We start from the raw sequence: 132,943 nt of genomic DNA, 5'->3' as shown, positions 1-132,943 counted from the left end.
GAGTGGTTGTTGCCAAAGAGCTGCGTCACCGCCGGATTAGAGAAAAGGTTTTTTGTTCCAGTCTGAGGGAATTTAAAGCTGCGTCATTATAAAACTGTATTAACACAACAATAACATTATTTCATTGTCAGTAGTGGAAGAAGTGCTCAGATCCTTCACTTGAGTAAAAGTACCACCATGTAGAAATACTCTGCTACATGTCCTTAATGTTAGAAGTACAACATCAAAATACACTTAGAGTACCAACAGTAAAACTCATTTCAGAATCATGTATAATAATGGTAGTAATAAAAAATAATAAATACGAGTTATTTATGTGTTCATTACTTTAATATTGCACCTAAAGTTGGAGCTCAATTTAATTAATTTCTATATATTTAATATCTTTAAACACACATGGGTAGCTTGTCAATTTGGGGTTCAATAAGTCTCAGTGATTTAATATAATTATTTATTTGTTGATTGTAGTTAGTGACGCAAGTTTCCGGCGTACGGAAAGTCGAGTTTATTCCATATCCTTGATATGTGCGGGGGCTTCCTATTGGCTCTCCGGTTTTAAAAAAAAGCCAACCAATCAGGACCCAGCCCTCTTCATTTGCATGTTGTTGTGCACTCGTTAACATGTTGACCTGAGGAACTGCAACTAGTTAACCAGTGGCTGCGTGTTACAGTTACATGTTAACTAGGAAGGGTAAATTTATGTCGTACTAGTCAACTAGTCAGGATCAAAAAGTTTACTAGTTAACTAGAAAAGGCCAAAATGTCCACTAGTAACGCTCCATTTGAGCGGACATTTTGTTTTTGTGAGGAGGGTGGGGCTTTAAAGAAGAAGAAGAAGAGGGCGGAGCCTTTTATAGGCAGTAACAAACATGGCCGACACTTAGTGCCAGTGAGGCTGTGGCTGAGGGGATAAAAAGGTAAACATGCAGGATCATACACCTAGAGGGGCTGTGGTGCTTTCAGGTGCTCCTTGGATTTTCACAATTCCCAAGTTGAGAAGTCTTTTTTTCTGACTACGATGTGTTCATGTGCTTTTTAACATGGATGCTAGGCTAAAAGGTGGGTTGGACTGTCATTTTCATCCAAGTGTGCTGAAACATTTTGAAGCTTTCTATTACAAAGTGATTTTTGTCCTGGAGTTGTAACTACACCAGTACCACTAAAATATTGCTTGTACTGCAAAAACTGCTAATAAATATCTTTTCTAATTAATCTCAGTCGCTTTACATGGACACCATGTTACAAATGACATGTTAGCAGAAAATGTATATGTAATACGTGATTTCACACCACTAATCAAATGTTTCTAACCATCAACCATGTTGTCCGTTTGAGTCAACAACTCGGCAACTCGTGTACCAACATTTTTTCCTACTTGCAGAGTTGTTCCTACTCAGGGGGTGTTATTTTCCAAGTCGGGAAAAAGAAATTCTGATTATTCCTACACCACATGAATGTACAGTTAGTGTTAGGGGTTGCTCACATGCTAGTTTGCTGGCTAACTAGCTTGTTATAATTAGCTATGCTAGCACACATGTAGGACAGTTTCATTTATGCTAACTACATGTAAGTTAGCATAAGTAGCATAACATTCCTAGCTGCTGAGGAATGTTTATAGTTAGCTGATTATGCTGCTGTTGTAGCTTAGCTTCTTGTCATGTTAGCTTAATGCTCAGCTGATTTTTTAGCATGTAGCTTAGCCATGCTAATTGTTTACTATGGATGACTGATAACTTGGCTTGCTAAAGTTATGTTAGCTTCATGCTCAGCTGATTGAATAGTTTGGATGTCCGATGATAGCATGTTATGCTAACTGTCAGGCCTCTTACAGCAGGTGAACCCCGGCTTAGGCCAGGTGATGTCTTTGTGGTGCATTAGCTCATTTCAGTCTGCTGGTAGCTAAAATGTCCACTCATGTTAGCTGCTTGCCCAGTTTGCTAATGTTAATGCTAGCTTTGCCATGCTAATGTTAACTGAGCAGCCTGTTGTGTGATTTCGGATTGGAACAAGTAGCTTATTCTTGCTAATGTTATGTTAACGTGATACTCATTGATCTTGGATTGATTTTAACGTTACCTGTTAGCTTGATGTTGGAAAACTGGAAGCTATTTTGAAATTTTAAAATAATCAAGTTTTTATACCATTTATTCTCTATGCACGTGTATTTATTTGTAATTTACTTTTTCTGTGATCAATTATTTTTATTCTTGGGTCATCTGATTATTATTTTCTGGATTAATGGATGTTTTATTATTGTTGTAAACCCAAAGATAATTTATATTTATCAGATATTCTCTTTATTAGAAAACTAATAAACCCAGCAAATATTCCCATTTTAGAAGCTGGAACCATTTTTTACCCTTTTATAAACATTGTTGTATATACATTTTAATATTTAATAATTTAATAATTACATTTTCTGTCAAATGGATGAATTGAGGAATCATTTCAAGATGACCTTTTAACCTTAAGAGAAGTTTTTGCAGTTGCTTAAATTTTTGTTTGGTCTTTCTCATGCGCTAATTTCTATATTTGATGGACGTTTCTTATGATCTTGGTGTTTATTCAGTGCTGCTACACTCATTTAATACATCACACCTCTTGTTTGTTGCTGAAGTGCTCGCGAATAGTTTATTTTCCTGTCATGTTGGTAATAATACACAGAGAAATCAAACATAATTGTTAAATGTTAGCTTGTGGAGCTCCTCAGGCCTGTTAACCATCTGATAATTATTGCTTTTCAGCTTTTAGAAATCTAATCACATGCTGCCTGACTTTTTTATTCTTCTCCTTTTTAATTCTTTGCAGCAACTTCAAAGAAATCTACCAAACAAAAGGGTGCAAAATCATGAGATATCCTTCAGCACTGGCTGCCTCCTCCGTGCTACGCTGCATGTTTCTGACACACACAAAAACACAGTGAATCATTATTATGTCAGCACATTATCTCTGCATGACAACTTCCAGCTGAACAATACATTTTTCTCCCATTCACAGCAGCAGAATGGGGCTGCAGCCGCCTTTTCTTATGTTCAGTAGCTGTTTCTTTGTGCTGGGTGCTGCAGAACTGCTCGGCTATGTGCTCGGCTGGGAGCCAGAGCCGAGACCACTCGCAGATAAAAACTTTGTGTTTATTTATTGTTGAAGTGGAAGAATATGTCAGTGAGAGAACTGGGTCACAGCCTCAGAAGAGCAACAGTTAACTCACAGAGATTGGTACTGTTTGGAAAAAGCAGCAGTCGACTGTGCTGCATCAGCCATTAGTCTGAATGAGATGTCACATAATACAGGTACCACATTAATACTCACTGTAATACTACACTGTCACCAGAGCGGCAGTAGTTTACATCCTAAAAAGGTTCTGTGGTGTTTTAGACTGTTTTAATGTGTATCCATCCTGTCAGACACCCTTTGGTTTCCATTCAGTTCAAAGTAAACATGTTACTTCATACATTTACTCCACTATTTCTCAGAGATGCACAGCATCTGGCTAGCTGTAGTTTACAGATCAAGATTTAACTCACAAGCGCTCCGATATGCTGAATATCTCTACAGGAATCATTTGTGTCAAAATTAAAATCAAACAAAAGTTATATAAAGAAAATATCTTCAGTTGCACAGTCGATACCTACAGAAAGGTACTTTATTATTAATAATACAAATGTCATTCATTCACACAAAACATATAATCAGTTTATAGATGTTTTACTTTAAAAGCAGTAATACCTCAGTGTAGAATTACTGCTACAAGTTAAAGTCCTGCATTCAAAATTTGACTAAAGCATCAAAGTATTATCAGCAATATGTACTTAAAATACCAAAAGTAAAAATACTCATTATGCAGCGTGGTCAGCATTGAGTCCTATCACATAACTTGCTTAACGGAAATATTTGAACCCATAAAACAACCTTTTCCTAAAACTAACCAAGTGGTTTAGGTGCTGGTTGGTACTTGCCGATGCTCATACATGTCATTTTGGGGAACGGTCATGTTGTTGTACTTTCCAACGGTCATTTATATTGTTTTGGGACGAGTAACCGTCGACCTGTTTTGTCGTTTAGCTATGAGGACGTGTTGAACATGACATTATACACTTACAGTTACAGGAAGGTGCCTGAACATAGATTTCAGGCTGTGGATGTGGTTTTGAAGCTCAGTGTACAGACGGAGAGCCGCCCTGTGTTCTTGTAGGTAGAGGAATGCAGTGTTCCTCTGCTCTGATCTCTGCTGCCAGCTCTCTTGGCTGACATTTATGTCAACCTCTCATAAGCCCAAAGACACAACCCTTACAAATGTCAGTGTATCTTTTCATCAGCAATGAAGGATGTCTTCCTGGCTCCGGCGCCGTCTGCCCGGTGCGACGCAGTTTGCCAACCATCCATTTGGAAGACCAAATAAAAATGTCAGAGCACCACTTCAGTGATGGAGTGTCTCTGCCGATACCGGGTCACGTTTAACTGTCAACCCCGCTGCTGCTGTTTGTACCACACGTGTTCAGATTAACACTACAAAACACACAAATGCTCTGCGGCAGATATTTCTACCAGCAGGTGAAAGAAGCGCTGTATTGACACGATGAGAAGGTTAATGTTTGAAGATTAGCACGCCGCCTTTTCTCTCCCTCCATATTAATTTATCTTTTAGACTATGCTGTTCTATCCCCTCTTAATTATACTGCAGCATAGAACAGAGGATATTCAGGACAAATAATGAAAGACCTGCTAATCTCTAACCCTGTGGCTTATCATCGCTCACTAAGAGCCGCCCGTCAATACGGACAATCTACTTCCTCGCAGAGCTGTGTTTCTGCTTCCTGCCTCTCAGACTACTTTAACAGAAACTGGAATATTTTTTATTAATCAATTAAAAGTTTAAAAGTGCTCCGAAAAATGGATCAATTTTATTGGCCACATACAAATTAACACCCTAATCAGGAGCAGTGAAAATGGGCAGAGCTAATCCGAGACCATGTGAGATAAAGACCATGTGATTGAAAGCTCGAGAACAGTTATTAGACTGACCTTGAGGCGAGATTGTTTTCTTAACTCAAGGTTCAGTTTTGGGCGCTTTACAATAAAATGAATCCAGGTTTAACTTCAGGAGCGCTGACACGGACCGGCGGCAGATGGCGTGTCACTCTTGTCACTCTTGTTCTAGTGGCAGGGCTGGAAACTAAGTACATTTACTGAGATACTTCTAATACACTGGAGGGTGTTCATGCTAAGTTATACTTTTACTCCACCACATTTATCAGGTACATGTAGTTCCTCCACACAAGATTTACCTTTCTTGACAATATATATTTTAAGGGGTCCGAGTGAGCTGGGGGCCACGCTGCTTTGCATTTCTTCCGTCTTCTTCCTTTTTATTCTTCCGTCAGTAAAAGTCAGACTGCAGCGTGGACTGTTGACATTATGTAAGTGGAATTTACAGGGCTGGTACAGACGCCTGCAAACAATGACACAAGTCAACCAGCAGGTGGCGCTATAATCGAAGTAAACGCGTTTTGGCTCGTAACTCCCACACAACACGTGGCGCCTTCAAAAACCCTATCCACCTGTTCCCTGATGTGATATAGGCCACGCCCATTTTTGCCTATAATTTCTTTCCACGAAATCACGAAATATGCGAAAGCTACTTTCTCAAACTCCTCCTAGGCAGAGTCTGATCTGCACACAGACTCCATGGATCCTCATGATCAAAAGATATTATAAGAATTTTGATAGTCCAATAAATGCCCACGTTTTAACGAAACAAAACTGGGACCAGTACTTTCCCATGCTCCAGCGAGGCTCTCTGCAAAATGTGCCGCCCATCGGCCACTAGATGGCGCTTTTGTTGCAAAATCATGAAATATGCGAAACATACTGTTTCAAACTCCTCCTAGATGGAAACTATGCAAGTGGAATCGATCTACCGTCATAAAAGTAACTAAAAGAATTTTTATGATCCAAAAAAAAAGCCCAAGTATTAAAGAAACCATTTCCTGTACGTTAAGTTCGAAACAGGAAGCGATGTCATCAACTCCCCCAAGGTCGGCGTCCATCGGCCACTTTTTTTGCAAAATCACGGAATGTGCTAAAATAATTTTTCCAAACTTGTCTTACTGGATTAAGCAAGCGTTTACAAATCTCTGTGCTGCTCTCCACCTGCCACTTGAGTCATGCCAAAGTCCTTATAGGCCTGTCCCACCACTCGGCAGCCATCTTGGTAACGCCTCCGGGTAGTTGTTTCGGACTACCAAGACCAGGTCCCTCTCTGACTGAACGGGCAGAGAGCCAGAACTGCACCTTTACTGGCCACCGGGACATAAAACCTGCATCTTTAGAATCAGCAAGAAAATCTGTTATAACAGCTAAAAAACTTTGATGACTTTGCCTCAAAATCAGGTTTAAAAACTCTATTTTACTGACAGTCTGGCACTGAACAAGGATTTCACTTAATTTCGTTGTATTGTTACAATGACAATAAAGATATTCTATTCTATTCTTCTCGGGATAACCGGCATCTTTGGCGTTACAGGCTTTCACTGTACAGAAGAAGTTGCCTTGTCTTATAAAACACAACAATGATTAAGATCAGCTGTACTGCAGCCAGCTACCTGTTACTGCATCAATATTAATAATCTATAAGAAGCTGCAGAGTGAGTACTTTTACTATTAGACTTTTACTTTTACTATTCACTCAGTGTGGTATTGCTCGATAAGATCTGAATGTTGTTCGTCACTGTTGGTTTTTGGCATGCCGCTGTGGTTTGACTGGCTTGTGAAGCTTATAAACGTATCTTAGACTCACCAACAGTCAGCAGTAAAGAATCAACAAAAGCTCCTGCGGAGCAGAATGTGACGCGCTGCAAACACTGACATGTTACCAGCAGTTTTTTCTTGTGCCATTACAGCAGCAGCATACTAATAGTCTTCTGGTTAAAGTTAAAGTACTACTTTCACTGTGCATCTCTCCACTACGAGTAAAAGACCTGCCTTCAAAACCAAATACCAAAAGTATGTTGTAGGTGTTACCCGGCCAGACCCAGAATAAACCGACAGACTGCTGGACCAAAAACAGAGCTTTTATTGACAATGCATGAAATTAAAGACTCGTCTCTATTCATGGAGGAGGAAGTAAGGGAGTTTCAACAGGAGGCCTGAACTCAGGCCATAATAAAGGAGGGATACAGTTAGTACATAAATCATTAAGCAAAGAAAATAAACAATGAGGGGCTGGACTGTCAGGGAGGCAACGTTTGCACAGAAAGAGGAAACGGTCAGAGACTTTGGAGGCAAATTATGAATAAACCACCAGTTCCTGCAGCAGCTTATTACCACCTGTATTTGTATTTATTTTTTGTTAGACCTCTAGCAGCAGAAGAAGTCAGGTGACGTATTTAAAGAGCGACAAAATCCATTTAAGGAGCCGGTGGACTTTCAGTCAGAATAAAATAGAATAACCTTTATTGTCATTGTCACTCTTTAAAAACCATACAAGGAAATTTAAAGTGCCAAATTCACTAATAAATATAAAAGCATTCATTTTGTGTGTCTGAGTCCATTTAAGGTACGTGTTGCGTAAAGGAAGAAGCTTGACTGAGTCTGGGTTTGAGTGATCTGTAGGCGTCCTGATGGGCAGCAAGTCAAGCAGATGGTGTCCTGGGTGAGTACAGTCTCTGGTGAAGGCTGAAGCTCTGCTGAGCTCCAGAAACAGGCCGTGACCACCGTGTCACGTGACCTAGGTGGTTATTTTAACCCAAACCACCATCGTTTCCTAAACCTGACCAAGTGGTTTTGTTGCCTGAATCTAACTGAACTACGATCGTTTCACAACGTGTCAAACATCACATGACTTACGTAACGTACGTAATGTCCAGTACGCCTTTGACGTTCTTTCACACGGTCTCCTGAGCGAAGGTCATAAACTCACGTCTCCTGACTTCACTAGAGGTCGCGGCCTAACAAAAGACCCAAACATGGGAGGTAATAAGCTGCTGCTCGCTCTTGGATGTTGTGCCTTAGCAACCACGAGGTTTAGTTACACCTTCACCAAACACGAAGAATCTAACAAATAAAATCAAACTTTTAAACCCATTTGATAAAAAGGGAGCTCCAAACAAAGGCCGGCCTCAGCTGCTCTCTCAGGTGTGCAGGCAGAAACGCCCAGGTGAGCTTCCCGCCTCCTTTCCACATGAGTAGCATCAGCAACATGTACTTAAAGTAAAACTTGCGTTTCTGTAGCCAGCGGAGCAGCCGGCTGTACGTCATTTGTTTTCCAAATATTCCTCATTAAACATTTCCTGAGAGTGACGACCCAGGCCGGGTCCAGGACCGGCCAGGCTTCACTGGGTTTTGCCAGTACTGACAGATGGCCGGTCCAGGCCTGGCCCGAGGTAGACTATAAGATAAAACTAACGTCCAGCTGATATCAAATCTGTTTGACTTCCTGCCTGGCTTCCTCTGACCGTACTGTAAAAGAAGATAATTGAAAATGAAAATCAATCTATTGAAAAGTGACTTTAATGAATAAAAGACAGTAGCTGCCACGTTCTGCTACTTTTAGTCATACCGCATGGTCTTCATCAGCACAGATCATGTGACTGAAAGAGACACATCATTCACCTCCCTTCTCGTACTTCACTGGTTTCTGTGAATCAGTATTTATGCATCAAAAATTATAATTCAACAAAACAATAGATATTATTCTGAGTATAGTTTTTTTATTTTTAAGTATATTCTGATACTAACGCTTTTCTACTTTTACTTAAAGATTTTGACATTTATTTGTAACACAGTATTTCTACAGTGTAGTATTACTTGTTGTACTTCTTCCACCACCACTGCTGTGTTGTTATTATTACAGACATCACAATTAAGATGCAGACGGACGGGACTTCATGTGGGATGAATTAGCTGGTCATTGATGTTGTATCATTTATTAATAAATGCCTTTTTGCTTACATATCACAGTACAGAAAGATAGTGTGTATTCATAGATATAGAGATATAGAGATATAGAGATATATAGATATATATAGATATAGATATATAGATATAGATATGATAGTAAGTACACAAATCTGATCATGTTAAATCTTCTTCAGTCTTGACATTTCAAGTACACTATATAGCCAAAAGTATGTGGTGTGGTGGACAAAGTATTCAGATCCTTTACTTTAGTAAAAGTACTAATACAACACTGTAAAAATACTCTGTTACAAGTAAAAGTCCTGCATTGAAAATGTTACTGCAGTAAAAGTAAGTGAGTATAATCAAGAAAATGTACTTTAAGTAATGAAAGTAAAAGTACTCACTGTCCTGTGACTCTTGTACTTTTATATATTAGATTAGATTCTTCCTCCTCATTAATGTAAAGCAGGATTTTCCTGCTCTGATTGTTGAGGCTCATTTAAAGTATTTAGTATCAGAGTGCAGCTAATGATTCTTTTCATTCTGGATGAATCTGCTGATTATTTTCTCCATTAATCAAATTTTCAAATGGTGAATGTTTTTGTTTAGTCCAACCAACAGTACAAAGCTCAACATTATTACAAATGAATTAAAATAATTAAAAGGAAAAGCAGCAAATGTTCACATGTGAAACTATCAGAGTTGTTGCCAGGTTATTTCACTGTCAGTCTAATAATCCTGTCAGCTGTACTTGTAGAAACTGTTTAATTTACAACAAACATCATATTTTATAAACTCTTTTTAAAGTAACTGAAGCTGTCAGATAAATGTAGTGAAGTATAAAGTACAACATCTCCCTCTGACATGGAGGACAAGTAGATGAAAAGAAAATACTCCAGTACAAGTACCTCAAATTTGTACAGTACTTGAGTAAATATAGAATACTTAGTTATTGAAAGCCTGAAACTGTATAGCAGTTTATTCAGAAAAGCTGTGCTGCCACAAACAAACAACAAGGTAATATATAATGAATCCTGTGAAATGTAATTAAACAGAAACTACAATCCAACTATGGTAATCAGATAAATAGAAAGGGGGGGGGGGTTGACAGCCCACAGACACTGGGGTGAGCAGCAGCTACATCTCATGTCTGAAGCTTAAAACCCGGCAGCTTGGACTCGGAAGCCGCCACAGAGAGAAGACTTCAAGAGTTTCACCGCTGAGCCGTGAAATGAAAAGTAGCAGCTGATGTAGCAGCAGACCTGGCCGGGTGGGGGAGGGTATCAGCGGGCATGCGGGCACCGGAGGGGGGAGGCAGGGAGGGAGGGAGGGAGGACTTTCTGTCAACGCTGCAAGCTTGACTACAACTTTACTGTGAGGCTGCATGCAGGATTTAGGCCTGTGTTTGTGGATGTCGGCTCGGGGCGCGTTCCCCTCGGAGACGACTGTTGTATTATTAAACAGAGTGGAGTGAAGCTGGAGGCCGCAGGGGCCCCCGACGTGAAGAAAAAGCTCCGCAGCAGCGTCCAAACTGAGCGGCTGCCTCTGTCCATGGTGCTGCTTTCTGCTCCACCGGCCAGAATCCTGACTCTGAACATTTAAACACACACAGTCGCTGTTTTATGTTCATAAACGCCTCGTTTGTGCTTAAAACTGCGGCGAAGTTGTTCGCTGTCGAGTTAAAACCATCTCTGCTCTTCATCAACTCTCCGATCACATACTCCAACGCGAAGCCCCGCCCCCAGCACCCCCGAGTCCCCCTTCTGCTGATTGGTTCCCCCTCCTGTCCCTCCGCGTTCGCAACTCCCGATTGGCCAGCCCTTCCCTCCCCCTCTCGTCCCTCGCGCGCTGAAGCAGCAGCTTGGGCCAATAGCGGCTCGGCTTGTGTCCAAGGGGCGGGAGGAGGAGGCGGCGGGGTCAGACTGACAGAAATGGGGGAAAGAGGCAGGATTTCTGCGAACAAACTGCACGTTTGGCCTCTTTGTGTTTGAACTACAAGCAGGCAGCTTTGGCTGGAGGCTTCATGTGTATCGACATATTTTATAGCCTGTAATCCCGCACATTGTCCTTGTCTGTCTCACTTAGCTCTGATTGTAGCTGCTGCTGCTGCTGCTGCTGCCATTTTTGCTCTTCTTGTCAATGCTGGACTCCACAGATGAAACATGTTAGATGTGAAACCTCAGCCCCTTTTCAGCCTCTGAACAACTAAACTCCCTTCAGACTAGTTCAGGAATAATCGTTATAGTTAGATTAGAAGTTTGGAAGTGAATACACAACACATGCTGGATAATTTATAAGGCAATAATTTCACAACATTTTATAAACTAAACCAAACGATTAATTGAGAAAATGAATAAAAGATGAGATGATCCTTACTAGCAGCCCAATTTTAACAAATTATTTCAGATTTGGTTGAAATCTGAGGACAAGTAAATGTTAAATAAGGCAAGTCAACATTTACACTTGTAATGAAAAAAAGGTATTGATAATCTAGCATGGCACTGATAATTGTTATTCAAGGTATGGACCCTGGAAATGGCTTTAAAGACCCTTGGGCCTTGGGTATCATTTCAAAGCCTATATATGTGTGTGTGGAGTAACAACGGGCCTGTGGGGCATAACAGCAGCGATCAATATGACTTGCAGAACCAGGATGTTTTTAGGTATTGGCAAGAAATCAAATATTACTTTGAAAAAGAGAAAAGTCCAGATTTCCCATGAGAACCAAATAAAGGCAGAACATGTCAGGGTTGGAGGTTTGGTGATGGGAAGAGGAATCTGTATATAAACATAAAACAGCTGATGGAAATATTCAAACGTTATCTCGAATAACATGCAGCCACATGTAGTTATGATATTTCTGTGTAAACATTGTGAAAAATAGCATATGCAGTGATTTAGCAGCATAACAGGGAAATACCTCATCACAGCACTTTATTTTATTACAGCCCATTGCAAACAGATGCTATGCAACATTATTCAAACTCACCTAACTTTATTTAAAACTCTGAAGGACAATATATATCAGATATGTCATACAGCACATTAATAACACACTCAGTAACTTAACATCACCGGAAAATGGGCAGTCCAAAGCACTGTATATGTTCACCACATGTAAGATTCATTTTGCTTTTGTATGATTACAAATATTATTGTATGATTATTATAACATGTGGTTGGTATTCTTGCGTGGCTGCTTATTTTAAAAGGTTAAGTATAAGTCTTGATGATTCCTCTACTTTATTTTTTAGCTCTGTAGTTCCACCATCTTTCTGTTTTCTTGTATAGTAAAATTTTTATCATAAAGTTGTATGATTTTATATATGGTTGAAATTCTTGTGTGGCTCCTCATACTAAAAATAGTTCTGATGATTCCTTTACTTTATTTTTTTTTTAGCTCTGTAGTTCCACCATCTTTGTGTAGCTTTATTAGTGATAATAGAGAGTAAGTAGTTTAACAGCAATAATATGAGTATTTTATCAGACAGTTGTATGATTTGTATGTGGTTGAAATTCTTGTGTGGCTCCTCATACTAAAAATAGTTCTGATGATTCCTCTAATTTATTTTTTAGCTCTGTAGTTCCACCATCTTTGTGTAGCTTTATTAGTGATAAGTAGTTTAACAGCAATAATATGAGTATTTTATCAGACAGTTGTATGATTTGTATGTGGTTGGTCTTGTCGTGTGGCTCCTTATACAAATAAATAAATAAAAATAATGTAGTTTTATATTTGTGTAGTTTTATTGTGGGCTATAGTATTAATGTGAGTTCATCAGAAAGTGGAATGTGTTGTATATGTGACTGTTTATTCTATAAATAAATGATTGTATTGTTTGAGCTCTATAACATCTATGTGCAGTTTCATTATATGGTCATAGTGATAATAAATCTATATTTTTAATCAGAAATACTGTGTTGAAGTAGTTGAAGCTCCCCTGGCTCACTGCGCATGCCCGATAAGTGGGGGGGTTCTGCTCTCTCTGCTCCATCCGGGAACTTCAGAATTACCATTGACAGCCGAAGCGCAACTTTTCCCCAGGCAAAGTGAAATCAAGCCGCGGACTCGGACAAAATATAGTTCCCGCATTTCAACTTAAAATTATCGAAAGAAAAGCGAACCGGCTCCCCCGTCGGACCCCTCGACGTTCGGCCGTAATCCGGAGAGCAGCCTAGCGGCGCCCGAGCTCTCCCCGCCCGGTTTGGAGCACTTTTGAAGACGGGCGGAAAGTGTGTGATGAGTCCTAGCCTGTAAAAAGAAGCGAGAACTTGCTTTGCAGCCCGAGTAGTTCTTCTTTCAATTGTTATTGTCGCTTTTAAAAAATCTTTAATTCACTTAAACTTCGTCTCGGCCGCGTCGAAAGTGGGAGAAAAGTGCTTTTCCGGTCGGAACATGGAACTACAAGGCCTGCAAGAGGCGTTGAAAGTAGAAATCCAATGTCATCAGGTAAATGAAACATCGTGTTATTCTACCCTTGTTGGTGTTGTGAGCAAGTGAGAGCAGCAGGAGGAGGGAAAGATGTGAAGGGATGAGAGGTTAACACTCCGAGGGAAGAACTATGCGACATGTCGCTTAATACGTCCACCGGCGACACACAGCCTCCACCTCCAGGTCCGGTATTAAGTGTACTTTTCTCAGGACTTTTAGCTAATTGTCGTGGGTGTTTTTTCTGCGAGCAACAGTAAATGTTGGAGCGGTAATGCGGTGGTGCTGTGTGGCGATCAGGACGCGACCTGAATATTTATGAGGTGCAAGAAACTGGTGGTGGCTTAATAGCATCGCCGCTTTGTTCCTCCCTCACATACTAACTTGAAGACACTTTTTCTAATTCCCATTTCACCCCTCCATCGTTTGCAAACTAGTTGCACAGATGAAGCAAGACCCACAGGTAAACCTCATATATATGTATTATTATTATTATTATTATTCCCTTTGAAAGCTGTGACGATCCGGGCCGGATTGGGGAGTGTTGCGAGAAACTTTATCAGCATAAATCTCTTTTCCTCCTTCTCCCCTTTTAACAATCAGCAGTTAGCTCAGCAGTTAGCTGCCGCCTGCCTGATATTTATTCACCTTGGCAGCTTTTAGCTTCACCATCATGGTGACTTTGCTGGAAAAATCCAGTCATGTATGTGGCGTGAAGTTTCATTGTGTGTGTCAAAATAATTACGATTTACACTGACTGTGTTTTCTGTGTTTGATTGTAGGACGGAGAGCTTAAGAGACAGCTACACGACAGGCAAACAAGAATAACAGCCCTGAGCGATAAACAAGTAAGACCCGACGTGTGTCGCTTTTGAGGATTTGTTTTTCTGAGGAAGCTTTTTTTCCTCCCGGTACAAGTAGCCGTTAACAACATGGTGGACTGTTTTTAAAAAGCCCTTTTGTGTTCGGGCACGGCTGGCTCGACCCGCCGGGGCTTCGTCCCGGTTCTTGTCTCGGCCACTCAAAGTTGTGTAATGTTGGAGGAGAAAAAAAAAAAAAAAAATTTAGCGTCCATTTTGAGTAGGTCGACATGTTTCTGGAGAGTAACGGCTAATAAAGGAGCAGCTAACTATCCGGCTCACACTTTTTATTTACTGGGGAGACGCACAACGTGATCGCTGTTGAAGTTTAGTCGGTTAAAGTAGCCGTTTGTGCCGTTTTGGAGCTTCTTCTCACCGTCTTTCACGCCGTTAAACACCCGGTTGTGTTACTTTATACTTCTTCTTCTAGTCTGGTGGTATTATTTCTGCTCGGTCACGTGACGGCGGCGGGCGCGTTTGATTGGCTCATGATTACGCTTTCACTTTTTCCTTTACTACATTTTATAGCGATGGCAAACGGCGTCCTGCGGTAACTTTTAGAAAAAGGATGCTGCGGGGATCCGGGTCGCAGGCTGCTCGTCTGGATGCTGCGGTGTTTCAGCACCGCGGCCAGCTCCTCCGCGCGGGCTGCACCGCCCCGCCGGTCGGTCCCAGCCCCGAGAGCGGAGCACACAACTTCCCCACGTTAGCGACGAGAGGAATTCAAGGAAAAATGGGTCGATTTTTATTTAACCACTCGCTGTTTTTGGGTTGTGTTTTTAATTGTTGGACGTGTGTTTACCCGCTCCCCTCCCTTTGCTCGACTTTAATCGATCCCGTTTCCTGTGGAATGCAGTTTGTAAGCACTTGGAGGAGGCTTGATTTGTTGCAGCCACAGTTTAAACACATTAAACTTGCTGTATGTTAAATAATAGCAAGACACCCAGCTGTTAGTCGGAGCCCTGCATCCTGAATCTCTCGTTGTTTGTGCTACAGTCAGTGTGTTTTCTTCTTCTTCTGCTCTCAGTTTTGGTAGTGGAAGCTTCCATTTTGAGAGAGAAGGGGGTGGTTTCTCCCCCCCCCCCACTCTTAACATGGAGAGGAAAAAAGTCTGCAGAGTTTCATGCAGGAGGAGGAGGAGGAGGGGGGATGGGCCCCATTCATGCCTAACATTACCATTTTGATTGCTTTGATGCTGTTTTTGGTTTGGCGGGGGGGAGGGGTAGGCAGGGAAACGAGAGACAGGAAGCCCAGTCAGCACTGCACGGCGATGTTTTTAATCACAACACACTATACACTGATTTCTCTTCTTCTTCTTCCTCTGCACATGTATGAACCTGCTGCCCCCCCCCCCCCCCCCCCTATTGAATTATACATCCACACTTGTTCCAATAGAGATTTTGTTTAATGATGAGCTGTGCTGAAAAACTAACGCACACTTTTGAGGCTGAGTCAACATTTGAAATAAACTCGCCTTGAACTTTTAAGCTGCAAAGAGAGGCGACATAACTGCACACGTGTTTATCGTGTGCCAGGACGGTGAAACATGTCTCCGGGCTGGAGGGAAAGCCTGGAGGTCATTTCATGGTCACAGTTTGAGGCCTGGAGTTTTATTCACCAGAGAGGGAGGCGACGTAAGAAGGCTTTAATTTGAGAGTTTCAGAGCGCGGTGGTGTCTTCAGCGTCCATGTTGTGAATGACAACTTGTTTTAATAACACCTTGTTTTTGCGTTCAGCAGGGGGGGGGTGACTGATGTAGATGCAAACGAGGAATCATCAGAAAATAAAAATACCTGCTAAACAGACGAGGTGCATTCATGAACCTGACTGCAGTTTGTACTCTCCTCCTCGTTTATTATGATTCAGCATCAAGGCCTCTCTCTTTCTCTCTCCCTCCTCTACAACATCTGCATCCACTGCCTGTATCCTTGATAGCCGTGTTTCTGGGCCTTGAAGAAGAAGAATGGATTCATTGATTTCTTTTTTCACCCTGCTCCACTTGCTCTCTGTTGCATCATGGCATCCGTTTTTTCCCCGACTTGTCAGGTAGAGACGAGTTGTTTTTCGCTCCCCGTAGACAGTTCTGCTCCTCTTACTGTCTTTTTAAAAATGTTTTATTTCTTTAAAGCAGATCGTCATCGAGCAGGGGTGTTTGGAGAAAGCAGATCGTTGTCTTGAAAACGGTCGAGTCGAGCATTTGGTTCTTATTAAATTTCTGCAGTAAAGTTGTCTAAAATCAGTTTAGAGACGTCTTACGTTTTACCTGAAACCGCCGCTGTGTGACGTGAAAGACTTCTAATGACCGGTGGTCATATAGAAGACGCACGCTGTTTAAAGTTGCACGCAGGTGAACAGCACTAAAGCAAAGTGAAAATAAGAACGCTCTCTCAAGCAGTGACAGGAGGAGAGGAGCTGTAGTGAAAACCGTCGGAGGCTGGTGTTGGCGTGGAGCTGCAGACTGGAGCTCGGGGTCAGGAATGCAGGCGTCTGATTGGTGCTGTGACAGCCCCTGCTATTGGACGGCACGGAGAGGAAAGGGCGGGTCGAGAGTACGCTCGCAAGTTTAAAGTAAATGGTTTAAATCAGCTTTGCTCTAATGAGAAAACGGTGCGTTTCTGGATGGTTGGATATCCGGGACTGGGCTTTATTTAAAGGTCATGACTAACGCCGTGTGTCCCAGTTGCATACTGTTTACTGAGCATGTAAAGTACACACCATGTACTAATATTGTGCCTGTCGGAACACAACAGGAAGTCTCTCCAGGTTTTCACAGGCCCATTTTGGGATTTTGCATCAGCTTTTCTAAAAAATGGGAATAAAGTTCTTCTGCTAGTGACTGAAACCTGCACAGGAAGATGTGATTCTTTGGAAATTTAGAATTCTAGTTGGATAATAATTGACACTAGACTTTTTCATTCCTAAACGGCGTTCGTAAATCTCACACAGCTCGGTGTAACGCAGACAAAACTGCAGCAACCTCGCCTCTGACCGCACGGCGCTTGTTGACCCGGATGCAGAAGATTTGTCGTAGGACAACGTTTGGCAGAGCTCAGATTTGTTTGAAGCTGAACTCGCGGAGCTTTGTTGAATTTGTGTTGAAAGTCAGGATGACTGACGAGGACAAACCAGTGGGATGGCACATAACTGGAAAAGTGACCTTGTGCAGTTCCAGTTTTTCTACGGCCAGACGCAGAATTCACACGTCAGAATTAAATATATTTAGCTCGAGTGTGCTGAGGAGTCGGGAGGTTACACCACGTGTGTTCACTGAATAACAAAAGCAGAGATTAGCTGCAGGATGGAGGTGTCATGTGATGGTGCTTTAGCAGTAAATAACAACCGTGTCCTCGTCTCCTCACTCTAATTGTGACTAGATGCACTTTGCAGTTACTCTTTATGTCCGCGCTTGTGTTTCCCTGCACGTTCACCTCGTCTTAACACAAACTGCTGTTGAAAATATGTTTGTTTCCTGAGCTGCTGCGTCAGTTTCATCCAGATGTGAGCAGCTGCTCTGTTTCCTTTTTGCCCTTTTCCTGTCCTCAGTGTCCAGGCGCTGTGGTGAGCTGGTGAATGTAGTTCAGGAGCTCAGGGATCAGATTGTGGAGTGTTTTAGCGAGACGAGGCGGCTCCCCGATTCGGCTTTTCTGTGTCTGGATTTTACGAATGGTTAAATATTCTGCTGTGGATGCAGAGCGGCCGCTTGTTCGACGCTGCTCAGAGTTCATGTAGCTCCTCGTGGAGGAGTGAATCAGATGAAGCTCAGAGCTGAAGTTTGACCTCTGCCTGCAGTTTCACAGCTGTTGCTGGAGCTTTGGAGTTGGTGATTGTGTAATAAAGTGATTTACATGGTTTAGGTTTGAGTCCCGGGGCCCCAGGTTTTGCTGTGTGCTAGTTGGATTAAACATTTATTTAGGTGCAACATATAAACTTAATGAAAGTCTCCCAATTTTGGGTTTTGAGCTTCAGGCCAGCTTAAAGTGCTGCACACTCCCAGACACAATTAAATTAGCACAAACCAGTAAGCCCGCAGCTTTCAGGGCCCCTGGAGCTCCTGGGGCCCGGCCAGTTGCTTGGTTAGTAATCCAGCCCTGTTTCATAGCTGTGAACATTTTGGTTTTGTAGTGAGCAGCATAGCGCAGTGCTGAGATCATGAAATCATCAGTGGAAACGCTGAACGCTGCTCAGACTGGACTCTTATGTACCAGTGATTCTGCTCTGCAGTGAGTGCTGCGCCGAAATATTACTTTCACTGTCGTTAATTCTTTTAATTTTATCTAGTAAAATGTGAGAAAATTATGAAAAATGTCGGTCACTGTTTCCAAAAGCCCAAGATGGCGTCCTCAGATGTCTCATTTTGTCCAAAAGCCATATCCGCTCAGGGTGGACATGTGTTCACATCTTTGATCCAGTTCCTGCGTCTTATCCAGGTGAGATTATTAATTGTATGCTGGTGATGTACTGAAAACGTGGTTCAGTCTGCTTCCTTTGGGCGGTGTGGTTGAAACACGTATTACTTTGTCTTATAAAGTCTTTTAACTCTGCAGCAGCTGCTGTTTGTTCTCTTCCGGCTCTGCAGGTGACATTAAAACTCCTACAGAAACGGTTTCCAGTCCAGCTAAAAGCCGTTTAAAGGCACGCTCTCTCTTTTTTTCTGCACTCATTTTCTTTTTACACGTACATTAGTCGGCGAGGGTCATCGCTTTGTGTCACACATCAGCTCTGCTCAGTAATTGGACGTTTGAGAGGCTGGAGAAGCTGTTGGTCGCCTGTGGTGGGAGACGGCGAGGCCGGACGCTCCCTCCCTGCCCGTCCTCGGCCTCCTCCTGCTGGGCCGGGGTAAAGGTGGTCACACCTGACCGGGTATAGACAGAAGAGAGAGCCGGCGAGCGGGCGAACTTTCCCAGCGACTCAAACCAAACTCGCGCTAATCCCAGGGCAGCTCATTACAGGCTCCTGCAGGGCTGATTAAACCAGGGGGAGGTTTAGGGATTTCTGCCGGACTAAGTCGTGGTTTTAGGGAGCAGATTGGTGTAAAGGACCCGGGTTCCCTCCAGACTCTCGCACAGCTTTCCTTCTGGAGGCCGATCTACATGTTGAAACAACTTTCTCCCTGCTTTCTTTCTTCTTTTGTCTCTAAACTCAAGAAGCTTTAACTGGATAATTACTGGACCTGCATTGTCCTCGCTGTGTCTTCCAGTCTGCAGGATGTTCACAGTGGAAAAAGAGAAAGGTAGACTGTGTATTTAATGTCCCACAATGCAACACACAGCAGCAATCACAGTACAGGACTCTGCCACAGACTGTGTATGAGGAGTGGACGTGTCCTCCATGACGTCTCACTAAATGTGAGCTAAATTATGAACGTTCATATTCAGACAAGTTTGCACAATAATTATTAGACACCAGGGACGTCACGAGAACCGATACTTTGGTACCAAGCCCATACCAAAATTCTGAAAACATGTCGGTACTTGTTTTGCCACAAGGCCGAGATCCAACACATGGAAGATGGCGACGAGTGCGGCTGCAGCTCCGCCGTCCTGTCAGGAAACCGGCTGTTTTCACGGCGGTTTCCTTCAACAGCTCCGGGTCAAAGCCTGGATTTCTCCCAGTTCTGGATCTGTTGGAGAGCCGATTCAAGCAGACGTTTCACAGTCTGATCGCCTGAAAATCACCAAAGGTGACGACGCAGCTTGTCTGTCCGACGCTCCTGTTCCTGTGGGAGGAGTTAGGGAGCGTCCATTTCAGTCACCAATAACCAATATAATAGAACGTAGAAATCTCAAACCACTGCCGGTATAGATGGTGACCCACCTTAAAACTCGTCAAGCTTTAATTTATTAAGGTATTGCAATCGCTGAGGAAAGTTCACACGGTTTTGCGTTGTGTGCAGAACGCCGGTGACTGAGGCGGAGCAGCCACAGTTTGAACCGAAAACTGTAGTTCAAACATGCCTGTTCAAAGTCGGCCTCTGCAGTTTCAACAACCCTGCCTCTGATTGGTTAGTGCACGTTGCCTCCGTTGGTTAGGGTTAGCCAATCGGAGGCAGAGCGGGGGGGCAGGACTCGACACGAAGCTGGAGTACGTCAAATGAGAGCAGTGGAAAGTCGTGTGCTGCGCTGCTGTGGATGTAAACACGTCCTGTAGAGAAAAACTGTGTCTTTAAATGTTCACGAGACAAATGGAGGTGTGTTGAGGGGGAGGGGCCAGCCAAAGGGCGCCCACACATCACTGTCCGGTCTCAGAGGACTCTAAATATGCCCCCCTTTTTGTCCTGGTGCTCTTCAGGCTGCAGCCACTCGCCCCCTCTTTTTGTTTGCAGGCTCTTTTTAATCATCACTGGGAGGCACGTTCGGCTTTAATTAAGAGCAACGTAGCAGGAAACCCCGCGATGACTCCTCCTGAGGGAGGCAGCAGCTTTACTCCTTCACTCTGCTGGCTCAGACCTGCACATGTGACGCCTCCTCTCCAGACGGCTCTGTACGGTGGTTTTGTTTTTGGGGTTAAAAAGGTCGAGCCTGTCTGGCAGCTCGGAGGAGATCGCCAGGGTGTCGCATTAAGCCGCGTTATCTTCAGTCGGACTGCGATGGAGTCCTGGAGTTAGTCTGAAACTGCCTGGAGGGAAGGACAGAAGTTATGAAATTGCAAAACTTTAAAGGAAGAGTCTGACATTTGAGGAACTCCTGATGCTGTTTTAGAGACGAGAAGATGGAAACCTGTTTCCTCTCAGTGAAGAGGTCTGTTAAGCCAATAAAACTCCTGCACTTCTCTTGATTTCTTGCAGACTTAAACTAAAAGTATTTAGTGTTTACTGACCTGAGGAGCAGGGCTGAGACCAGATCTCCTGCCAGAGGGTCTGAAGTTTGGTTACTTTTCAGGTAATCGTTTTCAGTTGCGTGTAAAGACCTTCCATGATGAATTCAGACACCGCGGGGCCTCTTATGTGGACGTCGCCATGTTTGTTTCTACAGTAGCCCAAAACGGACAAACTGCTCCGCAGAGCGCGTTTCGTCACTACGTTAAATACGTCCAAAGAAGAAGAAGTCACCTGGTTCGTTAGTGAAGTGTATTATTTAGCTCAGGGCCACCGTAGCTTCTCCTGCTCTGATGGTGCGTTCATGTGGTGTCGGAATAATCAGTATCTTTTCTTCCTCCTTACATTTTATTGCAAAAACAGAAATAAAGTGTCCGTTGGGGCGTAAAGAAATACACCGAACTTTCGTACGTTCAAAATCACGTATTGCATATCAGTATTTTGCAAACATGTCGTCTGTACTGTGGTTCTGACGGCCAGTTTGCAGTCCACGTGGAGTGAACTGGATGCCTGTGTGGTGGTTACACGCCCTCTCTGTAGCAGCGTCCATGTTGATTCCACATTCGGACTTAAGAGCACATGAACGCACTCGGAAGAACGACTTCCGAGTGCGTTCATGTGCTTTATAAATAAACTTCAGTCAGTGAATAGATGACAGGAACCGAAGGAGACGCCGGACTCACTGCGAACAGTCATATGAAATGTTGCTTGGATATTTTGCAGCGTCGTTAGGAAGCCCGGAGTCCGGAACAGGTTGCAGATCAGCCGCCGCAGACTCAAACCCGGCCTTCCTCTCTTCCTGCTATCCAGGCCCGGTTTGTCTCATCCTGCGGGTCGTGGATCCGTGTGACGGCTTCCCATTAGCGAACAGCAAACAGTCGTTTCCAGAGACTCACAGAAAAGTGCTGATGCAGCTCGGCCGGCGGGCAGAGGGAGCAGAAAGGCGGCGATGAATTAACCCGTGTTGACTGCCACGCTGCTGCTGCTGCTCTCTCTACAGCGCTGTCATCTTTCTCCACACAGCAACAGAGTGTAATGTAAAGCAGGAGCAGCAGTAAATCTGTTTTTACCCTCTGAGGAAGATCATAACTCACTTTCTGCAGAAAATACTAAAACCAGTACATAACTCAGGCGTTTATTAAAGGCCTACCAAACCAGAACATTACATTTCACACATTAGATTTACATATCATTTCTGTTTACCACCGTGAGGCCTCAGAAATACTGACATCTATTGGCTCCAGCTTTTTATCTCCTCAAACTGGCTCACTCTTTTAAATAGTTTAGCTGTTAAATCGGGCTCCTGCAGTTTTATGGTTCACAGTTCAACAGACGTGAGGCGGAAAGTGAGCTGTCAGTTTTTAAGCCGTTTGTCTTGAAAAGCTCAGAAAAGAAGACAAACTGGGGAATATTTAGTGTGGTCAGGCTGCAACAATACATTTCATCATCTGTTAATCTGAGGATTATTTTCTTGCCCGTTTAGAACCTTGCAGACCCCAGAAATGACGTCTTCAGGTGTTTCTTTATCCCACCGTTTGCCTGGAACGCAGAGACGTTGAGTTCACGATGATACAGAAACATCTGAGAGGCTGGAAGACGTGAAGGTGTTTCTGAAATGAATAATTGCTTCATCACGTCGTCTTCATTTGTTGTGTTTGGAGCCCCGGGAAGTAATGCATAATGAACGAGTTTGTTCCCTTTAATAATACGACTTTGCTTCATGGTAAAGATTTCCTCGCAGAGTTCATTCATATAAATTAAAATCTCAGTTTAATGCAAGTTATGACTTTTTTTGTGAGATTAGGGCTGAACGATTAATCAAATCTAAATTGTGATTTGAAAGACCGCGATTAGCTTATCGTGAAGATTAAAAATGTAGGTTAAGTCACCCTAGCGTAGACGGGCCGTGTACATTTTACAACAACAAACCAAACTAGAGGAAAACGTGTGGGATAATGGCGTCGGCGTCCGTTGACGTGGTGTTAATTTGTCCAAGTATTTTTGGTTAAGTAGCTACGTAGTTAAACGGTTTGGTTGATATGCGATCAGAGTGTTTTATTTTGAAAGTCTACTGGATTCTCCATGCTGTTTCTGTGTCTGACTTCCTGCCCGATTCATCTCATCTGTGATGCTATTGTCGCTGTCGAAACACGCCGCCTGCGTGAGAACCAAAGAAAAGCAGCACTCTGGTGATTTGGGGCTTTTTCGGCTTCCAGAAATCCGACATACTTTAAAAGAAGGTAATGAAGTCTGTCGTGCAGCAGGGGCCACATCTCATGTTGTAACGCTCCACACATGTTTCATCTATTACACAGTGAATATTCAACTTTAGCTAAACTTGTATAAAAAAAATTAATAAATTGTAAAATCTGGCAAAAAAATCGCAATTACATTTGTTTGTTTTTTCCCTAAATGACTTTATTTTTATTTATTATCTTGTGTATTTGATGGGGACATGACTTCATAAAGTATATAACTAAAGCTGCATCGATTAGTCAAACTCTTTTGAATCCATTAATAGTTTCAGTCATTTTTTTTGAAGCAAAACTGTAAAAAATTGAACTGGTTTCATCTTAAATGTGAGATATTGCTGCTATTCTTTGTCATTTATGAGTCTTTGGGTTTTGGACTGTTGGTTGAACAAAAGAAGCGGTTTGAAGACGTTTGATTTTTTACAGACTTAATGATTAATCCTGAAAATAGTCGTCAGATGAGTCGATAATGAATCGCACAGGTTTCTAGCCGCGACTAATTTGCAACCCCTGTTTTTATTCTGATGAAGATTTTCTTATGAACGTGCGTCTTTTTATTTATCACATCTAATCGTCCGTCACACGAGTGCCGCTGCCTCTCCCCCCTCAGAGCTGAGCTCGTGTACACGATCATTTTAACATCTGCACCCTCAGAGGAAGCAAAGCGATGACGTGCCCTCGACGCCTGGAAGCTGCTGCTTCTTCTTCTGTGGTTTGGAGGTGGCAGGTGGAAACATCCTTCAGCTCAGTGTGACTGTCGTGTTCCTCCCTTCGGGGAGGGAGAGAGTCGGAGTGCTGCAGAGCTCAGATTATCCTACTCAAAAAGCCGTGAAAATTGCTGTAATAATTCAAAAATTGCCTCCCTGCATCGCGAGCAGAGCCTCTTCTTCTTTTTGAAGACGTGTTTGTGTGGCGCAGACAAAGTGCTACAGAGTAATTTGCATGTTTTGTTTGTGAGAGATATCTCCTGCCCTTTGTGGCGACTATTTTCAGCACATAGTCCACATCATTGCTCAATTTCACGCACACCTGAAGTTAATTGTTGCGGCTTCATGGACGTCAGTGTGTTTTTGTACTATTTCCTCCTGCACTCAGATACCATCCGTACAAAGTTACGCTCAATATATATCGGCATGTTTGATATTTACAAAGTTCAACCGGGTTCTAGTCCGAGGGGGAGGGGCCTCAGGTCGTGATGCTAATTAATCTGTGGTGTTTGTAAAAGGGATCAGTGCTGACGTTTGGCCAGATCCTAGCAGTGAGAGCGGCTGTTTGAATATAAAAGATTTATTCTCACAGGGACAGGAATAAACAAACTAAATGCACTCAAACCGTCGGTACCTTCGTTTGTTGCCCAGCCCGTTGGCTTTGTGTCGCCGTCCTGACTCCTAACTGTCGAGGAATTGAATTATTGATTTTGCTGAATTGATTGAAATGAATTAACGTTGTTGCTTTGGATGAACAGAGCCTGTTTTGAGTCTGAACTGGTGCCCAGAGAGGACAATCTGAGTTTGTTTCTGCATTATTTACATATAAGCAGTTTCTATTGTGCTATGAAGGTTTTGAGTTGTGGTTTTCATTTAGGTGTTGTTACCGTTATCCCCCAGACTGTAGCCGCCGTTGGGCCTTAACGCCTCTCTGCAGATTAGGCACCTACGCTCCCTTTAGCTTTCTGGCTAGCAGCTGACTTGAATAACATGGTGTGTGTGTGTGTGTGTGTGTGTGTATTATCACATGTTTCATCAGTGAAGTAATCTGGTGCCATTTAGCTGCACAGCAGCAGCAGTCAGGTCACGTACCGTTTGTTACGGAGCTCGTGGAACTTTTGAAGCACTAATTTACTGAACTATCAGGCCCTGAAGTGTAGAGTATGAACGCTGCGGTTGTTGCGGTGCTCGCCGTCCTTCGCGGCAGGCTCGACCAATAGCGCGGTATTTAAATTCCGCGAGTTCCGGCTTCTGGACCTGTCGCGCATTCACATCCAGGAAAAACTGAACAAAGCGTTCTGGTAAGGCAGAACTTGGATGAATAACTGTAATAATCTGACTGATTACTGATTGTAACCCTTAGTTACGGAGGAAGGTGTTGCTGCCCGACACGGATCTCGAGCCTGAGCCCTTAGGTTGGTTTTTCCTTTAGTAAAAATAAACCTGTGTCTGGTGGACAGACTTGTTTGAAAAGTCCAGGTAGCTGATTTTTGTAGTTATTATGGTCTGTGTTGCGTAACAGGCAGGCTGTGAAGGTGATGGACTGTGTGAACCTGCGCAGACTGAGAGAGGCGGCGTGCTGCGGCTCGCGGAGGTCGTCTGTCTGCTGCACGGTGATGAGCTGCAGGGACAGAAGCTGCACTCATTTGTTCCCCCTCTGTCTCTCTGCGGAGCCTCATTCACAGGCCTTAATGAACTTCCTCACATTTTCTCACCTCAGTATCATAGCAACACGTCTTTATCACCGTCCAGTCACCTGGGCCTCGGCTTCCCGTGCGAACGGGTCGCACAAGAATAGAAAGTCGTCCTCCCAGCCCTTCAGAATAAGATAACGAGGATTTGAGTTGTTATTTGAACACGTGTGTTTGTGTTTGTCAGCTCCTTCCTGCGCCCACCCGTGGCGTCCACGTCTCAGCCGTCCAGCTGACTGACACCGTGAATATCGTCTTTCTGATGAGGCGCGAGCAAATTCCCTGACAGGGAAGCGGCTCGTGGACGTGAGCTCTTTTCATGAATAACGGATTACAGTTCAGCTCAGGTGTGAGTCACCGCTTACCCGTCAGTCAGCGGGCAGCGTGGACCGAGCTCGGTTTTATCCAAGAAACCAAAGCAAAAGATGCCGCCGGGCGTCGTTTACCTCCTCAACTCTGATTTACACTTTTATTTCCTCTTAAGCAGCGTTAAATCCAGAAAATAATATATCTGCGTGCCACCTGTTTTATTATTTCTGCTGGCTGTGGTGCTTCATTAGTGATTTTTACACTCAGTGACACATTCAAAGTGTTTTTATGTCTGCACCCTTTCATCAAACAGAAGCACTCGACACGTCCTGTAATACAATTTATACACATTTTACCCAAATGCAGCCTGACAGATTCAGTTCAATTCAAAGGGGCTGCGTTTATCATGGGAAACAGGCGTTTACACCGCCGCCGCTACAGTGGGGGAAAATCAAAACAAACAAGAAAGAAATAAATAAGTAAAAACAGAGTCAAACAGAAGAATTGTTATCTTTCTGTTGGGAAGTAAGGAAGATAATAATAATAATAATAATATAGACACAGTCCACAGATTTGGTATCTTTGTTAATTTTTTGATCTCCACCAGAATTTCAATAAAGTTCTGTGATTTTGAATAATGTTTACACAAAGTGAGTTTCCATAGATGCTAAAAAGGTCATTTAAAAAGGTGATTTAACATCAACACACAAATTCATGATGATGCAATTTAATGACGTTTAACGTAACTTTGGGTCAATTAAATGACTTCAAAGCTGCTAACAGTGTTTGAAACTTGACCGCTGAGCAGCTGAATGGGATTCATTTAGTTTTTTAAGGTCAAGAACGAACTTTCACACTCAGAATTAGATGTAAAAGTAGCTAATGTGCTTTTAATGAGCAGAATCAGATGTTTGCTTCATATTCCGGTTTAACACACGTGTGTCGGCCAATAAGAAACAAGGACCTTCTGCAGAAAACCACTGTAACAGAAAAACCCGTGAAGACGTTTAGATTAGTCACTTCAGATCCCACATGTGTTGCTCAGGTCTTCTGTTTATTTCAGTTTATTACAGGTCTGATTTAAAAAGGGGACATAGGACACATTTGTATGTATTTGTAGTTGAAAAACCCGGAATAAAATTTACATATTTCAGTTCTTATGTAGTTTTTTTATGGACCAAAGGATCTTTGGATTCATTGAGAAAATAATCTGCAGAGGAATCAAAAATAAATGTTAGCTGCAGCTTTATTGATCTGTTATCTGCCTTTATTTTCAGTATGGACTTCAGATAAAAGGAGAATGTCATAAAGGCTGACTTGTGTCAGAACTGACCACCAGGATCTGAAATGCAGTCACATGTTTTGGCCCTGCGCGGCCTCCGTACCTCTGCGTATCTCACGTGAACCTTTTTGTGACTTCATAAAACATGAAACCCCTTTATTTCCCTTTTAAAGCAATAAAACGGCTGCCTGACACGAAGCAGCCAGGAAGCCCTGCGGAGGCTCGATGAGCTCACCTTGAACGCCGCCGTTTAAAGGACGGGTCTGACTTTCTCCACAGAGATTAGAATCGCGTCCTTGTTGAGGCGGTTTTCCTTCCTGTAAAAGGCACAGCGTTTGGAAAAGCAGCCTCGTTGACTTTTCCCTCGATAAGGGCTTCCAGCTCGTCTGTTGATAACCGAGCGCCGCCTTCGGTCAGCAGCTTACCGGCTGCCGCCGCCGCTGTGCACAGCCGGCAGCCGGCCCAGAAAGACCCCCTTTATCATCAAACGCTGAGCCGCATTATGTCAACGCGCTTTATGGCAGATTATTTTGACAGCAGCATCTGAAATGTCTCCATGTGAGATTTCAACTAGGAGAAAGTTTTTTAAACAACAGAAACAGGCCGCCTGAGCCCACGCTGGTGTTTTTACTCATTACCATGATGCTTGTTAGAGGATCTTTAAATTATTCATATCCCTCAAATCTGTACAGCCAAAGGTAAAAGATTATGTGAGTCCGTGAGACATAATAACTGGTAGACGTGTTTTTCGGCAGATTTGACTAAATGAAGACACAAAACATGTTGATGCAAACGATTTCTAAATGTAGAAACGTGACCAAATTATTTCTGAACACGTTATTTGAACTTTCACGGGCGTTTTCATACTTTTAATCTGCAGTAGAAATATTTCCCCAGGGCCCACGCTGGCGTTTTTGCTCACCGTGACGTCATTTCTTGGATCGGCTTCAAATTCTGCACCCCCACAAAATCTGTACAACCTTAGCCAAAAGGTTTTTTTAAAATAAATAAGCCAAAATAAAAACATCTGACATGTTTTGTGATCAAATTTTACTAAATAAACACACACAAGATTTGTAGAAACACGAAGAAGATATTTCTAGATTCAATAAAGCGGAAATGCCCGTGAACAAAATGTTGGAAATCTCCTCGGCTGAGCATCTTTTTCTCGCCGTCAAGCCAAATAAAAGTCCTCCAGGTTAGACTACAGACTAATGTTTCCACCTATAAACTATAGACTCACCTCTGCACGTGTCCTGGGAAACCTGGGAAAGACTTGACCGATAGTCCGGTCATGGAAAACACCTGGAAGATGAGAGAAAAGGTTAAACACGCCTGAGTCACATGGTAGCGCAGGATGGATGGATATTACTCACTGCTGGCTGTGTTGTAGTTTTTATTAGCTTCATAGATTTACTTCTCATCTAGCTTTAAAGCGCCGCACGTCTTTAAAATCAGACTTCTGCCCTGACGCCTGTCTGTCAAACCAGCTACAGTAGATCCCTGAAAAGGTCCTGGAAAAGTCCTGGAAAAGGATCTCTAGGGAAGAGCAGGTACCCGCTGTGCTGAACTGCTGACGCTTAGTATTTCTGCCAGTCTCTCTCCGGCTCCTCCGAACAGGAAGTGCGGTCCTCGGGTTTGTGGCGAGCGTCTCCCGGGTGTCTTTGATCAGTGAAAGCTGCTGCTGCTCCCATAACCCACTTCACGGAGTTCAGAGTGAACTACCTGAACCCGGCAGCGTCACGTGTCTTACCTCCATGATGTGTTGGGAGGTGTGTTGTTGGACAAAGTCTCTCTGGGTGGTTTTGAGGTTCCATTTAGGTTCAGATCCTTTAGTGGTTTGTATTAGAAATGTTATCATGATTTTATAACGACGTCTCTGTTTGATTCAACCTGTTTCTCAGTTATCTGTTCGGATTTGTTTTTAGATGTTCTGTATTGTTGTTGAGGATTTGATCAGATATCGACTCTGTAAATATTGATTTTTAATGAGAATGTGTAGAATTCTACATTATTTGTCTTTACAGGCCTGAAATCTCCACCTCAGCAGCTCCTGACTTTATTCTGAAGGTTTTTTCAGAGGGGTTTGTTCTTCTATCATTCACAGGCTGAATTATAGAACATTTTATTCTCCAAAACATGGCGAAAAAAGATTTTTATGGCTGTACTCTTAACATTCCAGCAGCCCGCCCACAGGCCGTCAGGGCCTGGCGGCAGCTTTCGGTATGTGCACACAGCTGATATGTTAACTTCATACTCATGTGATGTCTGAAAGCTAAAATCCTCCAATCAACAATCAGCGCTTCTGTCAGACCAGCCAGTACAATCGAAAGTGACGCGACTCACCTGTGAAGCCTCACAGTAACTTAATCCAACGATATTCCAACAAAAACGGTCCAGACGATCCAGTCCAGTTCAAACATTTCGTCCACAGCACATTACTCCATCAGTAAATCTTCAGGATCTGCTGCTTCATATCTGCCGGCAGACGCGGCTCGTGTGTCATTATAATGTAATAACTCGATTCGAATGTAAAGACTACGATAGCTTGTATTCAGAATAGCTGCTGAGCTCACGTCTCACTTTCACAGCCTACAGCAGCCAATGAGAGCCCGCGCTGTGAAGAAGGGCCGGCCCCTGTTATTTCCTGGGTGGGCCGAGCCAATTGCAAGCAACCAGTCGATGACGGGCGCTTCCTGTAGCCAATAAGATTCTGAAAATAACGATATCCAGCTTTAAGTAGGAAGTTCATGATCTACCAGCAAAAAACCACGTCTGCGTGGAGCAGCCGGCTGATACGGAGCGCCAAGGGGCGGGGCTTATTTAGAATAAATAAATAAATAAAACGCTAAACCTGTGTTAAATAGTCATTTTTCATGGTACTGGTATGAAATTTAAACTCGGATTAGTTAAGACAGCTAATAAGTTCCAGCTGTAGTCTGCGTGCATTTGTTAGCAAACATTTTCAAAATATATTAGTTATATTAATCTATTCCAGTAGCTCTTACAGTCATTCTGACTTTTGTTTCAGACTCTCCAGAGTGTTTCTTTCAGAGAAACCCAAAACCAGGCAGAGACTCCAGATGGTTCAAGAACCACATCCAGTTTACTTTGGATCTGCCTTGAAGAGGCGTTTTACAGGAATGTTAGGAGGTTAATAGTATTTTTATTTATGAAATAATAGAAAGAGAAATGCAAAATTTCCTCTGTAAAAATATTTGAGTCTAATGTAATAAAACAATCATTTTGAACCCGTATTAATCCAGTTTTCAGATTCCACTACTTAAAATACATATTTCATTAGAGACTGCCTCATTTGCATATTTAAACATAAAATTTAAGCAAACCTGTAATACAGAAAAATATAGTCTTAATGTGAGTAATGAACAGGGAAAGTTTCATGGTGGTAAATTAAATATTTGACCCTGTTCACCTGCAGCGTCTTACTTTAACGTCATGAGTGAAGAACATCCGTCTGCTCGGCCTGTTGGGCTGCAGAAGAATGAGGACAGATACCCCTGGCTGTAGCACTGTTTGGCTCATAAAGCCTCTTTCTTTCTTTGAACACCCTCTTTTCTGCTCCTCCGTTATAAAGTGATGACTGATGGTTGTTTGTTGCTGTCAGACTGCAGCTGCTGCTGCTGCTGTTATTACTGAGCAGAGTCAACAGCTCAAACTGGCTCAGACCCGCAGAAGTCTGGAGTTGAAAGTCAGTTTCTTGAGCTCCCACTCTCCTGCTTTTGTATTAACTGGGCTCTTCTTTAATCTTTTATTTATCCTCCGAACTAAAGAGGTCATCCTAATTAAACATTGAGCGGCGGCGCTGCGGTTTGGGGAGTTTACAAGTGGTGGAGAATCAGTTTTATCTACGGGTGGGTTATGATTTTTAAATTTCAGAACACTAGTTAAATGATCTAATAGTTTATGCGACCATATTCTTGTTACTACCAGGCGCAGGTTCGGCTGCAGCGCTGTGATGCTCAGGTAGCACCTGGTAGTGTTCAGGTCGTGGAGAGAGTCCTGCTGCTTCAATGGGACCTTTTTATTTTGGGGGGGGGGAAATATGTGCAGAAGTAAACTGAGAGACGACGAATGAGCTTTATTCAAGAGTTTCTGTCACACCAGAATATATATAGAATATATCAGCTCACAAATCTCAACAGTGTCAAAAGATTTTGTATTCTGAAAACAAATGACAAAAACAACAGAGAAAGGAAAAAATATACTACAATAAATAAATTAAATAACTACAATAAATAAATTAAATAACTACAATAAATAAATAAAATAACTACAATAAATAAATAAATAAATCCAATAAATAAATAAATCAAATAACTACAATAAATAAATAAATAAATAAATCCAGTAACTACAATAAATAAATAAATAAATTAAATCCAGTAACTACAATAAATAAATTAAATGAAACGATTCATCGATTACTAAAATTCGTAATTCGTTTAATCCATATAACTGTACAGCACACTGTCTTTCACGTGATTATAATGGCGCTGTTTGCAAAGTGGAGGCAGAAAGAGACGCAGACCACAAACACGGTGACAGGAACTGTAGCATTTTACTCAAATCATGATTGACTGTTGAGTTGGCGGGGGGGGGGGGGGGGTAGTACTTGTTAAACGACGCATCGATGAGCGAATGAAATAATCTGTAGAAATCATCGTTTGAAACCAGTGACCATCTCTCGTCTCACTCGACACGCAGCTCCGGTCAGACGTGTTAATCCACCATGTTTGTAGTTCTTCTGTAAATCTAAGGAGTTCAGGTGAAAAACCGTAAATGGATCCAAAGTAAGCTGCAAACTTCCAAAGTTAAAAACAACGTTTACGTCACAAACAGATATAAAGCTAACAATTAAATGAAGGATTCCCCTTTAATTTAAAGGCATCTCTGATATTTACATTATTTCTCAGTTTTGCTGACCTGAACTTTGCCTTTACTTGATCCGACCGTTTGACAGTTGAGTCTAACGTGTCAACAAAATAAACAATAATTTTGAACCTGACCTAATCCAGTGTTCAGATTTCAGCTCTTGAAATGGATGCAAATGAGCGCATATTTAATTAGATACGGCCTCATTTGCATATGTGAACGTAACATTTGGTCTAAATGTGAGTAATCACCTGAGAGAGTTTCACGGTGATGTCTCTTATCAAAGTTGAGCGTCTCACCTTAAAGCGCTGCTCATTCAAACCCCTCGCCGGTCAGCGTGGGCGCCGTCTCCAGAGCTGCTGAATCAGTCCTCGGCGTCCGGGCCCCCGATTGGCTCAGACGGCTCTGTTAAATGGTAATTATGAAGGGGCCACGGGGTGCGGCGGCATGAATAATGTTGAAGGACTGCTCACTGCAAATTATTAATTGTTTTACTTGATCCTTTGAACTGGTGTGGACTAACTCGCAGCGCATCAATTACCGTGTTGTTCCAAGCGTTTGCAGGAGGAATCCAATCAGCAGCACGACACCACACAGTAAGCACGTCCTGCTTTCTACCCCCCGTTACAACCCTGCTGCTGTTCCAGATTCTTCTCCACCTTGTTTTTAAGGCGACGAAGGCCACGAACTCGTCTCCGCATGACTTCAGGCTTCCGCTTGTACCACATTTGTATTATGTATTCATGAATGAGCGAAGTGTTTACAGCCTGCTCGCTGCATATTTAATCATTAAATTAATTAATCACTTCACTTTTCTCTACACACTCTCAGGTGGGACATGTTTAAGGGTGGTCTCTGTCTTTCCTGGCAGTCATCTGAGATTTTTAGATTATAAAACTAATCAGTTATTGGTGAGTGAAATGGATCGCGTTGACCTTTTCAGACGCTCCCTAACTCCTCCCACAGGAACAGGAGCGTCACCTGTGGTGATTCTCAGGTGATCGGACTGTGAAACGTCTGCCTGAACCGGCTCTCCAGCAGATCCAGAACTTAAGCTGGTTCCAAACTCTTTTCTATTGTTCGAGGCGAGCTGCAGCTGCACGTGTCGCCATCTTCCACGTGTTGCATCGCTTTCCCTTTGGTATCTAGCAAAACCAGTACAGACGTGTTTTCAGAATTTTGGCACGGACTTGGTACCAGTTTGTTCCTCTTCTGAGCAGCCAGGCTCATTTGAAAGTAGGGAGACAGCAAATATTTAGCGGCGGGGTAAAAAATATCTCAAGTTGCCACCAGCCGTGTTTCTGCGCGTTATGGGAATATCTGTGAAGACGCCGACAGCAGAAGCAGCTGATCAGTCATGTGACGTAAATGTAAATTTTGGCGTTTCCGTCGACCTTTGAATTTTTATAAACCGTCTCCGTGTTGATGGAAATAATCAGCAGTTCGGGACGAGCTGCAGCATCCTGCTTTATGAGGAGAGGAGACATTTTCCTGATTATACTCACATACTTTTACTGCAGTAACATTTTAATGCAGGACTTTTATTAGTACTTCCTCCATGCAATTGTTTTGATTTTAGAAAGAGAGATTTTATATCCTCCATGCATGTTTAAATGTGTAATTCAACATTTAATCTAAGAGCATGCATTACTGATGAGTAATTTAAGTGCGTTTATTAATTCATTGATCTCCTCCTCAGGTTGAGTACTTTCTCTGAAACCAGTATTTGTTCTGTACTCGCTGTGCAAAGTTGGCAAAATGTGAATGTACTCCCTCAATAATTAAATCTAGTTCAGCAGTGAAAGATGTGTTTGAGGTGCACTGCTCTCCAGAAAACATTAGTTTACTGATTAATGAAATATATAACAGGACATTTTACTGCTTTAATACTTTGAGCACATTTTCCTGATTAGACTCGCATACTTTTACTGCAGAAACTCTTTCAATGCAGGACTTTTATAGTACTTCATCTGCCATTAATTAACCAGCAAGTAAATGTGATCAGTCAAACGTAGAGAAAGCTTTTTTCAGCTCAGAACGCTCTAGATGTTTTCAGTCTTTGTCTCTGTGAGCAGAGAGGAATGTTATTGTCTCTGCTCAGCAGCTGGTTCCTTCTCAGCCCCTGCTGTCCAGGCCTCGTTCACTGCTCCCTGATTGGGTTTTTGTTGCCTCCTGCCCAGATATATAGATATATATTTATATATATATGTGTGTGTGTGGGTGAGGAAGTGGTTCCTGCGTCGAGCCTTTTTTGGAACAAACAATGGGCTCACTCAGCCAGCCAAACAGACACCACCAGAAAGAGGTCAATTATGGAAGAGGACTGACAAAGAAATGTTAGTCTGATTAGTCTTTGTTATGGAAACCATTTCGTGGACTTCGGCTCGGAGAGATTGGTCTCCTGCGGTCGGCGTCGGGCCCTTGATTGGACGTCTGGCTTCTATGAAAATGTGAAGCGCTGCAGCTTTTTCTCCGGGATGGGAAAAAAAGAAGAGAGAACATTTTGTCCTGCCGGCGCCGCTGCAATCCTCCAACACGTTAAATTAGAAAACTTTAAACCTGCAAAATAATAGAGTTTAAATCACAAGTGTGCTGGTTTTTTGGCCTTCTTACCCAGAATTCATTTACATACTCCTTCTAGGGCAGCATCCCACAATGCCCTGCTCTTTATGCATTATTGAGTCTCCCAGTGGCGTTCTTTAAAAGGGGGAAGAGGCCTCGCCGTAAAAGGAAGTAGGACTCTGCATTCAACAAGGGTGACTTCAAAGGCCCTTTTGAAAAATTGATCAGGTGGGGTTGTAGCTGAAGCAGATCTCAGGCTGAGGCCCTTTCATCAGGTTAACGACACAAACACACAACCGCAAGAAGAAAAGCGCTTATTTCAGTTCACGAGAGGGAAGAAGGCGTCCGAGAGTTCATCTGCGGGGAGGGCGAGTCGTTAAAAGGTTAATTTCTCCTCACTGAGTGTTGCTCTGACGGGTATTTTACTATGATCAACAGAGGAAGGTTTCATGTAACGGCTCAGGACTGAAAATGGAGAGTCTGATTTGATCTGTGGCGACAAATGTGGACAGAAATAATCAACGCTCTTCATCTCAAGCATGAACAAACTGCTGCGCACTCCGGGGGCCCAACGTGAGGGCCAGTTGCCTCGTGATTATTAGTCTGCAATGATTTTAAGTCCTTCAAGCAGAAAAGTCCAGAATTGATCTGGTTCCAGCTCCTCAGAGGACCAAAACACATTTTTAAGATCAACTCTGACGAGCTTTAAAAAAGTAGCACCAGCAATATTTTATTCAGTTTCATTAAATCTCTAGCAGAAATACAACGGTTCTGAAAACGCCATGCGATCAAAGTGAGACTAAAAGAGGCCTCTGAGGTCTCCAGGCGGGGAGGGGCCCGAGCACTAAACCCCGTCACCTTTACTAGAACCCCGCCGGAGGATTTCGGGCATCGGCAGTGAAATCCCAGACGCAGGAGCCTGAAATCGCTTCTCACGGGTAACCGGTGCGGGGCGGCGAGGGCCGAGGCAGTCTGAACGTTAGTGACACCAGAACACAGAGCGTAATGAGTCTGGAGGAGATGAGGGCGTGGACGACCTTCTGAGTCAGGACAGGGATGATCTGATCTGTTTCACAGCCGCTTGTTCGCCTTTGTGTCTGAATTCTGTTTTATTTTACTGAAATCGACCCGTGCGTCTGAAATAACACGCCCTCCTCACAAAGCTGCAGCGGTTAATCGATAAGTTGTCAACTCCTTAATTAATCGCGACTATTTTGATAATTGATTAACAGGTTTGGGTCATTTTTTAAGACAAATTCTCTGATTGCAGCTTCTTAAATGTGAAGATTTCCTGGTTTCTTTCCTCCTCTGTGACTGTAAACTGAATATATTTAGGTTCTGGACAAAACAAGACGTTTGAGGACGCCGTCTTGGACTTTTGATTGATATTTTTCACCATTTTCTGACATTTATAGACCAAACAACTAACCGATGAATCCAGAAAATAAGCGACAGATTAATCGACAATGAAAAGAATTGTTAGTTGCAGCCGGACTCTTTGGCACGAAGGTAGTTTTTACAGGTGTTTAACAGATTCTTTTGCTCTTTGTTTTTAGTTTTATTGTTTCGCAAATAATATTTTGGACTACATATATAACTTACTACCTTTAAAAAAAAAAAAAAAATAAAAAAAATGTGGATTTATTTTTGAGTTTCACCGGCAGAGCGAGCAAAACTTTATTTATAAAGCACTTTAAATTCCAGGTGGAAGTTCGATCAGACAGTAAAGCACACGTGAGGTAACACGTCTCCGCTTGTCGGGATATTCCTGACGCACTCTGTGGATCTGTGACCTTCTGGTTTTATGTCCTGTAATGTCCAGTCTCAGTCCCAGCTGTCCCATCAGCCCATTGTTGTCCTGCACAGCGCCCCGCGCCCGTCACAGAGCCTCCTCCTCTCTGCGGAAGGTCACGGGGTCGAACATCACATTAAACCGCCCGGGTGATAATAAAGACCGCACTAAACGTCAGTCGCTGCGTCGCAGGGAACGCCAATAAATAACCGAGAGACTTACAACCTGCAGGGTTTGATGGTCGCTGCGGGGGCGGGAGCTCGGAGGAGGACGCTGTCAAAGGGACGAGGGGGCGGTCAGGTGACTTTGGGAAAACATTAAGTTTCAAAAGGCTTTGAAGGTCACGGAAAGGTCAGAACGATGACCACATGTTGAAAGAGGATTTAAAAATCAGGACTCCCTGATTCTGAATCTGACAGCCGAGGATGACTTTAGTTTGTTCTCCGGGTGTTGTGCGTGTTGGAGTAGAGTAATTAAGCCTTTTATTCCTCATCAGCTTCTTGTAGGATTTCATTTCTGCATGTTCAAAAAACTGAAATGACTCAAAAGTGTTGCTGTAACCACGTCACGGCGCCGCAGACTGCAAGAACTGGGATCGGACGGCTCTGTAGCATCGCTCTCCTCCGAGCTCACAGGAAGTGCTCGGCGCGTTGAAGCCGGTTTTACTAGCGGCCGAACCAGCAGCTGTACTACTTTAGTTTTTGAGCATCACGACTCGTTTCAGTTTCCAGAGGAGCGGCACGGTTGTGGTTTTACCGCCATTCAAGTCGGCGGAGGGCTAAACAGGAAGTCGGCAGAAACCCACCGCCAGCTAGCGTTTTGGCGGCGTGACTGCCGAGTGAAAAAGTTGGTGAGCCCAAGAAAAACATTTAGTCGGACTTGACATATTTTTGGACGCCCTTTTTGGGCGCCATGTTGTTGTTGGGAGGCTCTCAGCTAAGCCTGGACAATAAAACAATAACGATAATTAGCGTTTCCTCAAAAACAATAAAACAAATGTTTAATCAATGTTTTATTTAATTCGTTTGAATTACAAACAAATTGGCACTTTTTTTTTTAATGTTCCGTCTCAGATTTTCTGATCATAAAGAAAAGTTTAAAAACCATCTGGTTTCTTCCAAAAACCAGCCTCTCAAAGGAAATATTGATTCTGACATGTATCCTGATCGTTACGCACGTCGTGGTAACATGAACACGCAGGGCTTCGTATCCCCGACCAGCCCCACAACCTGATTGGACCCCACTCTGTGTTGACATATTAAAGAAAGCTGGGAAAGTTTCCCCTGAAAAGTGCAGCATCACCCCCCCCCCCCCCTCTGGTCCGGGGTCCAGGCGTTCAGGAGATGCTGGGATATGGTCGGTGTCGTGGGGATCGTGTTAAGCCGTGATGAGCTGTCAGGTCTACGCCTCCGTGCGTCTAATCCCGCCATCCCTCTCAAATCTGATCCCATCCGCAGATCTGCAGCGTAGCTCCAGGCATCGCTGCTTTAATACTGATAATGCCTTTCTAGTTTGTGGGGAATATAATCTTTGGAAATCCCCTTAATCAAAGCAGCAGTGACACAAACACTGCCTTGGAAAACGGCCGAGTAAAGACTTAATGCGCTGAAATGCTACAGAGCCCCCCCCCCGGCGTTGTTCACATGTGATGTTGCAGGCTAAATTTGCCTCCGCCTGAGCCGTGAAGAACAACAGTTAGTTTCCACTGAGACGCAGTCTTTATGTTCACTAACACGATCCATGCAGGTATCTTCAGAGTCAGTGTGATTAACATTACTACACGCTAGTTGGGAAATAATTAGTACGGCCTCGGGCTTGTTTAAATATAAAATTAATCTCCTGAACAAATGTGGAGAAAACTCAAAGAACATTTTAGAGACTCTCTGTTATGTAACTGTTGCTGTAATGCCAGTAAAATCAGCCGTCATTGTTATTTCTCATCTTCAGCCTGCGTGAGCATCAAACCTCGTTCCTGACTTTGGAAATAGTCGTAGTAGAAAACTCAGAGGCCACACGCTGCACGTCATCTGGAGCTTTCAGTCGGATCTCATGACAACAAAAACTCCAGGTTCTGTGTTTTGGATGTTTTTGGACAAAACAAGGAATTTTTCACTTGAATGAACTCAAACTTGTTTTAGACCAATAAAGGGTGAATTACTGAGCTCCTCATCGGATCAGCTGATGGAGCTCAGTCCTCTTGGAAATGAAAACTTCTTGATTTCATCCCTTAAAGTAGTTTGAGCCGACGTCAGCTGCTCATAACGGAAAGCAGCAGCCCAGCTGAGCTGTTGATGGGTTTGTTTGGCCCTGCTTTGAGGCTCGCAGGCGACACACAAACACCTGCAGCAACAGGTGTTGGTTGTTAAGAGTAAACGCTGTCTCTTTAATCAGAATATTTTAATGATCCCTGAGGGGAAACGATTACTTTGCTAAAGAAAGGTGTTAGAAACTAGAACAACAAGTTAAATACAAATAGAAATATGTGCAGTATTTTCAGTATGACAACACTAATGAGCTTTACTCTGGTGCAGGTTTTGGCCTGGTGGTGGCGCTGGAGGAAACATCAGGGGTCATTTAAACCACTAGAACTCAGGGGACCATGAATATCCAAATTGTAATGAAATGTGGTCGTCAGTCGTGCAGATATATCTGCTGCGTTTCTTACCCAGCAGCCTCTGCGTGTCTGTGTTGTTGTATTGTGGTTGACCTTTATAGTTTATTTCCTTTCCTGTGACTGCATTTTGTCTGCTGCGTAGCACAGCGAGTCACAAACTTGATTTCACTTTACAACGTGTTGCATCGCGACAAATGAGGGAACGTGGCCGGCGGTGAACGCGAAGGCACCGGCTGCATCGGGGCGGCTCCGTTCAGATAGAAACGGTGAAGATGGCGAGCTGCCACCGCGGAGGAGCGGCGGCGGCGCTTTGAAGTGGAGTGTGTGTTCTGTCTCGCAGTAGTGGAGGAGCCTCCAGGGAGGCTCTCAGCCTTCATGCAGACCCCTCCCACTGTCAGCCGTCGCTCGGCAGCCTCCCTGATCAGCTTCAAAGTTGGGGGACATTTCTGCCTCAAAAGTGTCTCTGCTTTGAAGTGAGGACGGGGAGCAGCCACAAAGGTACGTTCAGGGGACTGTAAAACAGACGCCGCTCATAATTCTGCTTTTATATCCAAGTCTGTTGTTGCCGCACGGCGCCCGAAGCTTTGCCAGAAGTTCAACTAGCGATGGCGGCGTGCCCTGACTGACGGCGCACGTCTTTGAACGCTAAATGAAGCGTCAGTCTCTGCAGGCAGGGAAGGGATCACGTGTTGGTGTTGAAATGACAGAAAGTTCTTCCCTGGCATATTCCCTCACCAAAATGGCGTCCACAGAAAGAGCTTGTTGTTGCCGGCGACAGGCTCAGACCGTTAGACCGGGTCTCCGATGGTGGATCCCTACGGGGGACTCGTTTTTAACAGGAAACTGAAGTCTCGCTCTGAAGCCTCGTGAGACGGCGGGGGAAACGAGAGTCAGAGCTGAAGCAGTGGACAGGATGAGAACATACGATGTGTTTTAAACACTTTGTAGTAGAAACCCTAAATACAGGGAGGGGGAGGGAGGGGGAGAGAGAGGGGGAGGGAGGGGGAGGGGAGAGGGAGGGGAGAGAGGAGGGGAGGGGGAGAGAGGGAGGGGAGAGAGAGGGGGAGGGAGGGGGAGAGGGGAGAGAGAGGGGGAGGGAGGGGGAGAGGGGAGAGAGAGGGAGGGGAGAGAGAGGGGAGAGAGAGGGGGAGGGAGGGGGAGGGGAGAGGGAGGGGAGAGAGGAGGGGGAGGGAGGGGAGAGAGAGGGGGAGGGGAGAGAGGAGGGGGAGGGGGAGAGGGGGAGGGGGGAGAGAGGAGGGGAGGGAGAGGGGGAGGGAGGGAGGGAGAGAGAGAGAGACGGGGGAGAGAGGGGGAGAGAGGGAGACGGGAGGGAGAGAGAGAGAGACGGGGGAGAGAGAGAGGGGGAGAGAGAGAGAGAGAGAGGGGGAGAGAGAGAGAGGGAAGAGAGGGGGGGAGAGAGAGAGGGAGAGGGGGAGAGAGAGAGAGGGAAGAGAGGGGGGGAGAGAGAGGGAAGAGAGGGGGGGAGAGAGAGAGGGAGAGGGGGAGAGAGAGAGAGGGAAGAGAGGGGGGAGAGAGAGAGGGAGATGGGGAGAGAGAGGGGGGGAGAGGGAGATGGGGAGAGAGAGAGGGGGAGAGAGAGAGAGAGAGAGATGGGGGAGAGAGAGAGAGGGGAGAGAGGGGGGGAGAGAGAGAGGGAGATGGGGGAGAGAGAGAGGGAGATGGGGGAGAGAGAGAGAGGGAAGAGAGGGGGGGAGAGAGAGAGAGAGACGGGGGGAGGGAGAGAGGGGGGAGACAGGGGTGGAGAGGGGAAGAGAGAGAGGGAGAGAGGGAGGGGAGGGGGGAGAGAGAGAGAGGGGGAGTCTGTGTGAGTCACTCACCTAAAAATACCTCCCGTCGGTTCTGCCGGGCCGCGCTGACCCGTGAGTCACAGCTTCAGCTGGAGAGGTTCGGTAGCAGCCTGGCGATCCGGCCGGGAGAAGACGGCGTTTGTCGATCGGAGGACGGGGTCGGTGCTGCAGGACGGAGACTGCAACAAACGCAGAGCGCGGGCCCAGAACAAAATGGCTGCCTGCAGCAGAAGCTGAGAGCAGGAAGGTGTTGCTGAGCTTTACTGTTTTTAAGGCGGTCAGCCCTGGAAGAATCTGCGTATGGGGAGAAAAGGAAATATATTTAGAGCCTACATCTCTTCACCCACAAGATGTTAGAGCCGTATGATCATTATATTTAGGGCGCCATCACCAAACTTACTTTCTGCAAATTAAGCGCTATTTTTGGCGGCTTACACGTGCTGGAAAACTCAAATTCAAATCCTGTGAAAAGTTACATATATTTTCGTGCACGGCCGCCAGCGGCCCCTAAAGACCCCGGAGGACAAACTCCTCCTGGAGAATCATTCCGATCGACTTCTCGCCGTGGAGTCTGAAGGGACGGACGATGAAGAGCTGAGAGGATCTGCGAGGGCGAAGCTTCGTAACAGGAAGTGTTACTCGTCGGCCCCACCCACCTCACAACCTCTCAGAGGAGCCGTAACACGTTGACGACGCTATGTTGTGAAAGTTGTTGAGACTTCACTGCACATGCTCACATCTGTACCAACTTTAAGCGTTACGCCTTGAACACGTCTACACACCGAGGTTCACTCAGTGTCGTAGCGCCACCCACTGGTGACAGGAAGTAAGCCCTGTACTTCGAGCGTAGGACAGTTTTCTGTACGTCGTCTTCTACAGACGCATTTAGGTTTTTTTGGAACCAAAAGATTCAGAAAACTAAAAAAAACTTCACCCCAAGAAGAAAGATGGCAGCGAAGTGACTTATTTTAGCCTTAGCTGGCTAACTGTTGACATCTCGCACGGTGAAGGCGTGTGGATCGGTCAAAGTGTCGGAGGCTTCGGTTTTATTCTCACTGACGTCTTCCAGCTTCGTGATGTTGAACGAGCCGCCTTTTGCAAGCCGAGCTCGGCGTCTCTGGTTTCTTATGGTTGTGAGCAGCAGCAGCAGCATCTCTTGTTTCCACGCCGCTCGGATGTCCGCAGTGATTTTTATTTTGCTCCCTCTCTCCACGTCCGGCCTCCTTCCTCTCTGCTGCAGCCAGAAGATGGCATGGTTCGTATGCAGTCTCCTCTCACGCTGGAGATCAGGGTTCTATTAATAGGCCTGCCATGCTTTTAAAAATGTGTGTGTCTGAGAATAAACTGCTGCTGCTGCTCGCTGGGAGGAGAGCTGTGCACATAAAGCGGCGTGACAGTTTATTGCTGCGTAAGCGGCGGATGATTGTGATTCAGACTGAACGAGGGGTTTCCTGGTTCGAGCTGAGATTCAGGCCACCTTCTCCCTCTGCCGGGAAGATCTTTTGACAGGATTGCTCGGCCGCGGGGCGCCGTCGCCGACCGCGTTTCCCCACCCTGGTTTTTTATCACCGCCCCGGCGCCGGCCACAGTTTTGCAAAGGCAGTGACGTGGTGCGTGCAGAGCAGCAGCAGAGGGAGACTAACTAGCGTCAGGCCTTCAGAGGGGAGAATAATGCGTTTGCTTAATCACGTCTCGCTTACAATGTGCAGCCAAGTTGCCTGGTAACGAAAGTGGAGCGGAAACCGTTGACTTAAGCACCAGAAGCAGCAGGAGAAATGTCTTTTGAATATCCACATTCAAGGCCTCAAAAATGTCCTTGAATGCAGCTCTGTTAAGTCATGAATCCAGCTGCGGCGTTCCCTTTAGGATCCTTTTCATGTTGCAGGAGACTTCAGCCTCCTCAAACACTCGCAGCTGACTTAACACTTTATTTAACTCACAGAATCGACCTATATTTTATGGAACCGGCAGTCCTCGTCAGAGATAACGTTGCAGGGTTCCTGCTCGTCCTGGAAAACCTGGAAAATGAGAGAAACCAGTTTGATCAGATCACAATTTTTTTTATATTCATATTTAGAAGTTGTGTTTTAATGTGGTGTATAAAGGCAGAGTATTTAATTCAAGTGACTGAAACTCTGAATAAAAGATTTCTACATTAGCATTTTCTTCTCCGCTTGTTTTAAACGGTTGAATAATGATTTAAATGTGTTTGGTGTTGTTGAGTAAAGCCGGGCTCAGAAACAGCCTGTATGTGCATCAAACGCCGGCTAACACAACCTTTTGGGCCGTTTCTCTGCGTCGCACAGTGATTTTAGAAAATTATTCATCGGTGCTCAGGCAGCAGAGGTTAAAGTATAATTCACAATAAAAGCACTTTGCAAGCGTAGAACACAAAGGGCCGATTCACTGAAGGCAAACTTTATATATCACCAGCAAAGTAACAACGTGTAAGCTGATCTGCTGACGGTGCGCACGCCTGTTGTTCATTTACTGCTTTTGCCTAAATGAATCTGCAGTTTGGGGCTTAACATGCAAATACATTTATTTACTGCACGCTGTGACTGCCGTACCGACGAGCCTGGATCTTTGGCGTTGCAATGTCAAGTTGCTCGTTTGAGATTGACCTTGAAAGAGTCCAGTGAGTAAACCTGCACTTCATGATTATTGTACTGTGCAGTATTACCAGGAAGAGAGGAGCAGTTAATAAGTTAAATAAGTTTGTGATTTATTCGTCTCTCCGTTGCCTGAGAGACGGAGCAGAGAAGAAGAGAAATGATTGTTGTTAATAAACCCACAAACAGTTGATCAGAAGCCGTTAAATAAAAGCTGAATGGTTTTAGAGAGCGTTTGTTCAGAAGGCTAAATTCAGCCGTGGAGGGGGCCGTCCTTGTGCTGCCAGTCAGGCGCTAACAAAGAGCGAGGCGTAATAAATGGGACTTTAATTTGTTTTTCCTCGACAAGGTCGCCGTGAGTGATGGGTGAAAGGCGGTGATGGGATGTAGTGTTGGAGTGAAGAGGGGGGAAACGTGAGGCCTCGATTTACACGACGCGCGTTCGTTGGTGGCTAAAAATGACCAAATCTACAAGGCAGTTCTGCTCAGAGAAGTCTTTCCTCCCGTTTTCTCTTGCTGCACATGAATGCATCATAACAGTATGACGGGGGATTGGAGGGAAAGGTCGAAGGCGAGGCGAACTCGCTTTGTGAGATGCTTTGTTGTCTCCATGGAAACTGGCAGATGAGGCTCATGGGTGCTGTAGTATTGAGAGAAATCCAACACGCAAGACTTCAGGTAAAAAAGAGCAGAATTTAGCAGAAATGTGGTTTCCTGTGAGTGTGTGTGTGGGGGGGGGTGATTTTGTAAGTCAATCTGGTGCCCTTTGAAAGCAAAATGAAGAGGCCAGATCTATAAATAACATTTGACCATAAACACATTGTATAGATATAAATGCTGACGACACAGAAACTTTAAATCAAAGAATAACGAGATGTTTTTTTACTTTTACTGGACACGTGTTTGTTCTTCCTGTGAATATTATCCAATTAATCTTATTTCAATACTGTGTATACGTTGTGTTAACGCCTTATTTTAAAAACCGGACGTTGTCACACTGTCCTCGCGCTAAATTCACAAAGTCGGATGTAATTTGATAAATGATGTTGTATGTGGAGCTCGTATCGCGTACAGTTAAGTCTTCACAGCCTCTGTTCAGGTCGGACTCTCACGCTGCAGCACTTGTCTTTGTAAATGAAAATGACAGAATAAAGTCTCTAACCTGCCCTTTTATTTACCGTAAATACTCCACTATGTGTGCACTTCAGATTTAGATGACGCTAGCTCGACCGTGTTGTCACCAGCGAGTGACAGAAACACCCAGCGCCGTTCAAACCGTTAGCTAACGTTACCGCACTGACCTCACACCAAGTTAGAGGTCTTTAAATGTTTTTATGACAAGTGTAAAATATATTCATTTAGTCTCTGTAAGTAATGAGAAACACTTTGTTTTCCTCATCCTGATTGGCCAATAAGGCTTTAGGGTTAAATCGCCACCTGCTCAACACGGGTCAATACTTTCTAAACATTTTCTGCACGTTTAACAATCTAAAATATCGTCTGTTGTGCTCTGAAGGTGTTTGTAAGTGCACCTGTGTGAGCTGCCTCACTTCCTGATGTGTTGGCGCTCACAGAGATTTCTTCTTCTTCATGTTTGGCCTTGACACAGTGGTTTCAGTATCTGTGAAAGTGCAGCCTGTGTGCGACCGGTTCGACCCTGCGACCAGACGGCCGTGGCGCGTCGTCTTTGCCCTCTGACTTACACTGTGTTTACATGTAGCCTGTCAGGGACGCCAGCTGCTCTGCGGAAACGCCGCACAGAAAGCTAATGAAAGCAGCAGAACGGGCTTCAGACTCTCTGCACTCTGCAGCGGCGAGCTTTCTTTTAAAAGGCGGACATTTTAGCTGCTACCTCTGTGAATGTATTCAAATTAATTTCCCATTTATTGCCTTGCTTATCGGAGGCCGCAGAGACGTAAACAAAGATGTGGACAAAAGCAATTAAAAATAAATGGGGTTTGGACAGAAGTCCCCCAGAGAAGGAGATAAAGGCAGGAGCGGTCTGGAGTCAGAGCCGCCGCCGCCGCCTCGCTTTTATTTTTTATTTTTGTCACAACTGCTGTGGACTTTTTGGGCGCCGTCCTGAGGCGTCATCACACTAAACGCCTAAATTAACCCAATTATTTGGAGCGAGCTGAAGTGGCACTGCTGCTGCAGGCGCTGTTATTTCTGAGGACTGTATGTCCATATTGTCTCTGCACAGCTTCTGGCTGTGAGTGTGTGTGTGTGTTATTCAACGGTCAGCTGAATCTGTGCCTGGAAAGGAAGAGTGATTACTGTGCGGCTCTGCTTAATGAAAAATAATGACTCGCCTGCCACAGACTTTCTTTTTTGTTCCTGCTCTTTAGCGTGGCATTAAACTCCGCCGTACCTGAGCTCCATGTCAAAGGGATGCTTGAGAAATGAAAAGAAAAGGCTCGGCACAGCTTGTTCTTCTGCTTCGCTGAAGAGGCAACAACAGTTCTTTAAATGAAGGCCAGTTTCCGTAGCAACACGCCAAATATAACAAGGCTTCTGCTCGCATTAAAAATAAAGACACGGGGATGCAGACGTGCAGCGCTGGTGAGGCTGTTCGCTGACAGAAGCAGGACTGCAGGCTGCATTTACATTTTATTACCCAGACACACATGCTGTTGTGTTTTTCTTCCGCCGTTCATCAGCTCAGTTAACCCGAAACATCACCGTCGACCTCGGACTCCTCCCGTCTCCTCTCGCTGAGGACGACGCGGAGCCCAGCGCCCGACAGGCCGCTGTGTGGAAGGTTAACGTGCAGAAACAGCCAAAAGGGAAGCAGCGGAGGTGGAGATGGGCTGGCTTCAAGGCCATGCAGAACGCAAGAGCTAGCGGCGCATTTCCGGCTGGACGTCATTCTTCTGCCTCAAGCGGTTCAAGGGTCGTACACACCGTCTCCTCCGACGCCGTCTCCCGTTTCTGCGTTTTAGTAATTTCACTAAAAGTAACAGCTGTTCAGCATCGATCAGCTCCAAACTCCAACATGAGTTTCAGTCGCCATTGTTTGTAGCAGCCAAAGAAGAAGAAGAGGAAACTAAACACAGTGTAACGGGTGTAGCACAAAATTCTGCACCCCGATGCATAGGCATCGTCATTGGGCCCTTCCCACGGCTATTCTGTCTGGTCTCTATGTGTACTCCTTTACCCCCCCAGTCCTACGCCCCTGCAGTGGAACATAGAAACCCCACCGGTAACTAGCGTTGTGGCGGCGCAGACACAAACTGTAAAGGCTAACGGCGGCAGCTAACGGCGGCAGCTGGCCTGCGGCGTGGACCGGAGGCAGAAGTATAAGTTGGCGTTCAGTCCTTTAGTATGTGTCTGGATCCTACATTTCCCTTAATGTGAATTGTGAATGTGAAAAAAGGGAAAGTTCATTTTCTCAAAATGAAACCAAAGCCTGGTACGGAAAACGGTTTCCTTCTTATAAAGCGCTGCAGAAATGTAACAGGGTTTTATTATAACTCCAAACAGCTTGAGAACATGCAGCAGCAGCAGAGACAATTTCATTTACCTGCGTCTAATGAAAAGGCAATTTGTTGAGTGATAGCATGGAGAAGGAGTGGGACGCACGCTCGTCCTGCCCGCAGCCTCAGAGCAGAAACCAACGACCCCCGGAGGCGAAGCGAGAGGCCGCGTCACGTCTGCGGCTCCACGCAGTCAATCATTTTCTCCACAGCCACCTGTTAGAGGCCGACTGTCGGCGGCCTCGCTCGGCGTTGGCCTTGAAAAAACTGGTGCCAGCCAGAAAACCGTGGCAGCGGTTTAAATGATGATGAACACAAGCAAAATATATTTTAAAATGTGACACTGCTACTTAACTTTCCATTTATACAGTTGGATCCTTTGTAATTACAGATGTTATTAATGCTTTAATGCTCAAATCTCCTCGGCTGGTGTTTATCCTCCTCATTTATTAACCACTAATAAAACCTTTCGTTCTAACTTCAAGTTGAAACTAAAGCCAGAAGCGGCTGCTGTTCCAGAGTCTTTTAGAAAACGCCATGACAGCTGGTAAATCGAGCTTCCCAGAGCTTCTCTTAATTAACATGTGGAAACAGTTTCCACGGCGTCCTGAACGAGGCTGCTGCAGTCATTTTCACGGTAACTAAGTGGCTGCTTCTCCTGCTGGAGCCGGGAACATGTGGGCGCCACGCCTCTAATTGAGCCTTGGCATGTTGGAGCATGTTTCAGTCTCTCGCCGCCGTCAGCTGCTGATACCCCTGGGACCCCTGGGACCGGGCCTCCTCCTCTGGACCGCCGCCTCCTCACACTGGTAGCTCCAGTCCCCTGTGATTGGCTTCTCCAGCAGTCAGGCTGCACTGTAGATACCTGGAAGAATATTTTTCTTTGTGAATAGATCACCATAACGTGACTGAAGTCTCTGGAAATTTTCATCAAATCTGCTGTAGATGTTCATGATCATCGGGCCAAAACAGCTCCTGGACCAGCTATTTGCTTTATGGCGAGATATTACAAAAACAAACTGCTGCATTTTTATGAGATGCGCTGTGTGTGTTCGCCGTCCCCAGAGGACGGATCTCAGTGATTTCCTTTAGCACCACAGTAAAGCCAAAATATCTACAGGGTTTCTGCGGCTCCTTTAAAAAGTCTTAAAATAAAATCAGGGAAATTAAAGTCTTGCCGATGGTGCGTTTAAGGCCGGTGGGGAAATTTGCTTGTGTATTTGCTTTATTAACTTCCTGTTAGACGATGCAAGACCTCGTCGTTGACATACGTGTTATATTACGTTAGCTTCAGGCGTCTGGCTGCGTCATACTTCATTGTCGTGGTAACAGAACGGGAAGATGCAGGTTTAGTGACTTCCTAAAGTGTCTCTTCACTGTTTTTGGTTTTCCTCGTTTCTTCTGTCGTTAACTGCTCGGCCGGAGAGTGAAAGCTGCTACCTTTCTTAATAATTTAGCTCCTTTCTGTTATTTTAGAAGTCTATGTAAAGATAACAAAGCATTGCACGAGCTGACGTTCACAAACGGACGCGATGAGTTCACTGAAAAGCTCTCAGGACGGTCTGATTTCTGCAGAGTTGACTCGGCACATTTACAGTCACCTGGAGAATTGAACCCTTTCTAATCTGGAAACTAAAAGCTTTCCTCTGGGAAAACATCCGTCGACCTGCACACGAGATATCACAAATTCACAAAAGGCTGATTGTCGTGACATTTGCTCGTGAGCTCATTCTTGACTTTTTAAATGTTTCTTTCCATGTGAACCCCCCCCTCCTCCCACCAAAGTCACGTTTTCCAGGCGTTTGGCGAGTGTTAAATTTGGGTTCCTGAGCTGCGTTGCACAGCGCTGGGAGGACGGCGACGGAGGCAGCTGGGCAGGTGGCCGCCGTTTCCCCACGAGGCGCCGCGGTTGCAGCTTTGAGAAATGAAGCCCGTCAGAGTTAGCCAAACAGCGCTAATGCTCTCCCCAGAAAGCCTCCCCGTCCAAACGCTAACAAGAAAGCAAAAGCCGGCTGTGTTTGTGTGCGTTTCGAACAGATGCTCTGGCTGTAAATACGGGGGAAATGCCATTTGTTTTCATTTTGTTGCATTCAGGGGAGGAGGGGGGGGGTTATGCTGGGAGAGAAAACAACCATTCAGACGCAGTGACTGGGCTCATCTTTACCTCCTGCAAACCAAACATACCCAGCGTTCCTGCTGTTAACAGACACACTGTTGGGTGATTTTATAAAGTTCCCGTCGTCTCGTCCAATTAGGAGCTCGGCTTTAAAAAATATTTCAGAGTTGTTGTTTTTATTCTCACAAAGGAGATTTGTTTTTAGTTGTTTTCTGCTTTAATGTGTTTCTTTTAAGTAGCATTTGTTCGAGTGAGTCTTCTTGTTAAACCACACATGCAGTTAATGCTCACGCTAAACTTCAGAATTCATCATTGAGAAGGTTTCCATGTAAACAACAAGTGTTTGCATCCTGAATGTCTAACAAATGTGTTGAATACAAATTGTTCCTCAAACAACACGTAATAATGTCACGTTGTTTACATCCATATCAGAAGCTGCAGCCCAGCATGTATTCTGAAACAGATCTGTCACCACAGCAAAAGTTACTCACATAATCACTTCCTCTTCAGTGATTGTGCCTACAAAGTAAAAGCGCTAGACAACTTTGCAGCAGTGCTTTATATTGTGTTTAATTCAGAGCCTTTACTTTGAAAAATGATGAAGGAAATTGAAAAGAGTCCCTGGCTTGCTTGACACACCTCCTGAGGAAGCCGTCAGAAAACGTGAGGATTCTCCCGAATGAGAAACGCCTGCAGATGCTGGGAAATGAAAATAGGCGTCCGTAGGATGATGTGGACAAGTCGCTCCTGCATTATGCTTAATGTCAACATGTAAAACAACGTCTTCATAATCAGTTTGTTGAAAATAACACTGGCAACAAGAAGGGATTGAACATACGACCCTTCGAACGGGAGTCCTGTGCACGGCTGACAGAGGTATACAGGAGGATTATAGCCTAAATGATAAATTGACCATGTTCTGGCCCGCCATCTGATGACTTTTGAGAATTTGGCCCGATTCCAGCCTTATTTGCCGGCCCCTGCTTTTACAGCACATTAGGACTCAAACAGGCCTCCTGCTTGGCGTTTGAAAAAGAGCCCTCAGCGCCACGTCCCCTACAGAGGACAAAAATTAATTTGCCTGAAACTACAAAACAAAACTCCTGAGCGCTCCTACTCGTAAAAAATCTGCACCGGGAACATTTTAAGGTGTGTATTTTTAAAAGAAATGAAGTGAGGGAAGCCGTGGTGTAAATGACAACATGTCGTAAAGCTCTGTTGCTCCCAGTATCCTGAACATGTCCTCCCCCATCCCCTCTGTTAACGCTGTAGAGGTCGTCTCCCGCTGATGACTGTAGTACCCTCAGACTGAAATCTGCAGCAGCACCGACTGAACTCTGGAATAGAAACTGCAGCGGCGCCTCGACACAGACGGAGCGAGCAGTGAAACGTCAAACACAGTGTATATGTTGTAAAATGGTTCAGGCTTTGCAGTGCGGTAATCTCTCTCTGACGCAACGCCGCTCAATTCCCGAGTGCGACTGATTTGGAAACTATCAGCACTCTGCTTATAAATTTCCCCAGTGTGAAAAGCAATGCATACAGAATGAATCCACCTCTATTTATCTATCTGCCTGTCCTCTCCCTCTCTCTCTCTCTCTAACCTCCTGCCCTGCTGGAGGGAAATGAAAAACTAAAGATTCAGTTTTTCCGCTCGGCTCCCCAGATGTTTCTACACGTATCCGTTAGATTACAGATGACAAATAGACGCAGATCTTCGGTCCAGCTGTGACGGTGCGGCGGCGTCTCTGCCTCTTGAGGTTTCACTGGTTATTGTTAGTGTTTGTTAAAGTGCAGGGTGGGCGAGGGGAAGGACTCACTGCAGCATGAAGGGGATCAGGCTGGACGAGGGGGGGTAAAATCAGCTGCTGACAGAAACCAATAAATAAATAATACTGTCCCGCACTACATTTTATCAGATAACCCCCAGGTCCACGTCTCCACGTTTCTTTGGTGGCGTTTCACAGAAGTGATGATCGAGCAGTTCACCTGCAGATCGCAGCATTTTCACAAACAAAAAAGTGTCTCTCACAAAGTGCATGTAAATGCGTCAAAAACGAGCAAGATGCGGTGTGGTTAGCAGGGTGTATTTTTATTGTAGGTTATTTCTTATTTGACCATTCACTGGGCCGTTAAGATACCCGGGTGGGCCTCTCATATACCTGGGCTTGCTGTTTAGATACCTGGGCGGGCCTTTGAGCTACCCGGGCGAGCCTTTGAGATACCCGGGCGGGCCTTTGAGCTACCTGGGCGGGCCTTTGATGTACCCGGGCTTGCTGTTTAGATACCTGGGCGGGCCTTTGATGTACCCGGGCTTGCTGTTTAGATACCTGGGCGGGCCTTTGATGTACCCGGGCTTGCTGTTTAGATACCCGGGCGGGCCTTTGAGCTACCCGGGCTTGCTGTTTTGATACCTGGGCGAGCCTTTGATGTACCCGGGCTTGCTGTTTAGATACCTGGGCGGGCCTTTGATGTACCCGGGCTTGCTGTTTAGATACCTGGGCGAGCCTTTGATGTACCCGGGCTTGCTGTTTAGATACCTGGGCGGGCCTTTGATGTACCCGGGCTTGCTGTTTAGATACCTGGGCGGGCCTTTGATGTACCCGGGCTTGCTGTTTAGATACCCGGGCGGGCCTTTGAGCTACCCGGGCTTGCTGTTTAGATACCTGGGCGGGCCTTTGATGTACCCGGGCTTGCTGTTTAGATACCTGGGTGGGCCTCTCATATACCTGGGCTTGCTCTTTAGATACCTGGGCGGGCCTTTGATGTACCCGGGCGGGCTGTTTATATGCCTGGGCGGGCCTTTGATGTACCCGGGCTTGCTGTTTAGATACCTGGGCGGGCCTTTGATGTACCCGGGCTTGCTGTTTAGATACCTGGGCGGGCCTTTGAGCTACCCGGGCGGGCCTTTGATGTGCCCGGGCTTGCTGTTTAGATACCTGGGCGGGCCTTTGAGCTACCCGGGCGGGCCTTTGATGTACCCGGGCTTGCTGTTTAGATACCTGGGTGGGCCTCTGATATACCCGGGCGGGCTGTTTATATGCCTGGGCGGGCCTTTGATGTACCTGGACGGGCCTTTGATGTACCCGGGCGGGCTGTTTATATGCCCGGGCGGGCCTTTTATGTACCCGGATGGGCCTTTGATGTACCCGGATGGGCCTTTGAAATACCCGGGCGGCCCTTTGATGTACCCAGGCTTGCTGTTTAGATACCTGGGCTTGCTGTTTAGATACCTGGGCGGGCCTCTGATATACCCGGGCGGGCTGTTTACATGCCGGGTGGGCCGGTATAATACCCGGGTGGGCCTCTCATATACCTGGGCTTGCTGTTTAGATACCTGGGCTTGCTGTTTAGATACCTGGGCGGGCCTTTGATGTACCCGGGCCGTGCCAGTACGATAATAATAGTTAATAATAGTCTATATGTGTGAAAACACTGCAACCAGAGGTAACAATGGGGAAGAACGAGGATCGTACTCATAGAAATCAGTGTGGATGAAACGCAGCTCTACAGGTTGTTGTTATGGAAACAACAACTATGAAAGCGTGGATTGAAACTCCTGAACACAGCTGGGCGTGGTCATGTGGTGCAGCCGGTGTACTACAGTACCAGTACATCACTTCTGTGCAGGGTGTAGGTAGGAAAGTGTGCAGGGAAAAGCCTGATCTTTACACTGGGTCAAGTGTCTCTTTGAAGTGACACTGACGTTTTCTTTTCTTTCTGGGCGTTAAGGCGTCGTGGTCGATATTTGGAGGTGTTAGTAGGTACTTGCTCAGGTGTTTGTTGGAAGATTCTTACACTTCTCCTCCGTCTTTGGTAAATTAAGAGACTTTTGTTGGGCAGGATGACCCTACATGTGGCTGTTTATACAGAGGAATGGTTCAAACCCCTGAGCTGCACATCTTTATGGTGTTTGGCTTAAAAGATTCAAGATCTATGTGATGAAAGAACTCGATTTATCAGGTGTATTAGTCACTGGATTAATCAGACATCAACAAATAAATCCATTTATTTTGTCTGTAAAAGCTTTTTCTCCTTTGACTTTCCTGAACGTTTACCTCCCTGGTTTAAATGTGTTTTATAGTCTAAATATTAGCCTGTTAAAGTCCACCGTTTTATTCATAATGTCACCGTTTGATTCATTCACTTTTCTTTTTTCTTTCTCTTTTCACAGAACCAGACGTTGTGCAAAGGCCTCAATGAACTTCAGAACGGACAGGTATGGCTGGTCCTTCTTTACTCTTCACAGGGTGCCTCTGGTGAAATGTGGATGTTATAATACAATATTCAGTTTCTAACACGACTCTGTCTTTAGGGAAAGAAGCTAGTATCACTATAGAAATGTACCTGAAGGCGAATCTACAGAGCGGGTGTGATTGTGTTTGTCTCTCTGCCTCTTTACACAAGGTCAGGCGTTGAATCATCCTCTTCAGCGGTGGAAGAAGAATGTCAGGGATTTTATTATTTATTGAAATGTTAGATTTGCTTGAGATGCTATTGAGTTTATATGGTGACGTTGCTGCTCTAGAAACAAGTTCCATTTAAAATACTCCTGATTCTGTTCTGAATTTAATCCTTTAAAAAAGCAGTTATTTGGTCATGAATGAGAACTATTAGAGTATTGATAAGGAACAGAATTACTGGAAGAGCGGTACAGTAGTATCAATAAAATCCTAATGATATCTATCCCAGGAATATTAGCTTTAGTCTTGTTGTTTAATAACTGCCAATAAGTTAAATAACTCGTACAGGAGCAAGTAAAAGTGACTTTGGGTCGGTAGAGTTCTGATGAGCAGGCCTGAACAAAAACACAACTTTATTCTCTGGTTTTACTGAAACTGGATCAGATCTGCTCTGCTCTGCCTCCACTTTTGTTGATGTGTTTCTGGTTACTTTAGCAGCAGCAGCTACTCAGTTAGCCGTGCTGTTGCTGATTCTGCCTGGACTCAATTAAGAAATCAAAAAGTTGGGTAGAGATTCTGAACTTATCTTTTTGATTGATCGTCCAGCCCAACGTTGAAATCAAACGGACCACTATCGTATCACACTCTCGTAGCTGATGGTGAGTCTAGATGGCCACGAAATTAAGGCTCATTATAAAAATGAGCGGGCTTTTTACTTCCCTGAACCTCTCTGTTGAGATTTATTGGTTGGGGGATTTTTGACGGTGTTATTGCAGAAGGAAGAGGAGGTCTGAAGCTGGAGGCAGGAAGTCTCAACAACAGTATCTGAGTGGAAGAAGCAGAGCAGATGTGAGGGCAAGCAGGGTGTTTCTGAGCGTTACAGAATCTGAACCTGAAATCAATAAGTCACGCTCTCAGATTGAAAGACATGCTCTCGAATAAAGATGGGGAAAATAATCCCACGGTCACAAGACAGAAAGGTTGGAGAGCACAAGCACCTCAAATCAGTTTCCTTTTTTGGTTTGTTTGGAATCTTGTACAAGAACTTTAAAATCCTTTCCAACACTAAAAAATGATCAAACGGAGTCGTCTAAGTGATCATTTTCCAAACTCTCTAAAGTTGGATGCCCTGTATTTGGCTTGCTGCTGTAGATCAGAGAGGAGGCAAACACCATCCTCCTCCTCCTCCTCCTCCTCCTCCTCCGTGGATTGTAGAAAAGTGCACGGGGCAGTTTCCTTTGCGTCTGCCTGCACAGTTCATCCTTTTCCTAAAGTGACAGGAAGCGTTGGTGACGGCGGTTCACTGCTGATGAATGTAAATGGCTTCTTCGGCTTCTTTCAGAGATCCGAGACAAAAGGGAGGTGAGTAAAGAAACACGTCGGTTTAATTTCAGAGCTGCGATTCATTACGGAGTGGAAGTCGATTTTGGCAGCTTTGCTTTTCTGCAAGGCCTCACATTTATTCTCCCCCCTGAGCTCTGGAAAATAAAAACCTAATTACAATGAATTTTGCGCTTTGTGATTGGTGGATAATTGTTGCAAGGCATCGGCGCACGCAACTTAGGCTGAATTTGTTTTACAGGTTTACCTTGTAAATAGGTAGATTTACAAGGTAAGAGTTCCCCCGCGTCCTGGAAAACAATTGAACAGTTTTCCAGTCACGGAAAACGCATGAGAAATGAGTTGGAAAAAGGTAAAATGTCCTTGAATATCTTGTCTCATCCTGGAAAATAGTTTTAACCTGAGGTTGCGGCAGCGCTGGAGGTCGGATGATCTGTTGGCTTGATTTGCCTTCAAAGGTTGAAGCTTTGTGATTGAACCCTGGCTGTGAGCGATGGTTTCAACATGTTGGGTATTATTAGGAAAGTTGGATAAGAATGAAGCTGGAGTCAAAACAACGAGCTATGAGCCTCAAACACGGGCTAAAAACTGGCTAACAGCAGTGTTTTGTGATCAGCTGTGTTAGTAAAGTGGTGTGATAAACGTTTTATTTATACCACGACGTTGTTATATTACCTGTTGTGACGAGTTCTTTAGAACATTGATTAACTTTTAATATTTGCACACCTCTGAAGTATCCCGGTGTTTGACTGTATCACACTTGTGTATTAATACGCAAAGTTTGTTGTGAAGTTTAAATATAGTGTGGCGTGGCACTGCAGAGAGCAACATGTCATGTTGAATTAATCTGAATTTGTACGTTCTGGCCGAGGACCGCAGAGATTTAAAAAAGCTAAGGTTCAGCAGAACGCTGGCATTAGTTGTAGGTCATTAACTGAACAAAGAGTTACTGGTTCAGGCAGCGGTGGTTAAAATATAATTCATAAGAAAAGCACTCGCCAAGTATAAAACACAAAGGGATTTCTAAAGAAAACTATACAATGGAAATGGTATAAAAATGACACACATGTAATAGAAGATTTCGTTGAAGTTACGGACACAGACTGCCTGTTTTTAAAACTTCAACACTTGACATCTACAGAAGTTTATTTTCCCAGGAAGTCCCATTGAGATCAAAAACCTTTTACAAGAGAGACCTGGCCAAACACAACATATTCAAATGCTGCACAAACAAGACAAAATAAACAACAAAAAAATACACCTGCTCAAACACGATGGCCTCTCAAGAGAAACACGTGCCGCCGCCTCTTAGATTTATCAATTGATACACACGTTTGTAATTTGATATCTTTTTGCAAATGATTCCATGCGCAGGGTGCATTATCACTCATTAAAAAGAAACCAGGAGGAGGAGCGTAGCTGGTGACCGGCAGAACTGAGACAGATAATACAGATATACCAGTGCTGCTGTCTGCAGGTGGTCAGTGATGACCAACCCACCAGATCATAAAGAACGCAGTGGTGAGAGAGGGATGAGCGTAGACATGCTCAGGAGGCTGCCTGCAAATATAATCTGTCACCATAATCACAGACAGAAAAGTCGCTTCCACATGGGGTTTTTTGGCATTAAGAGTTCGATTTATTTCTAAAATAAAAGCGAGGCTTCACTCTGAGCTTCCTAACTACATTAGCAATATGTACATTAAATAAAAGTTTGTCTATCCATATACCAAAGTACTTGTACGAGAGCACCCTCTCAATCAGACGTAAAAATGCTGTTATTGGTAATTTGTGTTTGACCTCATCCCTGTTTGTCACAGCAGCTGGAAAAGTCCTGGAAAATGATCTTTAGAAGAGAGTGGGAACCCTGACAGGGCAGGTTCCAACAGTGTGGCTGTTACCAGCACAGCTAATTAAAACCGCTTCTTGAGAGTCTTAACGAGCGCCGTTTCCATGATACCCACAAAAGTTAGCAGCGATATCTGCAGGAGGAAAAACACAGAAATCCCCTGGAGGGGTGGAACCAAACTGCCGCCGGCTATATTAACTCAACAGACAAACACAAGCCCTTTTTTATTTATTTATTTGTTTGTTTTGTGGCTGAAGGCGCGCTGAGTGGCTGCCAAGGACCTCCTCCTGCCCTGTAATGAAGAGAACGCCGTGCAGCACCTTCCTTTGTTACCTCCCCAAGGCATAATTAGACACAGACCAGAGAGGGGGATCAATTCTGAACATCATAATACGACACAGAGTGAAGCTGTTAAAAGATCCTCTGGAGAGTTTTCGGAGCTTCTGCGGTGTTTAACAGCCAGTCAACATCAGCGCAGCAGGCTGCCGTCTTAATTCCCTAAAACAGAGTCATTGAGGACGGAACGAGCTCTCTGACCCTCCTTCATCCTGCTGTTATTAAGCACCTGGGATAATGTTGTGTCACAGAATATCCCAGCATGCACCGAGGCACCCAGGACTGATCATTTACAGCCGACGGTCACATTAAGGGACGATTTAGATGTTGATTGATCCGGAGATCGTCTTCCAGTGTGATGATTTAGTGGATTAAAACGGTTAAAACATAATTTGACGTTTAAGAGTCTGTCATCTAGAGACACCTTGACCTTTAAAGTGGAGTCTCTGTCCTCTGTAGGGGCGTCTCAGGGGAATTTGCAGGAAGCGCTCCGTGCTTCGACGCCAGTTTTACTAGCGGCCGAACAAGGTTGATGTTTTCTTTTGAGCGTCAGCACCCCCTGGGACATGACTTGCTAGAAGTCTAGACGATCTGCACGATTTTTGTTTTACCGTCATTTTATTCAGCGGAGAGCTAAACTGGAAGTCCCACCGCCAGCTAGCGTTTTTAGCGGTGCAGCTGCAGCGTATAAACGCGCATGATGTCATGGCTACATGTGCAAGCCAGCCCCGCCCTAAAGCCTCCCCTGCTTCCTGGTCTCTGTTCCTCTAAATGGGACCATAATTTACTAAATGAACATCATGCTGTGTTGAAGAAGACTTGAAACTAGCGACTGAGACCAGAAACTCATCAGGAAAGTGTTTACTGAGGGAATAAATCAGCTGACAAGTAGAAACATTTTCTATACAGTCGAGTGGCGTCGCCCCCTGCTGGCCGCTGGAGAGGACGCAGGCTTCAGACCTGGTGGTTTCAGCCGTCTCAGGGCTTCGTATGAAGTCTTTGTGATGGCGGCCTGTGCTGGAGCTCCACCGTGTCTCAGACTAAATCACCACCTGCTATGACTAAATTAAATATTGACTTCTCATATTGACTTGTAGATCTAATTTGAAGCGATTGCGGATGAGCAATAATGGTGCAGAAAAAAGGGTGGGGGCAGCTTCGATGGGGGCTGTCGGTTGTAAAGGACGCCGTAATTGGCTGGATTGAGCAAATCATTGAGTTGGAGAGGGAACTAGTTCAGGCAGGGTCACGCCGTGTGTTCGGTACAGCGAGCACTCACACCTGTGTTTCATGATTCAATCAGCGGCGGTGCTGCAGAGAGGAATCAAAACGAGAGAAAGGGAGCGTGATTGAAAACGTTTGCTCTGGAGGACCTGATGGTTCAGGACCAGCTGAGTCGATGGCGGCAGCAGGCAGTGGGACCGACGTAGAGAGGGGAAATAAATGAAAGAAAACGTCTTGTGCTGATAGGAGGGCCCCCGCAGCCTCCAAAAGGCCCCCACGCCGCCGTCCAAGTATCCTCCATCCTCCTCCAGCGAGCCGACCGGAGAGGAAAACTCATCTCAGACGCACTGCAGCGGCTTTCATTCAGATCCACTCTGTCATTATTTGCCCGCTGGCCTCAAACCAAACACACTGATATTGAAAGTCGTCACACTCGGCGAGGCGAGGAGGAGGAGGAGGAGGAGGAGGAGGCCACAGAAAGAGAGAGGAGATGTGAGGCTCCACACCTCCTCCAGAAACTGTGATAAGAAGGTTTCAGTCAGGAGAGCGTTTAAAGGGAGGCGCCCCTGACGTTTGAACGGTTCTGTGTTAAGGAACAGACACAAACTGTAGAAACGGTGATAAACAACAACAGAACATCAGATACGAGGCCGTGAGCGGGGCCTTCACGCCTCGGCGGGCGGCAGCAGGTCTTCAGGTTCATGTCTTAGTCCTGGCCTCGTCTGACACGGAGCTTAATTACACGCCATATGCAGAGTCTGCCAACCAACGTTTGCTTAACCGCAGTGTCTCCGTTTTTGGACAAAACGCTTCATTTAAACCCCCCCCCCCCCCCCCCCCCCCCCGACGATGTGTCCTCGGCACGTTCTGCAACCACACGTCAGTCAGGCTTCAGCGCTCGGAGGTGGTTGCGGTTGTTGAGATGTGGCTGAGTAAGTAGGAAAGACAGACGGTGACGTGCCGCATACATACATCTTTAACACGGAGGCTTCACTCTGGTCCAGGTCTGATGTTTGGACAAGGAGGAGAATCTTATCGTACAGACGCCTTCTTCTCGTGTCATTACATTTACACGTCGCCATCTTGAGATTAAATCTTCAGGCCAAGACTTACTGTAACACTATCTGTAGACATCAGGTTTCTGAAACGACTGGCCGATCACTCCTTTAATTTGGGTGGAGAGAAAATGATTCTTCAGATTTGATTTGTGAAGATCATCACATTTTATCCACTATTAGGATTAAAACTTTAGAAAACGTACAGAGAAATTGTATCCTGGTGCATTATGGGGAATGTATTTTACTCAACTTAACTGAAGCCCAGGACTAAATGGAGGGAGTTTAAATGAACCTGAAATGCTGCTGCTGTGGTGGCGCAGGATCTGGAGAGGACCGCTTGAGTATTTAAGGTTTGAGGCCTGACCCAGCTGTCAGTTAGAGGGTCCTCTGGATGCAGGATGTTCCCTCAGACCTGGTTCAGCAGACACGCGGGAACTCAAACGTGACGCCTGCTGAAGCTCCAGGAACGCCTACATTTTTACTTCTCTTCCTTTGGGCTAATGGAGACGGCAGCTAAGTCTCCTTCTGCCGCCACTGGCCGAGTTTCATTCTGGTTTGTTGTAAGAAAATAAATACGCAGGATTCTTCAGCTGCAGTACATTTAAATATTCTCTAATATTGATGGTTAAAAAGTCTGATGTGTCATGAATAGGCAGCGGTGGAGTATTCAGATCCTTTAGTAAGTAAAAGTACTAATACATCACTGTAAAAATACTCTGTTACAAGTAAAAGTTCTGCATTGAAGTAAAAGTATGTAAGTATAATCAGGAAAAAGTACTTAAAGTAGTAAAAGTACTCTTGCAGAAAGAAAAATGTGATATTAGATAATTAGATCAGATTATTCTTCATGCAGGATTTTACTGCTGTAGCTCATTGAGGAGAAACTATTTTGTTAATTAATGTTTGTTTTCATTATGGACTAATCTGCCGATTATTTTCTCCATTAATCGATTGTAAAAACTTGTGAGAAACACAATTCTTGTTTTATTAATCTAAACCTGAAAAAGATTAAAAATAAATTAAAATAATAAAAAGGAAAATCTGCCATGAAACCTTGAAAGCATGAAGTGTTTTATATGAAAAATGACTTCAGTGATTATCAAAATACTAGCTGGAGTTGAATTTCTATCAAAACATGATATTTTATAAACTCTTCATGTGTTTGTAAAGTAAGTGAAGCTGTCAGATAAATGTAGGGAAGTAAAAAGTCCAACGTCTCCCTCTGAGACGGAGCAGGAAGAGGCGTGAAAAGAAAAGACCCTTCTAATGAAAATGAAATATTCTGCTCTATAAATAATTACAGAAATCTCAGTTAGTAACAGTAATTAGTAAGAGTGGAAGTAGTTTTTCCGCTGGGGGGGGGGGGGGAGGGAGGGCCGGCGGGGAGGGAGGGCCGGCACGTCCCCGCCACTACTATCGGATCCAGAACTTCACCATAACTGAGCTTTGTCGATCCGACGGCTGATGGAGGCCGGGGGCCCCAGCCTGTGCTGCAGCGAGGCCCCTCCCCTGCACGGGTGAGTGTGTCGGGATGTTTCGTCTCTGCCTCGGGCCCCCTCAGTAGAGAGGGGGGGGTTGGAGAGGGACATTAAACCCTCCCTTTGTCCCCTCAGGGCCCCCGGGGGTCTGCAGGAAGTTCTCAAATATCTGTGGTTCTGCAGACAGCAGATGTTCCGTTGTTGCACCGACGCTGCTGCTCGAACCAAACTTCATGAGCGTTTCTTTCCTCTGTAATCAAAGTTAACTTCCTTTAAATGGAAATATTTCTACCTGTTTTCAAGGCCGATCTTTTCTAAAATGTTCTGGAGACAAGTTTTCTTTTGGAAACTGGTTGAAATAATATTCAAACTGTCTTTAAGATGATGAAGAGAAACAGTTTATTTTGACAGAAGGTTAATTTGACATTTACTTGTCAAAGGGCAGTAAAACAATAATGATGATTATCAAGATATAATTTTCCCCAATAACAAAATAAATGTTCAATAAAAGTTGGAATTAATTCAGCTGAATCACGAATGAAGCAAAAATCTGCCTTTTAACCTGAACCTGATAAAGGTTTGACATTTATCCTGATGGTTATCGCCCAGCACTACTCGAGCATTTAGAAATAGACAGAATTGAACATTTTGTTCTGCAGTCTGAAGAAACCAAATATGGCCACAAGGGAAACATACCTCAGTGTGTTCACCAGACTTTTTACACTTTCCCGCCTTCACCGGGGTTGTTTTTCTAATCCATCAATGTGTCATGTGTCTTACAAACACCAAATATTCCAAGCAGTCTTTTAAAAATAGTCTTTACAGAATTTAAATACGAGTTAACAAAAGATAAACAACATTGCAACCAAGTTACAAAGTGCAAAGACAATAAAACACATTTAAAACAGAGAAGATACACAAGAAAAGCAAGGAAACACTTTAAATACAGTTAAAATACAATTAAATACAAGTAAAACCAACTAAAACCAGGAAAGCCTCTCCTGAAGTTAGTTTTAAGAAGGGATGTAACGAGTTCTCTGATGTCCTCCGGCAGGCAGTTCCAGGGCCTCGGGGCCCCGACTGTAAATGCTTTCTGTCCCCTTTGTACTGAACGTTATGCTTCAAAACGCACCGTAATTAAACTGTCTTACATGTTTTTAACACAAATTAACTTCAGGTCAATCAATATTTGACCAACAACTCCTCTTTTTGCGGTTTGTGCGTTCGCAAAGACAGAAACTTTAAACAGATTCACTGATATTCACACGTTCTTGTGAGCAGTTTTAATCAGTCGGGGGTTAATAAAAGCAAAATATATCCAGAACAAAGAGGTTCAGACACGATATTTAAACTATAAATGTTGCGAAACGAAAGCATGACGGAGGATAGAAACGCTCTCAGAATGTTTTTCCATCTGAATATTCAGATTTCCCAGATTCCCCTCGGTGCAGTCAGAGTTTGTGTTTGAGCACCTGGTGGCGTTCAGGTGAACTGCAGCTTCGGGACATTTCATCACTCAGTAATCCGACTCGGAGGTGGTCTCTTGGTGTATGTGCGCTGAAGTGTGCGTTGAAGTGTGTGGTCGCCGCTCTTTGTGGCTGCATCTGTCTGCCTCTATTGTTTGCAGGGGTCCATCTGCCGGGCCTCCTCCCCCTGTTCAGGCTACAAACACCCCCAGCCTCCCTCTCTCTCTCCCTCCCTCCCTCTCTCTCTAGGAAGGCCAGCTGTCCCCCTCTTCCTCTCTGCTGTCGCTCCATCAGTGAGCTTTAGTGTTCAGAAACCTGGTTGATCAAAGGTCGAAGAGATCAGCTCAGGCGACTCTAACGTTTAACTCTCATGCTAACACAAAATAAACCCTTTGCTGTGATTTACCTGCTGGTCTGTCGGCAGGCGTGTGTTCTCAAACACGCACTTTGTCCTTTTCTTGTTCGGCTCGATCGGTCTGTGCGACGCAAACGTGTTCACGGTAAAGAACGGCGATATCTGGAATCAAGTAACAGACACAAGACACATATTTTCTGAGCTGACCAGCTAGTTTAACTTCCCCTCTTACTTTTCTCCAAACAAAATCCAGTTTTGTAGAGTTTCCGGCCCGACTGTGGATATGTAAATAGGAAAGAGTAGAAACTAGTTTCACTGTAGAGACTTAAATGAAATAACAGATGGTTCCTTAACTGTCATCGAGCTAAAATGAGAAATCTATTGACGGAGAAATAAACAAATTTTAAGACAATTGTCAGTCAAGAAATTCCAAACCTTCTCCAGCTCGAGCTTCTCATGTGAGGGTTCGCTGCTTGTAGACAAAACAAAGCATCTGACGTCTTCCTCTCATTCATAGAAGACACCAGCTGTAATCCAGTCCGGGTGTTGACGTATTCAGGGTGTTGTGACGTTTCCCTCCTGACAAATGGACATGATGAAAGCTGAGACGGGTCATCACGCTGGGCTGTAAACTCCTTGTGTTAGACATTGACTGGGTTTGATTTATATTCTGATCAATAGCTCAGAATGAATGAAAAGTGAGTATTGATCACTGAGCTGGAAAAAAAGTCATAAACACAACATAAGTAGAATATACTCGCTCGGTTTGGGATGATTGAGTTTGGTGTATTTATGGACGAGTTGGCGGCGTCGTCGCTTATTGATCTCTGCTTCTGAAGGTATTTGTAGTATTGGGCTGTTTGCTGTACTGTGAGTTTTCTTGCTGATATAATGTGCCATGAGTTTTCTTGACTTGGATATTATCATTTTTATTTATTATTAATTCTTCATATTAAAGATAATTCTAACATTTGTAAGTTAACGTTGGGTAAGCGAGAAAGTGATGCAGCTAATAGGGGTGGGAATCACCAGAGGCCCTGATACGATGTTATCGCGATACTTATGTCCCGCTGAGATATCATGATTTTAAAAACAATGCTATATATTGCAGTTTATTACCTTTTTTCCAACTTCAGATTGTGTCCCTAAAGGAAAACTCTTTTTCTATTGGACTGAAAAAGCAATTGATTTTATTACTATAGCACCAAAAAGTAAAATTCTCATGTACAATTTATATAATAAAAGTGTGATACTTGACGTCCTTGCCACAGAAAATATCGCGATATCTACCTCATGTTAACCACCTCAACTCTACTCGCCTTTTCTGGTTTCCCATGTGGGGAAAGTTGTACCTGGTACTTTTTTCGTACCACCTCTGTCGAGGTTCTAAGCTAGCTGACGCGATACTAAAACGTGACGTGAAAACACTGCAGACTGCTGATTGGTTGGAGAGATTTGACGACAGAAACGCGTCTGAAATGCCGTCGCGTTTCCAGCTGCTAACGTTAGCTCAGGTCAGCTGCTCAGTTAGTTTTTAGTTCAGGATTCCTTCCGTGTTGTCCGTTCAGGAGTTTCTACCAGGAGCCGAATCACCAGCTGCTCATTAAAACATTAAAAATTGGAAATGTTTTAATGTCAGTCTTATGATAAACAGGTAGAACGCAAACAGAACTTTTACTTTTTACGTATCAGGCCGGACTGGACCCGCTCCAGACCTGCTGATCTGGGTTCTTTATCTGCAGAGGACGGGACGCACAAGCGGGTCGAGTTGAGCCGGAACCAGCAATGGTACCAAGAGGATTTCAGTGTTTGTGCGTCTTTTACTTTTTGGCAGTTGAAACTCAAGCAACACACAGGTCTCATATTAAATGTACTAGAGGTAAAAAGTACTTCCTTAAATGAAATACAGTGAAGTATAAAGTATCTTAATCTGCCTCGACTTTTACCGCCTCGTCCTCCGCCGTCGCAGCAGGGAAGATAAAACCAACAGAAGCGCCTCGTTTTGCTCAACAGATGTCCTTAATCCGGCTAATCCAACATGTTAAACGGTTGTTTTCTCTGCAGCGAGCACAGGGCGCCGACCCTGGCACCGAAGCTTCCCACGGGCCAGTTGGACTCCCTCAGACCCCCTCCAGTCCTGGTCTAGGGCTCCCAGCCCCCCCCCCCTGCCGCCACACTGCCAAGTAGAGGCTGAATTAATAAAGTGTCTGTTCCTGCGGCCATATGTGAGATTATTTCTGACAGAGAGGAAGAAAAATATCACTTTTTAGATTCATTTTGGCCTCAGAATATTCCACCATCAGAAAAACAGATGAATTTCAAAATAAAGGTCTCAGCTTTTTGCTCCTGCTGATTCACCCGTGTCCAGTTCTCCTCAGCAGAACAGGAAACTCCTCTGATTGGTCAGTCCCATAATCCATCTTTGTTTTGTCATATCGACTGCACCAATATGAACCAGCGCTGCTCAGAAATGACCGTTCAGCGTTTACGACCTTCAATAAAATCACACCACACACACACACAACACGGCGCCCTGCGGGTGATAAATCCTTCCTCTACATTAGTAATTTGTCCCCTCAAATTTCAAATCACTCGCTTAAATAACTTTTTATTCCCGCAGTTTTAGTAATTCATGCCCTCAAATGACTCGATGCGTTCCCTCAGATTAATAATTTGTGCCCTCCGATGACTAAATCATGGTCTGAAATGACTTCATTTACCCGCCGGCTTCCTTCAGCCACCACGAGGTCCAAAGCGTCCGAGCAGAGAGAGCAGAGAGAGCAGCACCGGAGTTTACACTGAAATGTCATTTTAAGGCAGGGCGAGGAGCTAGGAGGAGTAACAGCCGTTAGATCATGGTGAGGAAGGTCAGCTTCACGGTGTGGACAGTAACGGCCAAAACATACAAACATGTATTTATACACAAATTCCAAATACCCTGGATTTAAGTGTATAAAAATACAGATCCACCGACTCAGCTGATTGGACAGTGTTGGAGAGCAACAGCTTTTCTGATGCGATGAATCGCCCAGATGAAGGTTAGTTTTACAGTTTGACTCTGAAACTCTTTATTATCCAAGGAAGGTTAAAATCAGCTTCTTCACTTCTGACTGAGTGGAAGAGAAAGTCGGCTGTTTAAACTGACCCAAACTCCATTTAGAAAACCAGCATTTTAAAACATGTTGGCTCGTCATTTTGCAGACGGACGTGACAAAGCGTGAGTTCATATGTTAAAGAAACCCGCCTCAGTGTGTCGTTACGTCGGCATCGCCTGTATCGGTTTATTGCAGTAACCCTCTCCTGCACAGCCTGGCCCTGTACTAAGTTTATATATTTGACATTGATCATGAGATGTGGGGGGGGGTTATTAGAGGAAGACCATCAACATGAGCATGTGGTGTGAGTGAGTTATTATTTATTTACATTTATTTAACCCGAAATAAACTCATTGTGGTTAAAAACCTCTTTTCCAAGAGCGTGCTGGCCAAAACATGCAGCAGCACGATTAACAAGGTGGCAGACATTAAAACGTTTAACAATTTAGGATGGGAATAATTAGCGAGTTACAAGGTCATAAAATAAATATTTACCACATGAAATAAACAACAAGGACCATCCCAGTAATCAATCATAACGTCCACAGCCAGTGTTCACAGCCTCCTCAGTTAAACGTACTTTGAAAGCGACCTGTGAAAGCGGCTCCTGAAGATTCAGCTGAAACGCTCCTTTTCTCAATTCAGTCCGGACACGAGGGACAGATAACAGTAATAAGTCCTCAGAACGAAGACAGTATCTCCCTGGACCTTTCTTCTGGATGTAGGTTTGTAGGTCTGGGGGAAGCAGACCGACCGACCCCATCAAACAAACGGTATCCAACAGTTTCAGCCTTTGACTGGATGCATGCGTGTATGTAACATCGCCACAGTCCAGCACTGACATGAAAGTGGCAGCAACAAGTCTCCTTTTGGCCTTAAAACAAAAACCCAGTTTCAGCTTCAGCTGCTGAAGTTTTGTTTTGTCGTCATTCAAAACAAGTTTTAAAAGTTTTGGATGTTTAGACACTAATAACCTGAGAGTAACAAATGTGTTTTAACATTTTCATTTTTCAAATATATATATTTAAAAAGTTAGTTTTGTTTTTGCTGCCTCAGAGCAACGTTATGCAGCCTGGCTAGTTTTCATTCTCATTCAAGAGAGAGACGAGCCAGTGGTGGGAAGTCAAGGACAATATTTTCAACTGGAACATTCCTAATAAATGTTGAGACAATATTTAATTATTCTCTGTGATTTAAAACCCAAACTGCATAGTGTGCCCTGAGGCAACAAAATAAAATCTGCCAAGAGGGGTTTTTAGTTTTTATTTTATTTTGTTCATTTGTTATCACAAGTTCTTTTTTCTGTTAAGTGCAAAAACTACTCTGGGTTCTTACGGCTGCAGTAAACCAGATTAAAGGCAAATATTCAATACTATGAATTTGATAAGCCACCTAAAAAATAAACACCCTGAATACAGTGAGTTCACTCAGATAACTCACACTGGAGTTCTTCTAAAAGGAGAATTTTAATGTGCTTGACTGTTTAACTGTATTATCTAGGAACATACGAGCATCGGATCAAAAGAACTTGACCAGTTTCAACCCTAGTTATTGTTGTAACCCAGTTCTTCCTCTGGTGTCTTCAGTCGGTTCCTGCTGGAGCGGAGGAGGGTCGACGGCCTGTAATCTGACTTTGTTATTGCGGCTGAGTGTAAATGAAAGTGTCTTAAATCTCACCTGGGTTTTATTCAGACACTTGAGATGACATGTGGATTGCGGCCAGTGTATTAAAGCCTCGGCCCGACCCGCACACGGAGACACTAACCGTCCGTTTAATCAGCACCAATAACGTCCGCCGCTGCTCTTTCTGCCATTTTTCATTCTCTTATTATCTGCGATTAGGAGAGACGATCAGCGGCTCTGTAATTTCTCCTCGACTCTTCACTTAATACAGACTTTGACCTTTCAGCGGGTCGGGGTTGTCGCTGCAGCTGGTCGATATCCCCCCCACCCCCACCGCTCTCGCTGAAGGTGCTTTTGGGCCGATCCGTCTGCAAACAAATGTCTTCATTACAGCGGCGGCCACCGCTCGGGTGTCGCAGGTGAGCCGACTGCAGTGTGTTGTTGAATCAGATTCTCTGAAGCACTTGAGAGTGAAAACTGAATGAATACATGTAGTTTGATCGTATGTGTTCCTCTCCTGAACTCGTTTATCTTTTCACTAGATTTTATGTTGCGTCTGCTTTGCCAGAGTTCTGGGTGTAGAAGCTCTGAATGTTAATGACCATTTCAGCGTTTACCTTCAGTATCTCCTAAACGTTCCTCAGCATACAAACACAGGAGCCTCCTGGTTAATTAGTCATACTGCGTCTTTAAATGTTCTGCAGGCAGGCGGTCGTTCTTCAGACTGTTTGAACTTGATGCTTTTGGGACATATAACTAAAAATGGCGTGCAAGCTCTGTGCATGTAGTTACAGCCAGGGTAAATGTTACACACCGTACAGATAGACCTAAATGCACATGCAAGAAAACTGTATATAAAAAGAATTGCATGGATATAAACACCTGTAACATCTACCAAACACACATCTAACACTAAGAGCCACAGTTAAAGAAATGTCACCGCAGACCCGCGCAGGACCTCATCTTTTCTAATTTGCTAAAATGAAGAAGATCCCTAATCCAGGCCTCATCTGACGGGGGGGGGCGGTGACTGAACCGTGACTGGACCAGAGGGCTCCTGATGATGCTTTAAAGATATTGCACCTGTAGTTTCAGGACCAGAGCAGAGTCGGCACCGATCACAAAGAGGGTCAGTGTCGGGGTAAATCTGAGAGGGCTGAAGAGCTATAACACCTTTAGACGCAGGAGGTGGCGACAGGAAAGCTGCGCGGTTTAAAGGCCGAGTGGGAAACGGGGACCTTTAGATATCTAAAAACTACTTTTTGGGACTGACAGACAGTTTGAATGAATCCAACTTTTGGTTTGGTGGATGTGTCTAAATACTGCAGTCACACGTCTTTCACACCCTCCATTATTGTATTTTTATATAATGAATAAATAGATACCAATAAGATCAATAACATGGATACATCGTCCAGGATTTTTCAAGAATTGTTTGGTGAAAATCAGCTTTTTATTAGGTGTGGTGAGTTTTCCACCTCAGCCAAGAGGGAAAAAACTATTTTAATTTCCATTTAGATCAGTTATTTTATAAATTCAAGGTTTACATTCAAACACTGATGCTGGAGCCAAAAACCAACCAGAAGATCAAATTTCCCTTCAGTATAAAAGCATCAGCAGAGCTGCTCCTCGCCTGCTGGGCCTCTTTCCCCGCCGTCGGTGGCGAGGCGAATCCCCTCCTCTCTCCCCGAGGCTGATGGGAAGTGACAGGCAGCGGGCCGGGGTCACACACATGAAGACGGCGCCGCAACACAAACCGAGCTGTTATTAAAACGAGTCCTTAACAAACCCCCCAGAGGATTCACTCGCATCAAGCTCCTTCTTCTTCTCTTGTTTTCATTTCCATACCGGCTCTCCTGCTGTGTGGGCTGCGAGCTGTGACGCTGATGGAGTGACGAGTCTCTATAGCAACATTTCTCTGCGAGCTCGTGAAATAAAGACCGGCTGCCCCTGAACAAACATCGCTGTGGAATCTGGGAGGCAGACCCGAGCCCGGCTGAAGGCCAGTTTAACTTGTAATAAACGCAGAGAGGGGTGTGGCGCCCTGCAGACGGGGAGCGTTAGATTTGATCATTTATTTTTTATTGAGAGGAGCTGCGGCGAGAGGCGGCGGCGGCGGCGTGTCACAACACCCTCGATTACATTTCAGTTCTTCAACAAATCAACACGTCCTCGCTCTGCGGCGTGGACCCGCACGCTTTTATCATCTTCCATTCATCTGCGGCGGCTCTGTCACTTCTGAAAACCCAATTAGCATAGATTGGCGATTGAAATCTCGGCGATGATGATGATGATAGCTGGAAACAGGCGGCGGCCTCGGCTCTGTTTCTGTTTTGGTATTCAGTCGGTGAAATGTCTTCTGGGCACTTTGCTGAAAAAGTTAATTGAAGATAAACAAAACCAGAGTTTGATGCTGCTGCTGTGATATCCTGTTTTGTTCTGGGCTCCAAAAAATAAAAGAAATCAAAAGAACCTGAAGGCAGCACGCCGCTGGAAAACAAAGTGATTATGGTAGTGATCGATTAAAAAGAAGCATTGTCACTAATTCTGTTTTTGTAATTAAAGTTTCTCTCTTTGGGCCTGTTTACTCTCTAATCTTCAGGATATGATGATAACTTTTCTTTCTCTAGAAAAGGATTTACGTCTTTGCAGGACGTGTTGAAGTTCATTGACACTAAAACGCTAAAGTAGATGTGACCTGAATAATTAGTGAGTAATAATATTTCTGCTAAAAAGAGAACTCTAATAGTTATTAACTAATTATTTCCCAATGCTTCCACCTCGCTGTTTTCTTACACAACACCAGCTGCATAGTGGGGATGCTGAGATTTAACGTGCACCAGCAGAAAAGTTCCAGATGTGATTGCCTCAATAAAAAAGTGCACAATTTGGGCTGAACTTCTCTGACTGTGTCGTTTCAGTAAAATAAAAAAGTATCAGTAGAAGCTCGATGCTTTTTAATATCTGTTGCCAATAATTCAACATTTAGATTGATTCCTCCACGTTTGTCAGCTGCTACGGAGGCTGAGGGGTGTCACATTATAAAATACCTACAAGTCAAATGTTGCTGACGCTTTTCAGGACAGACTGACGTCTTACGAGACGCGTGCGGTTTGCGAAATATGCCGTGTGGCTAGAAAGTAGCTCACCTGAAGCGGCGACGTGGTGTGATGAGGTTCAGCTCTAACAAGACCAGTGAACAAAATGCTGAGTGGTTATAAAACTGTAACTGGAGACGGAGAACAGGAAAGAAGAACTGGTTTAAGGCAAAGTCAAAGTATTTATAGGCAAATGCCGCCACTCGGCAGCCATCTTGGTAACGCCTCCAGTTACTTGGTGTCTATAACTGAAAGGGCCGGAACTGCACCTTCACTGGTCACCGGGACGTAAAACCTCAACGAGTTTGAGGATCTTGACCCAAAATAAGGTTTAACTTCTACTGCACATGTGCGAGGTTTCACCGACTTCATCTACGGCTCTGTCCAGAGCGCCGGGGACGTGACGCCAGGAGCTCGTCTCACCAGGGCGCTTGAACAAATGCTAAGCTAACTGACGTTATGGTCGCCATACACTGTACTTACCTGTCAGGCAGTTGGCCTTTTTTTGGCGGACATGTAGTTCATCTGATCAACTGGCTTTCTAGAGGGAGGGGCGGGACATGTGCGTACAACCGCCATCTTTGGCGTTACGGCCTTTCCCCATAGAGTTTTATCCAGGATTCGTTAAGTCTTTTCCCTTGAACCGTCTCTGGCGAGGTCCGGGGCCGGTTGTATTTTATATTTCGTCAGATTAAGTCTTCAGAGGTCAAAAATAAACTGCATAAATGAGAGAAAGTGAAAATGTCAGTTTCTTTTTGGTGATTAATAATTTGGTGTTTGCTTTAGAGGAACCAAAGAAATTAAATCAAGCTCTCTGTTCCGGATTAAATTACATCAGCCTCAGTGATGCACTACTACGCAAGTTTCAAATTAAAAGTCTACCAGGGAAGAGGAAGATTATACCATCAGTACTGAGTTTAATTGACAGCAGCGTTAAAGTAGAAGCAACTGGATTTTATTAGAGAATAAAAACTGAGTCTGAGTAGAGTGAGTATGAAATGGCTCAGTTATGGAAATGCTGGAAGTGTTTTTTATATCAACAGCAAATTAAAACAGTTATCAAATAACTTACTAAAACAGGAGAAATTAGAAATAAGGCCTGTTTGTTATATTAGCTTTTTACCCATAAAGGATAAAGAAAGTGGCTGAAATCTAATTTGACAACTTGTCAGCAAACAAAGAAAGTACATTTGAGAATCTGGAACTATGGACTGTTTGTAGTTAAACCTCTTTTAAATCTTTAATTACTTATCAGAGTATTCATCTACCCGCTAATCAATAAATCAATGGATGGTCTCAGCGTGGGTTGTGGACATTTCCTGCCGCTGATGCTGAGTCTCATTCCAATGAACTCTGTTTCCACATGAGGAAAATTAGACTTGGGGGCGTTTGATTTGCATTTAAATGGATTTGGTGTCCGCTGCCGGTGTGACGGGCGGAGACTGTGACCACCTGATCATTGATTGCTGTTTTGTTTTTATGAAAGGAAGTTAAGGATTCTCTGTGGGATCAAAGTTTGGCTGGATGCCTCCTTGTGTTTGTTGTTTGGCCGCCTAACGAACATTGTGATGTGATCAGCGAAGGAGCAGCAACACCTGAAAACACTGATCACCTGAGCTTTGATTATCGGTCTATAACTTCTGAATGTACATGAAGCAGTTGGCAACAGGTGACGGCCACAAACTGTTTATTATGTTAACCAATTTATTGATTTGTTTTGGCAATTACTAACGATGCTATAAATCTTAACGTGAAACAACTTGATGAGCGTAAATTTTAGTTAAATTGATAGAAACTGGCAAAAACATTGCGGCAGCTTATAACCAAAGATCAGCCCAAACCCTCTATGCTAACATGCTAAATGTTAATAACTTGAGAGACTAGTTTTAAAGTTCATAGGAAGCGAACGTATCAATACTTGAATTTAAATGTGTGGAAAACATATCTGTGATTAAAATAAACTTTTATCAAAGTGGGAAAAGTGCATTGATGTCCAAGTAACTTCGACTGTGAAGATTTGTAGCTGACAAAGAAGTTTGTAATTATTGGAGACTGAAAAGAAAAGGAGAAAGAAGAACATGTTTTTTTTCAGAAGCTTAATTGTGCTAATAAGTTATGTCTTTCCAGATTTTTAAATTTATTTTTGTCTGAGTTATAGCTGGAGTTGAAGCACCGCAATGAACTTTACGTTTTAGATAAAGTTGAAGCATTGAAAGTAGTTAAAGTGGAAGCAGTAGAAAATTGAGTTATTTGAAAAGTGAGGACTGCAAAGTTGATGATTGGTCAGAGCAGTTAACATTTCCTGCTGCACTTTAAACGTAAAACTGAAACTGTGATATGTTAAAAACGGAACAGTTAAACTTCCACTCCTTTCGATATCTTTGAAAGCGTAGTTCCTCATTTAAAGTCTGTAGCTTAAAGAATATTGACACAGAACTTTGTCTTGGGAGCTGCACGCCTTCAGGAAAGGATTTAAATCTTTTTTTCCCCACTTGCTGAAATCCAATATTTGACAAAAGGCTGATATCTTTCCGCCGTATTACTCAGACATCCATCAGCTGGAACCTAATCTGGGCTCAGGAGGGTTCAGGACATGAATCTGACTTCATCAAACCTGTCTCTCCGTGCTCGTCTCCGTCCCAGGAGGCATAAAACTCAATCCAAACGTCCCGCTGCAGAGTCACAATTAGATGATCCAGACAAACCTGCACTGCCTCACAATCAGATCCCACCCTGGGTGGATGGATGGGTGGATGGATGTGGGGGGGGCAGGTTGTTTTGTGTTGGCACATGTGATTGTTGGTTGGTGTCGGCCCTGTGGACACCTTCTCTGCTGGGTCAGAGCCATCGGTCCCGCCGCTGTTGGAACACAGTGTTCGTCTGTGCTGTGTTTGCTGGCTGAAACTCCACCTCCACATGCGGGGCGGCGGGGGCCTCGGTCCCTGACGCCCCTCTTTGCCAAACTGTGGGCGAGGGGCCAGACTCTGTCCTGTGTGCCTCTGTTGATAAGCTGTACCGCTGCCAGAGGAGGGGGGGGGTTCGCCTCTGCAGGAAATCAGTCACCAGAATTTACTCAGATACTGAACCCAAGACCAGTTCAGCGGTTCTGGTACTCAGATAGTTTCCTTTCTGTGAGACTCAGACTTCAGATTTTAGTTTGACTGGCCAACATCCATATTTATCTAACTTGTAGAAAATGTTCTCAACCTTAAGGAGTCTTCTTTCTTTCTTTCTTTTCCTCAACTTAAATCTGAAACCATGAAAATCCTCAAAACTGGAAATTAAAGTTGAGATTAAAGGTTCCTTCCAGACCTTGGAGGCCGTAAACAATCTCACCACATATCCGTCTAGAAGCTGCTGCATCAACCCTCCACAATCTTCCTCCGCAGATGGAGTTTGCACAGTGGTCATAGTATTGTAGATGTTTGAATATCCACGGATGGCGAGCCCATAAAAAGCCACAAGAACGGACATTGGAAATCTCTACAATTCCACAAGAACAAGCAACAAACTCCATCGGATCATGAAGACTGTGGGATATGATCAAGAGCTCCAGAACTGCTGCTAAATGGACCTTTACTGGTTTTCATCAGTTTGAAAGGATTTCATTGTCCTTTCACCTTCAATACTTGAATACACTTCACAGCTAATTATTTTTCTCTTTTACTGAGGAGTTTTTCTTCCATCACTGGGACGAAAAAGGATAAACGGCGGCCGTCCGTCTCCTCAGCACCTTTTAGGACTGAAGGGCCTCGTTGGTAAATGGAGTGTAAACAAAGAAAACGTCTGGCAGCTGCTCTGATGGAAATCTGAACAGCTACTAATGCGTTTTTCAGCAGCCCCGTTATCTCAAAGGCACACTATCAAAACACAGTACATAATGAGCGTGGATAATCCTGTCCGCTCGCTGCATCCGCAGTAAACAGCACAGGGCGGACGGATGACCTTAACAGTGGCCGTCAAGCGGCGGCAGCGTTCTCAATTAAATTCTGCTAGACGAGCCGAGAAAGAGCAGCGAGTTCTCAGATATTCTGATATCTGTTCAACTCAGGCTGAATGAGTTATAAAGCAGAACATTCACAGTCAACAAAGGAAAAAAGTTCTCTTTGTGTGAAGCTTGTTAAGGTTTCTCTTCATGCACTTAACCTCAAACCATTTAATCTCGTATATATTCCTATTAATTCCTATAAAGGTGCCACCCTGACTCTGCTAAAGTGTCTTCTGAAGTTGAAGCTGTGAAAGCAGTTGAAAGAAAATGAAGTGGGGGATGAAAAGACAGTTAGACTGCAGCCCGAATGGACCAAGATCTGATTTATTTAATAATAGTGTGAACAGACCAAGTCCCATGGAATCAGACGTGGTCCAAATCTGATCCAGGTTGGGTTTTTTTAAAAATGCGACCTCAGTCTGGACGGTCAGATCGGAGTTTGTGCGAGTCTGACGTCACTCTACAGCGACCGGCGTCACAGCTCCGCGCTGTGAATGAAAAAGCCGTAATTAAACGTGTCCCCGCCATCGTCTGCTCGCAAATTCATGTACATATGTTTACCTAGAAAAACAAAATCGCAGTTGAAACATTGCAGTAAAGCATGGCAGTAAATGTACTTGCTGTAAGTATTGTAGGTAAAAGTACTCAAAAGGTTCAGGCTCAAGAGTATTAAATTATTGATGGTATTTTAATGTGGCAGATCATCTTAGTTTAAACTTGTTTAGCCTCTCAGATAAACTGTGCGGTCGCACGTACGGCTGCAACGAACAATTATTGTCAGTCGATTCATCTGATGCTTATTTTCCCGATTGATTGATCAGTAGTAGATGTTTTGTCTTGTCCACAACCAAAAGATAATCAGACACAGAGGAGCAAAGAAACCAGGAGATAATCAGATTTAAGGAGCCAGAAGCAGAGAATTTGTCTAAAAATAATTACTTAAGACTTTTCAAAATAGCTGGCGATTAACTTAAAAGCTGACAGCTAATCGATTGATTGTTGCAGCTGTGACTGGAAAGAGGCTGTCTTTCAGTTTTAATGCTGCGTGAAAGATGTGAAGGAGTTAAATATTCTTCTGAAATGTTCAGCTTCCTCTGACTCCTGGAGATCAGCCACGTCGCATGGACCCTCTTCCTTTTCCTATCGGCTGACACGGTGCAGCTGTTACTGATCTCTGCCAGCTGCCGGCTCGCTGGTTCCAGCTGACTTGCCTATCTCGAGCACTTTAACGGGAGGGCTCCCAAAAAGTTTCAATTAACATAGTCCCTCAGCCAACGAACGGCAGCGAGGGGCGGGGAGGGTCTGCTATCTCTGAGCTCCAAACCCTGCTCCATCACAGCAATATGGAAGCTGATGAAGGACAAAACTACTGAGGAAGTACAAAGGAAACCGATAGATTCTGCTGGTTTAAACTCCGAGCAAGGTGAGCTGAACATCAGGTGCTTCACTTTTAGAGAAGTTAATCTCCTTAATATACTCAATACCTTCCCTGATGATAAGTCATCTCATCTTCCACCCTGACATTGTCTTCGTGGTAAACCATTTCTGTTTGGGATGGGCGAGTTATTTTGCTCTGACCAGTCTGTAGCGAGGGACGCTTCATTGGACATGCTCAGAAGCTGTTAACTTCACATTTGTTGATGTTGACTCAAGAGGGGGCAGCACACGATTTCTGCGCAAAATGCAAATGGTAAATCAGTGGAAGATCAGATTATTTTGTCACCCTATTCCTGCTACACACCTCTGTGAAGCTAGAAGCTCAAACCAACCATTTCTATCCACGCCAAACACCCGTCAAACACCAAGCATCTAAATATCAGAACAAATAATCGCTCTGTAATCACTGTACATGGCTGCACTAATAAGCATCCAGTTATGAGATCAGCTGTTCAGCTCAAATCACTCAAATCACCAACATTAAGTCTCGCTTTTTCACTCTCGCCAGATCGATTGATGGCGTTCTTACGCTACAGGCCTGTAAAGCGTCGAGGGCTTTTGGTGGCAGGAATGTTGATGAATACTCACTGTTTTTATCAAGATTTCAATGTTATGTTATTTGGAACTTGGTTGTATGGAAAGAAATGGTGTTTTAAAAATAACTCCCAATAAAAGTCAACATTTAAACCGTAAATATGGCTAAAATATGGTATATTTTATAAATGTTGTATGATAACTATTATATTTTAGTTTATTTTCATCATATTTACATACTTACAGTTGTATTCCAGGTGTATCAGAAGATATCCAGGTGCGTTTTAATCTTCCTTATGATGGTTTTGATGCTGCATTAAAATATAGCTTTATTTACCAGGGGAGGATGAAAATATCAGATTTTTTTAAATATGTTAATGTTTAATGGATTTATATTCCTCAGCTTGTGACCTTTCAAAGGAGAGCAGAATTATGCATCTAGGCCTGATGGTTGAGGAGATATTACTGATTCATTTTGGGTTTGTTATTTTAGGCATTTTTCCTGGAAAAGGGTGCCCGTCCGCAACTAATCAGAGATCTAAAAACATTTAGCAACCACATGGCAAAACCCCAAAACCACGCTAAACACCCTAGAAACCTCAGTAGCGGTTCCCTGAACACTTAAATAAAGAACTACCTGTTAATGCTTTACCAATAATCCCTAACTCGCCCTAACAGACACTAATAATGCCCTTTCTATGACCTTACATCATATGGCTTGGAAAATGAAAACAGTCATGTACGTTTTAGAGTAAATGTCGGCTTTTCTAGATTGTTTTGCACGACTTCGTTGTTAATAAACTTCCACTCTGGGCAAATATGCCCGAGCTCAAGACCGGAGAGATTAGAAAGATGCGTCTTTGAAGCTCGAGCTTCACCGTCGGTGGTTATTTGCTCCACTTTGATGTGCACCAGCTCCGAGTCGCGGACAATATGCCGAAGTGAATCATCGGCTCTCAAAGGCGAGTTAATGCGTGTGGCTGCAGAAAATTGGGCGTGCATCAGAAGGCCCATTCCCCGTCTTCGTGGTGTCCAGCCGTCATTAGAGCGGCTGTGAGAGGATGAAAGGTGAGCAGCGAGTGGACGCTGATGAAAGCCGCTGCAGCCTGCGTCTAATTTAACTCCTCCAGATAGATGGAGAAGATGGCTCGTTAAGACGCTCTCGCTTACAGCGTTATTAAAACGTCCTATCAGGAGGAGCTGCCCGCTGAGGGTCAGTGTGTCAGAGTCTTCCTGTGTGATCCACCACTGGAGACGCTCTCTAATGAAAGCCGTTTGCCGTCTTGTAGCTTCATGCTGAGTGATTTGGACACTCTGACATGATCTCCAGATATATATATTATAGCTCCGTGGCGCTCTCAAGGGTCGTGTTGATGCGGGACAATATATAAAATCGCTCCTCGGGAATTGAGTCTTTTATTTGTCAGGCAGGAAGAAGCACCTTTCAACCCATTACTCTGCTCGGCGCCGGACAAGACAAATGTGTTGAGGAATCGGAGGCACTCTTTTTGTCTCGGCGGTGTTTTCTTTGGCACCCTGCGTACATTAGAGGCCCCTCTGTGTCTGCAAATCCATACCTGAGGGGCAGTAATGGTGCGATACGTGTAATCAACTCCTCCCTGAGAGGCACTTGTGTGATGCTGCAGGTGACGGGGGCGACGCCGCTTGGCAGCCGGCCCGAATGTCGTCAAAAAGAGAAGCAGAGCAGTTCTGGTAAATGCTTAGATTTGTCAAAGCACTTTGGTTCCACAAAGACCTCCAGTGAAATGGCTGCTGTGTCTGAGAGTCCGTCAGCTCCTCCTCCACCACACTTTCTGACTTCTGCAGGTAAAGATGGATGCCTTGTTGTTTGGTAGAGACGGATGTCATTACATGCAAGTCACTGATCCTAAATATGTTTTTCTACAAGATAAAACCCAGAAGGTCATTAATAACACTGCTTTAAAGTCATTTCCAGAATCCTCAAGACTGTTTTAGACATTAGATTTTTAAAATTTCCACCAGCTGGATGATGAAAATGAGCTAAATAAAGTTTTTTTTTTGACATAAATACATAAACATCTCTGATAATGTTGTTATTTGTGAGCAATAGATGTACTAACTTGCAGGTTTTCAGGGATTTATCTTTTAGAAAAACTGGTGCTTTGCTCTGCATGACTGGGGCTACAAATGTAGCCTAGCTTAGCATAAAAACTGCTTTTCTCTGGTGACGACCTGCCAGCTGGGTTAACAGAATAGAGCTCAAACCTGCAACTCAGTAATGGGCTGTAATATATGAAGCTCTTTTCTGGGTAAAGGGTTTTTCAAGTGGTAAAAAACGACTCATATTTTTCTAATTACCATGAAAAGCGAGTTTGCTGCTTTAAATTATGTTTTCAATTAAGGTGCAAATTCATTAGTGGCTTTTTTACGTGGAGTTAAACCTAATGGTTAAATTAATGAATTCATTGTGAAAGGACTTAAAGGTTTTAATGGGGTTTCTGCATGATAAAGGGGCTTTTAGGAGCCAAAGTAAACCAAAAGAAAAAGATTTACAGAATAGCATTAACCTGTTTAAAGCCGCCTAAAATAGGTAGAATAAATAGGCCTGTATGCATATTTCTGATTCACAAGCTACGGAATATGAAGCCGTTGTAAGTAAACCTATTTCTGTTACTATTCCAGAGTAAATGAAAGTGTGAAATCTAAATTTCAAAGGCAGTATCACCACTGTAACCAAGATCCTGCAGATAACGTCTTCCCCGACACCTCGACTACACCTAAAATAAACTAAAATACAACATTTCTGACAGTTTATAAAGATAAACTCCATGTTTACTATTAACATGTTGACTATTGATGGTTTGTCGTCTGCATAGAAACTTTTTAAGATATAAATCATGCTACTGTCGGTTGTATTATCTTTCTTATTTAAGCAGATCCTTATCAGTTGGTAAATGTGTTGTATTTCAGTGGTGAGGAGGCGGAGCTTGTGTTCAGTCAGGCTGCATTTTGTTGACTTATTTAAACAAGTTTAATATTTGACGACCTTGTTTTCAGCTTTGCTGCGTGCTGAGGTTCACCTTCTCTGGATGTTCTGTTTCTGCTTCCTTGCCTGCCGCTCGTGGTAACGTCCACATTAACATGTTTCTTGGTGTTTTCTGAGGAAGGAGCTGCTTCACGTTTTGCCCGTGAAATGAAAAAGCTTTCATGAAGACTTGGAGTAGTGTTGGTCAGCAGCAGCAGCAGAGTCTATTTCTAATATAATTCCAGGTGGCTTTAAAAAGGTCTTGCGTCTCTCTGATACCTGCTGTTATCACGTTCTGCACCCCCCCTCCCTCTTTCATTCACTTTCTCCTCGGCTCTCTCCAGGAGGGACGAGGCTCTGCTCTCCAGACTGGAGAGGTTTTAAATGAGTGACCTTTTGAGACAATCAGAGGTGCCGGCTCGAACAAATGCTGAATGGCGAGCGGTGGCCCCTGGGTCCTGATGCAGGCGGCTGCTCGGGCTGCCTGCGGATTACATTGATCCCCTGAAACAATGGAGGCCCCACCATGCTCACTGTTGAGGGGGAATTAATAAATAACAACATGTGAGTGAATGCAGGAGGTTTAATACTGTACGCTTTGTTACAGAAAGACTTTCCTCGCTGGAACCTTGGCAGGGAATCTGGGTTATTTAACTTCTCACACAGTCAGCATGTTTACAGAAATCTAAATCTGAGCCACACTTATATAACCGCTAGCTGGGTCACGTCCAGGAAGAAGTGTAAAGATCCGTCATGACGTTCAGCTGAGGCGTCTGCGGTGAAGCACTTTGATATGATATAAATAATCCAACAGAAAGAAACGACCGTGGAGAGACTTGAGTAGTTATTAGGACCTGATATCGATATTTAAAAGCCAACATCTTTGATCTGATGATAAATATCAGCCAGCAGCTGCTTTGTAAACAAACACAGAGCTCCATTGTTGTCTTAAAAACTAGTTTATTGTGACTCAGCCGCCGGTGCACCGCCCTGCTGCCCCAAATCCTCACTAGAGCACCACATGTGGATTAATCCGCCGCCGAAAATAGTCCCCAACAAAACCTCGGTGAGCAGCTGTTTCAGGAAACGTCTGAGCCGGGAGAATTAGCTGCGTAACCTCACGTTAGCCTGAGAAGTTTTAGTAGTGGAGAAGCTGGCGACTGAAAGCCTCCTTTGAGTAGCAGATTAAAGCCGGTTTTAACACAACCTCCCAGTCCACCTTAAAGCTGCAGTCTGGGTTTTAAGGAGGACGACCTGATTAGTAATGCAGCATCTGAATGACTGTGTTTTCTTCCCCTCACCCCCTCACAGCACTCCGGGTGGATAATAGAGAGCTCTTATGGGGGGGGGGGGGGCGTTTCCACTCAGGGGAAGAATAAAAGTAAAAAGTACCGTCAGCTCGTTTTGTGTTCATCCCTCAGAGTCTCTCTTTTTGGAAACTTTTTGTGTGAAACACACTCATGTATACACGCTCTACTCTTCTTTGGCATTTGATGTTGTTTATCAAACCTGCCTTCCTCTTGCGCTGATGTATTTACAAGGTAATTACTGCAGCGAGCAAGGACACTCGGGTCTGAACATGCTTTCCAACTGTAAGCCACGTCGCCGGCACACAAATCCTTTATTTTATTAGTTTTTTTTTTTTTTCAGCACAAACTGCTTCTGCCAGAGAAAAAGAAAACCCTCTCCCCTCCCCACACCCACAGACCCGCTGTAGTCCACACAGAAAAGCTTAAAAAAACGGCGGCGGCGGGATGAGAAGGGGCAGTGGGATGGAATATAAAATATTTAGAGAGCCTCTTCTTTTCAGTAGTGCGAGGGTGAAGCGAGATGTACTTATCTCTGCTTTGGAAGATGTATTTTTCTTCTGCAGGCTGAAGAGGAGGGTGGGGGAGGGGTCTGCTGATGAGGCCAGTCCGGTGGGTAGGACTGTAGGACGGCAGCAGTGCGTCTGGCACCGCGTGGACGCTGAACTGCTGCCAGGCCGACTCTCTGTAACATAAAGACACGTAGAGCTCTGTCTGCAGCTCAAGCTGACAGCCGCCGCGTTTAAATCCTGATCAGTCCTGAAACACTCAAAAGGTAAATCTGTCCTACTTCTTACATTCGCATATTTACAAAGTACTTACTGATGATACGTGGAAGGGTTGTTTGTGGTGTTTTAATCTCATCTGGGGATGATGTGGCAAAAATAGAAATGAACTAACTTCTCCAGCTGAAAATTAATCGTTGTAATAAAAACGTTAGCAGTAGTATTACAGTACTACTAGCAGTACTTCAAGTAAAACAAGCAGCATCAGTAGTATAACTGAAAGTAGTAGTAACAGTAGTTGTAAAGTAGATTTTAGCAGTAACAGTTGTACTTGTATTAGTTGTGGTGGTGGTACAGTACTAACACTTGTAAGAATAGAAGTAGTAGTAACAGGAAAACATTAGCAGTAGTGTAACAGTAATACTGATTGCAACAGAAGTACTAATACTACAATAATTATATTATAATAGACTTTATCTGTGACAAAGTACCAACAGACAAACTTGAAATAACTAGCAGTTGCCACAGTACTCAAAGTAGCATTAGTAGTATAACTCACAGTAGTAACAGTAGAAGTTGAAGTAGATGTTAGCAGCAGTAATAGTTGTACTTGTGGTGGTGGTACAGTAGTAGTACACTTAGAATAGCTGTAGTAGGATTATTCCTGAATTACTTACAGTGTTAGTAGTAGTAAGAGTATTTGTATGTGTTGCAGTTTGTGATCACTGATCTGTATTTATTTATTGCATCAGAAACATGACATCACATCCTTTTTCAGGAGTACTGGGAAATGTAGTTGAACCGAAGCGTACTGAGACAGTACTTCGAGCAGTAGTTACCGCTGTACTAGTACGTGTAGTGGTGGTGGAAGTACAGGTAATAACTGCAGTACTGGTGCTGTTAGTAGTAGAGTACTACTGGCACGACACAAAACACTTGGAAAAATGGCAGCAGCAGTAGCAAGTACTTTTACTGCAGATGAGGTCAGAGGTCAGTAGTATCAGTACTATCAGTAGTAGTACTGATGGTAGTACAGTAAGTTTTAGGAGAAAGCTGTTTGACTGTTCTGTCAGTGTGAGAACAGCAATGAAGTGTGTTCTGTGTACAAATAGTGTAAACACCTGAGTCAACCTGTCTGTCTGACGCTGGTTCCTGTCTGTCTCTCTATCGCTGGTTCCTGTCTGTCTCTCTATCGCTGGTTCCTGTCTGTCTCTCTGACGCTGGTTCCTGTCTCTGTCTCTCTGACGCTGGTTCCTGTCTCTGTCTCTCTAACGCTGGTTCCTGTCTGTCTCTCTAACACTGGTTCCTGTCTGTCTGTCTCTCTGACGCTGGTTCCTGTCTGTCTCTCTGACGCTGGTTCCTGTCTCTGTCTCTCTAACGCTGGTTCCTGTCTCTGTCTCTCTAACGCTGGTTCCTGTCTGTCTCTCTAACGCTGGTTCCTGTCTGTCTCTCTAACACTGGTTCCTGTCTGTCTGTCTCTCTAACACTGGTTCCTGTCTGTCTGTCTCTCTGGCGCTGGTTCCTGTCTCTGTCTCTCTAACGCTGGTTCCTGTCTGTCTGTCTAACGCTGGTTCCTGTCTAACGCTGGTTCCTGTCTGTCTACCGCTGGTTCCTGTCTCTGTCTGTCTCTCTACCGCTGGTTCCTGTCTGTCTCTCTACCGCTGGTTCCTGTCTGTCTCTCTAACGCTGGTTCCAGTCTGTCTGTCTGGCGCTGGTTCCTGTCTGTCTGTCTGTCTCTCTGGCGCTGGTTCCTGTCTGTCTGTCTGTCTCTCTGGCGCTGGTTCCTTTCTCTGTCCCTAACACTGGTTCCTGTCTGTCTGGCGCTGGTTCCTGTCTCTGTCTCTGTCTGACGCTGTTCCTGTCTGTCTACCGCTGGTTCCTGTGTCTGTCTGTCTCTCTACCGCTGGTTCCTGTCTGTCTCTCTAACGCTGGTTCCTGTCTGTCTGTCTGGCGCTGGTTCCTGTCTGTCTGTCTCTCTGACGCTGGTTCCTGTTTGTCTGTCTCTCTGGCGCTGGTTCCTTTCTCTGTCCCTAACACTGGTTCCTGTCTGTCTGGCGCTGGTTCCTGTCTCTGTCTGTCTGTCTGACGCTGGTTCCTGTCTTTCTGGCGCTGGTTCCTGTCTGTCTGTCTGATGCTGGTTCCTGTCTGTCTGTCTGGCGCTGGTTCCTGTCTGTCTGTCTGACGCTGGTTCCTGTCTGTCTGTCTGGCGCTGGTTCCTGTCTGTCTCTCTAACGCTGGTTCCTGTCTGTCTGTCTGGCGCTGGTTCCTGTCTGTCTGTCTCTCTGGCGCTGGTTCCTGTCTCTGTCTCTCTAATGCTGGTTCCTGTCTGTCTGTCTGGTGCTGGTTCCTGTCTGTCTGTCTGGTGCTGGTTCCTGTCTGTCTGTCTAACGCTGGTTCCTGTCTGTCTGTCTAACGCTGGTTCCTGTCTCTGTCTGTCTCTCTAACGCTGGTTCCTGTCTGTCTGTCTGGTGCTGGTTCCTGTTTGTCTGTCTCTCTGACGCTGGTTCCTGTTTGTCTGTCTCTCTGACGCTGGTTCCTGTTTGTCTGTCTCTCTGACGCTGGTTCCTGTCTGTCTGACGCTGGTTCCTTTCTCTGTCCCTAACACTGGTTCCTGTCTGTCTGGCGCTGGTTCCTGTCTCTGTCTGTCTTTCTGGCGCTGGTTCCTGTCTGTCTGTCTGGCGCTGGTTCCTGTCTGTCTGGCTGGCGCTGGTTCCTGTCTGTCTGGCTGGCGCTGGTTCCTGTCTGTCTGGCTGGCGCTGGTTCCTGTCTCTGTCTGTCTCTCTGGCGCTGGTTCCTTTCTCTGTCTCTCTGGCGCTGGTTCCTGTCTGTCTGACGCTGGTTCCTTTCTCTGTCCCTAACACTGGTTCCTGTCTGTCTGGCGCTGGTTCCTGTCTCTGTCTGTCTGTCTTTCTGGCGCTGGTTCCTGTCTGTCTGTCTGGCGCTGGTTCCTGTCTCTGTCTGTCTCTCTGGCGCTGGTTCCTGTCTGTCTGTCTGTCTGGCGCTGGTTCCTGTCTGTCTGTCTGTCTGGCGCTGGTTCCTGTCTCTGTCTCTCTAACGCTGGTTCCTGTCTGTCTGTCTGACGCTGGTTCCTGTCTGTCTGTCTGTCTGGCGCTGGTTCCTGTCTCTGTCTCTCTAACGCTGGTTCCTGTCTGTCTGTCTGGCGCTGGTTCCTGTCTGTCTGTCTCTCTGGCGCTGGTTCCTGTCTCTGTCTCTCTAATGCTGGTTCCTGTCTGTCTGTCTCTCTGATGCTGGTTCCTGTCTCTGTCTCTCTGACGCTGGTTCCTGTCTCTGTCTCTCTAACACTGGTTCCTGTCTCTGTCTCTAACGTTGGTTCCTGTCTCTAACACTGGTTCCTGTCTCTGACGCTGGTTCCTGTCTCTGACGCTGGTTCCTGTCTGTCTGTCTGTCTGACGCTGGTTCCTGTCTCTCTGACGCTGGTTCCTGTCTCTCTGACGCTGGTTCCTGTCTCTCTAACGCTGGTTCCTGTGTCTGTCTCTCTAACGCTGGTTCCTGTCTCTCTAACGCTGGTTCCTGTCTCTGTCTCTAACGCTGGTTCCTGTCTGTCTGTCTGTCTGATGCTGGTTCCTGTCTCTGTCTCTAACGCTGGTTCCTGTCTCTCTGACGCTGGTTCCTGTCTCTCTGACGCTGGTTCCTGTCTCTGTCTCTCTGACGCTGGTTCCTGTCTCTGTCTCTCTAACGCTGGTTCCTGTCTCTCTAACGCTGGTTCCTGTCTCTCTAACGCTGGTTCCTGTCTCTCTAACGCTGGTTCCTGTCTGTCTGTCTGTCTGATGCTGGTTCCTGTCTGTCTGTCTGTCTGTCTGTCTGATGCTGGTTCCTGTCTCTGTCTCTCTAACGCTGGTTCCTGTCTCTCTGATGCTGGTTCCTGTCTCTCTAACGCTGGTTCCTGTCTCTCTAACGCTGGTTCCTGTCTGTCTGTCTGTCTGATGCTGGTTCCTGTCTCTGTCTCTCTAACGCTGGTTCCTGTCTCTCTGATGCTGGTTCCTGTCTCTCTGACGCTGGTTCCTGTCTCTCTAACGCTGGTTCCTGTCTCTCTGACGCTGGTTCCTGTCTCTCTGACGCTGGTTCCTGTCTCTCTAACGCTGGTTCCTGTCTCTGTCTCTGACGCTGGTTACTGTCTGTCTGATGCTGGTTCCTGTCTCTGTCTCTAACGCTGGTTCCTGTCTCTGTCTCTCTGACGCTGGTTCCTGTCTCTGTCTCTCTGACGCTGGTTCCTGTCTCTCTGACGCTGGTTCCTGTCTGTCTAACGCTGGTTCCTGTCTGTCTGACGCTGGTTCCTGTCTCTCTGACGCTGGTTCCTGTCTCTGTCTCTGACGCTGGTTACTGTCTGTCTGATGCTGGTTCCTGTCTCTGTCTCTAACGCTGGTTCCTGTCTGTCTGTCTGATGCTGGTTCCTGTCTCTGTCTCTAACGCTGGTTCCTGTCTGTCTGTCTGATGCTGGTTCCTGTCTCTGTCTCTAACGCTGGTTCCTGTCTCTGTCTCTGACGCTGGTTCCTGTCTCTGTCTCTGACGCTGGTTCCTGTCTCTCTGACGCTGGTTCCTGTCTCTCTGACGCTGGTTCCTGTCTCTCTAACGCTGGTTCCTGTCTCTGTCTCTAACGCTGGTTCCTGTCTGTCTGTCTGATGCTGGTTCCTGTCTCTGTCTCTAACGCTGGTTCCTGTCTCTGTCTCTAACGCTGGTTCCTGTCTCTGTCTCTGACGCTGGTTACTGTCTGTCTGATGCTGGTTCGTGTCTGTCTGTCTGTCTGTCTGATGCTGGTTCCTGTCTCTGTCTCTAACACTGGTTCCTGTCTGTCTGTCTGATGCTGGTTCCTGTCTCTGTCTCTAACACTGGTTCCTGTCTGTCTGTCTGATGCTGGTTCCTGTCTCTGTCTCTAACGCTGGTTCCTGTCTGTCTGTCTGATGCTGGTTCCTGTCTCTGTCTCTAACGCTGGTTCCTGTCTCTGTCTCTAACGCTGGTTCCTGTCTCTGTCTCTCTGTGTCTCCCTGCAGAAGCTGGCAGTCAGAAGTTGTCCTGTAGGGACGACTAAGGCTCTGTCTCTCATCAAGCCTCCCAGCCAGGGCATCGCCATCTCCGTGGTGCCGGCCAAGGCTCCCGTTTCCATGGTGACCGCACACATTAACGGACAGAAGGCGGCGAGCTCGGAGCTGCTGCAGACGTCCCCCATCAGCCTCCAGACGGGCGGCAGGGTGGCGGCCCCCGGAGTCCACCCGTTCAGCAGCAGGAGAGCCGGAGAGCTGCCTCCCTCTCAGGTAAAACCCCGCTGACGTCACCTGCACGTGGGGCGGGGCCTACCAACCCCTGTGCAGGTGAGACCGCCGTGTGTTGGCGCAGAAGCAGAATCTGCTTCTGTGTAGGTTCTTGGTGATTAACATGTTTCCATCTTCAGGATGAACCTGTAACGTGGCGCGCTCTCATCATCTACATACTCCGCTCTGATTGGCCAGTTCTTTTCTTCTGTTCTGTACCAGCAGTTAATTTCCTGAGCGACGTGTTTCTGCCTGTGGTTTCTACAGGGCATCTAGCGACCCCACCAATCAGATCATTTCTTCACATCTCTGTAAATTAAAACAAAGTTGACAATAAGTCATTTTCACACACCTGACGGTAAGAAAGATCTCATGTTCATTTAATATTCCATAACTCTGACCTACTAAATCTACGACGGTCAACAACGGCAACAAACGACTCTTTAAATATAGAATAAAAAGTAATAAAGTGCGTCTTTCATAGAACATAAAGCCTCAAAGCAGAAGAATTCAAAATAAATGGACTGACATTAAGGTATGAAATGAAACTAAAGTTCATCCCTCAGTAAGCAGCAGTACATCCTTTCATTGCATTTGTTGCACTCTTTTCGACATATAAAGACATGTTGTGTTGTGAGAAAGCTAAATCTGGTTTTCCTGAGTGTCTGTTAGGATTCAGGCCACAGCGCCTCGTCTGCTCCTCACTCTGTATTCAGCACCATCGCCTCCATCAGCACACAGCCGGGGATCAGAGCTTCACGCTCAACACTGGCAGCCTCCGCACTATTACTGTAATTGCGTGGCCCCATACAGAGAGGAGGGCCCGGTCCGGGGGCCCTCGGGCTCCTGCTTTATCATTCCTCCGTCCGTCCAGCAGATCTGACTCTCCGTCCATCAGCGCGTCTTATTTAAGATGGAACATGTCTGTTATGATGAGACCTTTCAAACAGATGGGATTTCAGGGAAGACAGAAAGAGAGCTCTCTTTTGTATTTGGTGCCGAGAGCGTGACTAACGAGGCCCCGACCTAAAATAGACCAAAAAATCTTAGGTGGAGATGTCATCAGTCTCAGTGTGCAGCTTCTTAATTCCACAGCGAAGACGTCAATATTGCTCGTGCAGAAAAGATTCTTATAACGATTCAGCTAACGGTTACTTTCTGTATTTACTGAGAACGTTTTCTGTTCGTTGTTAGTGTGAGAATCGTGAAAAGGGCCCATCACAGTATCTCACCAGTGCAAACCCCACAGATATTCATCTTAATGATAAAAAACTGAGAGTCTGATTGATGATTTTGTTTAATTATGAACTTAATGATTCGTCAAAACGTAATATACACACAGTGTGCAGTAAAATGTGTAAGAGAGGCTGAAGACCAGGAGACAGTTTGTTGTATGTAAATGGTTAATGAGGTTCGTGGAGTTCAGGAGTTTTGGATCCAGAGGTCTCTGATTGGCTGGTTCCTGGTGGGTGGGGCATCGCTGTCCTGTGGTTGGGATGCAGAGCAGGTTCGAGGCGCCGACACAAACGCAGACGTTTGCTGCGATAACGCTGCTGTGTTTCATCAATGTGTCCCCCCCCCCGTCCTCTGTCTTCATCCGGACTGAGTCCGTCTCGTCCTCCAGCCTCCCGTCGGGCCGTCGGCGGTGGAGGTGAGCAGGTCAGGCAGCAGGATTGTCTCCCGGCTCTTTATGGCTGTATTGTTCAGACGGAGTGGGCGCTCCTCACCCAGCTGCCTGCCCGTGTGCACCAGGCAATAAAGAGGGGAGGGGTTAAAAAAAAACCCTCGCAGGCCTCCACGCTTTTCGAGAGTCATAAAGGCTCAGCCAATCACAGGGCGCCCTGGCATGTGTGTGTGAACGGGGGTGCAGGTCCCTCAGACCACCTGGCCACTAATTTGGAGATCAATAATGAGGCGTAATGGGACTGCTGCTCTGCACGAGTGCTCACATTATAGCTGCATTGTCTCAGCTCTTCACACGAGGTCGGTGTGAGCTGCGATCTGGTTTTACAGCTTTAACAGAACCAGACTTCTCCTCTGCGTCTTTTTCTTTATCTCAGCCAAAGAGCTGAGCCGGCGAGTCTGGTTCGACTGAACTCCCCCTAAAAATGGGATAAATTGTAATGGAAGTTTGTCCGTAAGTGAAGCATGAAGTATTTGTTTTTGGCCTAAAGAATATTAAACCATATTCACACCGTCAGAGATCTGATGATGGAGGTTACGTTCTAACATAAACCAAAAGAAAATGATGAAACAGAAGGTTTAATGATGTTTAATGTCTTCTTAAGACTCCTTTAGATTCATGTAATTGTGCATTTATATAACATCTTTAATGTTAAAGTGACCTTGTATGGTTTACAAAAGGGATATTTTAATCTTTAAGCAAACAAAAAGTTAATTTCAGTGTGAAACAAAGGCGTCATTTAAACCAAATGAAATGTCTCTCTCTCTCACAGCGGTTTATCTAAACACAGTGAGACAGGAGGACATGTGAAGACAAAGACACGCTACGAGGAGACGGATCTGTTTGAAAGTCTGCTGCTTTAACGCTGAGCCTGCCTCCCTTTCATGCTCTCCGTCTCGCCGCCTTCCAAAGACGTATTCCTCCTCTTTAAACAGCAGCCAAGGTCACCGCTGCCGTCCGCCTCCGAGCCTCGTCGATGCCGCAGGAAGCTAGATGGGCCCCTTCAAGGGCCCGCGATCCCACTCAGAGCTGCGAATGACGAACACGTTCAGAGCGTCACGTGGAAGAACGCACCGCCGCCACGTTACGCATTACTGTAACTGAGAGGAAGAGGCAGCCGAGTACACGCTGAGTACACGCTGTACACACACTGAGTACACGCTGTACACACACTGAGTACACGCTGAGTACACGCTGTACACACACCGAGTACACGCTGTACACACACCGAGTACACGCTGTACACGCTGTACACACACCGAGTACACGCTGTACACACACCGAGTACACGCTGAGTACACGCTGTACACACACTGGGTACACGCTGTACACACACTGGGTACACGCTGTACACACACCGGGTACACGCTGTACACACACCGAGTACACGCTGTACACACACCGAGTACACGCTGTACACACACCGAGTACACGCTGTACACACCGAGTACACGCTGTACACACACCGAGTACACGCTGTACACACACCGAGTACACGCTGTACACACTTCTGTTGACTCAGCTCTGCACAGTTGGAACCTTTAAAGCTGTATTTTGTTCTAGTTCTGCTTCTAGAGGATTTATATTTGGGGAACATTTTCCTCCACTAGACAAAACAAAACCAGGAGGTCCATCTAATGTTCTTCTATTAAGTTCAGGAATTTGTGAAACATTTTTACTTAAGACGGTTCCAGGTGTCCTTGGAAAGGTTCTAAAGGTGTTTGAGGAGGTTCTGCGGGTCCTTCTGGGTGTGTCAGGCCATGAATGGTTCTCCAGTACTGAGCAGGTTCTATTGATTATGGAGGATCGTGGAGAAGGTTCCACTTTTCCTTGTGGAGGCCAGAAGGGTCCTTAATAAAGTTTCAGGAGTCATTGAGAAAGTTCCAGACCTCATGGAGGACGTTCTAGGGGTCCATGAATGGTCCTCGAGGAGGTTCTGGAGGTCCTGAGCGTTTGACGAGTGTTTGAACAAGTTCCATAGATGGAGAACGTTCTAGCGGTCTTGTAAGGATGTTCCAGGGGTCTGGAGATTGTTCCAGGCGTAATGGAAGAGAAAATCAAGGGCAAAGTTATAGTGATTGTGAAATTTATTTTAGCACACCTGGAAAAATTCCACTGGTCCTTGAGGAGGTTTCATCATAGAGTTGGGGGTTATGATAGCAGAAGAGAAGGTGGTCAAGTAGTCTGTTAGAAGGGTCTGCATGTTTCAGGAGTCCTTGAGCGAGTTCCAGTGGTCATGGAAGAGGTCCATGATGTCCTTAGGAGGATCTAAGGTACCTGGAGAAAGTTCCAGTGGTTCCTAAATGAGGTTTGGAGTCCTTTAGCGAGTCCTTGAGGGTTTTCCCAGGCGATATAGAGGAGGAACCTTTAGTGGTCCTTGAGGAGGTTCCTGGGGTCATGGAAGCGGTTCCTTGAGGAGGTGTCATTTGTAAACAACTTTAGGAAGCCATGAAAGAGATCCCAGGGTCCTGGAGAACATTCCAGGTGTTGTGGGTTGCCAGACGCAGCAGACTTGATATTAAATCTGTCTCCTGGACGGAACGAGCAGCTTTCAGTTCGTCAGTTTGACTTTAATGATCCAGCTTTTGTTTCCTGATAGCTTCTTCTGCATCATCTTTATTTATCTGTTTTTTATAGGATTAGCTGTTAAGATCTCCCTCTTTGTGTTAAATAATAGAAACACCAAAGTATGGTTTATATTTTGTGGGACCTTGTGCCTTTAGTACTGTTGCAGGAAATTATTGAAATGAAGGCCACGTCTTTTATTTCTGAGGTTTTATTTTGATGTCAGCACCTTTACACAACATCTTCACACCTGTCAGTTTTCAGCTGCCTTCATATTTTCTCAGCTGTAAATGGGTTTCAATAATTACTAAATAGAAACACGTCCTGTTCTGGACTCCACCAGTTTATGAATGCAGATTATTTGCTCCGTCTTGTAAAAGTTCTGCGGCCTTGAAGCTCATAATTAAACACGGCGGTTGTAATGCGCCTAATGAAAGAAGTGAGAGGATATGAAGCGGCGCGTTCACCTCGTTATCGAGCAGAGTTCATCTCTCACAGCTCAGAGCAGGAGTGAAATGAAAAGCTGCTTCACGGTGAGGATGGAGAGGGAGCCGAGGGAGCGGACGAGGCCTCGGGCGCCGCCCTCTGCTGGCCGCCGCGGGAACAACGTGTCACATTTTCTAACTCATGGGAGTGAAGTGACGTCTGCAGATCTGCTCTCAGTCCTCTGTAATCCAGCGTGTGCCTTTATTTAAATATAAAACACCGGAGGAGGAGGAGGAAGCAGAATGATCTGGCTTTTAAAAAATCTTCAGTCTGTCACCTGAATCCTCTTTAAAGGTTAGCTGCACCGTCCCAGCAGATGTTCTACATGTTCTTGTGCAGAGTTTTATTCACGGTTCATAATCTAAATATTTTCACACACTTGCCGTCTTAAAAAACTTTAAAGTGAAGTTATGACGGTTTGAACTGTGAACATTGTGTTTGTTAATTCATACTAATAATAATGATAATAAATGTTGTAGATAAAAAGTGAAACAAGCTCAATCAGGCTCCTTCTGCTCTCCTACATTATGGTTTCCGCCTCCCGTCCAGACTGAAAGTGAAGTCTGAAGACGCTGCTGACCCCGTGCTGGTTTTAAACTCTGTGGCAGCGCGTTGGTGCGGACAGCTGAAACCAAGGAGCTCACGTTTGGCTTCCTGATTGGCTCTTAGCGGTCATGTGAAGCAGAAACACGATGCTGCTGACTAGTAGACTGCTAGTTTAGGTATTTTTATAAAAATATTTAGTAAAGAACATTTGTACGATGCATGTGGTCGACCCCCAGCCTGCTTCCCGACGCCACAGTCTCTTTGTCCTCCCTTATTTTTTGTATTAAAGAGGTGGTATTCTGCTTTCTCTCTCTCCTTTATTGAGTTTAGACCTTTTTTGTGCATGTAACAGGTTTGCAAAGTGAAAAAGCCCAAATCTCCCACAGAAAACTCTGCTCTGAACTGAAAACAGCTCGTTTGTAGTCCAGCCGCTTCCCTTTCATCCCTGTGATGTCACAAATGCGCCTCGCATAACGCTCGCCAAGCGGCTACTCGGACACGCCCTCAGAAACAGCGAGCTGCAGCACACAGCTCTCCTCTCCCTTCCAAACACTAGCTACCCTCCAGGCAGTCAGTGGACAGAAAGTTGTTCCTGTGATGTAGAGACAGAGCTCAGTTAAAACTTTATGGATACAGATTAATAACTCACCGCTCTGAAACTCTCGCTCCAGTCCGTACGGCTGAACCCGAGCTGTTTACCGGCTTCTCGCTGACCCGCCCTTCTCTGCTTCTGATTGGCTAGTAGTCCTTAACTAGGAACTGAGCATGTGCAACTCCCAACAAAGATCATGTAGAGACAAGATGTATCACTCCACAGCTAAAACGAAGCCTTCAACACAGGCTGAAAAGAGGAGCTGCAGCAAAAATATAACCATGGAAACCTGCTCTGGTACAAACTCTGAATAAGATGATGAACCTGAAAATGAGCAGAATACCTCCTTAAGAAAAAGGATTGAAAAAAAGATTTCACCACATCTTACTTGTGCATATTTGTTGACAAAGATTTTGAATGTTGTGCCTCAGATCTGTGAAGTGATCCACTGTTTGGCATCAAGTGTTCTGACCATAAAAAAAGAGTTTGAATCAGGTTTCTTCAACTTTCACTCAGGAGCAGAAATCAGCCTTTGAAGCAATTTGATATTTATCCTGATAATTATCGATATCACGAAAGATATCGTGATATCATTTTTGGCCGTATCGTCCAGCCCAGTGTACGTGAGCGGCTGCTGGATGAGCGTTTTCAGTTGTTCAGTTCTGATACGCAGCTGAAACAAACAGTGTTCCACTTATCTTTGTTGTCAGTGTTGATGCCGAGTCCCTGACAGGTGAAGCTCGTATGAAAAATTCAATAATGTGAAACTTCAGGTGAGAATAAGTTTAAACTAATCTACTCTTTTAAAACCGTCCGTGTACTTTAGGCCTCACGTTTCAGGAGGAGAAGACGTTAAAACCAAAACCTTGGTCACAGATCCAACATGTCGTTGTGTTTTGTCCTCGGCTGTGTGCTCTTCCTCCTCCTCCTCCTCCTCTTCCTCCTGCTGCTGATGTGATGACAGGACAAACTCAGCTCACCTTCAGCTGACGAGTTTAAACCCACTTCTCTCTTTAATCCTCCGTCTCTCTGTCACCACCTTGACTGGCTGCTTTCCTTTTATCCTCTCACAAACTCATCTGACATTTTGTTTTCCTTTTGTTTCTTCAGTGAACCGTTAGCTGGATTTATATCTTAAAGCTTCAGTTTCTTTCTCTTATTGTCACTTTAATCTGGTTTCAGAGGTTGTTTTTCAGCCGTCTGATCTCTTTCACTCGTCCACCGGAAATAACAGTTATAGCTGTTTATTAAAACCAAAAGGAGAATTCTCTTGTTCTGCACTTTAAGTTAGTTTCGTGTCCGTGCTGCCAGTACAGAAACAGTCTGAGTCTTCAGGTGTCTGGAGAATAAATAAATGTGTCCAAAGCTTCCAGACGTCAAAATCTGTAGGAAACCTGCCGCAGGTTCTAGATGTCGCACATTTCTGACATTGCTCAACATTTGCAGCTCTGTGAAACAGACCAGGATACAGAATCAGTTGCTGTGTTTAGCTTTAGCTTAGCTTCAGGCGCTAACTGCTAGCCTAGCTCCATCAGAGGAGAGGAATCCATCTTCCACCATCCTTCCAGTCAGAGTCCGGGGGAGGCAGGTGTTTAGTCTCCATATGTTTTCACTCATAAACTGAACAGTGTCTTAAAGTGACAGAATGACATCACCCCCCCTCCCCCAGCGTATCACAGCAGGTTTGGGGGTGAGGGGGGGGGCTGTTTGTTCTGCAGAGCGTCTCAGCGCTCGTATTGACTTTGGTATTTAGAGAAAAAGGAATTCATAAAAAACAAAAACAGGAAATGATGGTCCAAGGTTGCTGGCTGCGAGGAGGAGGAGGAGGAGGAGGAGGAGGAGGTCCCCTGAAGAGAAGGTGCTTAGCTTTGGAGAAAAGAGGAAGCAATTACGAAAATGAAAGCACTGCAAGAATTTTCATCTCTGCAGTTGCCATGGGAACAGGCCTCGGCCGCCATCCCCCCCCCCTGAACTCGCTGAGCCGCTCTGCAGCACAATACAATGGAACGAAGGGATTTTCACAGAAGAAGAAAGGAGGGGGAGGGAAGGAGCTGTGTTCAAGAGCAGCAGCAGGAGGAGGAGGAGGAGAAAACTTTCCTGCAGCTGACAGGAAGTCATAAACACCGACGGCCAGCAGACTTTAAGACAAATACCTAAAAACATTCTTATTTCTCTGTTTCAGTCTGCAGATCCTGTACATTTCATCTTTGTGAACATTTTCAGAGTCAACCGGTCTTTTTTAAACTCTCCATATTGTCCATTTGTTTTCTAGAGCACAACGTAAAATAGTCCATATATCAGATTTGAGTTCATTTTGATGCCAAGTTCTTCTCCCGTAAAGGCCGTTAGATCATCACAACTTTACTCACTGTTTCTTAAACGAGACATTTACAGAAGGTTCATCAGTAAATATGTGGAGAAACAGGCTCTGTCACACATGCGAGTGGGATATTTAGATGAATCTGTAGATATCTGCTCGTTTGCTTTATTATCACATTGAAACAAAAAATCTCTGACTCTTATTAACGTGCTGGAAAATGGATTTGTGTGAGATGCAAATAAGTGAATATTTAAATGAGGAAATTGCCTCATTTGCATATAAAAAAACAAGTTGTCATTTTAAAACAGCTTCTGTTTATGTTTCCATTCAGCTTGTTTCCTTGTGATCTGAGTAAAGGTGAGAATTTGACTGGTTTAATCCTGACTGACAGGAAGAGGCAGCCAATCACAGATCAGTAAAACCTTCCACCTGACGTTTCTAGAGATCGCCGCCGCCACTACGCTTTTAAAAGACCGATGATACTGAGAGTCCTGCTTTAATTACTAACATGGAGAAGTGAAGGTGAAGTAAAGGCCAAAGAGTAAAAGGAGAACTCCTTTTGGGTGGAGCTGCCAGTTCAGCTGCACTTATCCTGCAGCTCGCCACACGGGTCCTTAAAATACACCAACAATCAATAGAAGGATGTTACTGTAAAAAGCAAATGTAGAGGTCAGAAAAAAGACAAAATAAGGTGTCTGATTAGTATGTTCATCGCTCTCTCTGCTGTCGTTTGTCCTCTGCACCTCACCGTAGTTTATGCGTTGGTCGGTCGTTAACGACCTCTGAGTGGAGCTGATCTAGGAAGCATCAGCGGCTCAAACCCAGGACAAAGTGACCAGCTGCAGGAAGACCTCGTTGGCTGGAGAGGAAAGAAAGGGCCGGAGAACGAGAGGTTTTAATGAGAGCGGTCTGAGGTCAAAGCCGACAAACTGAGAGCACAGAGGGGAATTAAAGCTGCGTCGATGTGGGAACCAGTGGAAGTAAAACGCCTTTATTTTACTGCCGGAGAAAGAAAAGTCGTTGGTTTTGCCGCTAATATAAAGAAGAAGGTCATTTTCTTAATCTCTGCCTGATAAAACTGTTTCTTCGCCACCGAACTTCAATAACAAGTGAAACGAGGCGTCGGGTCAGCTCGTCATCTCCGCGCTCTGGTTCTGCTGGTTTGACTGGTTTGTGTTTCAGGCCTCTGCTGGTTTCTTTAAGTACCTTTTCACTGGATTTTACACACCGAGCGTGAGCGGGGCTGAGTATGAAGACTAAAAGACCACAATGCACTGCACAATGCACAGAACCAAACCACTAAAGTTCAATTGGCTGTTTGAGTTAATGACTCGCTCGATCAACAGGAACCATTATGTTCTCTGTTTCCTGTTGTAACCGTGTTGCGTTTGTGTGCGTTTCAGATGCTGGGAACTCTCACTGCTGTGCCCATCAAGGTGCCTCAAGTCAGCTCGCTGCACCGGCTGGCAGGACAAGCAGCCACCGTGCTACCTCAGGTAGGAACACGTTCACCTTCTGTTCAGGGAAACAGGACTCGGATATTTACAGAGGTCACTACGTTTAACGCCTCCTGGGGGACGGCGGCGTTCATTACACGACCAGAGGACGCAACTGTTGACTAAATGAAAGACGCTGTTAGTGAGGTAAAGTTTGTCCTGCCGCAGGCGGGAGAGGAAAGGTCATGTTGTTGTTACTAAATCGATCTGTACGGTGGCCACTTTAGGACATTTATCAGGCTCAACTCAGTCACTGTCTGATCTCTACACACTTTGCCAGAGTTACCCACAGTTCATAGCGCTGTGAGGTCAAACACGGGGTTACCAGGGAAAGCCAGCTTAAAAAAAATGACGTCAAAATCAGACAGTCGGGCCCTTCAGCGCCTCGCCAAGAAAGTAAGATAAACAGTCTCGGAGCCACAGCTGTTTTAATCCCACCGCGTGGAGGTAACGTGATGAGTCCCATCTAACCGTTTGGGGCCTTACAGCCTCTCACCATCAGGGGTCCAGGCTTTAGGGAGGGGATTTGGGCCCCTGTGTGAAACGCCGGCTTCGTCTCAGCTGTTTTCAGTGATTCGGCTGTTCGGCCACGCTGGGACGTGTCTCTCCAACTGTCCCAGCTTTTATTTTGAAAGCGGAGACTAACGGGATGATACATCACTTCCGGGTCACTGATCACACTCATCAGGCTGAGCAGCTTTGGATTTGATGACATGTGAGAGAAGATGATCACTGTTTGATTTGTTTTGAAAAGAGTTTCAGTTTTTTGTCAGATTGTTATAGAGTGAAACTGATGTTTAAGCAACAGATGTGATAAATCATGTAAACAGACGTTTGGTCCAGCAGGTGGCAGCACAAACCACACAGAGCTGCGTCTGAGGCGTGTGGCGAGCTGTTTAACTTTCAGTCCTTAAACTTACTTCCTGCAATTTAAAAGCTCCAGTATTTAATTATTGCTTAGTAGGAACAACTGATTAGATACTGGAGCTTGATTTTAGTCAGTTACTAGTTTTTAGTTACTGCTGAGAACATTTCAGCGTTCAGGTCGGTGTGGCCGCAGCCTGATGTGGCCCCTCTGTCGTCTCCCTCGTCTCCTTCAGGTCAGGCCAAAGACCCAGATCCCCGACAGCCTCCCCCACAGTCCCCGCCAGGAGCTGCAGCCCCTCAGCCTGCAGAGGGCCACCGCCGTGGTCAGCCCTAAGGGCCAGGGCCCCACCCTGCCCACCGCCAACAGCACCTTCAGCCCCGACCACCAGCCCAACGGCCAGAGCGACCCCTCGCCGCCGGCTCCCCACGGCCACCCCGGGGGCCCCGAGTCCGGCGGCCCGGTCCAGCACGCCTCTGCGGGGCCCGGCGTGGCGTACGCCATCATCGCCGCCTCGCCTGCCAACAGCAACGGAGTGTCCGCCGTCAGCGAGGCTGTCAAGGTGCAGCCACAGTTCAAAGCGCTTTGTTTCTTCTTCTGTCTCTAAATTTATGTGATGAAAATAAGAGTTTTTTTAATAAATGTCACACGCAGCTCCACTGGTTTATTCTAATCAGGTCTCCATGTGTTACCAGGTGATTATCATCCAGCCGCAGGCCCCCAGCAGCACTGAGGGGTCCCCGGGGGCCCAGGCTGACCTCCCGTCACAGGAGGCCCCACCCGCCCCAAAATCCCCGTCCCAGAAGAAAGAGGAGGACCCCGAGGTGAGAAAACAGAGAGCCAATCAAACTGCAGTTTAGAACCGTTCTATATTACAAATATTCAAAATACTGAATTAATGATCTGCTTTAGGAAAAGTTGTTGGATCCCAGAACAAAAAACAATCAGGCAAATGAAGTTAAAAAGGTTTTTATTTTAAAACCTTCATGTAGGATACAAATCTTTGAGGACTGTCGAGGCCTAATTAACAAACATAGGACTGAAAATCTAAATTAAAACACATTTTTGAAAATATTTTATTATACAAAATGTAAAATCAGCAGTGTCTTATTTATTTTACAGGTCTGTCAATCTCTAATATTTTCCTCCCTTTAAAGGGGCCTTTGTGGAAGTCGTCCACAACCCAAAGATATTCAGTCACAGAGGAGGAATATTCACCTTTAAGAAGCTGCAATCAGATTTTGGAAGTTTTGTCTAAAAAAAAGACTCAAAAAATAGTTAGTGATTCATTTAATATTGACAGCAAGGCGTGTCACAAGAAAGGTTAAAAGCTCATCTTGTGAGACTCGCTGAAGGGGAAACGTAATGCTCAGCAGAGTTTAGAGCAGGTAGACTTTGAAAATATATTCTGATTTCTGCCTTTTTCTGGAGCTGTCAGAGAACACAGATCTGTGGGAGATTCTGCAGAAAGTTCTGAACATGAGCAGAAAAGCTGCTGAAACACAGGAGCTGTTAAAGTCCAGGAGTTTCTCACTGAAATAAAAAGGAGCCATATTTAAAGAGGTCACTTCCCCGAACAAAGAGGAGGGAAGGCTGAATTAAAATCTGGTCTCGTCACACTCCTGTTAACGACTAATCGACTAGCTCTAGTGTCACTTTACATCAGAAAACAAGAAACAATCCCACAATCCTCTCTGCTCGGCCTCCTCGTTAACATCTTCTCTCCGTGTCTCGCAGAAAATCGCCTTCATGGTCGCCCTCGGCCTCGTCACCACAGAGCACCTGGAAGGTGAGTTTCCCTGCTTCACCTTTAAATTCAGAGGGACCAGCTCCTCCTCGGTTTGTTTTGTGTGTGAGTGATTGTTAAAGGGCCGCGCCAACAATTCACACTGAGGTCGACCTGCAGTCAAAAAGAGTCCGCGCGTCGCTGAGGAAAAGTTTTTGTCTCTGAACAGAAATCCAGACGAAGAGACAGGAGAGGAAGAGACGAAGCACAGCCAACCCAGCCTACAGCGGCCTGTTCGAGCCCGAGGTCAGGAAACGGCCACAGCCGGACGCTCTTTAATCACCTCAGTTGTCCTAATTATTCAGATTTTTAAATACATCTTTCTGTCTGCAGCGGAAACGTCTGGCGTCACATTACCTGAACAGCTCGCTCTTCCTGTCAGCACGAGGTAAGTAAATCACAAGCAGACGCGGCACAAACTCTCGTTGTCAGCGTGACGTTTCAGTCCAGCCGGTGGCGCGTTGGCTTTAAAATGGCGCCTGAGACGGGCTGTGATCTGATCAAACCACCTCCAGTTTTTAACATCTGCTGTCTTTACTTACAGTTTGTAGAAAATGTTAACTAATTCCTGCACTCAGTAAACGCTCAGCTGCCTGATCGAGCCGCCTCTCACCTGTGCGTCTGCGTGCTGCCACTAACCTCTGTCTGCTTCCATTTACATGCTAGACTCTGAGGATTTCAGCTGGAAGGTAAGTCACATGACTGACGATGTCCCGCCTCTGTTATATGCGTGTGTGTGTTGATGCAGAACCGTGTGTTCGAACCCCATTCAGGTCGCCAGGTGAGAAATCTAAGGGGTTAAAAGACGATTAACAAGGAAGGAAACTTTTCTGCAGCTCAGAAATAGTTTTTCTTCACTTTGTTTCGATCAAAATGTGGCTCAAATCTTTAAAATACTTCCCAAAACTAATAAATAAATAATATAAAATCTATTGAATGCTGTCATTTCACTGCTGCTGATCACCTAATCCAGCTTTTATCTTCCTGTCATGAAGTTATTTATATTAACTGAACCTTTTTGTTAAACAACATTGTAGGAGATTTATTTTGAAAAAACGTTCTGTACTGACGTGAACCGTCTCTGGTGTAACAGGAGGACTTGGAGCATGACGACCACTGTGCCGTCTGTAAGGAGGACGGCGAGCTGCAGCCCTGCCACAACTGCCCCAGAGCCTTCCACCCCAACTGCCTCCACCCGCCGCTCAAAACCCCCCCCAGAGGCCCCTGGTACTGCCCCAAGTGCCAGAAGAAGGTAGGAGCTCCAGTGAACCACAGCAGACCGCTAAAGCATCTCTGCTGACCTCTGGTTAAAGCCTGCACGTTAAAAATGAAGCTACAGCCGAACTCTCACACATGTAGGCCATTCTGTGTGATCTCCTTTTCATTACTAACGCAGTAATGTGATGTTGTTTCACTTCCATTCACTGAGCCTCCCCTGATTTTGGAAATCAATGGAAGAAAAGAAGACAAGAAAACCACATTGGTCAGAGGAGGAAAGGATTGTAAGCTGGAGGAATTTAGTAAAAAAAAAAAAAGCACAAATTAAAAAGTTAACAGAAAACAGCGAATGTGGGAGAAAACTGCTTCAAAAATTATAATTATTCATAATTATTTATTTATAAGAAGTCTGAATAGGTCTACCACAAGAAACCTGGCAACTTGTCTGTTATATATAAATAAAGAGAGATCTCCAATTATTCATCTTTTGTTCAACAGTTTAACAAAATTCAGCGATGCCTCAAGTTCGAGGCCAAGATGAGAATTAAATACTTCAGTGAACATTTAAAGTAAACCTTAACTCAGATTTTAGATGGGGGGGGCTGGACAGTGACGTTAACATACAGTTTGTTTCCTGCCTTCAGGTGCTGAACAAAGAGAACATGTCGTGGCCACAGAACTTCGTCCAGTCGTACGTTACACACAAGACGGGTAAGAACACTTCAACACATCGTGTCGCCGAGTTGTTCGTACCTGTGCTGATGAAGTGTGCGTTTGTGTGCGAGCAGTGAGGCAGGAGGAGAAGCGACGGCTGCTGAGACGAAACAACGAGCTGAAGAAAGAGTGCGCTCACCTGGAGGAACAAGAGGAGAAGCTCAACGACACGCTCAAAGTAAGAAGCGCACGCGTTTATCGGAACCTCCCGATGGACTCACTCAAAGTAAGAAGCGCACACGCGTTCTTTATCGGAGCCTCCCGATGGACGCGCTCAAAGTAAGAACCGCACGCGTTCTTTATCGGAGCCTCCCGATGGACTCACTCAAAGTAAGAACCGCATGCGTTTATCAGAACCTCCCGATGGACTCACTCAAAGTAAGAAGCGCACACGTTTATCGGAACCTCCCGATGGACTCACTCAAAGTAAGAAGCGCACACGCGTTCTTTATCGGAGCCTCCCGATGGACGCGCTCAAAGTAAGAACCGCACGCGTTCTTTATCGGAGCCTCCCGATGGACGCGCTCAAAGTAAGAACCGCATGCGTTTATCAGAACCTCCCGATGGACGCTTTCAAAGTAAGAACCGCACGCGTTTATTGGAGCCTCCCGATGGACTCACTCAAAGTAAGAAGCGCACACGCGTTCTTTATTGGAGCCTCCTGATGGACGCGCTCAAAGTAAGAAGCGCACACGCGTTCTTTATCGGAGCCTCCCGATGGACGCGCTCAAAGTAAGAACCGCACACGCGTTCTTTATTGGAGCCTCCTGATGGACGCGCTCAAAGTAAGGAGCGCACACGCGTTCTTTATCGGAGCCTCCCGATGGACGCGCTCAAAGTAAGAAGCGCACGCGTTTATCGGAACCTCCCGATGGACGCGCTCAAAGTAAGAACCGCACACGCGTTCTTTATCGGAACCTCCCGATGGACGCGCTCAAAGTAAGAAGCGCACGCGTTTATCGGAACCTCCCGATGGACGCGCTCAAAGTAAGAACCGCACACGCGTTCTTTATCGGAACCTCCCGATGGACGCGCTCAAAGTAAGAACCGCACACGCGTTCTTTATCGGAGCCTCCCGATGGACGCGCTCAAAGTAAGAACCGCACACGCGTTCTTTATTGGAGCCTCCCGATGGACGCGTTCTTTATCAGAACCTCCCGATGGACACGCTCAAAGTAAGAACCGCATGCGTTTATCAGAACCTCCCGATGGACGCGCTCAAAGTAAGAACCGCACACGCGTTCTTTATCGGAACCTCCCGATGGACGCGCTCAAAGTAAGAACCGCACGCGTTTATCGGAACCTCCCGATGGACGCGCTCAAAGTAAGAAGCGCACGCGTTTATCAGAACCTCCCGATGGACGCGCTCAAAGTAAGAACCGCACACGCGTTCTTTATCGGAACCTCCCGATGGACGCGCTCAAAGTAAGAACCGCACACGCGTTCTTTATCGGAGCCTCCCGATGGACGCGCTCAAAGTAAGAAGCGCACGCGTTTATCGGAACCTCCCGATGGACGCGCTCAAAGTAAGAAGCGCACGCGTTTATCAGAACCTCCCGATGGACGCGCTCAAAGTAAGAACCGCACACGCGTTCTTTATCGGAGCCTCCCGATGGACGCGCTCAAAGTAAGAACCGCACGCGTTTATCGGAACCTCCCGATGGACGCGCTCAAAGTAAGAACCGCACACGCGTTCTTTATTGGAGCCTCCCGATGGACGCGCTCAAAGTAAGAACCGCACACGCGTTCTTTATCAGAACCTCCCGATGGACGCGCTCAAAGTAAGAACCGCACACGCGTTCTTTATCAGAACCTCCCGATGGACGCGCTCAAAGTAAGAACCGCATGCGTTTATCAGAACCTCCCGATGGACGCGCTCAAAGTAAGAACAGCACACGCGTTCTTTATCGGAACCTCCCGATGGACGCGCTCAAAGTAAGAACCGCACACGCGTTCTTTATCGGAACATCCCGATGGACGCGCTCAAAGTAAGAACCGCACGCGTTTATCGGAACCTCCCGATGTAAGAACCGCACACGCGTTCTTTATTGGAGCCTCCCGATGGACGCGCTCAAAGTAAGAACCGCATGCGTTTATCAGAACCTCCCGATGGACGCGCTCAAAGTAAGAACCGCACACGCGTTCTTTATTGGAGCCTCCCGATGGACGCGTTCTTTATCAGAACCTCCCGATGGACGCGCTCAAAGTAAGAACCGCATGCGTTTATCAGAACCTCCCGATGGACGCGCTCAAAGTAAGAACCGCACACGCGTTCTTTATCAGAACCTCCCGATGGACGCGCTCAAAGTAAGAACCGCACGCGTTTATCGGAACCTCCCGATGTAAGAACCGCACACGCGTTCTTTATTGGAGCCTCCCGATGGACGCGCTCAAAGTAAGAAGCGCACACGCGTTCTTTATCGGAGCCTCCCGATGGACGCGTTCTTTATCAGAACCTCCCGATGGACGCGCTCAAAGTAAGAACCGCACGCGTTTATCGGAACCTCCCGATGTAAGAACCGCACACGCGTTCTTTATTGGAGCCTCCCGATGGACGCGCTCAAAGTAAGAAGCGCACGCGTTTATCGGAAACTCCCGATGGACGCGCTCAAAGTAAGAACCGCATGCGTTTATCAGAACCTCCCGATGGACGCGCTCAAAGTAAGAACCGCACGCGTTTATCGGAACCTCCCGATGGACGCGCTCAAAGTAAGAACCGCACACGCGTTCTTTATTGGAGCCTCCTGATGGACGCGCTCAAAGTAAGAACCGCATGCGTTTATCAGAACCTCCCGATGGACGCGCTCAAAGTAAGAACTGCACGCGTTTATCGGAACCTCCCGATGTAAGAACCGCACACGCGTTCTTTATTGGAGCCTCCCGATGGACGCGTTCTTTATCAGAACCTCCCGATGGACGCGCTCAAAGTAAGAAGCGCACGCGTTTATCGGAACCTCCCGATGTAAGAACCGCACACGCGTTCTTTATCGGAGTCTCTTGATGGACGCGCTCAAAGTAAGAACCGCACACGCGTTCTTTATCGGAACCTCCCGATGGACTCGCTCAAAGTAAGAAGCGCACGCGTTTATCGGAACCTCCCAATGGACGCGCTCAAAGTAAGAAGCGCACGCGTTTATCGGAGCCTCCCGATGGACGCGCTCAAAGTAAGAACCGCACGCGTTTATCGGAACCTCCCGATGTAAGAACCGCACACGCGTTCTTTATCGGAACCTCCCGATGGACACACTCAAAGTAAGAACCGCACACGCGTTCTTTATCGGAGCCTCCCGATGGACGCACTCAAAGTAAGAACCTCACGCGTTTATCGGAACCTCCCGATTGATCCACACGGGAACGTTTACGTGATCGGGCCTGTCGTGGTTAAAGTTCAACATTCAGTGAAATTTTCTTACCGGCTTGTTGGAGGTTCAGCTTAATACAACTGTCTAAACCTACAGCCAGCAGCTGTTAGCCTAGCTTAGCATAAACTGGAAAATTATGGCAAGCCGTTTAGTCCTTAAAACTTTCTACTCGCTTTTTGAAACTTACTGGTTCTGATTAGTTAGTAACTCTTTTTCAGGAACCACCACTTTAATTTTTGCTTACTTGTAACTCATTGAATAGTTTTTACTAACTAGTATCTCGTAGTATCTGTTATTTACTACTAGTGCTTATTTTTTTGTTATGATTAAAATGGGAGGGGTGGTTACAGGAAGGGGCGGGGCTTGACAGGAAGTTGACTGTGGTGTTTCCTGTGTGCGCAGCAGTGTATGGACCTGAGGGAGAGACTGTTGGGGCAGCAGAGAGACACTCAGGCTTCGCTCGAGCGCCTCAAAGCTCTCATCAGGCTGATACAACGCGACCAGCTCATCCAGGTCACCATGACCACCACCGCCACCATCACCGCCTCCCTGCTCTCCCAGTCCTGGATCAAACCCACCAGCGCCGCCGCCGCCGCTCTCCCAGGCCCCTCGGCCACACCCCTGCCCCTGCAGAAGAGCCACGCCCACAGCCAGGATGACGCCAACAACTAGCCCCGCCCGTCCGGTGCGCCGACTTTTTACCCGACTGGCGGGGGCGTTGATTTCTTTTTTTTGTCTGAATAATATCCAACCATTTTTTCTCCGAGAGCGACAAAAGACTGAGAAAGAAGAGCCTCTGCCCTCCACTCGATTCAAGTATTTTTTAAAACCCAACACCTACAGTGCTTACGAGATTCCTTTTTTTTAAGTTATTTTCTATTTATTCTTGGCCTTAATGTATTTATTACAAAAAGTTTAGATTACAGCGCCGCCGCAGGAGCACGTCACGAGTTTTTGTGTGCGGCCCAAAAGATATTTCTTTTTTTTTTTTTTTTAAACACAGGTATAATTATTGTTCTGCATATAGTGAGAGAGAACAGTAGAGTTAGCCGTAGTAGAAGAAAACAAAAGGATCGATGGACGTGAACGGACTGTACATTCATATATCTGACTAGATGTTTGTTCTCATTCTCCTATGAACAATGTTTTTGCCATAATAATTCAGGAAAGTGTTTTCATCGTGTATGTAAACGCATACGAGCCTTCAAACAAAAGCAGAGAATAACTTTTTTTCAGTATTAATAGAGTTAAAGTCAAAGAAAAAAGTATTTAAGATAAAAAAACTAGTGGAGATTTTAGTATTTTCATGCTGATGCCTGTTGATAAATGTAAGTTTGGAGTATTCAAGGGGATCACTGTACATACGTTGTATTATTATTATCATCATGATCATCATCGCAGGTGTTTTTGTTTTTTTTTACTCAAGTCACACGTGAGGCCGAGCTTTGTTTTCTGTCGACGGCAACGCAGACCAGATTATTACCACGCAATTTTAATGAAGTGCAGAAACAAGTGCGTGAACTAAAAATAATGTCTGATTGTCGTACGTTAAAAGTTAGTTAATATGAATCTGAAAGGCTTCGAAAAAATAAATCAGGAAACTTTCACGTGACAGCGGTAGATTTTAGAAAAGTGTTATTTTGGCTTGAGAGGTTTCAGTTTAGTTTCTGCATCTTAACAGGAAAAGAAGATAAAACCCGATAATGTTCTTGGTTGTGTTGCCGTCGCTCTGCCGCAGAAAACAAACCGTTTGTTTTTTCACGCCTCCATTCAGTCCCTTTCCTCTTTAACCAGTATAGAAAAATATGCCAAAAACTTGTTTCTTTGTTTTTGTACTGGGATCGCTCATCTTATCAATAACGTCTATAGTGCTTTCTTTCCTCCCTGCCCGTTTCATATTTTTTACTCTCGTGTTTTATGAACGTTGTAACAGTGGCGAGCCTGTTAATCTGACAGATGAACACTGCCTCAAGTACAAATCCTTTTTACGTCCAGGGTTTTCGTCTTTGTTGCGTCATTTTTATAGACACCAGTCAATCAGAAGTGGGACTCGGTCAAACTGCAACAACACTGTTTGACCGCCGGCGGCCCCGCAGCGTGCAGACGGCGATCGAACCAGGAAGCTGCGGTCGCGTCCCGCTCGGTCCACCTGTCTCGCTAGTCTTCCTGCTGGTCCAGAGAGGTTCAGTTTAAGTGTACAAACATAGATTTAGTCCATTTTTTATTTCTCATGCTCACCACACAGTCGCGGTGCAGCTCTGCCACCTGCTGATGCACAAACACGAACAAAAGGTTTAAACAAGTCAGAGAAAAAAATGCCTTTATCAAGAGAAAAACTGAGAAGAGGTGCTTTTATTTTATTTAATCATATCCAGGTCGTCTGTGTTTGGTCTCTGAAGTATTTAAGTGACTGAATAGATCATTAATGTTGGAGAAGTTTAAAACGTCCGAGGCTTCAGCAGCGGCTGAACGAAGCTGCAAAACAAACGAAAAAGGAGGAGAAAAGACGAGCAATATGGCATCAAACCCGTTTCATGACATGATTTCACCCCAAAGAAATAAACGTTAGTGTATAAAAGAACCTCTGAGGAAGAAAAGGCCTCACTTCGCTTCAAATGAAGGAGTTCGTCTTTAGTGCGCCACGACGCCGTGAATCGTACAAACGTGGAGAACAGCACACTTTCAGAGAGTCTCCCCGCGAAGACGTTCACGGTGTTCACGTGAAAAGTGACGAGGTGCGAGTGAAGCAGGCCGAGGCCTCGCGTCAGAGGAAACGTCGCAGCGAGCAGAAAATCCAACCGTTTGATTATCAATTCCCCGAAGCACAAGGCAATTTCTGTTCAAAAGATTTTCAGTTTACTTGACCAAAAATCAGAGTAGCTTAAAAAAATAAGTGTAAAGCGATTAAATCGGCACACACTGGTGCTGCAACTATCAGTTGTTTTTATTTTTGATTAATCATTTAGCCATTACGTCAGAAAACGATTTTAAAAAGTGACGTTTTCAAGGAGCCTCTTTGGGGTCGTCGTCAAACCTGAAGCAGAAAAGCAGCAAATGCTGTTTGAATTATCGATTCATCGTTTCTCGTCTACGCTAAAACATTTTAGACCCTGAAGATACAATATTTAGCTCTGACGTGATGATTTTCAGTCGTTTTTCTAAAATGATTAAAGGGTAATTTCAGTATTTTCACACATGTGAGATATTCCACACCAACATTATGTAAAAACAGAGCCCAGGTTTAGAAATACAGAAATGATCCTTTATCCGTAAACAGTTTGGCTCGGAGACGACAAATCTGACGAACAGGTCAAACGTAGCTGTTTCTGAATCTGAACAGACAGTACATCGTTTTCTGACTAGTGAGTTTCTGCTTTCATGCAACACTCTGAGCCAAATGCACATTATGTTTAATATATATATATATTAAAATGCGCTTTATCAGAATACAGAACCAGGAAGGTGTCTTGTTAAATTGTTCTGTCCCTCAATTCAGTAAATTCCAGAGACGCCTCGCCTGAAGCGAACCATCTGCATATATTAAAAATCAAATTGTTTTTATGAAATAAAACATTTACCGTCAGAGGAAGAAGGCAGAATTTAAATTTCACACAGCAAATGCCAAATGTAATGAGTGTTTGTCCATCATCTAACTTCGGTGACCACGAGACCTGAAGTCACTGTCAAAATAAAAAAAAATTTCACGTCTCTTCATTAAATTTGGCCCTTTTAACAGATTATTATTGGATTAACAAACAAGTAATTTTACTTCACTTGGAGTATTTGTTACTTTATACTGGAAATATTTTTATATTTTCCCCACATTTAAAAACAGATTTAAGATACAACACATCAATATAACCATAGATTAAACAACCGAAATTACTGACACATTCTCTACAGTTTAATTTTGATATACTGTGATAAACATAGTATTTTACTGTTTACTCGAGGCGGTCTGTGACCCAGATCCTGACGCACCTCCATGATCACTCAGTAATATTTATTATGGCATTTCCTGTGTAAAATAACGTGCCTCCCTCAAGATAAAATGTTCTTTAGTTCAGGCGGGGCTGCCTCTGCTTAACACCTTACAACTTAAAAACTTTTAAAAAACTCAACGGATTTCTATCAAGTTTATTAAGACGGTTTCAAAAAACAATTTACATAACAAAACAATGAAACAGATTACCTTAACGAGCAGAAGACATATTCAGCAGACACTCTCCAGGCTCTGTACCTGTAAGACAAGGAGCAGGTGTGCGTTAACGCTGCACCTGTATGGAAGAGGATTAGGGCCACATGAGATAAAATTTGAGTTCTGAGTTTAAAGTTCTCAAAATTTTGACTTTTTTTTCCTCAGAAAGTCAGAGGTCTGACTTTAAACTCAAGAGTTCTTTCATGTGAAAAATGTAACGATACATAATTTTATTTGAAGGCGCCTTTCATGGCACTTAGGTCACCTTATAACAAGAAGCAAAAGAACATCGCATCATAAAAATAGCAAAAGGAAAAAAAATAAAATTTTAAACATTCAGTCAACAGTCAAAATGGGAATCGGTGTTGTACATTACAGTGAGTATGCTAGTTTAAAAAGATGAGTTTTGAGCACAGTTTTGAAGTTTGCAATAGTCCATTGTACATTGTATTTGATTTTCGAGTTTGAAGTCAAAATTGTGTCACGTAAAATGTAAAGTTAGAATTCTGATTTAAAAAAAAGTCTAAATTCTGAAAAAATAATAATTCTGAGAAAAAGTCTAAATTTTGTTATGTAATATGTAAAGTCAGAATTGTGAGAAGAGTCAGAACTCAAAAAGGTTTTTCACATGTGGCCCAAATCCTCTTCCGTAGTACCTGACATGCCTTTATAGACGAATAAAATCATCATCATCATCAGTGTGAAGAAGTTCAGTCTCACAGAATGTACCATGTGATGCATATCGTGTCCTCACCTGAGACAGGAAAGAAAAAAAGACGGAAACCATATCAGCGCTCCGTGCCGCGTCGAACCCCCCCCCCCCACCTCTTCATCCGTTTCTAGAAATCTTCTCCGGGAGAAACTGTGCAGTGCTTAAACAGATCTATTTTAATACACGACACAAACATTTGAACAAATAGGAAGAAAAAAAAAAGTTAGAACATTTTTATATTCTTTTATCAAGAAGCAAAAAAAAGAAAACATTGGGGTTTTCTATTGTTTGCCAGTTCTGCATTCTGACTTCTAGCTTACAACGTTCGATGTATTATTTTGCCACGAGGAGACGACGACGACACGTTTAGATGGAAATTAAAATGTCTGTTGAAGTAGAAATTTTCTTTGTCATTAATAAAAGGGGACTGTCCAGTGGATAGTGTGTATAGGAAAAGTGTTTGTCTTAAATATGCCAATGTAGTTTTTTCTTCTTTATGATGCATTAAAAAGTTGATCGATGGAAGTTGGTAAATGATTAAAATTAGTCTCACTTTTTTGTACCAAGTTCTTACAAAAAATTGAATCATTAATAAACAAAATTCAAGAACAAAAAGGTTTTGACTCCAGCGTCTGTTTTCATGTCACCTGTCGTTATCAGCCAGCAGCGACCAACACCTGTTCCCCTCAGATCTGATAGAGGCGCGAAGCCACGGAGATCTCTTCATTTCAGATCTGAAAACTGTGACATAAACATTGTTTTTAACTTTTTACCATTTAAGGTTTTTCACTGGACTTGAACTACTTATATTTACATACAAACAAATGGGTTTATTCTAAACTTGTGGACCGGTAGTGAATATTAAGTGTTTAAAGTGAGACACTGCAGGTGAACATTATTTTCTATTACAGGTTTTCTGAAATTTTAAGTTAAATATGCAAATGAGGCAGTCTCTAATGAAATATGCACTTATTTGCATCTATTTCAAGAACTGATATCTGAACACTGGATTGAATCAGCTTCAAAATGATTATTTTATTTTGTTTACACACATTAACATTTTGGATTTCTCAGTTTTCACTACATAAAATCAGAAAATACTGTCAACAAGCATAAATCTACATGTTACAGGGAATTAAAATGTTTTATACTTCAGGTTGTGAATGATGTATGAACAAATATAGTCACGAATAAAACTGGAAAGTTTCTAAGAGCTGCTGAAGTTTAGATTTCAGACTCAGGAAAAACTCATTTTGAGAAAACAGTGGTGGACAAACTGTAACAGGTACAAAAGCTGTGTGTTTTTATTTTTACACTGTACAACTTTCTGCTCACTTCAAACCTTTAAAAAATAAATGAAAGTGAAAATTGAAGCTAAATATAGCAGCCTGTTTACTGCTGGTGTGGTGCATCATTGTGGTAACAAGACGCTCTGAATTGAAAATCTGTGCGCTAACATCCTGTTTAAACTTTAATTATATTCATTCAAAATGGTTTTAAAAACGATGTCTTGTTATGACATTTCAACGCAGACTAAAAAAAAAACAATCTAATTCTAAAATATGAAACGGCACATTATTACAGATGTCAGAGGTAGAGACCCCAGAGAAACACCAACGCTCTGTATTTAGCATTTATCAGCAGTTACTAAACATTTAATATCTGGTTTATAACGACTATAATGTGTCTGAGCAGATATTACAACATTTTAGTTAAGTACAAAATTTGTCAACAATTATAACTTCTCCTACAAAGATATGTTACTATAATTATCATTTATTAACAGATACATTAATAAACACTAAGTATATCTACGTTATACTGCGTTATAAACTGTATTAAATATTTATGTATTGTTTAATTGTATTGTTTATAAATGTTAACTCTAGTATTTTATTCTAATGCAGAACATTTTCTAGAAACCAAATGGACAGACAAGTGTCTTTTTAATTAACTGACCTGAAAATCTTAACAAATTAATGTTCTTCACCAAAATTGATGCTAGATTTTGTCCTCAGTCGTGGTCATCGGCACAGAGACACAGTGGAAAGTTTAGTTTTTACCAGCTGATGGATCTGAATCACGGTGCAAGAGGAAAACAAAAGTCACAGTGTAAAGGTTCCTCTTCTGAGGTCCCACGTTTAGATTCTGTCCAGGTGAGAGCAAACGTCTTTAGGAATCGTCATCATCATCGTCACCAGCTGGTGAGTGTTTGTGTCTCTCAGGCCGAAAAGTGTTTTTTTAAAAAGTAAAAAACACTCCCGAGGACATGGAGCCAGCTGTTGCTCTGCAGGTGTTCAGGGGATTACCTGTGCAGGTGGGCAGCGGGAGCCGAACACGGTGGGGAAGTGCTCGATGAGGATCTCGGTGAAGATGTTGATGGGGGTCAGAGCGGTCAGAGAGATCGAACCGTGACGAGGCCAGACCAGGTTCACCCCGAACACACAGGCCAGATTGGACGGGCTCATCTTGTTCACAATGCTCTCCAGAGACACCTGAGATTATTAACAGATTATTAACAGGAAGCTCTCCCGAGACACCTGAGATTATTAACAGATTATTAACACGAAGCTCTCCCGAGACACCTGAGATTATTAACAGATTATTAACACGAAGCTCTCCCGAGACACCTGAGATTATTAACAGATTATTAACATGAAGCTCTTGAGACACCTGAGATTACTAACAGATTATTAACATGAAGCTCTCGAGACACCTGAGATTATTAACAGGAAGCTCTCCTGAGACACCTGAGATTATTAACAGATTAACACGAAGCTCTCGAGACACCTGAGATTATTAACAGATTATTAACAGATTATTAGCTCTCCCGAGACACCTGAGATTATTAACAGATTATTAACATATTATTAACAGATTATTAGCTCTCCCGAGACACCTGAGATTATTAACAGATTATTAACATATTATTAACAGATTATTAGCTCTCCCGAGACACCTGAGATTATTAACAGATTATTAACATATTATTAACAGATTATTAGCTCTCCCGAGACACCTGAGATTATTAACAGATTATTAACATGAAGCTCTCCCGAGACACCTGAGATTATTAACAGATTATTAACATGAAGCTCTCCCGAGACACCTGAGATTATTAACAGATTATTAACATGAAGCTCTCCCGAGACACCTGAGATTATTAACAGATTATTAACATGAAGCTCTCCCGAGACACCTGAGATTATTAACAGATTATTAACATGAAGCTCTCCCGAGACACCTGAGATTATTAACAGATTATTAACAGGAAGCTCTCCTGAGACACCTGAGATTATTAACACGAAGCTCTCGAGACACCTGAGATTATTAACAGATTATTAACATGAAGCTCACCTGAGATTATTAACAGATTATTAACACGAAGCTCTCGAGACACCTGAGATTATTAACAGATTATTAACATGAAGCTCACCTGAGATTATTAACAGATTATTAACACGAAGCTCTCCAGAGACAACTGAGATTATTAACAGATTATTAACATATTATTAACAGATTATTAGCTCTCCCGAGACACCTGAGATTATTAACAGATTATTAACATATTATTAACAGATTATTAGCTCTCCCGAGACACCTGAGATTATTAACAGATTATTAACATGAAGCTCTCCCGAGACACCTGAGATTATTAACAGATTATTAACATATTATTAACAGATTATTAGCTCTCCCGAGACACCTGAGATTATTAACAGATTATTAACATGAAGCTCTCCCGAGACACCTGAGATTATTAACAGATTATTAACATGAAGCTCTCCCGAGACACCTGAGATTATTAACAGATTATTAACATGAAGCTCTCCCGAGACACCTGAGATTATTAACAGATTATTAACACGAAGCTCTCGAGACACCTGAGATTATTAACAGATTATTAACATGAAGCTCTCCCGAGACACCTGAGATTATTAACAGATTATTAACAGGAAGCTCTCCTGAGACACCTGAGATTATTAACACGAAGCTCTCGAGACACCTGAGATTATTAACAGATTATTAACATGAAGCTCACCTGAGATTATTAACAGATTATTAACACGAAGCTCTCGAGACACCTGAGATTATTAACAGATTATTAACATATTATTAACAGATTATTAGCTCTCCCGAGACACCTGAGATTATTAACAGATTATTAACACGAAGCTCCCGAGACACCTGAGATTATTAACAGATTATTAACACAAAGCTCTCGACACCTGAGATTATTAACAGATTATTAACATATTATTAACAGATTATTAGCTCTCTTGAGACACCTGAGATTATTAACAGATTATTAACATGAAGCTCTCCTGACACACCTGAGATTATTAACACGAAGCTCTCCCGAGACACCTGAGATTATTAACACGAAGCTCTCCTGAGACACCTGAGATTATTAACACGAAGCTCTCGAGACACCTAAGATTATTAACAGATTATTAACACGAAGCTCTCGAGACACCTAAGATTATTAACAGGAAGCTCTCGAGACACCTGAGATTATTAACAGATTATTAACAGGAAGCTCTCCTGAGACACCTGAGATTATTAACAGATTATTAACATGAAGCTCACCTGAGATTATTAACATATTATTAACAGATTATTAGCTCTCCCGAGACACCTGAGATTATTAACAGATTATTAACATGAAGCTCTCCCGAGACACCTGAGATTATTAACAGATTATTAACATGAAGCTCTCCCGAGACACCTGAGATTATTAACAGATTATTAACATGAAGCTCTCCCGAGACACCTGAGATTATTAACAAATTATTAACAGGAAGCTCTCCTGAGACACCTGAGATTATTAACACGAAGCTCTCGAGACACCTGAGATTATTAACAGATTATTAACACGAAGCTCTCGAGACACCTGAGATTATTAACAGATTATTAACACAAAGCTCTCGACACCTGAGATTATTAACAGATTATTAACATATTATTAACAGATTATTAGCTCTCGAGACACCTGAGATTATTAACAGATTATTAACATGAAGCTCTCCCGAGACACCTGAGATTATTAACAGATTACTAACATGAAGCTCTCGAGACACCTGAGATTATTAACAGATTATTAACATGAAGCTCTCGAGACACCTGAGATTATTAACATGAAGCTCTCGAGACACCTGAGATTATTAACAGATTATTAACAGGAAGCTCTCCTGACACACCTGAGATTATTAACAGGAAGCTCTCCCGAGACACCTGAGATTATTAACAGGAAGCTCTCCCGAGACACCTGAGATTATTAACAGATTATTAACACGAAGCTCTCCCGAGACACCTGAGATTATTAACACGAAGCTCTCGAGACACCTAAGATTATTAACAGATTATTAACACGAAGCTCTCGAGACACCTGAGATTATTAACAGGAAGCTCTCCTGAGACACCTGAGATTATTAACAGATTATTAACAGGAAGCTCTCCTGAGACACCTGAGATTATTAACAGATTATTAACATGAAGCTCTCGAGACACCTGAGATTATTAACAGATTATTAACAGGAAGCTCTCCCGAGACACCTGAGATTATTAACAGGAAGCTCTCCCGAGACACCTGAGATTATTAACAGGAAGCTCTCCTGACACACCTGAGATTATTAACAGATTATTAACACGAAGCTCCCGAGACACCTGAGATTATTAACATGAAGCTCTCCTGACACACCTGAGATTATTAACAGATTATTAACACGAAGCTCCCGAGACACCTGAGATTATTAACAGATTATTAACATGAAGCTCTCCCGAGACACCTGAGATTATTAACAGATTATTAACATGAAGCTCTCGAGACACCTGAGATTATTAACAGATTATTAACACGAAGCTCTTGAGACACCTGAGATTATTAACAGATTATTAACATGAAGCTCTCGAGACACCTGAGATTATTAACAGATTATTAACATGAAGCTCTCGAGACACCTGAGATTATTAACAGATTATTAACATGAAGCTCTTGAGACACCTGAGATTATTAACAGATTATTAACATATTATTAACAGATTATTAGCTCACCCGAGACACCTGAGATTATTAACAGATTATTAACATGAAGCTCTCGAGACACCTGAGATTATTAACAGATTATTAACAGGAAGCTCTCCCGAGACACCTGAGATTATTAACAGGAAGCTCTCCCGAGACACCTGAGATTATTAACAGGAAGCTCTCCTGACACACCTGAGATTATTAACAGATTATTAACACGAAGCTCCCGAGACACCTGAGATTATTAACATGAAGCTCTCCTGACACACCTGAGATTATTAACAGATTATTAACACGAAGCTCCCGAGACACCTGAGATTATTAACAGATTATTAACATGAAGCTCTCCCGAGACACCTGAGATTATTAACAGATTATTAACATGAAGCTCTCGAGACACCTGAGATTATTAACAGATTATTAACACGAAGCTCTTGAGACACCTGAGATTATTAACAGATTATTAACATGAAGCTCTCGAGACACCTGAGATTATTAACAGATTATTAACATGAAGCTCTCGAGACACCTGAGATTATTAACAGATTATTAACATATTATTAACAGATTATTAGCTCACCCGAGACACCTGAGATTATTAACAGATTATTAGCTCTCCTGAACCACCTGAGATTAACAGATTACTAACAGAGCATGTGCTCAGACACACAGCAGTGACAGAAGAAGAACGCACCGTGTGCAGGAAGCTCAGCAGGAACTTGGTGACGATGAAATGATGTTCAGGAAGACTTTCAACGATGTTTTTACACCTGGTGACCCGCAGACTGCTCTCCACATCTGACACACAGGAAACACCACTCAGGACTTCAACAACAGACCCCTCCTCCTCAACAGACTCCTCCTCCTCAACAGACTCCCCCCCCCCCCGTCCAGTACTCACTGAGGAGCTCCTGGACCTGGTTGTAGACTCTGAAGGTGAGCAGCGGTTCAGGAAGCTCTCTGAGGAACGTCTTCAGGATCACAGCTGGAACGTGGACGTCACAGTACTGATCGAAGTCCACAGGTTTCCCTGAGGACGTTCAAATAAATCTTTATTAACACGAGTACCCGACAGACAGGGTCTTTGGGGTCTGTGGTTGGAGACATTAAACACACCAAAGGTTGAACTCCTGGACATTTTCTAAGTACCTGAGGCTGCTAAATATTAATGCACCAGAGCTGAAACCAAACATCTGGTCTCTCCCTGTACCAGGAATTTAAATTCTGTCCAAAGCTACGAGAAGCCAGTTTCAACCACCACCCGGCTCTGAAACACATCTGATAGCACAGGACTGTCCACAACGAGGACCTGCGACTTTCACATCTGAAAGAGCAGCTAGAGAACTTTGTTTGGCAGGAAGCCGTGTTGGATTCTTGTTCAGCTCCAGTTTAGATTTAATCATTTCTGACGCAGCGCCGAGCGCCTTGCAGATATATTTACCATTTTGGTAAACAAAACAAATACTAGTTTAAACGCTCATTAGCGTTAGCGCATTAGCTGTGAGGCTAATCAAATTTAGAACACATTTATTTATAGTATCAGCATGTTGATTTATCGCTCAGGCTCTAATTAACGCACCTTCTGGGCTTCATTCAGTCGGCAGATGAGACGTTGATCGATCAGTTAAACTAAAACTGGACCAGGACCAGTGGAGGTTTAATCCGGCTCCAGCTGATCCCCGTTTGTGTCTGCAGGACGACTTCCTGTCTAGTCTAATGAAGTCGAGCGAAACAGACTCAATCTGCTGCAACACACAGAGATAAAAGAGCCCCTGCCACTGAGGAGGGGAGACCCCGCTCACCCTGGTTGTAGAGTTTCTGAACGTCCTTGATGAGCTGCACACGAGGGGACCGTCTGAAGATGCCCTCCGTCCTCAGACCTGACGGACACACAGAGACAGTCTGTTAATCCAGCAGCCTCCAGCTCTGGCCGTCCACACGAGGAGGCAACTGATGCATTAATGCTCCTCTTTGTTCGGGGAAGTGACCTCTTTAAATGTGCACGTGAGAAACTCCTGGACTTTTACAGCTCCTGCGTTTCAGCAGCTTTCTGCAGAATCTCTCCCACAGATCTGACAGCTCCAGAGAAAATAATGAGGATTCATGATAATTTAAGTCTACCTGACCTGTACTCCGCTGTGTTGTTGTTGATTAAAGTTTCTCTCCCAGTTACCAGATAACAGTAAAAGTGTCGATGGGGCTCAAAGATAATTTACTCGCTGCAGGTGGAAAAGGATCCGCCTTACTTTCATGTTTTATTAATAATTTTACTCACAAAATGAGTGTAATTAGCTCCGAGCACTGAGGTCATGTGAGGTCTGACAAACTGTAGAGAAAAATGCAGCTGAATGACGTCTGAACCGAATCTCCTTTAAACAGCAGCCACACGGCTGAGATAACATGTAGGTTAGACTGGCCTCTGCAGGAATGACGGGATTATACATGACTTTTATTTGTTTTCATATCAGTCAGTCATCAGTCGACCAGCAGTCAGGTCCTGTATTTTCTTGGAGAGTTTTTTTAAACTCACAGCAAATTTTAATGCAACAATTAAAATGTGCACACGGTGGGTGGTTTTTATACGTCATGTGTTTAAATTTGACAACTTTTAAGTCATCAGTTAATCCATTGTGTGCGTTGTTCTGTTTGACCAACAGTTAAAAACTCCAAGAGATTCAGTTTCATTTAATATAAAACAGACTTTTTACAGTCTGGACCGTCACTACTCACCTTTCTGCTTCAGGTAGGTCACAGTCTGAGAGAGCACAGGTGGGATTATCGCCTCGCGGTTCTTCTCTCTGATGCTGAAAAACAAACTTTCATTTATCGATCGCGACATTTAGAGTTTCCCCAGAACAGACGGCAGATTTGATGTGGGTTTATTCAGAGTCTGGTTTGTGGGGACACTCACTACTGCAGACTGACACCAAACTGCTGCGTGGGCAGGGGGGGGCGAGGCGGGGGAGTCTTCACTGAGGGAGGGGGTCCGCCTTTCTGAGCAGCTCGTAACTTCTCATCGTGTCTGCGAGGGACGACACAGAAACAACCACTCTGATGATTCGCTGCGTCGACCGCATGCCGGTCTGAGAACAGAGATCAGCACCTGACAACTTCGGGAGGGACGATGAGCTGCTCGTAGTTCAGGTGGTCCCGGAGCTCAGCCAGGTAGTTCACGTACGTCAGCTTCTTCCCAAACTTGTGACTGAAGAAACACGAAGAAACTTTACCGTGAAGTCAGTCTGAGACCCAGCAGCTGAGTCAGGAGGCGTTTCTTTACCTGATCAGAGGTTTGAAAATGTTCCAGACGATCCTGATGAAGTTTGTAGGATGAACCACGAACAGAGTCTTCAGGTTCTTCTTGTATCTGTTAAAAAGACATGTTCCTAAATTTTTATGGAAATATCAGGTCAACTGAACAGAAAAGCTTCTTATTTTATCTATTTATATATATAATTTAGGGCGGGGCACGTAAACGCGTGAATTATCGCCGAGAATTATTTTATCGCACGTTGACGCAGTTTTTTAAGGTTATTATTCTTTTGAAAGTGTGTTTCTCACTGACTCTGAACACACATGCAGTCAAACCCTGGGTCACAGGAGGGGGGAGGGGGGTGTTGATCAGCAGCGGCAGGAGAAACAGACAAAAGCAAGACCAGCGACCAGACGCCGCAGTGGAGCGGCTGCACACGGCGTGCTGTGTGTTGGCCGCTGTTTGCTCCGGTGATCAGACAGGGAGACGCCGCTCTATGGATAGTAACCATGGCAACGGCTTCTGTGCGCTACGCAGCTGTAGTCTGTTTAACTCAAGTTCAAATTATACATAACTTCACCTGAGAGGCCGTCATCTAGTTTTGCGGGGACGCTCTGCCGTGTGAATTCCCTCCTGCTGATGTCCTGATAACTATTTACATTCTGGAAACTCTCAAACAGCGAGGATCAGTCTCTCTGCCAACGATCTGTGCTGCGCGTCGTGTACAAAAACTTCAAGACAATTCAGCCTCGGCGGCGGCGGCGGGCGCGTGCGTGAGGCGAGCACTCCCCCCCCCTCTAACAGGGACACCTGCTGCTCAGCAGGAGCCTGTTCTGATGTTCTGGTCGTGGCTCTGGATAAAGGTCACGCCCTGGCAGCGGCAAACAGATTTGGTTTAATATTTGATTTGATTACATTAATGTTTAAGTTGAGATTTACAAGAAATATTTTATTGCTGCTGGGAAAAAGCACCTTATTTGTTTAAAGTGTTTACATGTTATTGCACTTTTGAGTACATAGCAGTACTTTTAAATTAAAAGTGCACGATACACTATTTTAGAATTCATTATTCAATTCTGCGCAGAACATTAATGCGATTAATCGCAATTTAAAATTGTAATCGTTGCCCAGCACTAATATAATTTCTTTGTAGGCGGGGCTGGGTATCCAACGAAGGTTAAAGTGACGGGCGACTGGACTTGGTTGAAGATACTGGAAGACGTTTTGTCCCTCATCCAAAGGACTTCTTCAGTTCTGACTGACTGGTCTCCGTTTGACCTCAGTGGGGTCGTTTGCTCAGCAAACGGTTTCCAAAGACTTTTTGCAAAAAGTAATAAAAGAAATTCAAAATTTGTCACGAGTTGAACCAAATCTAACTACTAGATTAGTTCCAAGTAAAAGAAATCTAAGGAGTGCGTCTGGAGCCGAGGTCACGTACTTGCGGTCGAACTCGCTGTAAGCTTCTCGTAACCATTTCAGAGACGGCTTGTTGCTGCTCCTCAGGCCGTAATGGAAGTAAACCAGAATGTAGTCCATCTCCACATACTGGTCCAGCGTGAACTTCAGGTACCTGCAGGGGGAAATAAACTCACAACTAACTCATCACATCAACTGTTGGTAAATGCAAAAACTAAAGTTTAGAGAAGGAAGGAAGAGAAACGGAGCGGCGCTGTGGCTGCAGCGTGGTCACTCAGAAGAAACTCTAATCACAAAATATCGTTGGTTAAACAGGAAGCGATTTAAACTGATCCGCAGCAGGGTTGGATCTGATCGGCCGGTTCTTCATCAGGTTTCTCTTACTAAAGACTAAATTCAGATCAGGATCAGAGTTGATTTATATTTTAAACAAATGTTTCTGGAGCAGCAGCAGTGAAGTCACTGCGTAAACTCCGCCTCCCCCCTCTGCCAGCAGGTAACCTGACCTGCCGGCAGAGGGGCGGAGTTTGTCAGCAGTTCAGTTTACAGTTTAGAGGCAAACTAAACTAACCAGTCGGACTGCAGACGTTATTCTGCATGTCCAGCCCTGTCATGTGGTTTTGTATGAGTCAATCATCTTCAGCTGGTGGGGGGGGTAGTAGTTTCGCAAAGTACAGGAACTTTGGGGGGCGGGGCTTGCCTTACAGTTCATTCTGATACTCTTTAAGTCGAGTTTTGCTGCTGCAGCTCGTCTCTTTTCCACTTTTGATTCAATGACATTTGAAAACCATTAAATTCTGATCAACACACAGACAGCACACAAGTCTCTGCGATGTCTCCTGACAGCTGATGTAGTTCAGCTAAATACTGTTTTCATCAGTCAGGAGCAGAAACCTCCTGCCAAACTGTTTATATGTTTATATGTGTGTCTGTTTCACACAACGCTGGGCTGAAGGAAGCTTCTAGCAGAGCCGCATCATACAGGTAAAGAAAAGAGGATTTCCTCTGGACGTACTCCAGCAGGCGTCGGTGGTTCAGCTCGTGTGATGGAGGCAAACAGCAGCTGCTGAAGATGATCAACTTCCTGCCGTACTTGTCGTCACCTGGAGAGCAAACACACGAGTTTCAGGCGTTTTCGAAACAGTTTCTCTCCAACATAATCAACATTTTCTGCAATTTAGTTCCTGGAGGAAGTCGAATATGGAATCTTGATATTAATGAAGGCGCACAGATGTATTTCTGATGCACACGCTAATGTCTCTCTGTGCATATTTAACGCTGTGTTCGGTTACCGGTGTAATGATAAAATATGTCCCGACGGTCAGTTTGTCCCTTCAGGTCGCAGCTCTCAACACTAATTCAACAAATCCCTGTGAATTCAGTGCGACTTGCAATTTTGACCAATCACCACAACTTTTCTCCTAATCTGACCGCTCATCGCCGCTTCCTGCAAAACGCTGTCACACGGCAGCAAACTCACTTCCTCCTTTAGAAGACGCAGCGGACGTGTGTGACATCAGTTTTCACTGATTCCCCAAAAGCCAGAGGAGAAACTCTGCAGACTGGTGCACGAGGCCCCTCTGTGTGTCACTGTGGGGTCACTGCATTTACTGAGACCATAACATATAGTTATAGAACATCTTCAGTGTTGATGCACGTTCGATCTGGTTTTCACACGGTTCCATAAGGTTTTGGCTGATATTATCTTTATGATCTGATTTTAACTTTCATGCAAAGCTCATTTTATTAGTGGATTTCGATATAAAACGGTGAAATGGTTTTACAGCTCTGTGATCACACTGATGAGCTTTGTTTTAGGCTCTAACTGGGTCCATTTGCTGCTGAGCAGGTCGAGCACGGTGGTGCAAAAAACTAAAATCAGGAGCTAAAAGAATTTTGGATTTTCATTTCAAAATCACTCAGAATTAAGAAAAGGTGCGCGTACTGACCGGAGACCTGGATGATGCCGTGTCGAGCCACATCATAATACGGGTGAGAAAGGTCAGGACTGAAGGTGCTGGCCGGAGGAAGCGATGGACCGTCGGTGACACACCTCTGATCGTCCTCCTCTTCCTCTTTCTGCAGTTCTGCAAAAAGGATTTCAAACATGTCAACAATTATTTGGAGTTTTAGACCCGAGACTGAGGAGCAGGTGTCTTTTTACAGTTACGTCTAATGTGTCCAACACATGCAGGGAAGGCCGCTCTGAAACAAACTGAAATAAACCTTCTGATTATTTAAAAGGAGGATCATCAGCTCGATCGCAGCTTCCCGCTCTGCACCACCTACGTCTTCTAAATGATTTGCTTATCTGCCCTGTGCCTAAAATTACCGAGCCTGAGGACTGGGTGGAAACTCCCGCCGCCATCTGTTCCGAGCTGTGGATGTTTATCCTGCAGCTCTCGGGGAAGTTTTCTCTAAACACGGAGCCGGTCTGATAGCAGAGAGGAAATGAGTCGACCTGACAAAAGGCTCAGTTTAGTTCAGAGAGGCAGGAGGAGGGAAACTCTGGTGAAATAGGACAAACTCGAAACCAAGAGACTTTAAAAACAGTTCAGAGGCAGAGAGCGACTTCAGGAGCTTAAAAATGTCTGATTGGATTATTTTGACTGATAATTCAAACATTCAAATGTCTCAGTGTCAGAGTATAGAACAGATACCCTGACATGTCGGGATTTTATTGTAGGGCCGACCCTCCTCTAAAAAAAAAAAAATACAAATCCATTCCATTCACACGTGTACAACTGGAAAATGTTGCTTCTCTTTGGGGTGACGGTTCAAAAACATCAGAACACAGACGGTCTACAAACTGTAAACACTCCCAGTTCACTTTCATGATCCTGCAGTTTGTGGAGCTGCAACAATTAATCAATTAGCTGCCAACTATTAAATAAATGACCTATTATTCTGATAACTGATTCATCGGTTTGAGCAGTTTTTAAAGAAAGAAAAGGCAAAATTTCTGATTCCAGCTTAAATGTGAATATTTCCTGGTGGCTTTGCTCCTCTGAGACAGTAAACTGAATTTAGGACGTCATCTTGGACTTTGGGAATCGACGTTTTTCACCATTTTATAGACCAAACAACTGATTGATTAATTGAGAACAAAGGCGGCAGATAAATAGTTAGTTTCTACGGTGTCATCGACCCTCAGTGACGTTAGAAGCTTTAAACTCAATTTTAAATTGTTTTCTACTTGTTAAAATAAAATGCGCTTCCAGTTCTTCAGCTTTAAGTTCCTAAGTTTAATTCTTCCTCAGTATTACCCAAATATCCACCTCACACACTACAGAAGATGTTTAGCTTTAAAAGGTCAAACACAAAATCTCCATAAGTTTTCCTAAAATACAGGAAACAACAAGACGACGACATCGAGAATATAAACAAAGTTCGTTTTACAGGATACAACAGAAACGGTGTGTTTCAACAATTAGCCAATACGCCTTTACTGAATATTAAAATGATATAATGTGAATACTCTCTGGTCGCGAGTGACAGTTTTCTGTTTTCTGTTGTTGGGATTTACTGAAAATAATGTTTTCTGTCGCTCCTCTCGGTCGCGTCTCTTAACAACATTTTATGTGGTTAAATAAAAGGTAAGTTAAAGTATGAATGAATGTGTTCATCTCAGTTACCGATTTCTGCCATCTGCTCCAGATCTGATGTTGAGGTCATTTCTGATGAGGGAAGGGCAAAAAACACAAATCAGTCACCTGCTGGTTTATTATAATCTGATATAACATAAATAGGTTTATACAAGGAAACTGCTTCTGATGGTGCTTACAGCAGTGAAGAATTCACATCCTTTACTACCAAGTAAAAGTACTAATACCACACTGTAAAAATACTGTTACAAGTAAAAGTACTGCACTGAAAATTTTACTTGAGAAAAAGTATGTGAGTACATTCAGGAAAAAGGTATTTAAAGTATTAAAAGCACTTGAAGCAGAAAGTAAAATGTCCCCTGAGACTGTTGCACTATTACATTCATCACGCCTTGATGTAAAAGCAGGATTTTACTGCTGCATTTGGTCGATGCTGAACTATTCTGTTAATTAATTGATGATTATTTTCTCCAGTGATCCGTTGTAAAAATTACCCAGAGCCCAAAGTAACTGAAGCAGTCAGATAAATATAGTAAAAAGTACCTCTAATCTGTAGGCTGCAGTGATGTTACTGAACAACAAACAGCAGATAAAGAGAGTAGAATGAAGCAGTTCAACGGGTTTAACAGCAGCCAGGTAGCAGCTAACAGGTAAAACACACCTGAGCTGAACCTTTAATCAACCGGATATTAAACCTGCGCTTCTCAGCGACACGCGACCTTAAATACTATATATTTAAATATCTCCTGACGTGTCCTCTGATGTTTCCTGAGGTGTGTGAGGACACGTGAAGCCGTGAAGTGACTCACCTGTACGGGTAGCAACTAACATCGGAACATCCAGCAGCAGGTAGAGAACTGATCCAAACTTCCTCAAACTACCGCGCGACGGCGGGCCGACTGCGCATGCTCAGCTCAAACTCCCCCCTCAGGAAGCTCTGACTTTGTGTCAGGAGGTCACTGTTGGCTGGGATTGTTTATTAAATAATGTTTTTTTTCATTATGGATTAATCTACAGATCATTTTCTCCATTAATCGATTGCAAAAACTATGAAAACAGTTGTAAATTTAAATGCAATTAAATACATTGAATATAATAATAATGTAAAAGGAACATGATGCATTTTGTATAAAATAAGCCTTCTGGCAGTATGTAGGGGAGAGCGGGGTAACATGACCCTGTGGTCCCTCCCTTGTTTCTGGTTATCCACAGATAAATTGGTCATGTGACCACATATTTTTGAAGAGTCATCCATTTTACTCCCCTGTGATGGAGAGAGGACTGTAGAATAAGTGATTTATTTTATGTTCAAGGAGTCATGATTCTTGTGTCTAAACAATAACAGACAAGTTTGAAATAATCTCACCTGTGTGTTTGTGCTTTAGGAAGTTACAGACTTTAAATTTGGAGTGGCCTTTTATCGTGGCCAGCCTGAGGCCTTTTATCGTGGCCAGCCTGAGGCCTTTCATCGTGGCCAGCCTGAGGCCTTTTTATCGTGGCCAGCCGGAGGCCTTTTATCGTGGCCAGCCTGAGGCCTTTTATCGTGGCCAGCCTGCCTTTTATTGTGGCCAGCCGGAGGCCTTTTATTGTGGCCAGCCTGAGGCCTTTTATCGTGGCCAGCCTGAGGCACACATGTGCAAACCCCATGCTGTCTGATCAGCATTTTGATATGCCACACCTGTGAAGTGGATGGATTATCTGGGCAAAGGAGAAGAGCTCACTGACACAGATTTGTGAACAGTATTTGAGAGAAATAGGCCTTTTATGTACAGAGAGAAAATCTCAGATCTTTGAGTTCAGCTCATGATGAATGGGGGCAAAAACAAAAGCGCTGCCTCTAACAATTTTTCTATAATTGTTCAGTGTAGATGAGAATCTACCGTTGGGCTCTGCGGTGCTGGAAAACAGTATTTTTATTTTCTGTTTCACAATGACGTGTTCTGTCAACTAATTACATCACAAACAGTAATAGTGTGAATCCTCTGCTGTCTCTTGCAACGTTTAACTTTGTACTGTTGGAGTTGATAGATGCTGTAGAGAGAGTGAGCATTTTCAATCATTGTCATCAACACCTTAGTCATTGTTTACATCAGACAGTACACAGTTGCATTGTAACATGTTCACTATCTTGTTTGTAACTAATGACACAAGGACTTGCAGTTTCTGTTTTGCAGATGTTAAGGATGATTTGAGAAAAGCACCAAAGAGACCGAACCCTTCTTCCACCCCTGCTGACGAGGCAGACGGCCTGTTGTGACCACAGATATTAATCATTTCTGCTCTGACTGAAGCTGTTTTGATGAATGTTTGCTGTCGTTTCTTCTTCAGCTTCCTGGAATCCGTTTTGTTGTGTCTGTTCTTTGTGTCTCAGTCCAGTTGTGTTGTTATTCTGGCTGCGTCTCACCTGCAGTGACTCGGTTTAAGCTGCAGCTGTCAGAGACTGAGTGGCAGCTCTGTGAAGCGTACAGCTCACCTGAAAATCCTCAATATGAGGCGGCAGCAGCAGCAGCAGGGCTGATGCTTCATGGTGGCTTTAAGATGGAAAAATGTGAATTTTCTAATAAACCAAGGCGCCTCTGCTCCTGTGCATCTTCAGATCAGAGAAGGAACATGAGGGAATCTGGAAGGAAAATGTTTTTTTCTATGACAATTTATCATTTATATTATTTTACACATCTACTTCAACATTCATATGACAGAATAAATAATGGCTACATACATTTCAGAGTATTATTGTCTGTTTACAATGTAAATGTTTACTGTAAATGTTTGTGTCTTTTTAGGTGTGTTTTGTATTTTTCTACACATATAACCTTATTTCTTCAATCTTACGTGTATATATAACAACATATGTTATCGCCATAGGTCGTGCTGATATTAAAACTTTGATACATTAAAAAAAAACAAAAAATAAATAGCAAAACCAAAACTAACAATAATGTATAAACAGCTGTATGGGAGGCCTGCCATCATTTCAATGTGCAGCATCTTTTCATGCTGCACATTGTATCTCACAGTTTCACTCCTGCTGTGTAACATCTGCTTATTCATGATGATGCGTTTCCTCATTTATATGTTAAATGTGGAACAATACTTTTGCATAATCTTTATCCCAATATTAACTGCTCCAACTCCAGCTCTAAAGTCCGGAAAGATTCATTTACATTCCAGTCAGAAAACAACAGAAGCCATCAGCCAATGAGGTGTTGGATTTACTTTACAGTCAGCAGGAGAGATCACAGAAAGAAAATGCAAAGTCTCTTTTTCTTGTAAGTTGTGTCTCAGATAAGCTAATTGCATTTATCAGTGTTTCCTATCAGATTCCTTCTCATCAGACGTGATCAGACATGCTGTAAAGTTGTGAAAGCCTGACATCTGCTGGACTGGAGTCAAACACTGCAGCAGCTCTGCAGCTGATTCACTCCAGATTTCTGTTGCAGGAAATGAGGTTTAATATTATGCAGGAGTGCTGTAGTCAAGACCAAGACCATCAAAAAGTGGTCTTAAGACTGGTCTCGAGCACTACAGCACTACTATGCACTACTGTCAGGTGTTTTCAAATCAAAAGAATCCCACACACTGTTACTTTATTTATTTTTTCATTTTATTACTAACCCATTTTTACCTGAAAAAGGTCCAAGAGCTGAAACACTGAGGACAAACGACCGACAGCGTCTTACTGCACATGATTACTTCCCAGCACTTGTTTTAAGTTGTGTGTTTAAATCTGGCTTTATAATTTCATTTATATTCATCTCCTTAGCCTTTATTTTCTCTGCGTGAGTCTGCACTCTGAGCTACAGGCTAGCTGACACATTTAAGTAAATATATACAATTTAAATAAAAACAATTAGAGACTTTGTATTTTATGACCATATCTGATCAACTAAATATGTTATATATTCTATCCTATACCAACATTTGTACCTAACATCTCTTTCTGACACGTGGTGTGACTGTCAGAAAGACAATGGGATTTTTGAAGGACAAAATTGGATTTTAATTTTAATCCTGTCAAACTGAAATCTGAAGAGTCTCCTGTGTCTTCCGGAGACTGATGGCTCCTGCTGAGGTTAAAAAAGAGATCCTGGAGGGAAGGATTTACTCACAAGCAAATTTATATGCAAAGCTGGCACAAACTCTGCGGCGAGAAATTTAAGAGAAAGAGTTTTTGTCTTTTGCCCCGAAGCTTCTGGCGTTACAGAGATGACCGAACAAAGAGGGGATCAGAATAAAGACATCAATAACACTGGAATCAGAGAAAAGTCAAACACTAAAATGTCACACTCCGTTAATAAAGGAGGCAATTAAGAAGCAATTAAGCTTTCTTCAAAGCTGATCAGGATGTAACTGGATTTGTTAAGCTTTGGCAGGCTGCTGCAGCTTCTTCTGCTTCCTTTTTGTCTGTTATCTAACATCCTCCATTACTTTATAATATCACTTGTAATATAACAAGCAGTGCTAATTTTTAGCATTTTAGGGTCTTTCTAATGTTATCTTTGGACATCAAACACTGTTTTTGGAGTGCCTCAGGGTACGACTCTGGGCTCACTGCTATTTGACATTAACATATATATTTATATTTATTAACGTATAAGCAGCCACTGATTCAATGATCAGCAGGTTTGGATCCTTCATAATATTTTTCACGTGTTTTCAGGTCCTAATAAAATGTAGACTGCAAATACCAATAATTATTATTGTTGATTAAACTGACAATCATTCTGTTTTCTATTATTTGTATAAAATGTTAGAATACAGTGAAAAATGTTCCCAGAGCTCAAGGTGACATTTTTAAATGTGTTGATTGAAATTTTTTGTCCAACAAACAGTCCAAAGTAAAGATCAGTCAATAGTAATATAAAACAGAGAAAATCAGCAAATTATCTGACTGAAGAAGCTTAAAACTGAGAATGTTTGACATTTTTGCTGTAAATCACTCAATATGATTAGAAGCAGAAATGTAAGGCTGTGCATTGATTGTTAGGCAATATGTTTGAAAAATGAAATTTCATATACTTGTTATTAAGATTAAGGACATTATGTTTGCATTTACATATTAAGAAGGACAATGTTTAATGTTTTTTAATAAAAACAATATTAATTTAAATTTATATCCTTGTGTTTTCTCTGTCCCACGCGTGTTTCCATGCGCAACTTCCCTTCTTCTTCTTCTCTTCCATCCAGAGCTCTGAGGTCGGCTGGGATCAGGTCTGCTTTCTGTCCCCAGAGTCAAACTAAACCTGAAGAAGCAGCGTTCAGTTTTTATGCTCCGTATACCTGGAACAAACTCCCAGAAAACTGCAGGTCTGCTGAAACTGCCTTTTCGTTTTACTTGCCTTTAATTAAATCAAATGCACGGCTGTGGATTAATGTTGTACACTGCACTGTGACTTTTACTTTTTATATCTTAATGTGTCTTGTCAATCTCCCTGTGCTGCTTTTAAGTTTTATGTAAAGCATTTTGAATTGCCTTGTTGTTGAAATGTGCTATACAAATAAACTTGCCTTGCCTTACAAAATATAGCACCTGGTATCGATAGAACGCACACGTGAGGTGTAACGGTATCTTTTAAAATGATATTCATCTAAAAAGTGTTTCAGTTACAGCTGAAGCTGATGGGAATGAGTTATTACAATTCATCCTGAGGGGAATATAAACGACTTTCACTGCAACCCATTCAATAATTGTTGACAGATCCTAATGATGGTGCTGGAGGAAAAGTCAAGGGATCACCAGAGTCATTAGGGTTAATCTACAGGGGAAAATCAATGTGTGTACAACATCTTGTGGTAATCCATCCACTAGTTGTTAAGGTATTCTAGTCTGGCTATAAAAGAAACACCATTATTTAGCAGTGTTTTTAAATCTTGATTTGAACACTTTAGGAAAATGAATGTATTATTTGTTGCTGGTAATCTAAAGGATTCAACAGATTAGTCCACATTCAGCGTTTATCAGCCCACAATAGCAACACAACTCCCTCCTATAGCTCACTGTATGTGTTCCTGATGATAAACACCGCACACAAAAGGGTTTCAGTCCATGAATGAAAACATAGCTTCAAATCTGCTCTTATCTGCAAACACACAAACACACTCACCACCAATATATGACTGTAAGCAGTGGAGGGAAAAAATACTAAAGAAAGAGGGGTTTGATATGGTATTCTATGATTATGCAAATTGAGAGAGTACACAGGGACTATGTGACCCAAATATGGAGAATAATGATTCGCTTAATCACAGGCAGCAGATATTTGACACGTCCACATGCTGTATGACTGGGAATATAACTGGAAGATAGATTATAAATACCCCCTCATCTAAATATAGTGAGAGGAAAAGGCAGATTAACAAAATAAAGATTGTTAGAGGAGCTGGGGATAGACCATACATTTAAATAGTAGACTGTAAATTTACAGTATTAAACCTGAATTTCAGCATTTCACTAGGACAGAATAGTTTTGTCTTTTCGGTGTTGTTGCAAATGTTCGTCTGGATCTCTTTGGAAGCTCATACTAATCATTTACTTTAATGCTACATCTAAAAATACATCTGGGGATTATAAAATCACATACTTTATTCTTACCTCTTGTGGTTTCTAGCTCTGCAGACACGAATGAGAGTGACGAATCAATCCAAGGTTTCTGCTGCCACTCCAATACAATGAAGGAAAATAGGATTTTCTTTGTGCTGCTCAGAATAGCTCAAAGAAAAAGGAGGCAGAAATCCCAGCGGTGGATGTCGTAAGGAAATAAAAACAGAACTAGTTGCATGGATACATACCACCATAGGTTAATAACAACATGCTTTTTTGTAATTTAGATGAATTTACCCTTTAATATATGGCGGTGTGGTGATGGTGTTAATAAAGGAGGCGATTAAGATTTCTTCAAAGCTGATCAGGATGTAACTGGACTTGTAAAGCTTTGGCAGGCTGCTGCAGCTTCTTCTGCTTCTTTTATCTATCTAACCCAATCTATTACTTTATAATATCACTTGTCCTCACAACTCATCTTATTGTCTTGAGATAACAAGCAGTGCTCATTTAAGGTCTTTCTAATGTTATCTGCAGATATCAAACATTGTTTTCGGAGTGCCTCAGGGTACAACAGCGGGCCCACTGCTATTTCACATTAACGTATCGACAGCATCACTCAGGCCGAGGCAACGTTTGCTTTTTGTGAGTAGTATAAAGGGAACTACAGCTTCATCTTATTCTACAACCCTGTGTTGTAAATAAATCCACCTTGCACCTTATTCTGTCCCATTACTTTTGTTTGTGTACCAGTGTATTTGTCCTAAAGGTGGCGCCATAGGAAAATCAGGGGTTAATCAATAATCCTCTGGGGACCGAGAATATTTGCAGTAGTTGTTGTCACATCTCAAAGACAGCCGACTGTCTTTCTTGGGTGTCCTGAAATAATAGATGCGTTTGACTCCATGTGGCGCTTTGCAGCTCTGACTTCACACATGCTGGTTAGAAAGTTTGCCTGACTTTCGCCAGCGCTGCACAACATCACATGACATTAAATCCTCGGGGGAGCAAGGCGGCTGCAGTTTTCTGAGTCTTGCGACACATGTGACGACAGAACTTTACCCTCATTGGTTTAAGGATTCACTGACACTCATGATGTGACTTTATTATTCATTTCACTTACTGTTTATTTGACAGTTACAGCGCACAATTAAAATAATTGCACCAGAGTTAGCTAGCAGCTAATTTGCATCTGTTCAAACCCGTTACCTCTTCTGAAGGGGATGCAATGTATCTGATCTCGTCCTTCTGGCAGCTCACTTGTTACATATAGACGCTGTTTATGTAACCCTCTGCGTCTGTCTGTGGACTTAAGGTGAATGAGTCCCTTTTGTGTCTATGGTGAAGAAGGACGGCGCAGCCACACAGGACTTGCTCTCTCTCTGGTTCCTCTTTTATTCTGGTATAAAAATCAACAGCACACAGTTGTCAGTAATTGTGTGTTATGCAACTGCAACCATCAGATCTCTAGCTTGGAAATGTTTCCTTTGCACAAAAGACCAATAGACCAATATAAAATACATTTTCACACTGCAACAGTATTATAGTCTTTTTCTGTCCTAGTATAAACCAAACACAGGATCGTACAGTGGTAATATTATGTATAATTTCTAAAGAGCTAGTATAAAAATCAACAGCACACAGTCGTCAGTAACTGTGTGTTATGGAACTTTAACCATCAGATCTGTATAAAAAGGAACAGAACAATTATTATACAAAATAACTTTACGGTCGGGGGCAAGCAAGCAGTGGCCGGCACTACGAAGGGAGTTCAACCTACTCAGAGTTAACTTGGAGTTAACTCGGCAGTGTTTTATACACCCACCCATTTCAAACGCATCTTGAGTCCTATTATGATGGGATATATATATATATGTATAATTTATTTATTTATGTTGAACAGCGAGATATTCATTAGAATTTATGTGCACTCCAAACAAATAGCTTTATATTTTGCTTTACTGAAAGACAGCACTCATTTTTAATGTATTTTAATATATAACTCCACAGGGTTTGGACCCAAACGCAGACAGAACAGGCAGACTGGTGCGGTTCAATGACTTATTGTTCATGACTGAGCTTACAGGCAGGTGTTGAGAGGTGGGCAACAAACTGGTAACAGGCACATATGCAGAGACAGGTCCAGGTCAGAGAAACGTGAATTGAAAAACCAACAAGGCAACTAGGATGAACTGGCAAAGAACAAGGTTGAGTGGCTGATGAAGGAATAAGTTGCAGGTGAGGAGTGGGCCAAATAACTGCAGAGCAGATGAGGGAACTTCAATCTCAAAATGTTTTGCTTCGGTTTCCAGGTTGAACGACATGTTTCCTTGAAACAGCTTGCAACGTTACATAAAGGGGCTTCGAGGTATGTCAGGCGATGGGGAGCCCATTCTCATCTCAGGGCGTCATATACCGACGATTTGAGAAAGAGTGACAAAGTGTAGTTATTTGACGCTAAAGGGTATGTATGAGACACTCTGGGGCATCCCGTACACCGCTAGCTAGCTAGCTACGTTCGTGATAAAGGTGTTGACAGCCCGTCGAAGCCCCTACCCTTACCACAACCATCACAAATGTTAGCACCTAAACCTAAGTCACTGACTTTATACAAGTCGACCAGCTAACCCTACAGCTACGGCTAACAGGTAGCCTCCCTTGTGTTGCTGCAACGTAGCAAACGGGGGCGTTTCATACGGACGCTGAAGGGAACCTTTAGCGTTAAATCCTTTGTCACGCGGTCTGAAAGCGTCAGTTATGACGCATTGAGATGAGAATGTGTTGGGAAAGGAGGGTGGACGGCTTGAGGATGGCAGGTAGTTTACACACGCTAAGCTCCGCTTTATTCTTGAG

The 132,943-nt window shown here is 44.0% G+C and overlaps 2 protein-coding genes across 4 annotated transcripts; one reads left to right on the top strand and one right to left on the bottom strand.

Annotated features, from left to right (window-relative positions):
• Positions 1-12,932: 12,932 nt before the first annotated feature.
• Positions 12,933-109,865, top strand: phf21b (PHD finger protein 21B). Of its 2 annotated transcripts, none has more exons than XM_038709535.1 (15): positions 12,933-13,348; positions 14,110-14,175; positions 53,290-53,334; positions 86,449-86,709; positions 96,303-96,395; positions 97,496-97,822; positions 97,956-98,084; positions 98,998-99,049; positions 99,216-99,292; positions 99,380-99,434; positions 99,713-99,735; positions 100,140-100,298; positions 100,909-100,975; positions 101,053-101,156; positions 104,743-109,865. In XM_038709535.1, exons 1-15 carry the CDS (start codon positions 13,295-13,297, stop codon positions 105,010-105,012), a joined length of 1,782 nt encoding a protein of 593 aa, XP_038565463.1. In that variant the 5' UTR covers positions 12,933-13,294; the 3' UTR covers positions 105,013-109,865. The 2 variants fall into 2 exon arrangements, with proteins under 2 accessions (XP_038565463.1, XP_038565464.1); XM_038709536.1 differs by lacking the exon at positions 12,933-13,348 and adding an exon at positions 13,401-13,790.
• Positions 109,866-110,260: 395 nt separating this feature from the next.
• On the bottom strand, positions 110,261-124,438 carry LOC119896061 (rho GTPase-activating protein 8-like). Of its 2 annotated transcripts, none has more exons than XM_038709541.1 (13): positions 124,359-124,438; positions 123,580-123,621; positions 121,894-122,031; positions 120,960-121,047; positions 119,967-120,098; positions 118,556-118,642; positions 118,382-118,480; positions 118,190-118,300; positions 118,009-118,082; positions 117,081-117,158; positions 116,180-116,308; positions 115,973-116,076; positions 110,261-111,745 (listed from the first exon to the last, which is right to left on the bottom strand). In XM_038709541.1, the coding sequence occupies exons 1-13, from the start codon at positions 124,378-124,380 to the stop codon at positions 111,548-111,550; spliced, it is 1,302 nt and encodes a 433-aa protein (XP_038565469.1). In that variant the 5' UTR covers positions 124,381-124,438; the 3' UTR covers positions 110,261-111,547. The 2 variants fall into 2 exon arrangements, with proteins under 2 accessions (XP_038565469.1, XP_038565471.1); XM_038709543.1 differs by lacking the exon at positions 124,359-124,438 and adding an exon at positions 124,093-124,231.
• Positions 124,439-132,943: the final 8,505 nt, after the last annotated feature.

The sequence above is a fragment of the Micropterus salmoides genome, unplaced genomic scaffold (assembly GCF_014851395.1).
Source record: "Micropterus salmoides isolate LMB-PRFRI ecotype aquatic unplaced genomic scaffold, ASM1485139v1 Ms_hic_scaffold_9, whole genome shotgun sequence".
Taxonomy (NCBI): domain Eukaryota; kingdom Metazoa; phylum Chordata; class Actinopteri; order Centrarchiformes; family Centrarchidae; genus Micropterus; species Micropterus salmoides.
The sequence above is the reverse complement of the archived record's forward strand: the minus strand, read 5'-3'. Positions and strand labels throughout refer to the sequence as shown.

Excerpts from the sequence above, each read along its gene's own strand:
- phf21b (XM_038709535.1), top strand. The coding sequence starts at position 13,295 with ATGGAACTACAAGGCCTGCAAGAGGCGTTGAAAGTAGAAATCCAATGT. Across the intron at positions 99,293-99,379 it reads GCGGCCTGTTCGAGCCCGAG|CGGAAACGTCTGGCGTCACA; the intron begins GTCAGGAAACGG and ends TTCTGTCTGCAG. Across the intron at positions 101,157-104,742 it reads AGCTCAACGACACGCTCAAA|CAGTGTATGGACCTGAGGGA; the intron begins GTAAGAAGCGCA and ends CTGTGTGCGCAG.
- LOC119896061 (XM_038709541.1), bottom strand. The coding sequence starts at position 124,380 with ATGTTAGTTGCTACCCGTACAG. Across the intron at positions 117,159-118,008 it reads GACCTACCTGAAGCAGAAAG|GTCTGAGGACGGAGGGCATC; the intron begins GTGAGTAGTGAC and ends TGTGTCCGTCAG. Across the intron at positions 116,077-116,179 it reads CCAGGTCCAGGAGCTCCTCA|ATGTGGAGAGCAGTCTGCGG; the intron begins GTGAGTACTGGA and ends CCTGTGTGTCAG.